The 144,179-nt window shown below is 36.7% G+C and overlaps 1 protein-coding gene across 1 annotated transcript; it reads left to right on the top strand.

Moving 5' to 3' along the window:
• The first annotated feature begins 44,993 nt into the window (after positions 1-44,993).
• On the top strand, positions 44,994-141,604 carry LOC150109494 (outer dynein arm-docking complex subunit 4). The gene is made up of 6 exons (XM_090402509.1): positions 44,994-45,021; positions 51,714-51,775; positions 71,926-72,064; positions 83,575-83,817; positions 114,889-115,096; positions 141,514-141,604. Exons 1-6 carry the CDS (start codon positions 44,994-44,996, stop codon positions 141,602-141,604), a joined length of 771 nt encoding a protein of 256 aa, XP_090258635.1.
• Positions 141,605-144,179: the final 2,575 nt, after the last annotated feature.

Below are 144,179 nucleotides of genomic sequence, written 5' to 3'. Positions count from 1 at the left end.
ACACACACACACACACACACACACACACACACACACACACACACACACACAAATGTTTGTGTACCATTAACTGTTGCCAAACATAAAACAGTCAGATTTACACGTTATTTATATAAGAGAGTTAATGTACTGTAAACTGTACGGAAGAGTTTTCTCTAGTTCTAGTGATGAGAACAAAAACATTATTGTTCCTCTCGTCACGTAGAGAATCGTTATTGGTTGCAAACCCGGTAGAATTTTACATTCCAAAGGCTTTGAAATCTCAAGTATCGCCTTCTGATTATACTTGTTAAAAGTATATAAACATACAAAAAACACATAATTTTTGATGCACAAATAGTGATTTTTTAATATCCATTTGCTATACCACATAATTTCTTCAAGGTAATTAATACGTGGTAATAATAATAAATATTTAAAATATAAACATTTTTGTTCATAAATCTGTAAACGTTATGAAATTCATTATAAAACAATGCTGTAATTTAAAAAGTTTTATACTTTTTTTTTATTGTTATTTGCGTTTTATTGATAGCTTATCATTATTCTTCTTGTATTTCAAGATCATTAGTAGATGTTAAAAGTGTTTGGATTCTAAAAGTGTTTTTCCTGTTATATCTTATCTTTTAGATAAGATTTTAGATAACAGGAAACATTTTGTATAAGTATACTGCACAATATAGTGCGATTATAGTTACAAGAGGGATCTGGAAAGTTCTGATAAACACCTAGAACAAAAATGATATCAAAGCAACTGATATAACCACAAGAATGAACATACTAGTAGCAGAGTTATGAAGGTAACGTATGTTCTTTCTTACGGCTATATCAGTTGCTTTAATATCATTTTTGTTCTAGGTGTTTATCAGAGCTTTCCAAATCTATTCTCCCCCCTCCCCACACACACACCCATCATAGTATGTACTATTGTTAGCAAACTTAGCAAAGCAATTATGCAATATTGTATAACAACATAAGAGAGAGAAATGGAAAAACGTTTTCAGTATTTATGATTGTTTAATATTATTGTCTAAATGTTGTTCAATTTCAGATAATTCTTGCAATTATCTGTTCTTGGATTTGCAATTTTCTGGACCACTATCCATTTTTTAAACCTTCTGTCAAACCTGCAAGGCAATGTGCGTATTTTTTAAATGAGGTATAATTAAATCCGATTATTGTCTTTGGAATTCACTTTGTTTCTAATGATATTCAGTATTTATAAAGCTCTTGAAAGGTTTATTTTAAGAGACTATAGGATTTATTGACAAAACATCGTGAAAATGTTGATATTTATTTACGATGATATTTAATACAGCGACTGACCTATAAGCCAATCAACAATCCTTAAGACTGCATAGGTTACAATACGTTTTCCATTTATCCCTTAATTTGTCTCCTTTTCTCTGGTCTAATCATTTTCTGGGACCTTGTCATCACTGATCCCTTCCATTCACGTAGACACTTGTGGACATTGCCAGCAACTCATTGATTGTCTCGAAGTCGAGCTAGGTGTCTATACAGTATGCTTTAATTTCTTGCATCAGAAGATTTGGTTACAGAACGAATTCTAGCATTCCTATTCTTCTTCTCCCCCCACCACCACAATTCTTTCTGTAACTGATAACTCTCCTTTCATTTTGTTGGAGATGTCGTACAGCACATATTCACTGAACTGTGAGACACGCGCCAACCTCTTTAACTTTAGTCTTGAATATCCAAACATAAGTAATGTCCTTGGGGCAATAACAATATTTGCTTTCTTCAACAGCCTGTAATATTAGTACCTTGTTTTGTTAATGCATACACTGATGCGATTTCAATGCTGTGATAGCGAACGCTCTCTCATAGACAGCGAGAGCGATATTGAACGAAAACTGATATTCTCTGGCGCGCTCCAGTACTTAGTTGAGAGTATGCTTGATCTATTGTGCTAAAGATTGATTCTCTAAAATCTGGTGTGTTTTCTCTGCTGCTGTTCATCTAATGTCTGTGAATCTCTTGTTTTGATGAGCAATTTGTAAACACATGAGAGTAACGAGACTGAAGGTAGTTCTTCATAGTGATCCTTCTTTTGCAAAATACTGCTGGACTTTTTTCCCCCTTTCTGATCAGGTTTATTCCTAGCAAACGTAACTGATTCTTCCGAAGTCTACAGAAGCGCGATTGATCTATATACCTTAAAGCTGTTGCAATTTGTGGTTATTCATATCTTTTCATTGAAGGGGAGAAATGTGGACTTGGTGTTCCAAGGTAGCATTGATAAGTTTAAAGAAATGTAAAAACATCCCCATCATACCCTTTTCTCTTCTGGTTATGAGGGAATTATTATTATTATTACGTGACCCCTTTTGGCTCTTTATTTTAGCAAATACTTTACGCACCTACCGAGAGTTCGCTTACGGAAAATAGACCTCTCCGACACTTCAAGTTCTTAGTACTTTAACTCAAAATAAATTCTCAGAAAAGCGTAGCCGTACTGTTCGCCAGTAGATCAATGCTTCCTACTGGACACGTTCTCCTGTTTAACACAGAAATCCCTTGGCAGTCTGAGATCAAATATCTTGGCATATTGTTGGACAGAAAATTGACTTTCAGCTCCCATATCAAGTTTCAATGTTTAAAGACATCAAAAATCATTGCACAGCTCTATCCTCTAATAAACAGAAACAGCAAATTGAGCATCAGAATCAAACTACTTATATATAAATTGATGATTCGTCCTATACTTATCTATGCTTCTCTGGGTTGGAGTCATACTGCTAATACTAATATCCTCAAACTACAACGTGTGCAGAATAAATGTCTCAGAATAATCCTGAACGCACCATGGTTCATATGCACTGTGAAACTTCACCGGGACACAGAAGTCCCCTATATTTTTACCTTCATGCAGACTATAGTAACTAAGTTCTTTTCAATATCATCTGTGCATCCTAATAATCTAATTTAACTAGCTGCAAATTACGACGAAACAGATTACACCAAGTACAAAAGACCAAAAGCTATTTTAAACTGCAACCTCAATGATTAATCCTCAGGCCCACTCAGGGCGAGCAACAGGCTCATTAATATTTTCCCTCTCACAGTTTTCCTCATTAGACAGTAGGGAATATGAAAAGCATCTGCTTCACCCTTTAAGCCAATAAAGTTGAAAGTTGAAAGTTCCTTAGTAATGAATTGAGATCGACCGTGAGATGAGATGATCAATACCCTTGGAGGATAATGGATGGCAATGCTGTAGCCAATGAAGTTCTAACTGAGGCTCGGCTATTTGCTGTTATTACCCTCCTGCCATGATCAGAGCTTTATTTATATAGCTCAATAACACCTTATCCTTACATTGTCCTCTACAGATAACGGGGAATATGAAAAGCATTCTTGCTTCACCCCTTTAAGCCAGTCATTTTAAGGACTTCCTTAGTACTGATTAGGAGTGGAAAAAATGGCGCCTATCATGAAGAGAGTTTACGTGTACTTGTTACTAAAGTTACTAATCTTGCATTTTGATTGATGTGATATTTTGTTTTGGAGGGAATTCCGAATGATTTTTATAGGTAAGCCTTCTTCGTTTTGTGACTATTTTTGCACTTATTATTGTCTAGCTGATAGACTATTGTGTTAGCCAACGTTTGGCATTGCTGACAGTTCTCTACGGCTGCGGGATTCTCTACGGAAATTTTGCTGGCAGGTCTCTAGACCTGCGGGATTTATATTTGCGCTCATACGCAATTAAATCGATATGAACGTGCCTGACTTGGACGTTGTCACTGACTTGCTTGACGAAGAGCCGGCTATCATACTCATTAATAAACTTCAAAAGAAGTTCAAACTGAAATGGCCTGCTAACTTGATCGATCCCGACATCATCGTCGACTCTCTTCACAAAGGGCTAGTACTCACTTTCATTAAAAAGCTTCTTAAAAAATTTGAATAAGAATGGCCCGGCTACTTAAACTTATATTCTTTACCCGAGGTTGATGATGAAGAAAATGAAGACTCTCCTCAAATGGAGGAAAAGCTCAATTTACTGGTGTCTGCCTCTAATCCCTGTGATCAAGAAGAAATTCACGCTCGTAAGAAGCAAAAAAATCTCGCTTCTGAACCAACAAATGAAGTTGGTATGGACGAAGACTCTCCCAATTCAGACTCCTCCGCCTCTCCCAATTAGAAGGTTCCACCGAAGGTTCCACCAATCTTACAAAGGAGCTGGACGCAAGAGGAATACAATACCATATATTTTCATTTACCTCCGAAAAAAATCTGAAAGTGGTCCTCCGAGGAGTCTCCAAGGATATTGACACGGATGCAATAGTCACTGACCTCAACTTACAGGATCTACTTCCCACAGAGTTCAGAAGAATGTTCAGATCAAATAAGACATCTATGCCTCTAGTTTTAGTAGAGATTCGTAACATTTAAAAGGATATTTACAATCTAAAGTCAATCTGTGGACTTAAAATCACCCCTGAATCATTGAGGAAAAGAGTATCTTCTGGGCAGTGCCACAGATGCCAGAAGTTTGGCCATGCCCAAAAGTTGTGCAAAGCTCAGTACAGGTGCTTAAAATGTGGTGATAATCACCCCACAAACACTTGCACCAAGCCAAAATCCACCTTGGCTAAGTGCGCTAATTGTGGCGGTCCTCACTCAGCTAATTATAGACGGTGTATTCATCACCCCAAAAATAGATGGAATGATCCAAATAGTCAACCTACCTCGTCATCTAGTGCGAGAGTTCTTGAAATTCAAGCTCCTCAGTCCTCCAAAAGTGAAACCATGACAACAGGTGCTCGTTCATCATTAACTGAGTCCTTTAAGAAAATGAATTTTCAACATCAAACGACAACATATGCCGATGTGGCGGTTACAAACAGATAGTACAAACCCAGAACCTGAATAATCCACATTCAAATCTATCAGCTATTATCACCTCTTCTCTTGCAAATGTGCTGCAGGATTTCAGCAACACAAACCCATCACTAAGTGTTACAAAAAGATTTTTAAAGCAAACTCAATCCATATTATCTGCGCTCTCTGATGCATAGAGAAAAAAATCACTCCAGATTCGCTTAGGATTATCGCTTGGAACGCCAACAGTATCAAAAACAAAGTGTTGGAAATCCAGGAATTCAATAATAGATATAATCCAGATATACTTCTAATCAATGAAACTCATCTGAGGCCTGCTGACAACCTAAAAATCAGAGGGTATCAGGTTTACAGAATCGACGGACTTGGGAATAGAGGTGGAGGTACAGCCACCCTTATCAAAAACTATATAAACCATCATTCAATAACTAACCCTGCAACCACCAACCTCGAAATCACAGGCATTAATGTCCTCACAAACTCAGTTGGAAACCTAAAACTTTTTGCTGCTTACAGCCCTCCAACAAAAACATTATTGACATCATATCTGGATGCCATACTTGGCGTAAAAGGACCGGTCATCATCGCTGGAGACTTCAATGCAAAACATCCTGCCTGGAGCAGCAAATCTACCAACAAAAATGGCCGCATTCTGTTTAACTGTTCAAGTTCTAATTGCATAGCTGTGGCTGGTCCTTCAATACCAACTCATCTCAGTTCAATTGGCTCTTCCGACGTCCTAGACACAGTTGTCCTCCAAAATGTCAAATTGCAGTACAACTTGGACTCACCTGACGAATTAACTTCTGACCACAACCCTATTCTTCTCCAATTAAGCAATCAGAAGGGACTGTTCCCCCGCCTTACACCTTCATACCTTGGGGAAAATTATCCAATGTGCTCCCAAACTACTTTGGTCCTGTTCCTCATATTAACTCTAAGGAACAAATCGATGCTGCAGTTAATAAATTTACTCAACAAATCAATGCAGCCTTATCATCTATTTCAAATACGCCTGTTTCTAAGCCTAAAAGACTTCCAGAAGAGATTATGAACTTAATCATGGAAACAAATAAGGCAAGAAAGATATAGTTTAATACCAGGGCTCCACAAGATAAAAAATTACTTAACGGGTTGAATAGTGCAGTGAGAGATGCACTGAAGGATCACAGAAACAAACTATGGGAAGATAAATTAGCCTGCATTTCACTTGGCGATCAAACCGTTTGGAAACTGTTAAGAAAAATCAAAAATAAAAATAAAACCCTTCCTCCTCTTAAATCGGATTTAGGCATAGTTCACTCAGATGCTGCAAAATCCGAAACTATAGTTAAAAACTTGGAAAAGCAGTGCAGCCCCCTCATATAATAACCTGAACTTCAATCATATTTATAAAATCCACCGACACATTAGATACGTGCTAAAACTGCATGATACCTGTACCAGCCAACTCTCATCTACTTCTCCAGCCGAAATCTACGACATCATACAGAATTTAAAGAATAAAAAGCTCCTGGACCTGACGGCATTCCTAGTAAAGTTATTAAACTGCTACCCCCAAAGGCCATCGTACATCTTACAACAATAATAAATGCCATGCTTAGATTTAAATACTTTCCCTATGCTTGGAAGTTGGAAGATGTGGTCCCTATTTATAAGCCTGGTAAGGACCCACAGCTTCCACAAAGTTATTGCCCGATCAGTCTGATTTCCAATTTGGGCAAAATCGCTGAAAAAGGCATCCTCTCTAAAATTCAAGTTTCAGTAAACAAGCTAAATATCCTTCTTATAGAGCAGTTTGGTTTCCACAAACTCCACAGCACTACTCAACAAATCCATAGACTAGTTGAATACATTACCACCAGCTTCAACCGGCATCAATACACCGCAGTAGTCTTTCTTGATTTAGAGAAGGCCTTCGAAAAATTATGGCATTTTGGACTCCTATACCAGCTGATTTTAGCTGGCATTCCATTGGATCTCATCCACCTCATAAAGTCCTTTCTTTCCGGAAGACGCATGCAAGTTAAACTAAATGGGGCGATATCTACCCAGCGGCGGATCTTGGCTGGAGTGGCTCAATAATCCCTCCTGGCGCCGATACTTTTCTCGATTTACATGGCAGACATCCCGCGTAATCTGATATCATCTATCATTGCCCTCTATGCTGAAGATACAGCAATACTCTCCAGATCTCTTAAACCGCATCTTGTTACAAAGAAACTACAAGATAACCTTGTAGTTTCTTTGTAACTGGAACACTGGTTCTCCCTTGGAGCTGAAAGTAAACCCTCGAAAAAGCAGTGCTCTGCTGTTCACAAAAAATTCAATATCTCCCAAAGAAGACATCTTCTATTTAACATCAAAATTCCCTGGGAAAACAGAAGCCAAATATCTCGGTATACTCCTTGATAGAAAACTAACCTTCAGGCCGCATACAAAATCCTTATGTGCAAAGGCATCAAAAGTTATTGCTCAGCTCTATCCTCTTATCAATAGAAACAGCAAATTAGATATTAAAATCAAATTGCTCCTCTATCAGTTGATGATTCGTCCCATTATCATATATGCATCCCTTCCTGGAGCCATACTTCAAGCTCAAATATCCTTAAACTGCAAAGATTGCAAAACAAATGCTTATGCATGATCTTAAATGCACCATGGTATATTAGAAATGTTCAACTTCATCGAGACACAAATATCCCTTATACCTACTCTTTCCTGCAATCTCTCGCAGTAAAGTACTTCTCAAAATCGTCCTCACATCCAAATGAATTAGTCCAACAAGCAGCAAATTATGATGAATCGGTATTATGCAAATATAGACGACCTAAGGCCATTCTAGTTCCCTTTCAGGAATATATAACTTGCCTAACTCGGGCTGAGTATGTAGCTAAAAACTTTCTCCCTACACAATAACCTATCAGATAGCAGGGATTAAAAGCATTATGTTTCTCCCTTGTAGACAGTAACGTTCTGCGTTCCTTAGTACTGGGTTTGCGGAAAGTGAATCATATAGAGTCCTTTTTAGGACCTAGGGTAACGGATGGCAATGCTGTAGCCAATGAAGTTTTAGCTGAAGCTCGGCTCTTGCCGTTACCCAGCCATGACTAGAGATTTTAACTCAATAACACACCATCCACACAGATTTTCTTCATTCAGATGAATGGATAAAGAGTCAAGGACTCAGTCCATCTCCGATTCCATTTTAGGACTTCTTTAGTATTGAGAGTTCTTGCTCTCTTAGGTTTTTTCCGAATCTGGTGAGGGGGATATATTTCGGGAGGTTTGCATGGAGAGAGCATTTTGAATCTCCGGGGCAAGAGCTTTCAAGAGTGGTCCGTGTGGGGCTTTGTCGATGGACCCTTTTCCCTGGAATATGAGCGGTTTTGCTCAGTGGTGGGGTGAGCCTGTCACTGGGTGGAACCAACGCTGAGTTGGACGATCTTTCGGTCACTCGTAAGGAGTGGTCCGGGGGATTACTTAAACAGTGTCTCTGACGAAAACCAATGAGTTTGAAACAGCTGTCAGGGTAGTGAAACCTTATCAAAATGAAACAATAGGAGGCGAATATACGGCCGCTTTGAGCGTTCTTCACTTCCTATAAGGTTCGGCTAGGACAACTCGTAGTATGGCGGCGGTGTATTCCCGCAAGCTCTCTGGTCAATTTTAGCACAAAACTTTTATAGTTTCTGTATTCGGCTTTGAAATGATGCTGGATTTAATATCCGCTTAATTTATATAATTTTGCATCGCCAAAATGAAGCCTTTCGGCTCTTTATTTTAGTAAATATTATTAGTATTATTAAACAAAGGCACTTCCATGGAATCCGTAGACTTATCACGAGCGATCTATTCACACCAATACCAACTCATTTCCACAATATCTGTCATGTTTTGCTTTAAACTCATTCACCGACAAAGCACTCAGAACTGATTCTGCTGTTGTGAGTTGTGGAATGTATTAAATAATTATTTAATAGTTTGTAAATGTTATATTCCTTATTGTATTACAATTTTATTTATACTAGTATGTTTTCTATTTGCGTTATTTATTTAACTTCTTTTTTTTTTAACGAATAACATAATTTAATTATATTTTACGGAAACAACTTTGCTTAGATGGCGAACTGTTGCCAAGAGAAGCTCGTGTAACAATTTGACTTTCAACGCCATTTAAATAGCGTTAGAAGTCAGTCCATGTAAAGTAGGCTTAGATCGTGAAAAGACAGCAAGCAGGAGTATAATCTTTTGTTGCTGTTGGGTGGAGTTTAACGCAGTATTAAATAATATTATTATTAGGCGTTATATGCTGTTTGGGTTTAAAGCAGAATCTTAACAAAAAAATTATACTGTAACGCTCCATAAACAACTTTAGACATGGATTTCGAAGACGAGGAAGAAGGAGGTAAAAGAATCACAGTTTGCCCTGTTTCTGTTTATATCTGTGAGGGACGTTTGCGGTACAGATGTGCTCAGTTTGAAAAAGCAGTAGAATGCTTTACAACTGTAAGTTGTTGTTTTTTTAATTTTTATTGTATAGTAATTATCATATTAAATTGTACTTAAGTTCATCAACTCGTTATTCTGTTTAAAATACGTAAACGTATTACTTATTTTAAAATGTGAAATTAGCTGTGTTATCCAACGATGGAATTATTATTAATATTATTATTTATTATTATTATTATTATTATTATTATTATTATTATTATTATTATTATTATTATTATTATTAATGATACCTCCAAGGACTCATTGAGGGAGGACACTCTACTGTACTCTACTTCGCTGGATACATAATGCAAACCAAAGGTAAACCTTCGTAGCTCATTGGGAAGAACATATGTTGTCCTCAGATTGAAGGGTGAATCCTGCATGGGACTTGAGGATTTTTCAAATGAAAATGAGATAAGCAGTGTATCATGTGATAGCGAAAGGTTTTTTTTTTTCTTTTTCCACAAAGCTGACAAAAACTGTCCAAGAACATATGCACTCATCAGTGTATACTTTCTATATGACTGTGTGGCGTGATCCTAAACAATAATTCTGGATCTATATCCCAGATTATTGTACAATTCGTGTGATATATTTTTACGCATCTGGCATTATTTATTATACCATCTCTCCATAAAAATAAATTCAGAAATTACATCTAATACAATTTATAAATGTATATTCTGGGGAACTCCTATAAGTTTTCATTAAACCCCAGTGCAGAACACGTGGGATGAAAAACCCTGCTACCGCCGTATGAGAGCGGCTAACTCACCTTCAATTGAAAAAACCCATATTCCTCTCGTCATGACGTGAATAGAACTTAAGTCTTTTTCAATCGAAGAGCGTTGTGCCCCTCGTTTTTCAATTGCGTTACGGAGGCTATAAATTGATTTTTGTATTAATTCATAAGTAGCTGCTATCTACGAAAACCTCCGGAGCTAATCAGTATCGACGATGCCCCCTTTGTTTAAAAAGCCTAGCCCTAGATTTGAATTTGTTTTTAGTTAGTGCTTTTCAAGTGAAGGCGAGTTTTTTTTCATTCCAGAAAACAACTCCTCCCCTCGGCAGAAGATCACACACAAGCACTTGATAGATATAGCAGACTAATAGGAAATATCGTCCTAGCATAAGTATGCGAAATCAAGTTAGCTAACCATGACAAGCCATTGAATTCAACACGGGAAATTGAGAGGAAATTGAATTATTATTATTATTAGTAGTAGTAGTAGTAGTCCTAGCGATTTAACTCAGTGAATTATAGTCTGGGTTAAATAATATTGTTCGTATTTTTGTAGAATAATATATAAGATAACGTTAACGTAGTTAATATTTCCATATTCTAGGGGTTAACATACCGACAGGTCACGGATTTGAATCTCGCCGTGGGCATAGATGTTTATGCTTGCCTTTAGGTGAGAGCAGTTGCCGCTCGTGGCTTGAAATCGTGCGGGCGCTGCAACTTTCGAAATATACGTACACACTGTAAGTACAGTGTATACTTGTTTGGATAAAATATCGAAATTATGATAAAAATTTAAAAAAAAAATAAACATGAAAAAATATTGTTTATTATCGATAAAATTATACAGTTTAGTATAATTTAAAATTACTTAAAAATAAAATCCATTCTTGTTTTGTTTCGAGCGAAAAGGTCAATAACTCTTTCCTTGATGTTTGTGTGACTGTTAAAGAATTTTTTTTCTCCTTTGAAATCATCGCAAGTGCATTTGTTATGTCTTTAATTGTAATGTCCAAATATTTAAAGAGACGGAGTAAACACGATAAGCACTACGAACACTACTACTACTGCATATAAACAACAGTCGAGCTATTAGCGTAATGCGGCACTGTTCGTCGCGCAGTTCCACTGTTGTTTATATGCAGTTTGCGCCAGTAGTAGTAGTAGTAGTGTTCGTAGTGCTTATCGTGTTTACTCCGTCCCTTTAAACTATGACGTGCATATGCTTGCGCGCGTAGCGGCAAGCATAGCACGTCACGTAAAGGACTGTTGATGATAAAAGCATATGCATAGGATTGTTGATGATAAAATTAAATATCACAAGCAAATATAAATAAATTAATAAATATATTTATATATCGAGAAAAATTGTTGCTGCATTACGCAATGCCTATGCACGAGCCGCCCCTGGTTGGGAGATGAATTTCATATCCCAGTGTGAGACTACCGCTTATTGAAGGCCTCTGATGGCTTGAAAAAGTTACATGTTTGATCTCCAGAGCAGGACAACCTAAAAAAATAAAAAAAAATAATAATAAAACAAAAAAATGTATTTAAAAAATTCTAAACCTGCCTTCCGCAATGATGTACTATACGTTTACAACATTTCGTGCGCGGCAGACGCATAAAAAATTAAAAAAAAAACGAAAAAAAAAAACATTTGTACTTTAATATTATTTACTGAACACACATACATTGATGGGAACTTTATACGAAACTCCGCAGTGTGAAGTGGGTGAATTTAGAGGGCAGCCTCTCTCTCTCTCAACAAAGCTTAAGAGGGATTCGTTTAAAGCCTCACCCTTCCGAAAGCTTTCTGCAGGGGTAGGCAGAAAGTTTCACTTTGGTGATTGTGTTTCTAAACAAGCCAATTTAAAATTAATTTTTTAAATAAAATCTTAAATTTCATTAAAAGAATTTCTGCTCCTCCTAGAGCTTACTGCTAAATACCGAACCCCAGACACCGCCTATCCTTTGACATCAGGAGCATTTGCCCGCGCGCGCGTCCGTAATAGTTCCCTCGTTACTCCGGTTTTCGTGAAATTTTATGTTCACAACACTCATAGAAACAACTGTGAATTATAGTTAAAATCAATCAACGAAGTATCTGAAAAAATTCGAAATCGCTTTTTTTTTTTTTAATATGGTCAGTATGAGCGAGGTTCACTCAAGTTACAGTTTTGTTTGTAATTCTAGACTCTAGACGATTTTTTTTTTTGCAGAAAATAAAGATTAGAAGAAATTTCTCCCTCTCTCAACACTGAAGTATTTTTAATGTTTGTAAGATATTTCAATTCGAACTACATTCTACCCAGTGCCATGAGGTGCGGATCTAGATTTAAGTTTTATAGAAACTGTCGAATATTAGCAGACTGTACGATCTTATGTAAGGCATACACTATCTACCAATAATTGTCCAGACACCTTATTTGAAGTTATGGAACCTTCCAGGTTTGTTAATAACATAAAAACCAGTGTACAGATAGTAGGAAGCAGTATTTCATTGTAGTAGTTGAATGCAGGTGGTATGGCAACACGACGTGAACTCAGTGACTTCGAGAGAGGTGTCATCGTGGGCTGTCACATTGGTGGCATGTCCATACGTGGAATTGCCGCTCAACTGGAGCTTCCAAAATCAGCGGTTGGCGATGTGATCAACAAATGGAGATGTTCTGGCATCACTAGTGCAAGAAAACAACCAGGGCAGCCGCCGAAAATAACTGATAGGACAGGTGAGTATTACAGGTGGCACGCAAAAACCGACTACATTAGACACAGTAACACCATGTTGAACACTAATAGTGTACGAAAATAACTCCATTTACTGGGTTTCCACAGAAGAGCAGCGACACACACACAAGCCAAACATCACAACGAACAAGGCGGCTCGTGTGGCCTGGTTCAAAGAGTGTGTGTGAACTGGACAATTGACCAGTGGAAAACGGTACTCTGGAGCAGGAATCAAGGTTCACCTGTTTCCAGTCAGATGGCAGGGTGTGGATGTGGTGGCGGCCTGGTGAGCGCTTGTTACCACACTGTGTTATACCCACAGTAAAGTTTGGTAGTGGAGGAATAATGGTGTGGTGTTCATTCAGCTGGTTTGGAGTGTGACGACTGGTCGTTGTCCATGGTTCCATGACGGCAACTCAGTATCTTAATATTCTGAACAATCAGGTGCTGCCTACACTGTGGAGTTTTTATGGAACGGACCCGTGTTACTATTAAGACGACAATGCCCATTCCACAAAGCTGCAGCTGTTATGGGATGATATGAAGAGATGGGTGCTAAACGGCTGCCTTGGCCTGCACGGAGTCCTGACCTCAACCCATCAAACACCTGTGGGACGATTTGGAGATGCAATTGAGGTCCAGAGTAGCACGTTCTCGATCTGTCACTGAATTCAGTGATGCTTTGATGGAGGAATAGAGATAAATTCTACTGATTTCTGCCGCACATTAGTGGAAAGCCTCCCACAAAGGGGTGCAGGAGGTGATCAAAGCCAAACGTGGACATTCGCGATATTAGGACTTGGCTGCAGATGTCAGTTGTAAATTGCTAAAGTGTCCGGCCAATTATTAGTAGATAGTGTATGACAAATACGCTGTGTTGACAAAGGTATTTGGATACCTAGTTGTGGTTTTAAAAAAAAAACGTTTTAATTACTTCTAATACCGAGTGGAGCTACCTTTGGCTTGAATGACAGCAAATATCCTTCGGGGTATGCTTTTAACCAATTTTTGATACGTTGCAACATCGCGCAAAAATGTTCGATGGGGTTGAAGTCTGGACTCTGAGAAGACTAGTCCAACACACTGAACATGTTTTGTGGAAACCAGTCTCGGACATGCAGTGCAGTATGGCATGGGGCATTGCCGTTCTGAAATATGCAACGCTCACTGCCGAAGTACTTCCACAGCATCGGAAGCATGAAGTTGTTCGGATAGCTATCAGACGTCATGGCTTTGAACACCTTCACCAATGGACCAAGCCCCATCCAACTGAAACACCTCCATACCGTTACCGAGTCTCCACCAGACTTGACATTTGAAATGATGCAGTCCTGTCATAATGGTTCCCTGGGTAATCTCCAGATTTAAACACGACCATTAGTGTGAAACATTTGGAAGCGTGATTCTCGCTCCATAGTACCCTTTTCCCATCATCTACGGTTCAGGAACGGTGTGAAAGACATCAGTCCAAACGTTTGGCGTTGAGAAAGGGGGTGATGTGTGGCTTGTTCGCAGCAGCTTTGCCGTGGTAACCCTAAGGCATACAACTCTCTGCGGACAGTTTTAGTGCTGACAAATGTCTCTGCAGTATTTTCGAGTTTGACTGCGAGGTCCGCTGCTGATGGCGTGCGAAATGCTCGAACATTCCGGCGAAAGAGCTCGTCGATCTTAGTCAGTGAGTTCGATGCCTCCCAGGGCCTTTTACTGCTGTGGTAGCATCATCAGCTTTCCATTTACGAATGATATAAGCAACGGTGGATTTCCTTATACTGAGACAGGTAACAATATCACGGGCAGAAAGACCACTAATGTGATACCCAACTATCATTCCGCGTTGAAAGTCTGTCAGTTCAACTGAACGTGGCATTTTGACATCTAGTACAGCGCAAAACATACAGCACACTTCATCTTTTATTACGCAGTAATAAAAAAACATAATAAATGCCTGTGGTAGAATCCGAAATTTTCATGGCATTAAGGTGTTCCAAATACTTTTGCCGACATTGTGTGTGTGTGTGTGTGTGTGTGTGTGTGTGTGTGTGTGTGTGTGTGTGTGTGTGTGTGTGTGTGTGTGTGTGTGTGTGTGTGTGTGTGTGTGTGTGTGTGTGTGTGTGTGTGTGTGTGTGTGTACACACACACACACACAGTCGGGTCTCTTTTTATGCGGTAGATATGTTCCACAGAAAACCGCATATACAAAATCGCACAAAAAAGCCTAACTTACGTTGAAAAATCAGGGGATACGTTCCATAACTTTCTAAAACCGCATAAAACCAAAGCAGAGAATTAAAATAAACCTAGAATCGCATAAAAAAAGTTTATGAAAATTCAGAAAAACAAGAATGCCTAAGTTTGTTTTAAAGCTTTATTCATTTAATTTTATTAAAAAGTAACTTTTTTTTTTAACATTTTGTCATCAGAATTATCATCGCTATTAGACAATATTCGGCAACGTTTGCGAACTGGTGCAAAATCAAATTCATCACCAGAAGAGATAGTCAGCCATCAGATCTGTATGGTAAAGGCAATGATTCTTCACAAACAGGATTAGCTTCACCCTCGTTCTGTGATGTTTTTCTCACAATGTAATCAGTGATTAAATTTTGCGATGATGATTTCACTAATTTTTTATACAGCTCGCAATATCCAGACATACAGTTCTTCAGCTCACGTTGGAATTTAAAGGCTCGTTCAGAATTTGCGTCATTAACAAGAAAATTATTTTTCAATTTATTGCACAGTTCAAGACCTTCTCGAATTATATTTGCAGTGAGGGGGACAGGTTTTTCTTACGCTTCACTATCGTTTTCTGGATATTAGACAATATCTAAAGTTAATCGATATCCAATAATATCATCGTCACTTAAGGCATTATCCACAAGCAATTCGTCCACCTCATTCTGGCTAGATGTATCAAAACCTTCTCCACCAATTTCATGTGCCAATGTAATGATTTTATCTGATAATGTAGCTGTTTGCATGGTTGCAATACATCCAGCCAAGCTGCTTTCCGGCAAGCATTTAAAATTTGTGGTCTTATTTCAGCGATATAGATGCAACATGATTTAAGCAGTCCAAAATAGATTTTTTTTTTCCCAAATGTCAGTTATGAAATGAAAATTGCAATTTTAGATCGCTTAGCAAAAGGAGAGGGATCTACGGCGATTGGTAAACATTTTAATTTAGGCGAATCTACTATAAGAGCAATTAAAACGAATGAAGTCGCAATAAGAAAATCTGTCATTTCTGGCCCAAAACTAAGTCCCAAATTTTCATCGTACTCAAGAGATGCTTTAATTAGAAAACACGGAACGAGCGCTCGTAATTTGGATTGAAGAATTAACTCAAAGAAGAATTCCTATAAGTGGTTATTTAATTAAACAAAAAGCTCTTCGGTTTTATGAACAGATGAAGCAATTGGAGCCGTTTACTTCCGCTTCCCAGGCTGATAAAGAATTTTCGGCTAGCAAAGGGTGGTTAACCGGGTTTTTAAAAAGGGATGCACTTCATAACGTGAAGAGTACAGGCAAGGTTGCAGAAGATGGAGCAGCCAAAAATTTTAGAAAAGTTAGCCCAAAATTATTGAAGATGGTGGATATTGTCCCGATCAAGTGTTTAACGCTGACAAAATAGGATTGTTTTGGAAGAAAATGCCTAATTTGAAAAAGTCTGGACTTACATCGCAAAGTCTGAGAAAAAAACAAGTGGGTTTAAAGCAAGCAAAGATCGAGTAACGGTGTTATTTTGTAGCAATGCATCAGGAGATCGAATGTTGAAATCCCTCCTAGTAAATCGATTTCTAAGACCACGTGCTCTAAAAGGCAAAGATCTAAAACAGCTGCCAGTACATTGGATGGCTAATACAAAGGCCTGGGTAACAACTGCTATTTACTGAATGGTTCAATAATTGCTTTGTACCAGAAGTGGAAACACATATATTTTAAAGTTTTATTAATTGTTGACAATGCACCAAGTTATCCACATTTAGAACATCCAATGTGGGTTTTTTCCACCCAATACAACAAGCATTATTCAGCTATTAGATGAAGGCATAATTGCTACTTTTAAAAAATATTACGTTAAGAAATTAAGCACTTTTCAGTTTATATTGGATAAACTAGAAAATGAATCATTAACAGTAACTGACGTTTGGAAAAAATTTTCTATTTAGGACTGCTTAAATCATGTTGCATCTGCTATCGCTGAAATAAGACAAACTTTAAATGCCTGCTGGAAAGCAGCTTGGCCTGGATGTGTCGCAAACAGTGCAACCATGCAAACATCTACATTATCAGATAAAATTTATTGGCACATGAAATTGGTGGAGAAGGTTTTGATACATTTAGCCAGAATGAGGTAGACGAATTGCTTGTGGATAATGCCTTAAGTGACGATGATATTATTGGATATCGATTAACTTTAGATATCGTCTAATATCCAGAAAACGATTTATGTGTGAAGCGGAAGAAAAACCTTTACATTGTCAGGAGAAAAACATCAGCACAGAACGAGGGTGAAGCTAATTCTGTTTGTGAAGAAACATTGCCTTTACCATACAGATCTGATACGCTGACTATCTCTTCTGGTGATGAAAGTGATTTTGCTCAATTCGCAAACGTTACCGAATATTATCTAATAGCGAAGATAATTCTGATGACAAAATGTAAAAAAAAAATTGTTACTTTTCAATAAAATTAAAAGAATAAAGCTTTTAAACAAACGTAACCATTATTATATTCCTGAATTTTCATAAACTTTTTTATGCGATTTTAGGTTTATTTTAATTCATTGCTTCGTTTTTAGAAAATTATGAGACGTATCCAGTGGTGGGCTATGGAAATTTTAACAAAGCGCTCGCATCGTCCAGCAAAAAAAAAAAAAAAAAAAAAAAAAAAAAAAAAAAAAAAAGCCGTATTTCACACAAAAACTTTTATTAATACAGCTTATGTACTCCTTAATCAAAAAGTACGAGGGGACAATCAACCCGTAAAGGCTATAATTTTTAAATAAATTTTTCATAATCTAAACATGAGATATTTGCATACAGTCATCTGTGTTAATTTATCTTACATAAGAAAAACATTTTTTAACCAAAATATAATAAGAATAAAATCTTTTATAATCGCACATATGCAATAGTCCACATTTTTTTTTATAAACTAAATAAATTTGTTTTGTTTGAGATAGAAGTTTTTATGACAAACATTCTATAAATAATAAATAAATATTATCTAAACACAATAATATTGTAATACGTTATATTTCTCTTTTGTTTTTATACTTCAAGTGATAATCATCGGTACTAATTAAGGGGCATTATTTTATGGTCCTATTTATTTATGTGTGATTACCAAAAGTGTATTCTTATTTGTAAAATGGTGGTAACAGTAAATATAATATTTTATTTAATAAAATCACTTTGTTAGGTAACGTATGAGTTTGTTGCTTAATATATTTCAAAAAATTATGTTTTTTTGAAAAAATAAAAAAGTAAACAAGAGAACAAGGGACTATAAAATTTGAGAAAAATTTAACAAAGGGTTCGGGCGAGCCCCTTTCAGCTCACCATTGTTCAACATAAGTTAGACCTTTTTTGTGCGATTTTTTATATGCGGTTTTCTGTGGAACGTATCTACCGCATAAAAAGAGACCCGACTGTATATATATACAGTATATATATATATATATTTTTTTTTTAACGTTTTTTATTTCATTAATATATGTTTTCAATTTTTCACTAATAACATCATTTCAGAATTCTTCTGTTACGTATATACGTGCTTTTTAACTGGAACTTTTTTTTCTCATTGCGATTTTTTTTCTTTTTTTTTAAGAGTTAAGGGGTTTGTCGCTAGATTCGCCACTGTCTAATAAGCAGCTATTAGCAATTCTGAGAAACGACGAGTGCATTATGTGGTTTAACGGTAGTACTTATTTTGCTGGTAGTTGGTAATTATTTTGTTTCGTTTTAATAATAAAAAATAAATGAAAGAAACCGTTTTTTCTAAAACAAATCATTTAAACTCTGGCTTGTGAATTGGTTTTAATGAACTAGCAAACTTTGTAAGGTTTTTTTTTTTTTTTTTTTTTTTTTCAGGTAGTGAAAAATGAAACTTTTTTTCCCTCTTCTCTTATAGATAATAATAACATGCTCAGCATGAGGCTACTGATCTACTAATTTACTTACATCTGGGAGGGGGGAAAAGTATTATTTATCGAATGATCAGATTTAAATTTTTTACCATACGGGACGTTAAAAATGAGAGCAGTGATATTAAAAATATAAAAAAGTTATGTATATATATTTATTTACAAATCCCCCTCTTTAAATGATAAATAGTTCTTAAACAAAATTAATCAAATTATATTCTTATAATAAAAAATACGACAAAAGTTTGTTATATTTTATATATCAAGGAAAGTTCTCTTAGGTATTTTATTTTTGTTAAAATTATGCTAAATGCATTTTAGATCCTTATTGCCTATTATAAATGTATGCAATTCAAAATAGTACAAGTTAATATTTATTAAACACGACACTATGTTTATTAAATGTTTACTGTCATTGTTTGTTTCTTACTTTCTTTGATCCATTGACTAATCATTAAAAATATTCCGCGTGCATTTTGTGTGCTGAACATGTATTTAAAAGAGTAAATACATGTTTTATACAAATGCGTGTTTTATAACACGAAATGTAATTTTTAGTTTGGTTGCAGTCATCACTCTTGTTTATCTGGTTGTACTCAGGATTCACAAATATGTTGCGAATCTCACATTCTGCTTCGTTATCAATTTTTCCTGTTATAATGAAGTTCTAATGCTTTGAATAATCGTTGTTGAAGCTGCACTTTCCTCGCAGCATACTTGTTTTATTTTATTTTATAGGGCGACTATATAACTATGAAACAAAGTAAACTACGAAAGAGACATAACGATAACCATATGCGGATTGTTGCTAAGTTACTTGCTTGCTTGAGGCTCATTACGCTGTTATGAGAGTTTTGGACCTTATGCTGATCTCTGATCACAATCGGATACTATGAGTACGAACAGATTAAAACAGTTTTTACCCGAATTTCGTAAAAATGAGTTGCGAAATAGGAAACATTCGCGTATATTTCGAACGTCTGACAGCTTTATTATTTGTAAAATAATGTATTACTAACACGTTATTCATTTTACTTTAAAATGAATAACGTGTTAGTATTATCACACAGTGATGCACGCTTGTTTTTAATTTAATTTGACAAAAATTCTATAAACAGTTTAATTGCATGAAATAAAACTGTTTTATTTCATGTTTTATTTCGCTGGTATAAAAACGTTTATAGCATATATAATATTAAATTATATAATATGTTACCTGCGGGTCTTAAATTCTATGCATTTATTTTATCTCCAGTGAGAGGTATATATACCGTTTTTAGCTAACGATGCTAATGAGGTAATGGTGGCCTTGAAATACGTCAAGGCCAATTCCTCTGTGCTAAACGTATTTGTTGCCGCTGCTGCCATCTCGTTCATAAAGCAGAAATTTCGTCTGAGATTTATTATGAAAACATAATTATGCTCTACACTGTGTGCTTTCTGTGATTTATTGTGACTTACATTTTTCCTGTGTGTTTCTTATTATTTCAGCTAATCAACCAATCGGCTTTTATTTTTTTCCGATGAAATGTGAAAATATTGTAAGGCCCAATATATGGTGCTAGGATTAGAGTGATTGTTTTGCTTTCGTTGTCATAGAAACGAAATGGCAAGAATTATTTCAAACAGGCGATGTCAGTGGTGCCTCTGCAGAAAATCTGTAAAAACTTTCTTGAGATATCGTCGTGTTAGCATTTCAGATGTACAGTTAAAAGAACGGCCTATACTCGAGGACATGTATATCTGTTTGCATTTCTTTTCTATTCCTTAAGTCATTCAGTTTACTTACCACAAGATGGCAACGAAAATTAAAAGTTTATTTTCCAAAGCAACGCTTTCTACTGGTAGAAGCAGTGAAAGTTCTGAGAAAAGGACAGAATCTCCCTTGTCAATACAGTCAGATGCCCCCTCAGGTGATGAAAACACTACAAAAAAGGCTGATAAGGGTGTAATGAGTGCTCTTCTTGGTGCAGTGAAAAAGGCAGAAGCGAAGGGCATAAACAAGCCTGGGCAAGTAAAACGCAAAGAAAGTTTGATTCTGGAGCTGGAAGATGAGGAAGAAGAGATTGTTCATTATACTGATGCATCGGACAGCAGTGATACAGATAGCATTCAGAGCTATAAGGCATTTGACATAATGAATCAAATCTACACTGACAAGGACAGAGCTGCAGCTGTAGCTTTGGGATCCAAAGATATTAAAGTCAGTCTAGAGAGTAAACGATTGCGAGACAGGCAAAAAGTGAGACCAGAGGAACAAGGTGCTACAGTTCTTCTTGCACAAGGAAAAGCTGAAATTGCAAAAGGTGACTGTTATGCAGCACTCAAGATGCTAAATCAGGTAAAAGATATGTATGATATATAACAAATTTATTTTAAACATATTTTTAGATTTGTGTATGTTATACTGTTATACTGTAAAAACAATAATGCATTTTTGATGCTGCTGCATGATACAGTACACAGAATACCAATAGAGTGATGCACCCTGCTGATATCAGATAGTAACTAATTCTACCATTAGTATTGACTAATATGGAATGGCTGTCTGACAGTTTATTATTTTTGTCTTTGTCAACTGTTCTAAATTTTTGTTCAGCTATTCAGTATGCAAAATGCAAGTCACTCAGTCATAGTATTAACAGTTGCTTAAATATATATAAGGTAAAAGAAATGCAGAAAAATTAATGCCGTTTTTGTAAATGACAATGGTGAGAATAAAACTGAGAACAGAATCTTCAGGCTTTGTTAGAGTTACTACCTATTGAAAAAATGAATGAAACTCAAAACAAAGAAACAAACAAACAAAAGGGAATTGGTTCTCATTCACTAAGGTAATCTGAATGAATTCAGATTGCTACAATGGTTAAAGCAGATGGCACATTCATCAAGTTATTTAATATTCATCTTATGTTAATTCCCCTGTTTTTGTTTGTTTGTTTGTTTTTTCATTCCTAAATCCTCAAAATGTAGGTAAGGACTGGAAAAGAACAGCTGGGATAGCTGGAAGTAAAATTACTACTCCTCTTTGCATCCAGAAGATTTAAATATTTATCCTCTCTCTCTCTCTTTCTCCCTTCCTTCCAGTCAAAAAGCAAAGTCTTGTGATGTGTTGGAAGAGCAACAAAATGATGTGTCCTTTTCTTGGAAACAGCTAAGTTTGAATTCCCATTAAGTTCCAAACAACATTTTCAGGCCATTTTAATCAAAGCTAAGTTAGAGTCAGTCTCATAGAGGTTTCCCTCCTAAAAAAATAGATAAAACCGCTAATGAACATTCAGTTGACAAACACACCATACTCAACTCATGATCAGATTATTGGCCATGGTGTTAATTCTCATCATCAACTCAGAAAAAAAACATTATATATATATATATATATATATATATATATATATATATATATATAAATTATATAAAATTATATATATATATAAAATTATATATATATATAAATATATATAAATTATATATATATATATATATATATATAATTTAATTTAATGAAGCTATTAATATTTCACTGTTTTTCTATGCAGCATCATCAGTGTACAAATTACAACTGTAGCAAGCGCACAGCACTCGAATAACGAGTTGTAGAAACAATTCAAATTGTAACTGAAAAGAACTAACTAACAAGACACCCTTTTAGGGGCTGGATAACCATAAAGTTAATTTGGAGAAATCAAGCTGCATTTGGTCTCTAAAGACCAAATTTCTTTTCAGTTACAATTTGAATTGTTTCCACAACTATCTAGTTGAGTGTATTTGTGCTCTGATGATGCTGGGTAGAAAACCAGTGAAATATTAGTAGTTCAATAAATTTATTTTATTTTTCTCTTGGTGTTGTTTATATAGTGAAATACTGTTATGAATACCCATCAACACCTGGGCCTATCTATATGTGTTTGTGCTTGCATGTAGGCCCACTGTATACCATGTTAGCTTTCAAAATTAAATCTGTCAAAATAGGATGGTCTGCTATGCTTGTTAATTACATGTATTCTCTGACTGGTTTCTTTCTCTTGTGGGATGAAAAACCTGAGTTTCTGAGATGAGGAGTGAGGTAATATGGAGCAGCTTCCTGCATGAGTTCTAGAACTCCATGGAGGTGCTATATAATAATTATAATAATCAATCCTAGCTATCCCTATGTGAAACTGGCTAACTCATTTTCACTTGTAAAACCCTATAATGGTTCCTCTTGTTTTAGATGGGATTCAACCCAGTTCTTTTTAACTAAAGGGAATTGTTGGTGCCAACTGAACAATGGATATTCTGTTAATTATATTATTATTATCATTTTCATTACATGGCATCCCTATGGAATCCTAGGACTCATCACAGGAGGCTGCTCTGCATAATCCATCCCATGAACATATTTATATCTCTTATCTGTTCTTTGTATTCAATGGTTCTTTGCCTGTTTTACAGGAGGAAATGCTTGAGCTTCTTATCAACTTAAACAGATAAACCTAACAGTGTGAAGCAGGTGTGCATTCAGTGTTGAAGATTTCCTCCTTTAATTAAATCCAAAAGGACACTTCACATATAAAAAAAAAGGTTTATTACTTCATCTGAAGTGCACCACTAGAATAAAATAACAAGAATTTGCCAAATGGTAGTGTAAATTTTAATTTTATCCATCACTTATCTGGCAAATTTGATACATGATTAAATCCTGATTCTATTCCTTTTGTAGGCAAAGCCACCTACATGAAAATAGCAAGGTTTTCTTGTTTGCATTTTTATCTGCTAAGTGTGCTTGGTTTTTTTTTTCCTCATTCAAAACAGAATATTTTGGGAATATTCACAATTGATAGGCTGATAGACCAAGAAGTTATTCTAAACAAATAGCGATCTTCTGTTTAAATGATTCAATGATATTTAAAATTAAATATTTTACAAATCACTTTATTTTTAATTTGGTATACAGGACTTACTAACTTGTAGCACAGTTTCCGTGCTTTTTTGAAGAAAAAAATTTTTTTTATCAGCTTTCTTTCTTAAATTGAAAAAGAAATGCAGTACATTCTATATTATATAAAGCAAAAATGCACATGTGTAGCATTTATGATTCTTCCTAATAACTCTTTACAAGTGTACTCATGTTGTAGTATATTTTTGTTTTCAATAATTGAAATAAAATCTGTAAATTTTAAAATATATGTAATGTTTTATAGGCCCTTGATCTCCAGCCCAATAGCAAAGAATGCCTGGTGGCCAGGACTCGTTGTCATTTTCAGATTGGCAACTACGATGCTGCTATGCAAGATGCAGAAGCAGCTCTGTCCATAGATAAAGACTATATTCAAGTAAGTTTCATACTCGCACATGTTTATTTGTTAGTTGTTGTTTTTTTTATCTCAGTTATATATGTTACAGTATTGCTTTTATTGTTATGCTGTTCTTGGTCAGTATGCATATAAGTGTTCTTCAAATTCAACTAAAATGATAATTGAATTTAAGAATTAACAGGAACAATTTTTTATGCAAAATGATGGACTTCTCAAGGCAATAGAACATTTTGGCTGGAGACATTACTGTCTATAAATTTCAAAAACTTTAGCTAGAAAAGATATTTTTTGCCAAACAGTTATTTGCTAAACATTTACTACTAAAAATACTGAGGCATGATAAATGCATATTGAGAAATACATTTTTTGAGGATTGAGTCATTAGGATAATTTCTCAAAAGGATCAGAAATCAAACATTGTTATTATATGTAATCTAGAAGGTTGCATATTTATCCAGTATCATTTTGATATGAATCTGAAGTATTAATATCAGAAGTAGTAGATAGATATTTTTATTTTAAACAAAATCAAAAGTTTTATCACCTTTCTATAAAAAAAAAAACATGACAATAATTTAAAAAGTGAAAGTTGGTTAAATTTTTCTATAATCTTTCCTTCCCAGAACCAAAGTAGATTATGAACATTTCCTGTCATTAGTGTTTACAACTTAGTTTTCCTTCATTCAGATCATTTATCTATCCAAATGATGAAAGTATTTCAAGTATTTTATTGTATTATGATTTTCAGGCATCACTAGACATATAGCAAGTCAACTCTACCCATTACAATCCATTTCATACTTTTCCTTAACTGCATTCAGTGTTTTAGACACGTTCCTTTCTGCTAGATACCCCACTTATTAACTATACTTTATGCAATAAATCTCTCCTTAATGCCATAACCTGTTTACATCTTTGCACAGCTTTCATGATGGATTCGTTCTCTTTCTCTCTCTCTCTCTCATTCCTTTTTTTTATTGCTATAAGGAAAATGTTCTATATTTATCTGGTAACTTCTTTCCTCTAATTTTTCCTCAATCTTATCTTCTCTTTTTCTCCAGGTTATTGAGCTTAAATTTACATTCTTAGTCTATCCTAACTGACACTTTGATATAGTTAGGTACTTGCCTCTGGATCCTCTCCAATGTTTTTTTTTTTTCTGTCCTCAAATAATCCTCCCTAAAGTGGCCTCTGAACTTCAATTTCTTCTCCACTGGTAACCTAAATATATTCTCCTTCTCCCATCATTTTAAGCTCAATAGTGGGCAAGTAACTTGATTTTTTAGAAACCTGATTACTGCTTATGATAGAGTGGTACCTTATCTTATCCATTTTCTGCTGTATGTCTGTGTCAGTACATTTTTTTTTTGTGTGTGTGTGTTCTCTGAAAAACCCAAATTTTCAGGAGGAAAACCCATCTACCTCTGTATGAGATCATCTTACACACATTCAGCCAAAAAGCCCTGATAAAGATTTTTCATGTCCTATACATGACTTGAATTTAGATCTTTCCAAGTTGAAGGGCTTTGAAAATACGAACTGAGCTATGGAGGCTCCTAAAATCCTTTGCATCTTCAATTCTTGTGTACATTCCAACCTCTATGTAAATAATCTTATGATACAGGCTGGCAAGATTCAGTTCAAAGTGTAAAACTTCGTAATACTACATAACATTCTCACTACCCCAGTCTGTCCTGATCTTTTTAAATGGATATTATTATTATTATCAGACCTCCAGGGAGTCAAGAACTCATTGAGTGAGACTATAAATCACCAAAAAAAACAGTGTCATACCTTCCTTTAAATTCATTCACAGTAGATGCACTCACTTGCCCTAAAGGCAAACTATTCCACTCACTCACTGCTCTCTGAAGAATGGAAGTGAACAAACTTAACTTCCATGGATGCCTCTGTGTTCTCTCCCCACCTTACATATAATGAAAAATTTCATCAGATGATATCCTATAACACCCATTCAAACATTTATAGATCTCTTTCATGTTACCCCCCTCTATCTTTTGTTAACCAGAGTCTGCAATCCACATACTTGCAATCTGTCCTCATAATCTAAATCCCATAATCCAGATATAATCTTTGTAACTCTTCTTTGCACTCTTTCCACAGCTTCTTTATCCCCTTGGAACCCCGGAGACCAAATCCGTGCACAATAATCCAATTGTAGTCTTATAACAGTGGTTCTTAACCCGCGGTGTGTGCACCCTGGGGGTGCGAGAAAGCATCATTTCCAGGGGTGCAAGAGAAGTTTCTAAATTTTGACCCAGATTCGATGGACAACAGCTATTTAATAAAGGATGATCTTATTGAAATACGAGCCAATGCATGTATTCAAATGGAATTTGAAAAACTGGACTTAGAACATTTCTGGTGTACACAGTTAGAACCTTATCCACAGCTGTCGAAAGCAGCATTGCAGACACTTTTACCATTTGCCACCACCTACCTATGTTAAATGAGATTTTCATCACTTTTGCACATAAAAACAAAAACCAGAAATCGCTTAAATGCAAGTGATGACTTACACATGGCTCTTTCAAAAAAGGAGCCTCGCTTCAAAAGTATTATGAGAACAGGTTGAAGATTTGTGGGTTGCAGAAACTAGTTGATGGGCGGAAAAGGGGAGATATGATTGAGACATTCAAATTGCTAAAGGGATTCTACAGGATTAATTCAGAGGATATTTTTGAGATCAGGACTGGTGGTGGGAGAACTAGAGGACACCTATGGAAGCTGGGCAAGAGTGTGGTTAGCAGGGGTGTTAGAGGCTGGGTTCTTTACTTTTAGAGTGGTAAATGAGTGGAATAAGCTGCCAGAGTCTGTTGTGGGTGCTATGATGGTGAGCGAGTTCAAGGCAAGGTATGATAGATCCTGTGAGAATGTCGAATAGTTGTGTGGACATGATGTTTAGGGCCTCCCTCGATGAGTCTAAGGACACCCTGGAGTCGCCCGAAATAATAATAATAATAATAATGATAAATATTATTATTATGAATAAACAATAACAACATAGCCATTAAAAATTGAGATATTGTTTTGTATGCATATGTAAATGTATGTGTTTATTTTTCAATAAATAAATTATCTTGCAATAGATGTAATTTCCTAAATAAAGAAATAGAAACACATTTTTCAACGGGGTGCGAGAACTTATTTTTAGATTCAAGGGGATGCTGATCATTAAAAAGGTTAAGACCCACTGGCCTATGGCTTATCTTATAAAGATAAGCCTTATAAAATGATTTCCTTACTCTTACATGTCAAGGTTTGCTTCAACATCGTAATTATCCTCTGAGTTGTATGTGCAACTTTTGCTATGTGACCTTGGAACTTCAAATTCCTATCCACCAATACACCAAGATCCCTAGCCTCTTCAGTTTCTTGTAGCATAACCTCGCTAATATAATATGCCTCTGGAACTCTAATCATGCCAAAGTGCATAACTTTACACTTACTAACATTAAACTGACAGCATTTAAGTTTGCTGAAATTTCCAGCCTTTTCAAATCATTTTTAAGTGCCGAATATCAATAGCATCCCAGATTGCCCTGCCTATCTTCGTATCATCAGCAAACAATTGCACATCTGATGTTAGACCTTGCCTGATGTCATTAATGTATAGATTGAACAATAATGGCCCAAGTACTGAACCCTGAGGTACACCACTGGTCACCTTAAATCTGGCAGATTCACACCCATTGTATACCACCTTTTGGATATCTGCCTGTCAACCGTCCCCTGATCCAAGTCAAGAGCTTATATTCCAATTCCATATTCTCCAGTTTATGCAATAGCCTTTCATGTGGTATCTTATCAAATGCCTCAGAAAAATCCAACATTATCATAGTGTATCCATTCCCTTTATCCACTCGTCCCTAACATTGTTATAAAATATGAGCAGATTGCTAAAACATGACCTTCCTTTAGTAAACCCATGCTGCTCCTTGCAGAGTATAGTGTTTGTCTATCCATTTCTGTATTCAAGTTCTTACCAACTTCTCTAAAATCTTCTCTACCACACCAGAGATACTGATAGGTCGGTAGTTAGACACCACTCTTGTACAATGGTATTCCTTTCATTCCTGTGATATCATTCCTGACCTAAGACTCAATCTACACAAACATGTGAAAGGCCTAGCTAATTCAGCTGAACATTCCTTTAGCAAAGGGGCTGATATTCCATCTGTTCCTATAGGCAAATTTTTATCCAGGTTATGCAACACCTCTTCAACCTCATTTTAATGAATGTCTAACTCTTCATCCAATGTAGCAGTGGCGCTGTGCGCCATGTTACATACGCATAGTTGATATATCTTAGCAAAGTGAGTACTCTTTAACTGAACAATCTCATTTGCTTCTGACATTCAAGTAGCATCTGCATTCAATAAATTTTATTCTTTCACATTCATTCTTTCTTTGGCTTGCAGCATGGCAATAAAATTCTTTTGGATTGCCTTTAGCTTGCATGCTTTTCATACTCCAATTTAGATTTCTGCACAATACTCGTTACTTTTTGGCCTGAGCTTTTTATATTTCATAACTCCTCTCACTCTTATTCTCACGATATTCTTTCCAAGTCATCTTCTTGTGGATCTCTTGCTTAATAAGGTTGCGCATCCATTTCACTTCCTATTTATTCTTCGAATACTAGGGATACATTCAGATACTGCCTCATTTAAGCACTTTTTCAAAGATTCACATGCATTACTGATATTTTTCCCATTCAGTAACTGATACTATGGGACCATTGATTCTCCTAAGTTTATCATAATTTCCAACTTGGTAGGTCAGCAAGTAACCTGTTTTAATGGGAGCATCAATACAATTACATACTTCCCAAGAAAGCACAGCATGATCACTGTCACCAATTGGTGGTAAAATAGCCATATTCTTAAGAGACTCCCTTCTGATCCTATGAGTAAATCCAATACTCTTTGACCTTGAGTTCCTTCTTTCATATGTTGTTTGAGAAAGTTGTCTCACAACAATTCAATAATTTCTCTTCTTTCTTATCATGAGATTTCTCTTCTACCCAATCAATGTTTGAAAAATTAAAGTCACCCATAATGATCACTCTTTTGGTACCCATAAGGCTAATTTGCCAATGCATTTCTTTGTCCCCGGCAATTGAACCACCAGGTCTGTAGCAACCCCCCTACCATATATTTCATTCTCTTAACCTCCACTTCACACCAGATAGATTCAAACTCGCTGCTGGGACATTGTTACTATCGTTGTTTTCTTGTGTTTCTATCCAAACTGGACTTAAGTCATCTGATGCCATTATTATTATTACGGGCAACTCCAGGGAGTTCTTAGACTCATCGAAGGAGGCCCCAAATCATATTCATCACAACTATTCGACATTCATACAGTATCTATCATACCTCGCCTTAAACTCATTCACTGTCACAGCATCCGCCACAGACTCTGGCAGCACATTCCGCTCTAAAAGTAAAGAACCCAGCTCTAATACCCTTACTAACCACACTTTGGCTCAGTTTCCATGGATGTCCCCTAGTCCTCCCAAGAGTTCTGTTCTCAAAAATATCTTCTGAATTAATTTTATAGAAACCCGTCAGTAATTTGAATGTCTCAATCATATCTCCCCTCCTCTGCCTATCAACCAATTTTTGCAACCCACAAATCCTCAACCTGTTCTCAAAAGGTTCATTCCACAGACTTGCTTCATCTTGGTCACTCGCCTCTGGATCCTCTCAACCTCCTCCCCATCAAGAAGAAACCTAGGTGACCAAATCTGGGCACAGTAGTTGAGATGGGGTCTTATCAAGGCTCGATACAGAGGAACAATAACCTGCTTGTCGCTGCTTGTCAACGTATTCTTCAGCAACCAAGTGATTTGATGAGCTGATTTGGCCACTTTTGCAATGTGCCCCCTAAACTTCAACTTTTTATCCACCAACACTCCTAAATCTCGTGCCTCATCAATTTCTACAGTTCCACCAATGTAATACACTGCTACTAATCTTTTCACCCCAAAATGTATAACCTTACATATCATACCTTGCCTTAAACTCATTCACTGTCACAGCATCCACCACAGACTCTGGCAGCCCATTCCACATTAAATTGACATCCATTCTCCTTAGCCCAGACTTCCAATCTATCCAAATCATCTTGCAAATTTTTGACATAATCTGCATTCACTATTGCCCTACCCAACTTTGCATCATCCACAAACAAATGAACTGTTCCTCTCAGATCCTTTCCTATATCATTAATGAACAAATTAAACAGCAGTGGTCAAAGAACAGATCCTTGTGGCACACAACTAGTCACAGGCCGTCTTGTGGACTCTACTATTGAATAAACCACTCTCTGATATCTCTCCGTCAACCACCGACCTATCCATCTCACCAACCCTATATCCATCCCCCATATGCTGCAATTTACTGATTAGAATTCCATGTGGTATCCTGTCAAAGACCTTAGCAAGGTCCAGTAGAATCACTGTAAACCCATTACCCTTATCCAGTTCAGCTGTCACTGTGTTATAATATGTGAGCAAGTTACTGAGGCATGACCTACCCTTCACAAAACCATGCTCTCCCCGATACAGTATCCCATTTTCATCTATCCAATCTTATATTTTCCTCTTGACTATTTTCTTCAAGACCTTGATAATGATTCCTGTTATGCTGATTGGCCGGTAATTTTCAACAGCAGCCGTGGAACCACCTTTGTGCTGCGGAACTCTTTTCCCCACTTTCCACTCCCTTGGGACTGAACCAGACCCGAGGCTCAAATTAAACAAAATGGTCAAGGGCGCTGACAATTCTTTAGCCGCTTCACGTACAACACGAGCTGGTATACCATCCAATCCCACAGATGTATTGACATTGAGGTTCTGTAATAGACTAGTTACCTTTACTTCATTCATCACAATTCCAGTATAAGCTGTTGGTTCTTCCATTCCTGCAATGTCACCACCTGGATGATATACTCTTGCAAAGTGCTCGCTCAGTAATTCCACTATATCGACTGATTCGCTTACCTCCCTACCCTCAGCATTTTTTAAGATCATTCTACCATGAACATTTTTCCTTTTACTTGCAACATATTGAAAAAACTGTTTGGGATTCTCTTTAGCCTGCATGGCCAATTTTCTTTCGTAATCCTCTTTTGCTTTTCTTACCACCCTTGTTATCATCCTGGCCTGAGCTTTATACTGTTCCTGCACCTGCTGGTCACCTTTCTCCTTAAATTCCCTCCACAGATGTTTCTTTTTTTGCATTTCAAGCTTAATAGTATTGTTCATCCATTTAACCCCTGCTTGATTTATTATTCAGACTCTTGGTATACAGTCAACCATTGCCTCCTGCAAACTTCTTAACCACATCCCATGCACTATCAGCATCCAGCTCTTGCAGTTTTACATGCCATGGCATTGAGCCAAGCACACTCCTAAGCTTGTCATACTTACCAGCCCAGTAATTCCACATGTACCCTGTCTTAATTGTAAATTCCACTCCTTTAACCACCTCCCAAGTCATGACCTTATGATCACTCTCACCAATTGGTTGCAACATGGTCATGTTTGTTACAGCCACATTCTCAGATGCAATTACTAGGTCAAGCACTCTCTGCCCCCTGGTATTTTCTACTACATGATGTCACAGATAGTTGTCCTTTAATAACTGCATAAAATCCAATTCCTTTCTCCCATGTGCCCTCTCCTCTTTCCAGTCAATGTTACCATAATTGAAATCAGCCATAATAATTACCCTCCTTCCACTCATTTCTTCTATTTGCCTATGCATGCTGTCCCCACCATCTATTCCATCACCTGGTCTATAGCAGCACCCAATTGTATATTTTGTTCTGCTAGACTCTATCTCACACCAAACCTCAAATGTGCTCTTTTCTCTATCCTGCAGTTCAACTTCTATACTCCTTGGCTGCAACTCATCAGTAATCATCAATAACACTCCTTCCCCCCTTTTTATTCTCCCTGTCACTCCTGAACACGCTATACCCGTCACATTCAATCCCACTTGCTTTCTCATCTTCTGTCAGCCATGTTTCACTAATACCAACAACCTCTGGCCTGGAAGTGCCAACCAAGGCCAAAAACTCTTCCTTCTTGTTCCTAATACTCCTGGCATTAGTGTACATGGATTGCAGAAGCCCATTAGTCCCATCCCTACTTTGATGCCTTATACTAACTATCCCATTCTGATTTGTTGTCCTTCATACTCGCTCAAGCATATTATACTCATTCATACACTCAATTGCCTCCCTAAGGTCTGCATATCTACTCCACCCCCTCTTAATAAATCTAGTTTCCCTGAGTCTGTACATCCACTTCCACATCATTCATCAACACTTTTTCAAGCCTCCGTACACCAACTGCATTCAAATGTAACCCATCCATCTTATATAAGTCCTTTCGCCCATCAAACTCACTTCACACATCCACAAATTCCACACCACTCTCCATGCATAACCCATGCATAAAATCATTGGCAATTATGGCCCTCCTTCTAAACACTTCACTGTCATACTGCGGTAAAATACTCACCATTCTAACTCTCTCACTCTTCTCTTTTGCTACCTCAAGTAATTCCCTCACATCCTCCATCATTTCCATTTTGCCCTCCTTCAAATCATTTGTCCCTGCTACGATTATCATCTCCTTCACCCTCTGTTTTTGCACTGAAATAGATTTGCTGACGTCCTTTATGTTCGCACCCGGCTGGTACGATTTTGTCAACCTCTCAACTAACACACCTCTTAATAGCGAATCTCCATACAGCACTCGCTCCTTCATTTTATTGACGTTTACGAACATTCTATTATTTACTGTCACAGACTTTCACCGGTTATTAGTTGGTACGTTTAGCACACATTTTTCCATACGCTCCAGTTGCCTTTTTGCTCTGTATATTGCTCTGCTCAACCTTGCGATTTCGCTGCTTGCATCTATCTCACCGTTTTCATTATCAATTAAATCATCCATTCGTTCTGTATTTTTACCTTCATTTACACTTTCAACGACACTCTCACACCTATCTGGTACTACCTCGCAATTCCTTATCACATCACTATTTTTTATATTCTGACTATCGTTAATGATATCACTCTCGCCACCCGAAACACACTCGAGATCCTCATTCTCCTTACACTTTCTGCACATCACCATCTAACCAGACTCTTACCGCTCTTCGCAAAGCATACATCTCACAGACAGCACATTGCATAAACTCTTTTATATCAAAACTCTTAAACAAACATGGTGACCTGGCCACCATTTTTTTTATCGGTGCCAAATGTACGCTATCTTATCTTAAAAATAATAATTAAAATAACACAGAAAACACACAAAAATTGCACAGACACACCAAGAAACAAAAAGCAAACAATACTACGTAAAATTCTAGTGAAATTGCCAATGATAACATAAAATACTACCAATCTTTTCAGGAGCTCTTGACAAGCCAATGATCATATCAGTGCGACACCTACTCATTAGTAGTACTCCTCCTCTCCTATCTCTTCTGTCATTCTTAAAAATAGTATACCTATTACACTCGATCCCACTTACCATATCTGATTCTGATAGCCAAGTTTCACTTCTTCTTTCACTATGCATTATTATAGTTAGATGTGACTCCTTGTTAGTACCACTCCCAACCGACCTGTCACCTAGCCTGCCGCTGGGGGGAGGGAATATTTTTGGCTGTTGTAGCGTGTGTTCACGGGGCTGGTTTGCCTGCTTGCGGGATGAAAAAAAACGCCAGATAAACTGCGGGAAAAACCCTACTGCCTAAGACCGACTAACTTTACTATGGCTGGGGAAGATCCTCAAATTCCTCACATCTTCGACGGGAGTCGAACCTGGGACACTCCTTCCCCAGTCATATGGTTGCGAAGCGCAACGCCACTAGGCTAACTGCACGGACATAGCCAGGCTTCACTAATGCCAACAATCTTAGGCCACATTGTATTCAATGAAGCAACAAACTCTACCCCTTTGCTTCTGATGCTTCTGGCATTTGTGTATAGACATAATAAATTACTACCTAGCCTATTCTTGTAATTAGAGATGCAATCTATTTGGTCTTGTTCTAGAATTTTCTCTTTTTCCTCCCCAGATGTACTTAAAAGGTCAAAATCAAAACATGTTTTTTCACCCCTTCGCCACATACATACATAACCATGTTCAAAGTCTTTCATATCTTTACCACGTTTGCATACAGTACCTGATCTTTTATACACATTTTTACCATTCCTCCCTTGATGATCTAGTTTCCCTGATTCTCTGCATTAGGTCTCATACCAAGAAGTATCTTTTCCAGGCTCCTGATGCCAAATGAATTCAAGTGCAGGTCCATGCCTCTTATAGAAGTCTTTTCTGCCATCAAACACTCCACACATCTAAAAACTCACATTCATTTCTTCTCCACAGCCTGCATGTGAAATCATTTGCTATCATTGCCCTCCTTCTCAACTCAGTACTGTCATATCTGAGTAGCAATCCTACAATTTTTATCTCTCACACTTCTTTTTCACTTAATCCAATAGACCTTTCATATCATCTCTCATACTATATTTGTCACTATTTAAATTACTAGTACCTACCGGAACTACCATCTCTTTTACTTTTCTTTTTTGGTTTTCAGTTATGTTTGTCATATTTTTAATTTTTGTCCATATATCAAAATTACTCTATACAACTCTTTTAAACTCTGTATCATCAGAAAATAACTGGATATCTCTCCTTTCCAGATATTTATAATATTTTTAGTCTAATAAAGAATAATAGCCAAAGAAAGTATTTTGTAGCATTTAGATCCTACTCCTTCATATATATAAATCTTAGATATCTATCAGATAAGTTTTTTTTTTTTTTTTTTTTTTTTTTTCTTCAGCAGTTATCACCAGAAAGTTTAAGTTAGAAGAAAGAGATGGAGAGGACACTCTTGAAAGAGTGACTCTTTGCTTTTTCATCATATCTGAGGCAACTTCTGATAAAAGACAGTAATATGTAACAGATGACAGCCAATGCAAGCAGTCTGTGTTGAATACTATATTTACTTTTTTTTCTTTTTCTGATCATCATTAGTAGCCTGAATATAATTGCCTTAGTTATTATTTAGTAATATCTTACCTGTTTTACACACTTCTGAATCTTGATGACACTAGCTATGTCAACATAGTGTTTCTCTAATACTTCTACTAGTCTCATTTCTTTTCTCTTAATACTGCTTATGTTTCTGGTGTTCTAGCTTCAATTCTGCCAATACTGAGTAGCTGACTGACTGACTTCACTCTAGTTCCCTGGCAAAAACAGCAGGGACCTTTCTTTTACTAGCCAACACTCCAGCTAGCATGACGTATCATTTGTACTATCATTTTTGTTTTGGGTTTAAGCCAATACAAATTGATGATCTAAATCCCAAATTGTCAGCCAGTCCTTGTTCATTCATCATTTAAGTAGATAACAGGGTACACCATGAGAAGATGAGAGTCAGAATTAGACAGTGAGTCAGAAGCCTCATCTCCATTGTGCAATTTTCATTGTCAGCTCTCTATATTCCTTACAGGTTATTTACAGGTTATGTTCAATTCCCAGTTATCTAGCTTTGATCCTTAAGTGATGACTCTAAATCAGTTTTTCCTGAGTCATTTCGATGAGTTTTAGATTGCATCAGAATATGTCAGTAATTTGCAGTGAAGTTCTTTAAAGCAAACTTTGTCTTTTTTTTTATTTTGAAACCATTTTAACACATAAATGTATATTAATTATATTTAAGGAGCCTACATTTCATCAGCACCTCATTGACATCTTAATAAAAAACAAAAACTGTACATTAATGAAAGTAAAGTTTAAAGTTCAGTTTAATTTTTAATTCAAGAATTTTGTAATCAGAAAATTGTTTTTATGAAAACTGAATATTATGTTTGTCACTTAGGCTATACTTGAAAAAGCCGAAATCCTCTACATCACTGGTGACTTTGAACATGCACTTGTCTTCTTTCATCGTGGATACAATGCAAGACCTGATTTTGAAGCTTTTAAGCTGGGAATTCAGAAAGCCCAACAAGCTATAGAGAATTCAATTGGGGGTAAGTAAGTTTCAATATCATTTGAGATGTTTGGTGGAGGGATGGCTTGACTGAAAAATGGCATCATGTATGAGAAAGTGCAGTGTCATTCAGAATAAAAGTAACCAGTAATGTGCTAAAAAGGACATGTTCTAGGCTCCTTGCATTTTAGTTAATACCTTAATGATACAGATTTATTGACTGAAGATGAAGACATGTCAGTTTGCTGATACTAAGCTGAGAAAACTATAAAATGGGATGCAGCTAATTCCTGAACTTTGTAAATTGAAAGGTGGGAATACATCTCTGCATCATGAATTACAAGGTGTTATACTTCATTCAGAATAAAATGAAAATAACCTATATATAAAGGCAATCAAATAAAAAAAAAAAAAAAAAAGTAGGACAAAATATGTAGATATGTTGAAGAATACGAAATTGAAATTTAAGATCATATTGCAAAAGTAGGAAGGTCCCCACAGAAGATCATTACAAAACTTATTAGAATAGTGATAAGCATAGACTAGGAAAACAGTTCAAGTATTTCATCTTTGTGAATGTAACATAATGCAGAACTTGAGAGCAGTGGGAAAGGAACCACTAATGGTGACTGAGCAGGAGCAAGGGCAAATATTCAGGGTGTGCTAGGTGTGCAGTGCTCATCCAACAAATAGCAATATCACCGATATTATATTTTTGCATTTATTCCTGTTAGACTCCCTTAATTATTTGCAGATTTTCCGTGATTCCTAAAAGTAAACACAATATACTAATGCTTCATGAAGAGAACACTTTTCGATGCATAAACTTTGCATCACATTTGCATAGATCTTTGAGCCCTTTGAAAAGATGTGCAGATGGTGCAGCGGGTCAAATTCTTAGCATTCTAGTAGTTTTAAACCACTCAGAAGGTGAGGCAGAGTGAGCTCTGAGACAATAGCACATAGAGGCTGTGATTGTGTCAACCAATCCAATTGAACATTGTCATTTGTCATAGTTGCTGTTTTTGTTTTCTGAGTTTCATCTGTTTTGTGTGCTTGAAATGTGACTGACGTGGTAGGCAAGTTTTTGTATATAATATAGACAAGTTTTTAGTATATAATTTTCAATAAATTTATTTTTTTTAATAAATTTATTTATTAATTTATTAACTTTTTTGCCTACATTTACAATGGCAAACAGTATTGTAGTCGAATCCTGTGTAGCTTAGTATAAGTGGCATTTGAACTCTACAGTGCTTGATCACACGAAGTTTGAGTCTATTCGCCAACTGGAGGAACATTTTTTAGCTGGCCTTGTTGGCCGAGTAGTTAGCTTATCCGCTCTCCAGCCAAAAGGCTGCAGGTTCAAATCCCGCTGTGGGCATGGATGTTTGTGATTGTCTGTGGAGGTGGTCAGCATCAGTAGATGCTGTTGGTGTAGTTGTGGTCAGTTGGTGGATTGAGTGGTGGAGACATAGAGTTGTAAAGTAGGTGCCCTCCTGCCATGATTCTTTGGAGTCCCTGGAGGTATCAAATAATAATAATAATAAAGCCTCGTCCTCCTCTTCCAAAATTTACACCTTTTGAGTAATTCTAATATACACATTGTCCCCCACTCTGCACAGATTTGGTTACAATTAATTGATAAATTACAAGTATTCAACGTTATCTTACAATTAATTGCATTAGACCAGCATTTCCCAAATGGTAGGTTACGAAAGTTAAATGCTGGGTCACCTAAAAAACTCTCGAAAACCTAGGTGTTTCAAAAGATATATTTTGGTGATTACACCACATTTTTTATTATTCAGTTATACAAAATACTTAAATAATAATTCCCGACAAGTTTCGTAAATTTATGAAACTTGTCGGGAACTATTATTTAAGTATTTTGTATAACTGAATAATAAAAAATGTGGTGTAATCACCAAAATATATCTTTTGAACCAATTAGCCACAGAAGTCTACGCCTGCACCTAGGTGTTTCGTTTTTGGGTTTTCGTTGTTTTCACGAAACTCTAAAATACAAGTAAATAGCTTTTAATTGGGACTAATGAATAAATAATTTAATTAATAGAGACAAAAAACGTGCTCTGTGTGCATCTGCAGATGGAGTGCATTTTTCTGAGACAGAATTGCTGGATTCAGATATCGAATCTATAATTGAACTGTCATGTGATATGGCACTCAAAGACATCTTTAACACAACACAATACTACTGATGGATTTTTGGCTGTCTTGCCGTTAGGAGTACCAACAAGTGACTTGGATAGGACTGGTTATAGACCTAAAAATGAATTACTGTGTTTGTTCACAAATGCCAGACGTATCAGAAATAAAGGAGATGAAATGGTTTCACTGATTGAGTTTATTAATCCCAAAATCATTGGAATAAGTGAAACATGGTTGAATGAAGTTGATATTATAACTGGAAAAGAAATGGAAGCATACAGTATTTTTTGCAAGGATAGAAAGCACAAGAAGAGAGGGAAGGAGTGCTACTGATGATAATTATTATTATTATTATTATTATTATTATTATGGGCAACTCCAGAAAGACATTAGACTCATCGAGGGAGGCCCCAAATCATATTCATCACAACTATTCGACATTCATACAGTATCTATCATACCTCGCCTTAAACTCATTCACTGTCACAGCATCCAACACAGACTCTGGCAGCCCATTCCACTCATTCACCACTCTAAAAGTAAAGAACCCAGCTCTAACACCCTTACTAACCACACTTTGGCCCAGTTTCCATGGATGTCCCCTAGTCCTCCCAAGAGTTCTGTTCTCAAAAATATCTTCTGAATTAATTTTATAGAAACCCTTCAGTAATTTGAATGTCTCAATCATATCTCCCCTCCTCTGCCTATCAACCAATTTTTGCAACCCACAAATCCTCAACTTGTCCTCAAAAGGTTCATTCCACAGACTTGCTTCGTCTTGGTCACTCGCCTCTGGATCCTCTCAACCTCCTCCCCATCAAGAAGAAACCTAGGTGACCAAATCTGGGCACAGTAGTTGAGATGGGGTCTTATCAAGGCTCGATACAGAGAAACAATAACCTGCTTGTCTCTGCTTGTCAACGTATTCTTCAGCAACCAAGTGATTTGATGAGCTGATTTGGCCACTTTTGCAATGTGCCCCCTAAACTTTAACTCCTTATCCACCAACACTCCTAAATCTCGTGCCTCATCAATTTCTACAGTTCCACCAATGTAATAAACTGCTGCTAATCTTTTCACCCCAAAATGTATAACCTTACATTTTGCCACATTAAATTGACATCCATTCTCCTTAGCCCAGACCTCCAATCTATCCAAATCATCTTGCAAAATTTTAACGTCATCTGCATTCACTATTGCCCTACCCAAATTTGCATCATCCGCAAACAAATGAACTGTTCCTCTCAGATCCTTTCCTATATCATTAATGAACAAATTAAACAGCAGTGGTCCAAAAACAGATCCTTGTGGCACACCACTAGTCACAGGCTGTCTTGTTGACTCTACTCCTGAATAAACCACTCTGATATCTCTCCGTCAACCACCCTCCTATCCATCTCACCAACCCTATATCCATCCCCCATATGCTGCAATTTACTGATTAGAATTCCATGTGGTATCCTGTCAAAGACCTTAGCAAGGTCCAGTAGAATCACTGTAAACCCATTACCCTTATCCAGTTCAGCTGTCACTGTGTTATAATATGTGAGCAAGTTACTGAGGCATGACCTACCCTTCACAAAACCATGCTCTCCCCGATACAGTATCCCATTTTCTTCTATCCAATCTTGTATTTTCCTCTTGACTATTTTCTCCAAGACCTTGATAATGATTCCTGTTATGCTGATTGGCCAGTAATTTTCAACTGCAGCCTTGGAACCACCTTTATGCTGCAGAACTCTTTTCCCCTCTTTCCACCCCCTTGGGACTGAACCAGACCCGAGGCTCAAATTAAACAAAATGGTCAAGGGCACTGACAATTCTTTAGCCGCTTCACGTACAACACGAGCTGGTATACCATCCAATCCCACAGATGTATTGACATTGAGGTTCTGTAATAGACTAGTTACCTCGACTTCATTCATCACAATTCCAGTATAAGCTGTTGGTTCTTCCATTCCTGCAATGTCACCACCTGGATGATATACTCTTGCAAAGTGCTTGCTCAGTAATTCCACTATATTGACTGATTCGGTTACCTCCCTACCCTCAGCATTTTTTAAGATCATTCTACCATGAACATTTTTCCTTTTACTTGCAACATATTGAAAAAACTGTTTGGGATTCTCTTTAGCCTGCATGGCCAATTTTCTTTCGTAATCCTCTTTTGCTTTTCTTACCACCCTTGTTATCATCCTGGCCTGAGCTTTATACTGTTCCTGCACCTGCTGGTCACCTTTCTCCTTAAATTCCCTCCACAGATGTTTCTTTTTTTGCATTTCAAGCTTAATAGTATTGTTCATCCATTTAACCCCTGCTTGATTTATTATTCAGACTCTTGGTATACAGTCAACCATTGCCTCCTGCAAACTTCTTAACCACATCCCATGCACTATCAGCATCCAGCTCTTGCAGTTTTACATGCCATGGCATTGAGCCAAGCACACTCCTAAGCTTGTCATACTTACCAGCCCAGTAATTCCACATGTACCCTGTCTTAATTGTAAATTCCACTCCTTTAACCACCTCCCAAGTCATGACCTTATGATCACTCTCACCAGTTGGTTGCAACATGGTCATGTTTGTTACAGCCACATTCTTAGATGCAATTACTAGGTGAAGCACTCTCTGCCCCCTAGTATTTTCTACTACATGCTGTCACAGATAGTTGTCCCTTAATAACTGCATAAAATCCAATTCCTTTCTCCCATGTGCCCTCTCCTCTTTCCAGTCAATGTTACCATAATTGAAATCAGCCATAATAATTACCCTCCTTCCACTCATTTCTTCTATTTGCCTATGCATGCTGTCCCCACCATCTATTCCATCACCTGGTCTATAGCAGCACCCAATTGTATATTTTGTTCTGCTAGACTCTATCTCACACCAAACCTCAAATGTGCTCTTTTCTCTATCCTGCAGTTCAACTTCTATACTCCTTGGCTGGAACTCATCAGCTATCATCAATAACATTCCTCCCCCTTTTTATTCTCCCTGTCACTCCAGAACACGCTATACCCGTCACATTCAATCCCACTTGCTTTATCATCTTCTGTCAGCCATGTTTCACTAATACCAACAACCTGTGCCCTGGTAGTGCCAACCGAGGCCAAAAACTCTTCCTTCTTGTTCCTAATACTCCTGGCATTAGTGTACATGAATTGCAGAAGCCCATTTGTCCCATCCCTACTTTGATGCCTTTTACTAACTATCCCATTCTGATTTGTTGTCCTTTGTACTCGCTCGGGCATAATATACTCATTCATACACTCAACTGCCTCCCTAACGTCTGCATATCTACTCCCTCACCCTCTTAATAAATCTAGTTTCCCTGAGTCTGTACATCCACTTCCATATCATTCATCAACACTTTTTCAAGCCTCCGTACACCAACTCCATTCAAATGTAACCCATCCATCTTATATAAGTTCTTTCGCCCATCAAACTCACTTCACACATCCGCAAATTCCACACCACTCTCCATGCATAACCCACGCATAAAGTCATTGGCAATTATGGCCCTCCTTCTAAACACTTCACTGTCATACCGCGGTAAAATACTCACCATCCCAACTCTCTCACTCTTCTCTTTTGCTAACTCAAGTAATTCCCTCACATCTTCTATCATTTCCATTTTGTCCTCTTTCAAATCATTTGTTCCTGCCACGATTATCATCTCTTTTGCCCTCTGTTTTTGCATTCGAATAGATTCGCTGACGTCCTTTATGGTCGCGCCCAGCTGGTACGACTTCGTCAAACTCTCAACTATCACACCTCTTAATAGCAAATCCCCATACAGCACTCGATCCTTCATTTTATTGACGTTTATGAACATTCTATTATTTGTCGTCACAGACTTTCGCCGGTTATTAGTCGGTACATTCAGCACACATTTTTCCGTATGCTCCAGTTGCCTTTTTGCTCTGTATCGCTCCGTTCAAGCGTGCAATTTCACTACTTGCATTTATCTCACCATTTTCATTATGAATGAAATCATCTGTTCGTTCTGTATTTCTACCTTCATTTACTTTCAATGACATAGAGGAATTATGTCCACATGAGGTAGACATGAGAGAAGAAAATAGTGGCAATTGTTATGAGGCAGTGTGGTGTAATATGGAGGTTGACAGGAAAATATATTTAGTTGGATGTTGCTATAAGCCTGGAAATGTGGAGAGTGGTGGTGAAGAAATGTATAAACAACTTGAATTAGTGAACAACAGAAGAGATTGGTGAGAGGGGATACAGAATTGAGTTGAAAACAGCAGTATTCTCTGTGGTTATCAGCATGGGTTTGTTAAGGAGAGATCTTGTTTCATTAACGTATGTACTATAACAAGGTGAGTGTTGTTATCAAAAGCTTTTGATAGACTGCCACATGATAAACTGTTACATAAATTGAAACTGATAGGCTGGGATAACAGACTTCTGATTTAGATCAGTGACTGACTGTCAGATAGGTATCAGAAAATTGTATATGAGGATGCAGTATCCTGAAAGAGGAAGGTCACTAGTGGTGTACCACAGAGGTCAGCTTTGTGACCATTGTTGTTCAGTTTGTATGTAAAATGATATTGGTTAAACTAGTGATATGCAGCTCTTTGCAGACAATGCAAAATTGAGAAGAACTATGCAGAATCAAGCTCATATTATGGCCTTAGAAGAGGACTTGAATAGATTGCATGAATGGGCAGGTAAGTGGAACTATCAGTTCAATGTTGCAAAGTGTAAGGTTTTGAGATTTAGTAAGCAACGATGGGATGCAAAGTATATGTACACTTGGTGGGGAAATTTAAAGGAAGTAGAGGAGATGAGAGATCTAGGAGTGATGGTAGACAAGGACCTGAAACTCGGGGACCACATTGCACAAGTTGCAAAGACATCAGATCAGATAATGGCAATGATGCATAGGACCCTGACATGCAGAAATAGAGAGGTTATGATTCTATTGTATAAGGCCTTGATTAGGCTCATATGGATTATTATGCACAAATTTTTTGCCAGGTTTTCATGCTGATGAGGATATGTTAGAAAGGTCCACAGAAGATGCACAAAGGTGGTCAGTAGTCTTTGGAATGTAGAGTACGAGGACAGATTGAGAGAATCTAAAAACCTCATGAATAGGAGGAAGAGATGTTTGAGACATATAAGCTAGTCAGGGGTTATTATCAGGCTGACATGGAAGAGATTTTTCATAAAATGGGAGAGGGAGGGACCATTGCTGAAAACTCTATAAGGAAGGTGCGAGCAGAGGAATGAGGAGAAGGTTCTTTTCATGGAGAGTGGCTGGTGAGTAGAATGCATTGCCAGGGTGTGTTGTGAAAGTAGACACATTAAATAAAGTTAAGGCACAGTTGAATGAGCATTGTGTGTTCATTCAACAGTGTGCCTCCCACAATGAGTCTCTGACTTCATGGAGGTCAGAATAAAATAATAAGAGGAAGATAACTATGGCTTCAAATTATAAGCCAATCTCTTTGTCTGGAGTTGTGGTCAAGGTATTATTGAAACTAGTGAAGACAAGGATAGCAGTAGAATTCTCTTTAATGGACAGCATGTGTTTACTAAAGGAAGATCATGTTTTTAGCAATCTGCTTACTTATTATAACAAGGTGACAAATACATTGGACAATGGAGATGCATATACAGTAGTATATTTAGATTTTGCAAAGGCTTTCGATAGATTACCACATCACAAGCTAGTAGTTAAATTGGAACAATTGGATACTAGATTAGTGTGTTGGATTGGAGATTGGCTGTCTGATAGTTATCAACTGGTTGTGGATGGGGGGAGAGAGAGAGAGAGTGATATCCCAGAAGAGGAAAGTCACTAGTGGCATGACCAGGGGGGGGTCTGTTTGGGGATTGTTGTTTAATTTGTATATAAATGACATTGGAAAGGGCTTAGATAGTGATATACAGTTGTTTGCAGATGATGCAAAGTTGGGGAGAATTATGAGAAGTAAAGCAGATGTTGTAGCTTTTCAAATGGAACTAAATACACTCTGAATTTGTGAGTGTGTGAGGATGTCAGTTTAATGTTACAAAGTGTAAGGTTTTAAAATTTGGGGAGCAAAGATGAGATGCAGAGTATATGATTGGTGGGGATAATTTGGAGTAGGTGGAGGAGATAAAGGATTTGGGGTTGTGGTGGATAGAGACTTGAAATTTCATGGTCATTTTGCTAAAATTGTGAGGACGACACAGCATATTATGGAAACGATGCAGAGAACACTGACATGTAGAAGTAAGAATGTTTTGATTGCATTGTACGGGAATTTGATCAGGCTGCATATGGATTACTGAGCACAGATTTCGTTGCCAGGCTTTCAAAAAGATGATGAGATGTTGGAGAGGGTCCAGAGATCATTGACTAAGCTGGTCTCTGGTTTCTGGAATGTGGAATATGAGGACAGGTTGAGAGAATGCAAATCACAGAGCCTAGTGGATAGAACAAAGAGGGTAGACATGATCGAGACATATAAGTTGGTAAGGGGTAATTGCTAGATTAATGTGTATGAGATTTTTCATAGAGTATCTGGAGACAGTGGGGAGAACAAGAAGCCATTTTTGGAAGCTGTATAAGTGGGGGGGAATAGATTTTTTGCATGGAGATTGGTGGGTGATTTGAATGCATTTTCTGAGAGTGTGGTGAATGCATGGACAGTGAATGCATTTAAGTCGAGGTATGATTAGCTGTGTATGTGAGAGTGGGACCTCCCACGATGAGTCTTGATTCCATGGAGGTCTGTTGATAATAATAATAATAATGACTTTTACATCCCTGGTAGGAACCATTAAAAGGCCATAGCTTGATTACTATTCACAGATTTTGGCATTTATATTTTGAATTTTGGGAATATCAGAGACTTAAACATGTGGACAGACTTGCATGTTCTTCGAACATGTTGTTTATTTTTTTACAGTATATATTAGAACACAGAAACTAAGTAAATAATTAATTTATTAACTTATTGCTGATATTTCGCTGGTGTTATAACCAGCATCTTCAGAGCACCAAAACACAGTTTGTTACAATACGCAAGACTATGACAACATGGTATAATCAGCAGACTGGTTAAACAAAATTGTAGCAGCAACACAAAGACTAGTCTTGATTTTTTTTGGTGCCCTCTATCTGGAGGGGGGGAAAAAAAACAAAAAAACTATCACATAACTCTAGAGTCCTACACAAAAAAAAAAAGGAAAAAAAAAGAAAGCATACTAGTTTTTTCTTAGGATGACTGTCTCCCAGATCTTAGGCAAGTAAATACAGCCATATTTGTTGAGATTTGGAGTGTGTTTCAGGGCTTCTGTCGCCTCTAAGAATAATCTCTCCGACTTATAAGAGTTTCTGTGTAGTACTTTTGTGTTTTTCCAGTTGATCCTGTGTGCAGGGGTATCCAGAGCATGGTCTGCTAGGCCCGACTTGCCATAATGATAATTCTGGACATATCTTTTGTGTTCGTTGATGCAGATGTTCACAGTTCTTCCTGTTTGACCGTAGTAGGCTTGATTACATGAGCAGGGTACATGGTAGACTCCTGGATGTGATAAAGGGGGAATGCTGTCCTTGGGTGAGCGGATAAGGGTAGCTAATTTGCTACATGGTCTGAATGTAGTGCGTAGTTTATGTTTATTGAGAATTCTCGAAATCTTTTTGGATGTGCCTTTGATGTATGGGATGGTGATTGTTTTGTTGTAGTTCTCTGTGGCGGATGGTGGGAGGGGTTTCTTAGGAGCGTTTAGTATTTTGTTTATCTTGTGTTGATTATAGCCATTGGCCAAGAAGGTGTGACGTAAGTGAGCCAGTTCAGCAGGAAGAGCATTGTCATTGGAACAGATTGCTCTCGCTCTATGGGTGAGTGTTTTTAAAATGCCATATTGTTGAGAAGGATGATGGTGTGATTGTTTGTGTAAGTATCTCCCTGTATGTGTGGGTTTTCTAAAAACTGAAAATGATAAGGAACCATCTGGAAGACGTGTGATAAGTGTATCCAGGAAGGGCAGACAGTTATTAACTTCCAGTTCCATAGTAAAGTGGATTTTTGGATGTTGGTTTGGATGATTTAAATGCGTTAAAAATGTTTCCAATGTCTCTGGGCCATGTGGCCAAATAGCCAGTACATTGTCAACATAGCGTAGCCAAAGTGTTGGTTTGAGAGTGGCTGTATTGATTGCTAGTTTTTCCAGGTGTTCTATGTAAAAGTTGGCTAAGGGGGGGAAAGGGTTTGTTTGTATATTATTTGTTTGTATATTTTCCCTTTCCATGTGAAATGGAAGATGCTGGTTATAACACCAACTGAAGATACTGGTTATAACACCAGCGAAATATCAGCAATAAGTTAATAAAATAATTATTTACTTAGTTTCTGTGTTCTAATATATACCGTAAAAAAATAAACAACAATATCAGAGACTAAATAAATGCAAACATATTTCCATATATAACAGAAAGCTATACAATGTTCTAGAAGAAAAGAAGCACAAGTTGGTCTTTGAATAGGGAGGGAAAAGTGAAAGTATTGTCTGAGAGGTGGTAATAGGAAGGAGAAATGATTCAAAACAGTTGTAAAAAAAAAAAAAACATCGTTAGCAAACTTTGCTTGCCTATACTTTGGTAGAAGATTATAATTATTATTATTATTATTATTTTAGGCCTCCAAGGACTCAAAAATCATCATGGGAGGTCCTTCCTAGGAAACACAAGTCTATCAAGACTCATCATGGGAGGTCCCTCCTAGGAAACACAAAGTCCATACCACTCCTTAAACTCTTGACCATTCTCGCTCTCACCACTCTATCAGGCAATGCAGTCCACGGTTCAACCACCCTCCATGCAAAGAAACCACTCCTCAACCTCTTGCTCACAGTTTCCTTTCATAACTTCCAGGGATGGCCCCTTGTCATCACTCCTTCCCACTGTTCAACCAAGCAAAAGAACTCCACAGTGTCAACCCTGTAACCACCTCTCAACAGTTTTAAAACTCTCAATCATATCACCTCTCCCTCTTCTATCCACCAAACTCTGCAGTCCACATTCCCTCAGCCGATCCTCATAACTATCATTATACAGTCCTGAAACAATCTTTGTTATCTGCCTTTGTACCCTTTCCACAGTTAATTTACCCCTTCAAATCCTGGGGACCAAATCTGAGAACAATAGTCCAAGTGTGGTCCAATCAGGGTCTTATACAACGGAATGATAACTGTTTTATCTCTGCAGGGCAGTGTCCTTCTCATTATTGCAGCAATCCTCTGTGTTACCTTCACCACCTTTGCAATATGTCCCCTAAATTTCAGGTTTCTATCAATCATCAACCCCAGATCTCTTGTCTCCCCTACTTCCTCCAGTATAACTCCTCCCATAGTGTATGCAGTGTTCCATCGATGTTTCCCAAATCTCAAGACCTTACGTTTTGCTGCATTAAACTGACATCCCCATTCATTTGCCCATCTATCTAGCTTATTCAAATCCTCTTGCAGGACTTCCACATCTGCGCTATTACTAATAATCCTTCCCAGCTTCGCATCATCTGCAAACAACTGAATATCCCCCTGCAATCCACTGACAATGTCATTGATATAAAGGTTAAACAATATAGGTCCCAATACTGAGCCCTGTGGGACTCCACTTGTAACACTCTGCCTCCTTGAAACTGCCCTACCATACCCAACTCTCTGATACCTATCAGGCAACCAATCCTGAATCCAGTTGACCAACCTGACATCCAAACCCATGTGCTGCAACTTAAATATCAACTTATCATGTGGCACCCTGTCAAATGCCTTTGCTAAATCCAAGAAAATTGCAGTATATGCCTTTCCCTCATCTACTGCACTTGTAACTTTATTATAAAGGGAGGGAGGTAACTGAATTAGTTGATATAGTGGAATTACTGAGCGAGTACTTTGCAAGAGTATATCATCCAGGTGGTGATATTGCAGGAATGAAAGATCCAACAGGTTATACGGGAATTGAGGTGAATGAAATGGAGGTGAATAGTATATTACAAAACCTTAATGTGAATACATCTGTGGGTTTGGATGGTATACCAGCTCAGGTCTTACGTGAAGCGGCAAAAGAATTGTCAGTGCCCTTGACCATTTTGTTTAATTTGAGTCTCGGGTTTGGGTTAGTCCCGAGGGGGGGGGGTGGAAAGAGGGGGAAAATAGTACCACTGCATAAGGGAGGTTCCAAGACTGCTATTGCAAATTATCGACTGATCAGCATATCAGGAGTCATTGTCAAGATTTTGGAGAAAATAGTCAAGAGAAGAATACAGGAATGGATAGATGATAATGGGATACTGTATGGGGGACAGCATGATTTTGCGAAGGGTAGATCATGCCTCACTAACTTGCTCATGTTTTATAACACAGTGATGGCTGAGCTGAAAAAAGGGTAATGGGTTTACAGTCATACTGCTAAGGCCTTTGGCAGGATAGCACATGGAATTCTGATCAGCAAACTGCAGCATATGGGGATGGATATAGGGTTGGCGAGATGGATAGGAGGGTGGTTGATGGAGAGATATCAGAGAGTAGTTTATTCAGGAGTAGAGTCCAAAAGATGGCCTATGACTAGTGGTGTGCTACAGGGTTCTGTTCTTGGACCACTACTATTTAATTTGTTCATTAATGATATCGGAAAGGATCTGAGAGGAACTATTCATTTGTTTGCTGATGATGCAAAGTTGGGTAGAGCAATAGTGAATGCACATGATGTCAAGATTTTGCAAAATGATTTGGATAGATTGGGGGGACTGGACTAAGGAGAATGGATGTCAATTTAATGTAGCAAAGTGTAAGGTTATGCATTTTGGGGTGAAAAGATTAGAATACAGGATATTCTAATATCCTGTATTCTAATACAGTATACCACATTGGTGGAACTGTACTCCAGGAGATTGACGAAGCCAGGGATTTGGTGGATAGGGAGTTGAAGTTTAGGAGGCACATTGCAAAAGTGGCTAAATCAGCTCATCAAATCACCTGGTTACTGAAGCAGAGAAGCAAGTTATTGTTCCTCTGTATCGAACCTTGATAAGACCCCATCTTGACTACTGTGCCCAGATCTGGGTGCCAGGGTTTCTTCTTGATGGGGAGGAGGTAGAGAGGATCCAGAAGCGAGTGACCAAGATGATAGCAAGTCTATGAAATGAACTTATGAGAACAGGTTGAAGATTTGGATGCTGTAGACATTGGTTGATAGGTGGAAGAGGGGTGATATGATTGAGACATTCAAATTACTGAAGGGTTTCTGTAAGATTAATTCAGAGGATATTTTTTAGAACAGGTCTGGTGGTGGGAGGACTAGGGGACATCCATGGAAACCGGGCAAGAGTGTGGTTAGCAAAGGTGTTAGAACTAGGTTTTTTGCATGGAGAGTTGTTAATGAGTGGAATAAGTTGCCAGAGTCTGTTGTGGGTGCCATGACCGTGAGTGGGTTCAAGGCAAGGTATGATAGATACTGTGTGGAAGCTGAATAGTTGTTGACGTGATATTTAGGGCTTCCCTCGATGAGTCTAAGGCCTCCTTGGAGTTGCCTGTAATAATAATAAAAGGCTAGCATATTATAAAAATATAATATCTTGTTTATTATAATTTTGACTGTTCAATTGCTTAGTTTAAATCTGAATTAAAATGTGTTGATAAATTTTAATGAATATCCTGAAGACCACATCACATCACATCAAAATCTATCCATTCAGAGCAGCTTTATATGTATATAAACAGACCTCAGTTTTATGATATTCATGTTTATAGTTCTAGTTATCAAATTTCAAAATATTGAAATCTAACGATAAATTTTTGTAAAGATTCCAAATATTAAATTTTATCAAGATCCATTCGGCTAGAATAATTCTGTGGTATGTACATGGACAGACAGTTTCAGTACATTCATGAAACTAAAATTATAAAAAACTTGACAAATTTTAGCAAAAATTCCAAAAACAAATTCTGTCAATGACTCCATGATTCTGTATTGTTCAAGTGATTATTTTAGCTATTTTGCCTAGTTTCTTTTTATGATGTATGATATGTACTCTGAACTTCAATTCCTTTTCTGCCATCACTCTCATATCACTAGTCTCATCATTTTTTTTTAAATGTTGCTCCCACCCACAAAAAGTTTACTTGTGAACCTATAGTACAATCATACTGTGGGTGGGTTATGAGTTTTTTTGTTTCTATTTTTTATTTATTATATATAATTTTTGGTATTTTTATTTTTTACTAGATCCAGAAGTCCTGATCTAAAGACTAAACATGGAACTTTTTCAAGCCACTTCAGACCTCCAGTAAGCAGGGCAGTGGTCTCACACCAGGTGATGAAGTTCATCTCCCACCCAACAGCTTAGTTCCGTCAGTTTACTACAAACTATGTAATGTTTTCATTCCAAAGTGCATAACTTTATTTTTTGTGACATTCATCATTCCATTGTATTTCCTGGCCTATAGCAGCATGCAACTATATATTTTGTTCTGCTGGCTTTTATCTCACTGTAGATAACTTCAAGTGCTTTATGATCTGTTATTATCCACATTGTAATCATTCTATCCTCCCTGAAAATACAAAACTTTTTACATTTTGTCCCTGTAACTACATATATCCTATTCCTTCTCCTCTTTCATCAATGACATTTCACTAATGCCTATAATTTTTAGCCAATGCCAGAAACTTCTCACTCTTATTCCTGAATACTTCTAGCATTAGTATATGTGCACTACATTATTCCCTCTCACAGGTATAGATTCATCTAATTTAGGAATCTCATCTGAATTTTAGAAAAGTGTAACAGATATAGTGACAGAGATCTATCACAGTGGGTTCTCCATAGAAGGTTAGATAGTAATACAGAAATAATTAACTATTTTTTATGTCTATAATGATAAAGCTGTTATGTGTATGTATGAAATTTTATTAAATTAAAATTTTACTATCATTTTGGAAAGGTTGCAAAATATTTTAAATTTTATTGTACTGGGCATTGTGTATAAAATTTTATATCAGAGTAACAAATGGAAAAATATACTTAATTTTCAGACATGCTTTCGAAAGTAATAAAATTGATAATTTTTTCGTGATTGTGTACTAAATGATGTTACAATACTGATATCTGAAATAATGAAAAGAGGCATGTTTTTTAGTATATTAATAAAGCATGTTGGTTTTATTTACAGAGGAGGCATCCATTAAACTTACCAAGAAAGATTGTGAAAGATTAGAACCTAAAAAAGATGAAGTAAGTTTGCATTCTGTATCAAATACTTGTTTATACTGTACAGATTTCAATTTTAATATCTAAGCTGATGCAACAAACCAAAATTTATACACTATAAAAATAGAATCCAGTACTCTATGGCTCAGAAAGCTGTATCTTAATAATTTCATATAAAAATTAACAACTAAAACTATTGTATCACCTGTTGGCAATTAAAGTATTGTACCTAAATAAAGAAACAGCTATCTGCAATAAAAGTATTGTACCTAAATAAAGGTTCAATACTTTTATTGTACCTTTATTTAGGTATAATACTTTGTACCTAAATAAAGTATTGTACTTTATTTCTAAGTACAAAGAATAAAGAATACTAGTTATACTGAGTTAATGTTCTCCAAATTCAAGAGCTGAATTTTTTAAATTAAATAACAGATAAGTATGGATTTATTACTTACATTAGGCTTTATTTAACATAGAATTTTTGTCCTAGTTCCTAGAACAACTTAAATGAAAATTTTTATGCATTTTCAACAATGAAAGTGTACGAGCTATGCATCATCATACAGAGTGGAACAGTTTAAAATTAATATCCTAACTGAACAAATTTAAACAAGAAACAAAGTATTGATTCATTAATTTAAAAAAAAAAAGAAACTATTGACTATGGAATGTGTGGAGAAAACTCATTGAAGGGAATAAATTAACCATGGGAAGAGTGCAGAAATGGATAACAAAGATGATATCAGGACTGTACAATGTTAGCTATGAGGATAGGCTGAGGGAATGTGGAAGGCAGAATTTGGTAGATAAAGGAAGGAGATGTGATATTATTATAATTATTATTATTATTCTTCTTTTCCGTTCGTGGTGGGTTGAGTTCCTCAAAGACTAATTTTTGCCATTTCTTTCTGTCTGCTGTCTTTTTATGAAGTTCAATTATAGAATTTAAGTGGGTGCTTTCTTTAATGTTGTCAATCCATTTCTTTCTTGGTCTTCCTCTGCTGGGCTGTCCTTAAGTTCTACCATTTAATAATATGTTTGGTAGTCTTTCTGGATTCATTCTTGAAACATGTCCAAACCAGCTTAGTTGGCTCTTTTTTAGTACTGTAATTATTGTTTCTCTAAAGTTAAGTTCTTCTCTGACTTTTTCATTTGTTCTTAGGCATTTCATTTCAAAAGCATTGAGTTGATCAAATTCTTTTTTTCTTAAGATCCAGCATTCTGAGCCATAGAGTACTGTGGGAATTATCATTGTTTTATATATTCTTTAATTTGAGTTCTTTGCTTAATCTTTTATCATTCCATATTTTTTGTAGTCTGCCCATTGTTATCCATCCATTATCGATTCTGTGTTTGATGGTTTCGAAATAGTCTAGATCGTCAGTGATCATTGATCCTAGTAAATTAATTTAGTAAATTAATAAAAAAAATAAAGGAAATAAAAAAAAAGAAAAATTAATAGAAAATTAATATATATAATATTTTATAAATAATATTTTATTTTATTTATAATATTTATTTATATATAAATTTATAATATTATTCAGTGTAAAATTGATTATCGTGTTATTAAATTGATTTTAATGATGTTGGTTTAAAAAAAAAGTTAGTGAGAAAAATATTTATGCATTATAACTCACCACAGAAGTAAGCTGAGGGGGAAGCAGCAGAAGGATGTCAACTTGTCGGCGAAATGCTTATTGTATTTACTCGAATATAACTTGCCCTCGTGTATAACTCGCACACCTGATTTTACTTTACAAAAAAATACATTAAAAAGTTTTGCATATACTTCGCACACGAAAAATGTTTAAACATGCTCACATTGAGGCGATAGTAAGATAGTAACTCGTTCCTGTAATAACCCGCCCTCCCCAACAGCCATTATACTGCAGATGCATGAAAACAAGTAGTTTTATTGTATCCCTGAATAAGGTACAGAGACTTTTGCAGTCTGTGTAATATATTTCTCAACAAATAGTGCAATTAGAGACAGCTGGAATAAAAACGGCGCTAACTTTCTGTGAGAGCAGACATGAATCACATGTCTGCTCTCACAGAAACTATTCTGTTTAGACTCAAGCGAAACCATATGTTGCACTGGAAACACAGTATCTAACTAAAAACTCTTGTCCAATTTTTTAGTTACATGAAATAAGTGTTTATTTTATTGCATTTGAAATTCTCAATGTCGTTATGACAGATCACGAAGGCTAACTTCAATTAAAATTCTACCACGAATTGAAACATGCCATATAATGCATGTGTGAGTTTGTCAAACAAGCAGCAATAAATTTCAACAAAGGGTTGAAACTTTGTGTGAGTTGAGCCTGCCGGTAATGAGAAGTTCGTCGGAATGATAAACGACACCCTGTCGTGAATGTGTTAAAACTATGAAATATATAGTGAATGTTGTTATGACAGTCTCAGATGTTATGGAATTCGGATGAAGAGAATTATCATTTCAACTCAACAATTGTTGGCTTGCCTTTGTCTTTAGGTTGCGTGATCTTTTGTTATTACCGTACCACTCATATGCATGTTTCTTAGCTGCTCTCTCATGTAAAACAAAGTTTAACTTGTACGTATTGTAATAATTAAAAAAAAGTTGAATAATTTATAAGCATATAAAAGGATATTGCCTGTAAATCGTTGATGTGCCAGCAAAATTCTCGGACCTGCCACATCTGGCACGCGTGCCATAGGTTTGTCATCTAAGTCCTAGGTAATTGAACTGCTTTACTTGTTCTATATTATTGTTTCCTATTTTCGTTTGGATTGCTTCCCTTTTTCTTCCTGTTACCATTAGTTTTGTTTTACTGAATTTTATTTTCATATCATATTTGTTACTTGTTTGATGCATCTTGGTTAGGATATTTTCTAATTTTTCTTGGCTGTCTGTAGTGATAACTATGTCATCAGCATACTTTGAATGTGTTATATTTCTTCCATTTACAGTTATGCTTTCACACATCTGTAGTCCTTCATCTACTACTTCTTTTAGGTACAGGTTGAATAAATATGGTGACAATGGACAGCCTTGCATAACTCCTTTTTTAATTGCTATTTGGTCTGTTTCTGTGTTTTTGTAATTCATTATTGCTTGTGTTTCTGAATAGTAATTCTTGATATAATTTAATAGGTATTTGTCAAGCCCTCTGTATTCTAGAATTTTAATGAGTTTGCTTCTGTTTATTGAGACAAAAGCTTGTTTGAAGTCGATAAAACAGTAGTAGAGTTTTTTATTTTGGCCTCGCATAAGATCTGCTAATCTGTTTAGTGTGAAAATTGCATCTATTGTGCTTCTGCTATTTCTAAATCCCATTCTCTTCTTCCATCTGTTCTTCATAGGAATGTTTAGCTCTGTTTTGAAGAATCCTGATGAATATTTTATAGCAATGGCTTAGAGGGTGATAGGTCTATAGTTAGTGCAGGATCTGACATCTCCTTTTTTGTGGATTAGTATAATCTGGCCTATTCTCCATTCTGCTGGTAAATTTCCTTTCTTTAGTATTTTGTTGAACAGTTCTCTTAGATAATTTATTATGCTTTCTCCCCCTTTTTCTAGAAGTTCTTTTTGAATGTTGTCTATGCCTGGTGCTTTATTATTTTTCCTTTGTTTGATTGCTCTATGTATTTCTTCATTTAGTATGTCTTTTGTGTCAAAGTTTCTTCTAGGTTAAAGCCATCTTGATCAATGTTTTCTTCAGCTGCAAATGTATCTTTAAAATGACTAGTCTATATTTCTTTTATTGTTTCATGGCTACTTGTGGTTCCATCTTTTTGTTAGCTTGAACAAAAATTGAAGACAATAACTAGAACATACTCATCCAAACTGGTTTGGGTGAGTATGTTCTAGTTATCTCTTTATCTATTTCATAAATGGTCTTAGAGTCATGTTTTTTGTATGCTGCTTCACATATTCCTGGTTTTTCTTCTATATATGTGATTTTTGCTAATCTGCATTTTTTGTCTATTTCTTTTTTCAAATTTTTGTATAATATTCTATTTTCTTCATTATCTTCTTTTGAGAGATTAGTTTTGGATATTTTTTTTTCTCCCATAAGTCCAAAATCTCTGATAGGTCTATAGTATGTAAGCCAATCTTTATTTACTCTTGTCTGGTAGCCCAGATGTTTTGTTGCTGTTTCTTTAATAATTTCGTTACCTTTTTTCCAAGACTCCGAACTGTATTTAAAGCAAGATTATTTAATTTTTCTTTTAATGTTCTCTGATAGTTATATCTTGTCAAGCTATCATTGAGTTTTGAGATGTCTATCTTTTTTTGTTTTTGGTGGTTTATTCTCTCTCTTTTGAAACTAATTTTTGGTTTGGCTGAGAGTAGTTCATGGCCTGTGTCCATGTCAATCTTTTGGAAGGAACGTTTCCATTTCTTATTAATGATTATATAGTCTATACAGTTTTTGATTTCATTGTTTGGTGATGCCAAAGGGTATTTGTGTTGTGCCCTGTAGTAGAATAAGGTATTTTTGATTAACAGTTAATTTATTTTGCAAAAATTAATAAAGTCGTTTCCTCTCTCATTCATCTCTCCATGACCAAATTTTCCCATTACTTCTACTTAATCTTCAGAGTACTGATTGATCTTTGCATTAAAATCTTCCATAATAATCAGGATATCTCTTGTACTTGTTCGCCTTATTTCTTCTTGTAGTTGTTCAAGAAATTGGCTATATTCCTCCTCTTCATATGATTGGTCTGGGCATAAACTTCTATTATTTTTATATATATTCTTTTTCTTTTGCTTTGAATCTTACTAGGATGATTCTAGAGGAAATTAGTCTTACATCAACTATTGAGTTTAGGAGCCATTTTTTAATTATTAGTGTTACATCTTCTCTGTGATGGTTATCTTTCCTTCCTGAGTAAAATATGCTTGCGTCTTTTATGTTGATTTTTCACTTGCCTTTCCAGTGGGTCTCTGCAAGTTGTGCTATTTTCCATTTGAACAGTTCAAGTTCTGCCAGGTTTATACAATGTTCTGATGTTCTTCTTCTTCTGCAGCTTCTCCCACTTAAGTGGGGTCACTGTTTGTTATGAGTCTCCTCCACACTTTCCTGTCTTGGGCTGTCACCACATCCAAGTTCTTTATCTTCAAGTCCTCTTCTACCAGCTCCCTCCATCTCTTCTTTGGCCACCCACGCTTCTGCCTTCCTTGCACATCCATCTGCATGACCCTTCTTCCCACATATTCGTCCTCCCTCCTCATCACATGACCAAACCATCTCAACCTTGCCTCCTGTATTTTCGCTCCTAAGTTCATAACTTTCACTGTTCCCCTGACATAGTCATTTCTCAGATGATCCTTTCTGGTCACACCGCACATCCACCTAAGCATTCTCATCTCCGCTACTTCCATCCTGCTAATGTTATTTTTCCTCAGGGCCACAGTTTCTATAGCATATGTCATAGCTGGCCTCACTACTGTCCTATAAATTTTACCTTTCAGATTGATTGGCACCCTCTTATCGCATAACACTCCAGCCATCTCCCTCCAGTTCCTCCAACCTGCTTGTATCCTGCATCCCACTTCCTTCTCAGCTCCTCAATCTTCTTCCACTGTTGAACCAAAGTATCTAAAGTCTCTCACCTTCCTGATGACATTTCCTTCCAGCTCCAGATCTGTCTCCTGGTCACTGCCCACTGCACAACACATATACTCTGTCTTACTTCTGCTCAGTCTCATACCTCTCTCTTCCAGTACTTTTCTCCATCTTTCCAGTTTAGTTTCCGCTTCTTCTCTTGAATCTACACACAGCAAGATGTCATCTGCATACAACATTGTCCAAGGTGCATCTTCTCTCACCTCCTCTGTTACCACCTCCATCACAATATTAAACAGAAATGGACTTAATGCTGACCCTTGATGCAAGCCAACTGTTAATTGAAAATTTTCTGTCTGTCCCAAACAGGTCCGAACACTTGTCTTCACATTTCTGTACATTTCCCGCACCAACCTGACATATTTCCCCGGCACCTTCTTCTCCCTCAGACACCTCCAGACTTCTTGCCTTGGCACTCTATCGTATGCTTTCTCCAGATCAATAAATACCAGATGTAGCTCCCTTTGTTTCTCTCGATATTTTTCCATCATCTGTCGTAACCCAAAGATAGCATCTGTTGTTGATCTACCAGGCATGAAGCCAAATTGTACAGTTCAAGTTCTGCCAGGTTTGTACAATGTTCTGATGTTGATGGTTGAAATATTATATATGAAGTTTGCATTCCACATTGCTGTCTTCTTGCCTACTCTATGTGGGCTTGAGTTAGGTGCATCAGTTCTCTCCCTTACACAGTAGCATTATTCTGCTTCTATTTGCTGGCCAATTCATCTTTAAAGATTTTAGGCAATTAATGCAGCTGGCTTGCCATTCCTCTGCTGCATACCTGTTGGTCTGCCAGAGGTATTTCATTTCCCTCCTACCACCCATTTCTGGGAGGCATTCCTCGATCCACCACCTGGGGATGCGCTTTCTAGGGGTTACAGGTGTCCTCCGAAAGTATTATTATCATTATTCAGTCCTCCATGGAGTCAAAAGACTCATCGGGAGGTCCTTCCTAGGAAACACAAAGTCTATCATACCACTCCTTGAACTCGTTGACCGTTCTCGCTCTCATCACTCTATCAGGCAATGCATTTCACAGTTCAACCACCCTCCATGCAAAGAAACCACTTCTCACCCTCTTGCTCACAGCTTCCTTTCGGAACTTTTATGGATGGTCCCTTGTCATCGCTCCTTCCTGCTGTTCCACCAAGTGAAACAGCTCCCCACTGTAAACTCTGTAACTACCCTCTCAACAGTTTATAAAAGTCTCAAGGAATATGATAGAAAGATTCAAATTACTGAAAGGTTTTTATAGGATTGATGCAGGGGAAATGTTTCAGCTGTGTGATAGTGTGTGACTGTGTGTGATGGAAGAACAAGAGGTCATCCCTGGAAATTAAAGAAAAGTGTGGTTAACAAAGGTGTCAGAACAAGGTTTTTTGCCTGGAGGGTGGTGAATGAGTGGAATTCATTGCCTGACTTAGTTGTGAGCTCTGTCTGTAAATGAATTCAAGAAGAGATATGACAGCTATTGTTTTGCTAGTTTGGGTCTCCCGCGATGAGTCTACTGACTCCATGGAGATACCCGTAATAATAATCATACCCAGGTGAGTCTTTGACTCCATGGGGTCTTGGGTAATAATAATAATATCACCTCCTCTTCTTCTATCTACCAAACTCTGCAGTTCACATTCCCTCAGCCTATCCTCATAACTAATGTACAGTCCTGAAACCATCTCTGTACCCTTCCACAGTTAATTTATCCCCTTCAAATCCTTGGGATCAAATTGAGAACAATAGTTTAAGTGTGGTCTGATCAGGGTCTTATACAATAGAATGATAACTCTTTTATCTCTGTAGGTCAGTGTCCTTCTCAGTATTGCAGCAATCCTTTGGGTTACCTTCACCATATGATTGAGACTTTTAAACTGTTGAGAAGCAGTTATAGGGTTGACACTGGGGAATTCTTTTGTTTAGTAGAACAGGGGGAAAGAGCAAGGATAAGGGCCATCCCTGGCTCCTTGTCCTCACTCCTTCCCCCTGTTTCACCAAAGAAACCACTCTTTCTGAAAGAGAGTAAGGAGTGATTTCTTTATGTGGAAGGTAGTTGAACCATGGAATGCATTGCCTGATAGAGTGATAGAGTAGTGAGAGCACAAACAGCCAATGGGTTCAACGGGTGGCATAATGCATTTTGTGTTTTCTAGGGTGGGCCTCCCACGATGAGTCTTGTGATTCTGTGGAGGCCTGAATCATAATAATAATAATTTCTCATAATGGAGATAATTTTCTTATGGAATTTGTACACAAAGGAAGTTGTGACACCTACTTAACCTCTGCAGCTGAATAGATATGATGGTGCAATTATCCCTATTATGGAAATAGTTTTTCTCTACACATTCCATAGGCAATCGTTTTTTTTAAATAAGTTATTACTTTATCTCTTGTTCAAATTTGCTCAGTTGTACCTATATTTTAGACCATGCCACTCAATAATCATCATCAATGACTATTTTCTGTTCACTGCTGAATGAAGACCTCCCTCAGAATCCTCCATTCAAATCTATCTTGTTTTTCTCTGCCACTGAATTCCAGCCATCTCTTTAATCTCATTCTCCCACTGTCTCTTTGGTCTTAACTCTCTTCCATCTCTGGGATACCATTCAAATATAATTTTTTTTCCCACTTTTGAGTGTTACTTCTTGTAGGTCAGTGTGATCATTGGATCATTTAATGGCTGTTATAATGTCTCTCACCCTAGTCTGAGCTCTGATCCAAGTATTGCACTTTCTATCTAGAATGATAATACTGAGTAACGATCTTTCCATTTTCCTCCAGGTAATCCTCAATTTGGCCAAATTTTTAATCAAAGTCCATTTTTACTTCCATATCATGGCCAGAAGTATAGAATTGTCAAATAGTTTTATTTTAAAGCAGATTGTGATGTTTCCTTTTGAGTGCTTCATAGTGTTTTCCAAAAGTTATCCAACCAAGTTGAATTCTACATATAAATTCTTCTCCATAGTCTTCCTCTAGCATGATATTTTGTCCTAGGTAAACATATAAGAGGTCACTTGAACAATTTCTTGGTGTTCCATTTGAATTGGCTTTTTGGTGTTATTTATTATCCATTATTTTTGTTTTGTTTTGCCTTTGTTTATATTTAATCCTTTCTTTTTACTTTCTGCATTCAATTCACTGATCATTTGTTGAAGTTCTTCTGCAGAATTTCCAAAAGAACAATGTCATCAGTGAATTAGGTAATTTAGAATCTGTCCTTTAGTGTTACACAGTCATCAGCATTCATTTCAAATAAATTATGGAGACTACAACTATGTTAGAAATAATTGTTTTAATTTCCCGATGTTTCGATCTTCATTCTGGAGTATACACACACACACACACACACACATATATATATATATATATATATATATATATATATATATATATATATATATATATACACAGAGACAATCTATATTACATTTCAAATAGTAATGCCAAAGAGACAATGATTTGATCAACTTATTCTACTAGCCTGACCTCTGGTGAAAAAAAAAAAAAAAACACTCTACATCAAAGCCATATTCAATTTATAACATCATCAGAGAACAAATTCATATGGATGGTTTTAGTACAGCAAAAGTGGCGTCCTTATTTAACCATGAGAGTTGTCATAATTAGAGTTAAGATCGTGGGTTACTTACAGTCCTATTTATAATTAACTCTTAGATTAAAAAGTTATTATTATTATTAATGAGATGGTTAAGATGGTTTGGTCATTTGATGAGGAGGAAGGACAAGTATGTGGGAAGAAAGATAATCAGATGGATGGGAACGGCCAAAGAAGAGATGGGGGAGCTGGTGGAGGAGGATCTGAGGATGAAGAACTTGGATGTGGATACAGCCCAAGACAGGAGGATGTGGAGGAGACTCATTAGAAACAGCACCCCTACTTAAGTGGGATAAACTGCAGAAGAAGAAGAAGATTATTATTATTACTGCACCTTAATACACTCACCAATGCCAAAAACATCTCTCTTGTTCCTGATACATCTGGCTTTTTTTAGTATATAAAAACTGCAGCATCCCTGTAGGCCCTCAACCACCTTTACTTCCTGAATTGACTACCCTATTCAATATTTTTGCTTGAAAGACTAGATTCTGCACTTATTGTTCATTCTCGCACTCATTTGCTTCATGGATTCCTTCACATACTTGTCTGTATCCACCCTAATTGCTTTAGTTTTCCTGACTCTGCATTTCCAAACTCTCAGTGAACAAAGCACTCTCTAGATGCCTAACTCCAAATCCATTTAAGCAGTTCATCAGCAATGTACAAATCTTTATTTCCATCAAACTCTGACCATAGGTCCACAAACTCTACATCATTCCTTCTGCACACCTACATATTGATGACCATAGGTCCACAAACTCTACATCATTCCTTCTGCACAACCTACATATTGATTCATTAACTATCATTGCTCTTCTTTTCACTTCGCCTCTATCATGGCATGGCTGGCAGCAGACTTGCACACTTCACATTCTTGCTCGTCTTTTTTTGCTTCTTCCAATAACTCCTTCACATCCTCCCTCATACAGTATTTCTCACCTCTTAGTTTCATAATGTTTCAAAAAAAATTTTTATTTCATAATGCATAAGGCAGTTATTATTATTAACATTTGACCTCCATGGAGTCAGGGACTCATCATGGGAGGTACACACTATTGCACATAATGCTCGTCCAACCATGCTTTAAACTGATTCAATGTGTCTACACTCACAACACACTCAGGCAATGCATTCCACTCACCAACCACTCTCTGTGCAAAGAACCTAGTCCTCACTTCTCTGCTCACACCTTCCTTATAGAGTTTCCAGTGATGGCCTCTTGTTCTCCCCCCCTCCCATTCTATGAAAAATCTCTTCCATGTTGACCTGATAACAACCCCTGACTAGCCTATGTCTCAATCATATCCCCCCCCCCTTTCTTCCTAATCATGAAGCTCTGCAACTTACATTCTCTCAATCTGTCCTCGTACTCCACATTCCAAAGACCACTGACCACCCTTGTGAATCTTCTCTGGACCCTTTCCAACAAATCCTTGTCACCATGAAAACCAGGTGACCAAATCTGTACACAATAATCCATATGAGGCCTGATCAAGGCCTCATATGGAGGGTGGTTGAACCATGGAATGCATTGCCTGATAGAGTGATGAGAGCATGAACAGTCAGTTAGTTCAAGGAGTGGTATGATAGACTCCATGGAGGCCTTAATCATAATAATAATAAGGCAGTTGCATAATGCAAGGCTCTGTGCTTGGATCAGTACTGTTGAATTTGTACATAAATGATATAGGAAATTATCTGAAGGTAAATATTGAGTTGTTCACTGATGATAGCATAATACTTAATTATGGTAATGTGGAGAACTAGCAGGATGATTTAGTAACTGGTCAGCATGGGTAAAAGATCATGGATGCTAGTTTAATGTGGTAAAGTGTAAAGTTATGAAATGAAAAAGATTACAAGCTTGATACCATATTGATGGATTGTGCTCCAGGAAATTAATGTAGCTAGAGATTTAGAGCTGTTGATAGATAGGGAGTTGAAGTTCTGAGGACATAATGTTATTACTGAAGGAAAATAACCACATATAACAATATACAGGGTTTTCAAGGGGGGGGGGGGATATATAACTTTGAATGACAATACAATGTACATAGCAATACATGAACAATTTTTAATGCCATGCAAATGTAGCATAACGCATGTAGCGTTCAACACAGACAGTTAAAGTTCGATATGACCGCCTGCAGTAATTCTAAAAACATTCCATCTGTAATCAATTTCCTGCCACACGTGGCAGAGCATATCTGGCATAACTTCAGCAATGGTAGCAGTAATTCTGGAACACAGCTCATCCAAATTGGATGGTAGTGGTGGTACAAACACTCAATCTTTCACAAAGCCCCATAAGAAAAAATCTAATGGTGTGAGGTTGGGGGGAATGCAGTGGCCATGGTACAGGTGCCCCTCTACTAATCCATCTGCCTGGAAAATGGGTGTCGAGATATGACCTTATATCAGGTAATGAGGAGATGCTCCATCTCACCCTCATAAGCATTCGTCGTGGTCAGCGTCGCCTCTAATTGTGGTATTAGGTACCCTTGTAGCATGTCCAGATATACACCACTAGTAACAGTAGACGCCCAAAAAAAGAAGGGTCAATACACTTTCTTCTTGCTTATGGCACAAAAAACATTAGCCTTTGGGGTGCTGTGAACACATTATAAGAGAGCGTGTGGATTTTCACTTCCCCAAATTCTGCAGTTGTGAGTGTTTACTTGCCCCTTGCGTGAAGAGTGCACTCATCACTGAAAATGGTCATATCCAAAAAGTCCTCATTTCATTCTATCCTATTAATCATTTCCATACAGAAATCCTGGCATATCTTCTTATTGTCTTTCTTCAAATGTTGTACAAGGGTAAATTTGTAGTGCCTTAAATGTAGATGCTGTTATAAAACATGCCACAGTCACATGTGGAATTCCAATTTGATGATATGCCCATCTGGTTGACTTTCCAGGGCTTCTCTGGAAACTTTCCCTAACTTCTTCCACAACAGCATCAGCAGCATGCAGTCATCCTGTTGACCTTGGATGATGCACAGAACAACCTGTTTCCACAAAATTCTTGTACCACGTGTAGATTGTGTGCCTACTAGGAGGTTCTTTGCCAATATTGCATGCAGAAATTCCTCTGAATTTGTGTTGCAGACTTTGTTTTCTCAAACCAAAAAACACAACATGCTCACTCTGCACCATCAAAAGTCGCGATTTTCAAATAATGGGGTATATCACGCCATCCAATGTTGCCATCTGGTGAAAAAGTTACGTGACCAAAAATTGATGCGTTTCACTACACTCAGCTTTTGTACATCTTCCGAGTTATTCTCTGTTCTCCTGCAAAGTTGTATACACCCTGTATTAATTCAAAAGAACTTTTAATTAATATTTCCAGTATTTCAGCAAAGTTAAATTGCCATCATTAGGGAACAATAAACAAATCGATATGCACATGCATGCACTACATAGGGTAAGTATGACTGAAACAGAACAACAAAGGTAAGTTTAAAGTCCTAAATAGTGCCCCTAGTGGGTTGGGTTGGGATGGGTGTTCTTGGCTGTTGGGATGAGTGCTTCTCTCAGATTTGAGGCAGTTTCATACAAGTAGGAAGCACTCATCCTTAGAACTTTCATCCTAACAGCCAAGAATATCCATCCTAGTCCACTAGGAGGTTATTGAAAAACACACTAACAAGCAGAAATAAAGAAATTATCATTCCTCTTTATAAAGTCTTGATACAGCCACATCTGGACTACTATGCTTAGGTCTAGGCACTTGAGTTTTGTAGGGGATGGGGAAAGTCATGGAAAGTATCCAGAGGCAAGTGACCAAGATGGTCAATAGTCTGTTGAATGCTCCCTATGACAAATATATTGAGGAGTTGCAGAAGTATTTAACCAACACAAAAGGATTTTATAAAACATGATGCAGAGGAAATATTTCGGCACTTGTCTAGTTGGGAGGGGGGGGGGTACAGAACAAGGGTTCATACCTGAAAAAAGTTAGTATAGTGTTGTCATCAAGGGTGCAAGGACTAGATTTTTTGTAGAGAGTGTTGAATGAATGGAATGGGTTTGCCATAATCTGTTGTGAGTACTTTATTAGGTGGATACATTCAAGGAGCGATACGATAGATATTTTGTGGATAGTGTGAGTTTCCTGTGATGAGTTTAGATTCTATGGAGGTTCCCATACAATAATAATAATAAATCCTGTATTACCTTTTTATCCTATTTATACGCAGAACTCCTTTAGCTTTAAGTAACTTTTTTTGAAAATTGGTATATTGAGTTGTTGTTGAGTTCAAGGCTATCAATGATTTCAAGACTTGGAGCGGGAGAAGAAGCATGGCAGACAGCAGTTTTCAACTTATCTTCTTAAATCCTAACTGATATCATCTCTGAAATATTGTGATCGCAGTGATCAATTTTTTTCTGACTCTAGCATTATAAACCCAATCTTTTAAGGTTACATGGTGATCAGCATTCATATTTATGAATTTAGGGACACAAAACACACGTGTTGAAATGATTCTTTTACTTATTATTAATAAAATAACACTTGACGTTTCGACCCCTGTATTGAGGTCATCATCAGAAAGATACATGTGTATAGGAAACCAAGCTACATGCTCTTGCATGCTATAAAGGTAAATTAAATCTATGCTGTTAATTGATCTTTTTCTTAGCCTGACCTCTAGTGATAAAAAAAATAAATAAATAAAAAATAATAAATAAAATAAATAAAAAACTACAATAAACTCTGCTAAAGACCTCCTGTACTAAGATTCTTCTGGATTTGTACAGTTCAGATTGTTATACTATGATTTTCTTCTGGACTTGTACAGTTCAAGTTGCTATTGAATGTTAAGGAGAAAGAAAAAAAAATACTTCACCAAGTCTTCTTGTACTGAGATTTTTCTTTGGCTTGTTCTGGTTGCTATAAAGGTTGCAAATGGGTCCTCCACATTCTTGGAATGGTTAGACCATCACTTTTGTTCAGATTTGGATTATGTTTGGGCATTTCACATGCTTTTTTAAATTTCCTCTCGAACCAGGTTTTGGTGCGGTGTAGGGACTTGGTACCTTTCAATTAATTCTTTAGTACGTTTGGAGTGCGTGGTCAGAAAGGCCGGTTTTTCCAAAATGGAGGTATTTAATGTGTCTTTTGCATTCATCCTTCCTAATTGGGATGGTTCATCCTGTTTCCCCTATGTATGGTAGGTTACATGTGCATTGTATTTTGTAAACCCCTGGGTGGGCTAGGTGTACTAACTTGAACTGTACAAGTCCAGAAGAAAATCATAGTATAACAATCTGAACTGTACAAATCCAGAAGAATATTAGTACAGAAGGACTTTAGCAGAGTTTATTGTAGTTTTTTATTTATTTTATTTATTATTTATTATTTTTTTTAGGGACTTGGTACCTTTCAATTAATTCTTTAGTACGTTTGGAGTGCGTGGTCAGAAAGGCCGGTTTTTCCAAAATGGAGGTATTTAATGTGTCTTTTGCATTCATCCTTCCTAATTGGGATGGTTCATCCTGTTTCCCCTATGTATGGTAGGTTACATGTGCATTGTATTTTGTAAACCCCTGGGTGGGCTAGGTGTACTAACTTGAACTGTACAAGTCCAGAAGAAAATCATAGTATAACAATCTGAACTGTACAAATCCAGAAGAATATTAGTACAGAAGGACTTTAGCAGAGTTTATTGTAGTTTTTTATTTATTTTATTTATTATTTATTATTTTTTTTAATTATTTTTTATTTATTTATTTATTTTATTTTTTTATCACTAGAGGTCAGGCTAAAAAAAAGATCAATTAACAACGTATATTGTATTACCTTTATAGAGTGCAAGAATTCATGCCAGCTGGGGCGTTGCAAGATAAACAAGGCTCCCATTGTTTTCGTCCGGGAAACCAGGGTGAACAGTGAAAAGTCAGCTACTGGAACAAATCCTAAAACAAACCCCAACTCAACATCCCCAGAGTTAAAGATTGGTACTATCAACATAAGAAGCCTGAATGGCAAAGAAATGGAGCTAGCTGAAGAATTAGATAAGTACCAGATCGACATAATAGGGGTGATTGAAACAAAAAAGACAAAAACTGGTGAGATCTTTCTGAGCAATAAATACAAAATGTTATATTCTGGAAATGACAATCAAGGAAAAAGAAGGAGTAGCTATAGTATTCAACACAAAATACGAGGCTAATCTTCTTGAATGGCAAGCAGTCTCAAGTAGAGTGATGTGGGCAAATATCAGAATGGGGAATTGGACAATGAGACTTATTTGTGCCTACGGTCCCACAGAAGGTTCTACTAAGGTAGAAGTGGAGGAATTTTTTGATTCTTTAAAAAAAGCAACTGACACAATGAAAAAAGGAAAAGTTGGTCCGTGTTGGGAAAATTTGGAGAAAAGAGCAAAGCCAATAATAATGGTAAATACCTGTTGGATTTCTGCTCAGGACATGGACTGGTTATTACTAACACCATGTTCCAACATAAAAATGTGCACAAATTAACATGGAGAGAAGAGGCAAGGAATAAGAAAAGTCTCATTGACTGTGTTATTGTTGATAGTGATTTTTTCTCCCTGGTGCAGGACACCAGAGTGTACAGAGGATTTGAAATTGGAAGTGATCACTATTTAGTCTTGAGCAGGATAAAATTGAATTTCATATTGAAAAGAATAACATGTAAGAAAGTTTTAAAGCAAATAAAAGTTGAGCAGCTCTCAGATGTGAACTGTATACTAAAATACACAAAGATTATTGAAGAAAAAATGAGAGTTTGAGAACAGGAACCAAACTTTGGAGATGCAGTGGCAAGCCTTGAAAAAAACTGATTGATTCAGCCAGAGAGTCATGTGGTGAGGTTGTCTGCAAGGATAGAAAAATCAGAACTCCATGATGGACACAGGAAGTTAAAGAGGCAGTGAAGGAAAAAAAAGAAAGCATATCAAAAGTTCCTGTCAAATAAGTCAGCTAGTGCTCTTAGAGAATACAGAGACAAATGCAAGAATGCTAAACACTGTGTAAAACTAGCTAAACAAAAGTCATGGGAGGACTTTGGCAAGAACATAGAAAATAAATATCAAGAAGGTGGTAAGATATTTTGGAGGTTGTTGAAGAAGCTTAGAAATGGAGGAAAGAGTGCTATAAAAGGAGTTAGAGATAATAAAGGTGACATGAAAACAGGAGAAAAAAGATATCCTTGAAGTATGGAGTAATTACTTCGAAAAATTGCTAAATGAAACAAGCAGTGAGAGCACAGTGATAAAAAACACTCAACAGGCATACAGTCAGGAATACATACTTTATATTGATACTCTATAGGGGGGGGGCAACATGGTTTTGTGAAGGGTAGATCATGCCTCAGTAACTTGCTCACGTTTTATAACACAGTGACGGCTGAACTGGATAAGGGTAATGGGTTTACAGTGATTCTACTGGACCTTGCCAAGGCCTTTGACAGGATACCACATGGAACTCTAATCAGTAAACTGGAGCAGATGGGGATGGATATAGGGTTGGTGAGATGGATAGGAGGGTGGTTGATGGAGAGATACCAAAGAGTGGTTTATTCAGGAGTGGAGTCCAAAAGACGGCTTGTGACTAGTGGTGTGCTGCAGGGTTCTGTTCTTGGACCACTACTTTTCAATTTGTTCATTAACGATATAGGAAAGGATCTGAGAGGAAGTATTCACTTGTTTGCTGATGATGCAAAGTTGGGTAGAGCAATTGTGAGTGCACAGGATGTCAAACTTTTGCAGGATCATTTGGATAGTTTGCAGGACTGGAAAATGGATGTCAATTTAATGTGGCAAAGTGTAAGGTTATGCATTTTGGAGTGAAAAGATTATCAGCAGTATATCACATTGGTGGAACCGTACTCCAGGAGATTGATGAGGCCAGGGATTTGGGAGTGTTGGTGGATAGAGAGTTGAAGTTTAGGGGGCACATTGCAAAAAGTGGCTAAATCAGCTCATCATATCACTTGGTTACTGAAAAATACTTTAACAAGCGGAGACAAACAAGTTTTTGTTCCTCTATATCGAGCCCTGATAAGATCCCATCTGGAGTCTTATCAGGGCTCGATATAGAGGAACAATAACTTGTTCCTCTATTTCAAGAAGAAACCCTGGCATCCAGATATGGGCGCCAGGGTTTCTTCTTGATGGGGAGGAGGTGTAGAGGATCCAGAGACAAGTGACCAAGATGGTAGCAGGTCTGTGGAATGAACCTTATGAGAACAGATTGAAGATTTGTGGGTTGCAAAAATTGGTTGATAGGCAGAAAAGGGGTGATATGATTGAGACATTCAAATTACTGAAGGGTTTCTATAAGATCAATCCAGAAGATATTTTTGAAAATAAGACTGGTGGTGGGAGGACTACGGACCATACATGGAAGCTGGGCAAGAATGCGGTTAACAAGGGTGTTAGAGCTAGGTTTTTTACTTGGAGAGTGGTAAATGAGTGGAATAAGCTGCCAGAGTCTGTTGTAGGTGCTATGACAGTGAATGAGTTCAAGGCGATGTATGATAGAGACTGTGTGAATGTCGAATAGTTGTTCTTGACATGATGTTAGGGCCTCCCTCGATGAGTCTGTCGACTCCTTGAAGTTGCCCGAAATAATGATACTTGAAGTCGAAAAAGCCATCAAAGGCTCGAAATGTGGAAAGGCAGCAGGAGTAGATGATATTCGACCAAAAATGCTGAAGTATGGTGGTATAAAAGTTACAGTGGCTGCACTGCATAGTTCAGAAAGCCTGGACAGAGGGACGAATTCCCGATGATTGGAGTAGAGCTCTCATAGTACTCATATATAAAAAGGGAAATAAAACTGAATGTGAGAATTACAGAAGTATTTCCCTACTGAGTGTTCCTGGCAAGATCTATGTAAGTATTCTTGAGAAACGGTTGAGAAGAATTGTGGAAGAAAAGCTTGGTGAAGAACAAGCTGGATTCAAGCCAAATAGTGGCTGTCAGGATCAGATCTTCACTTTATGACAAATAGTTGAGAAAACATGGGAATATAACAAAGATCTGTATTTAAGTTTTGTATCTGGAAAAGGCATATGACAAGGTGCCAAGAGAGAAGCTATTCAATATGCTGCAGTTATATGGTGTCAATGGGGCATTATATCAAGCAATACTTAGTCTTATTTGAGTTGTAAGTCAGCAGTTAGAATTGAAGGAAGTTCAGAAAGATGGTTTAATGTTAAATCTGGTGTGAGACAAGGATGTACATTATCCCCTCTGTTATTCATTATCTATATGGATCACATTATGAAGGAAAGGGGTATTAAACATGATATCAAAGTTGGAGATGTTAATGTCAGCTCTTTGCTTTATGCAGATGATGTTATACTTCTAAAGAAATCCACTACAAGTCTGCAAGATTCTCTGACTAAATTGAATAGCTGTTGTAATAGATATGGTATGAAGGTCAGCAATAAAAAGACAAAGACAATGAAAATTGGCAGAATCATTGAAAATGTCAACTGTGTTGTGAATGGAGAACCTGTGGAACAAGTAAAACATTTCAGCTACTTAAGCACGATTTTTACTGAAGATGGTAAATTAAATATGGAAATAGACAACAGAATCAACAAAGCTGGTATGGTAGGCAGTCAGTTGAATAAATTCATATGGAATAGGAGAGAAATTAGTCGGAGCACTAAATTAGCTGTATACAAGGAAGTGTTCAAACCAGTTTTAACTTATGGATCTGAGAGCTGGGTCAGAAGTAAAACACTTGACCAAAGACTAGACTGCAGATATGACAGTCCTGAGAAAGATTAGAGGCATGAACAGATGGCATCAATGGCAATATCATATTAAAAACAAGGATATTAGGAAAGAACTTGACATTGTCAGCATCCAGGAATGCATTAGCAGAGCTAATCTCAGGTGATATGGTCATTTAAACAGAATGGGCGAGGAAAGATTAGCAAAACAAGTTTTCTCTACCAGGTTGGCAGGAAAACGACCCAGAGGAAGATCAAGATATAGGTGGATTGATTGGACGGTACAAAGTGCCTTATACGACAGAAATATAAGATCTGATAATATTGGAGTCATGACAAGTTACAGACAGATCTGGAGGAAAATTGTAGATAGGAAGTTAGTAATGATGTAAATTTTTCATGTAGTACTATCATATCCTGTACACCCCTTGAGGGTACATGTCAGGAATTTGATGATGATGGGTGCAAGAGCATGTAGATTGGTTTCCCATACACATGTATCTTTCTGATGATGACCTCAATACAGGTGTCAAAATGTTAAGTGTTATTTTATTAATAATAAGTAAAATAATAATTTCAACATGTGTTTTGGGTCCCTAAATTCGTAAAAATGAATTATAAACCCAAGATATCATTAGGAAAAAACTCAACTTGCCTAAGTCAAAGATCAACAAATTTAGGAACTTGCTGGAAAAAGTTGTTCCTCTAGTTGGTGACCAGAATTCTTACTATTACTATTATTATAATCACCTCTGGAGTCAACAGACTCATTGTGATAGGTCTCACTCAGCAAGCAATATATATGAAATTTAACTTAAAATTCATTCACACTCCTAGCATTCACAACATTTTGCAATGCCTTCCACCTACTTCTCTTCATGTAGAAGAGAAGTAGGTGGAAGTGAGTAGGCCTTCCACCTACTCACTTCCTTCTTCACTTGCAGAAGTATTTAATAGGCACCTTTATACATAGTTTCAGGGATGGTTATAAATGTCTTTTTTCTGGAGTTCTTGCATTATGTGAGTAGAAGTATTACCATAAATATACATATGCATCCTTTATTTGTATAATGGTATTAATTAGTAAGGTTTGTGGATTAAATTTGTTTATAACTGTTCTTAGTTTTTGTTTGTTCATTTATTTATTTGTTTGATACAATTCCACTATCCCCATTTTTTATTTTTTTTCCAAATCACTTTTAAAGGATCAAGAATCAGTCTCGAGCCAACACAGCTCAAAGGCACCAAGCATTTCAGCAAAGCGGAAACGTATAGTTTCTAAACGACTATTGGGAGAATTGGCTGTAGATAAAACTTATCTGGAAAACCTTCTCAGTAAAAAAGGTAATCTAAAAGTTTATAATAAAGTAAAATGAGTAGCTGTGAATAAATATTAACCACATTGATGCTAAATTAAAGATTTTATATGGCATACTTTCAGTTTATTTCTTCAGATCAGACCAAGTACACATCTGTTATTGATGCTACTAAATTACTGTACTGTATTAGCCTGTCTAGGTGTTTAACATTTTAAGGTGTTTCTCTTATTGTGACTAAATTATATTTCTAATAATAGTAATAAGAGCAGTTAATAAGCAGTACGAAGGTTTAAAAAAAAAGCAGGTGAACTATCTGGTAAAAAAAGTCATTGTTAGTAGTGTGAATGACATTAGTGATACAGGGATAGCAATACAGGAATTCACTATTCTTATAATGGCAGTGAATGACACAGTAATGATACTAAGACAGAGGAAGGTTGAAAAATTCAGTGGAACAAGAAGAACAAGGGTAGAATCTTAAAGAAGCTACTATGAAAGATCAGTGAGAATATTAGAAAATATTTTAGTAAGGTTGAGGAATGAATTGAAGCATGTGCAGAACTAGATAGGACATTTAGAGAAGAGATTGATAAATGTAAGAAGGAAGGTACCACTGGTAAAGGTTCTAAAGATGTGATTGCAGTGAAATGGCAGAAAGTACAATGCTATATGAGGACTCTGCAGTGAAGGATGTGAAAATGGAACAGGTGTTGAAAGTATGTTTGACAGGAGCAATAATAGGAAGAGTGACTGAGGCTGTGAGAGGTGCAGAAAAGTTGACCATGCTGGCAGAAACAAATGATTTGTGAAGAAGTGTAAATGAGGTAGTGTGGGATTCACAAAGTGTTGCTACAGACAGTATAGTGGAAGAGTGTGAGAAGAGAGGGAGAACTATGAGTTTATTGGAGAGAGAGAGGACTTGAGTAAGTAGATGTTTAGGATATATTTGATGGTAGGTAAGAGCTGTTTTGCTGCATGTGGTCTGCATTTGAGTGAGAGCAGTAGTCTAAAGTTGGGTACATTGTTGATGAGAGGAGGAGAGTGTTTCCAGTTGAGGAAACTAGATGGTGGGACTGTGAGTGTAAAGTACTAGGGTTGGTGTGAGATAAATGATGATGGATTGCAAGATAAGGATGCATGGATGACCTCAATGGGAGCAACAAAGTCAAGGGACTTGAATAATGGAGCCATGATACAGTCAGTCATTCTGCAAATCATTGGTGTCAGTGAGATGTGGTTAACAGAGGATGATATACTCATGAGAATAGGATATTACTAATGATCTCAGAAGAGCTGTGTAACTTGAAGAAAGCTAAAGATAATAGCTTTGAGGTCATTTGGTGTGAGGTTGAGATGAGATAAGCATAAATTTTACATATTTGGTAGGGTATTGCTGTTGGCTAGGAAATGTAGAGGGAGATGATTCAGAAATGTTTAGACAGATAAGACTGGTGAGTGACAGGAAGTGATAATGGGTGACATTAACTATGTAGTTGAAGCAATGCATGAGTGTTAGATTTAATAATATTGTCTCATACAGTGATAATAGATGTTACCATGATGCCACCATTTGGGGAGAGAGTGATCATGTGACTTTGAAATGGGAAGTGGCTAGACAGGTACAAGCTTCACAGAGCAAAACAGATGTGTGGAATCGCAGAGCAGAAGCCTATGATAAAATTAAGGAAACAGATTGGTGACATATCATGACTCGATCAACTGAAGGGGAGGGAAATCAACAATGCCTGAGACTTGGTCCGAAATCACTTACTGATGGCCATATGAGATTGCATTTCTAAGGTTACGAGGGTAAATAAAGTGAGTGTAAAATGTATGAATCATGGACTTATGCAGGCGCTTCTTAAAAATAGTATGTTATGGAGGAGATATAAGGAACAAGTACTCCTCAGTGGCATAAGATGTTTAAGATGCAGGTTAGGAAGATAGCAAGTGTAGGGAGGGAGAAAGGAGAAATTGGCATATGAAAAGAGATTTGCTGAATAAGTAAAGCAAAATCCTAAAGAATTCAACATTTATGTCATAGCAGAAAGAAGGACAAATATGGAAAACTGACTTTGGTTGATGGAGATGAAACATAGGTGACATCTGTGGAAGTTGTAGTGGAAATGTTCAATGAGTGGTTAATGTGTTTCATGTAGGGGGAATTAAGAATAGTGTTGAGAATAACAACAGAAAGGAGGACAGAAAGTCAACATTTCAAGAATGAAGAGTGCTTAGAATGTTAAGTAACTTTGATGTTAATAAGGCTGTGGGAGACTAGATGGGATATCAGTGAGTATATTAAGAGAATGTGCAAAAGAGCTGGACTTATTCAAGAAAGTCTGGCAACAGAAACAGGTCCCAGAAGAGTGGAAAGAAGCAAAAATAGTGCTGCTGCACCAAGGAGAATCCAAGTCTGTGGTGTCCAATTATAAACTAGTGTGTATATTAGGTGTAATGGTGAAGGTATTAGAGAAAAAAAAAATCTATATTGATGAGAATAAAAATCTTTTGGGAGAGTTGCATGAGTTTGTTAAGGAGAAGTTTTGCTTCAGCAACTTGGCTGCATTTATAATAGGGTGACTCTTGTATTGCACAGAGGAGATGCTTATGTATTGATTTTTGGATTTTGCTAAAGTGTTTGATAGTGCCACATGATATGCTATTGAAATTGAATAGGATGGCGATGGATAATTAGTTAGTAGCTTGGTGACAAGTAGGGTATACCCTAGGACTGCTGTTTTTAATTTATATATATATATTACTGATATAGTTGAAGGTGTTTGAGAGGAAACATTCACTTGTTTTCTGATGATGCCAAATTCAGAAGAGCAATTTCAGGAAGTTCTGACATGTTGCAAGAGGATTTAGAGAGGTTGATACTTTGGGCTGAAGAATCAATAATGTTACTAAGTGTTGAAAGTTTTTTCACTTGGTTACATGTCTGAAAGGATGTGTGCTTTGCATTATGAGATTCTAAGGCAATTGATGTGAAGTCATTAGTCTCTATATGTAAGTAGTCCAGTCATGAAGATACTTCACACATAAACATTGTTTGCTTACACTTGGAGAAAGAATTAAATCAAAAATATAATTTCTTGGCATCTTTAATATAATTTTGCTAAGTGTAAAGTTATGTACTTTTGCAAGAGAAGATGGCACGAGGTTTATCATATTAGAGGAACTTCAGGAGGATGATAGTAAGTGTAGGTAGGAGGAGGTGAGGTATCTGGGCATCTTAATGGATAGAGAACTGACTTTCAGGGAACACACTGCAAAAGTTGTTAAGGTTACCCAGAAAATTGCTGCTATAATGTGAAGAGCCTTGACAAGTGTAGATAAGGTGATGGTTCCATTGCATAAGGCACTAATCAGGACACATTTGGATTTCTTTGCTCAGATCAGGTTACCTGGTTATATGCACAGTAAGAAAACATTAGACAGGAGAGACAGAGTGCAGAGACAAATAACTAAGGCTGTCTCAGGACTGTAATTTTGAGGTAAAATTAAGGGAATGTGGTCTGCAGAGCTTGGTAGACAGGAGGAAGTGAGAGGTGATATGATCAAGACCTAGAATTTGATGACAGAAACCTATCAGATAGATACAGAGAATGATTGCATAGATAATGGGCGAACAAGAGGTCATTCCTGGAAACTGCACAGAGGTCATGTGCGTAAGAAAGTGAAATGGAGATTTTTTACATGTGAAGTGGTGGATGAGAAGAATGCATTGCCAGACTGGATGGTGAATGTTCCAATGCTGAATGTCTTCAAGGCAAGATACAAAAGTTACCTTGACTTGTGACCATTTAACCTGTTTGGTGAATCTTTGGACTCTGTGAAGGCCTGGAAGTAATAAGGCAAGTTTTGGTTGAGATAACATGGAAGTTATCTTGCTTCACAGACCTGTGGATGGGGAACTTGTTAAAAGTTTATGTGCAGTATATATATTACATATGAAGATTGTTTGTTGAATTATTAAGTTCTAATCTCTACTAATTCATGTGCATGAAACTAGTAGATATCAAAGTAAAAATTATTATAGTACACTTCATCAGGAGAGCAAAATGAAGTAAACCAATATTATATTGACTGAGTTAAGCAACAAGCAAGTTAATAGTAACAGTAATATAGAATATTTGATATAGACTAACAGTTTAAATTAAACATATTTGGTTGTTTGAAAATTAAACATACAAACTTATTGTTTTAATACTGACCATGTTGTAATGCGTACAAACATCTTACATTCTTTGCCTACCAGTTTTGCTAACAAGCTGTCTAGCTTTTTCAAGGTGTTGATGGAAAAGCATAAAAAAACTAGTAAATGCAAATTGAAAGGAACATAAAAATGTTGTAAATAATCTAGTAGCTAAGGTTACACGTTCGCGTGACAGAGACTGAGAGGACTAATTGTTCTTATTCATTATCACGTATGCATGTTTGTTGTAAACGCATAATGTGATTATTGGCTGGCTGTAGTTCAGATGGATTTAGAGAGAGGATCAGGTTTTTCCACGAACTGTTCAGAATAGTACCCTGATTTCTGTTGAGGTTTCCGCCGGTTATTAACACTATTGTGGCTTCCTTGAATAAACGATGTCTGTAGTCATCATCCAAAAATGGCATGGAGCTGTTTTGCCACTCTATCGTGTGGTTAGACATACAGAAATGAAGTGCTAAGCCGGAAAAAATACTTCTGTTGTGGTTTACATCAAACATGTTCTTTTTGTCTGATCTCTAAACTCCGCGAAGTTTGTCCAATGTAGTCAAGACCACAGGAGCAAGGAATGTAATATACTCCTGGATATTTGTAGAATGACACCTTATCTTTTTGGGATCCTGTCTGATGCTGGTGGTTGGTTTGAAGACCACTCTGATGTTGTAGGCTTTTAGTATTCTGGCTATTTTAATATTCTAACTCTCACTAATAGCCAACACATTATCACAAAATGGATATCTTCCGAACATCATCAAAAAATATCTATATGGTGACAACCCCAGACAAGAAGAATCAAGCTCCCAGCACATTTCTACTGTAGTGATCCATTTCATCAGGTCAATTTCTTATCAAATAGCCAGAATATTAAAAGCCTACAACATCAGAGTGGTCTTCAACCCAACCACCAGCATCAGACAGGTTTTAGGATCCCCAAAAGATAAGGTGCCATTCTACAAATATCCAGGAGTATATTACATTCCTTGCTCCTGTGGTTTTGCCTACATCGGACAAACTTCACGGAGTTTAGAGATCACACAAAACAAACATGTTGGTGATGTAAACCACAACAGAAGTATTTCTTCTGGCTTAGCACATAATTTCTGTACATCTAACCACACGATAGAGTGGCAAAACAGCTCCATGCTATTTGGATGATGACTACAGACATTGTTTATTTAAGGAAGCCACAATAGCGTTAATAACTGGCAGAAACCTCAACAGAAATCAGGGTACTATTCTGAACAGTTCGTGGAAAAACCTGATCCTCTCTCTCTAAATTGATCTGAACTACAGCTAGCCAGTAATCACATTATGCGTTTACAACAAACACACATGCATGATAATGAATAAGAACAATAAGTCCTCTCAGTCTCTGTCTGCAAAGAATATAAGATGTTTGTACGCATTACAATATGGTCAGTATTAAAACAATAAGTTTGTATGTTTAATAGACTAACAATGTTACATATGCATGATTCATGTACTATGATGACCAGAAGCACAATGTGCAGTGTATCTGAGATCTTTTTTTTTATGTTGAGCTCATACACGAGAGTTTGGTTGATCAACCTATAGTACATTAGTACCATATATAGCTAGTGGGTTGAAAAGGAGGAACTTGTTTATATTTGATTTAAATGACTGTATATTGTATTCCTTGGGAAACACAACAGGGGAAAGACTGTTCCACAATACAGCAGTTGCAGGGATGAAGGAAGAGGAAAAGACACTTGTTCTGTTTGTTTCAAGGTGAAGGGATTTGAGCAGCAGCTGCACATGTTCCAATGAGCTTAGTACTAAGTGGGGGAATTATTGATGCTATTTCAGATGAACATTTCCCATGGAAATATTTGTAGAATATACATATTATGGAAACCAAATCCTCTTTCATTAAGTATCCAGGTAGATACCTAACAGGGTTCACCATGAGAATGTGAGAATTGGACATTAGGTCAGAAGCCCTGGTCGGTTCTCTGCATTCCTTTAAAGGCTATGTGGAGGTCTCATCTCAGTTATACAGCTTTGACTCTTAAGCACTTCTAGGATTTTTATAATAGCAATTTCTTTTATGACAGATTGTGATGGAATTTGTGCATTTATTTTCTGCAGAATACCTGAGTTTACTTTGTATTGAAGCCTTCCAGGAAAATTTTAAAAAAAATGCAGGATCTGTTATTTACTAATTCAGCAGCATACTTTATGCTGGGATGCATGTTGTTAAGGTGACCGAGAAAGTCCTTTTTTTTTTTAATATTGATACCACACACAAGATCAAGGCACCTATAAGCATATCGGTGCCATATGTGGGATGCAAATAACGACTGAAATAGAAGCTTATTGATGTTTTTTTTTGAAGAGCTGTAAGTTGTAATTGCTTGGAAATACTTCATGAGGAAGGTTGTTCCAGAGGAAAGAGGTTGACAGAATAAAAGAGTAAAAGGAGAAATGAGTTTGTGTTTGCATTTGCACAGTAAAGGAATGCTGGAGAAGCTGCTGCTCTTGTATTAACAGGTGCAAATGAAAGTGAAGGAATAACAGTTGCCAATTCACTGGAGCAGTGACCATGGAAGTACCTGTAGAATAGATACAGTGCTGAAAAACTGCATCTGTGAGATAGAGGGATCCTCAATGAACCTAATTGCTGATCTCTGGACAGCATCAAGGATTTTAATGGAAGTTTTAGGTACACCATCTCAAACGTGTGAACAGGATTCTCAGCATGGACAGATTTGGGATTTGTATACAGTTAAGAGTTGGTTGGGTGTAAAATAGCTGTTTGAACAAAAGAGAATGCCTAGTTTCGTGGATGCTGAGGAGGCTATCGATGTGATGTGTTTATGCTAGGAGTGACTGAAGGTAAACGTTAGTCTACCTCCAGTCTTGTCTGATCTTGTCTGGTGATTCGTGTGTTACTGAGGGCAAGGATAAGTGAGCTGAGATCTCTTTTGCAAGAGAAAAGACAAGACTGTGTTTTGGTGATATTGAACATGAAAAGGTTGTCCTTGCCTCACTGAAGGATAGTATGAAAATCAGTGTTTAAGGCACGGTTGTAGATGATCTTGTAGCCTAGGATGTCAGAGGACTATATGATTTGTTGAATGAGTGCATCATCCACATAGTGTAGCCAAAATTTAGGTTGTAATTTGCAATATCTCAGGACCTGTTTTTCAAACAGTTCCATAAACAGGTTCGCAAAAAATGAAGATAACATCAAGCCCATTGCTAAACCCTTCTTTCTGCTTATAAAATTTGCTTGGAATTGGAAGAAGGCATTGTTGATGCAGCATTCAAATAATATCACAGTATTATTTGTTGGAGAGAATTCTTGATTTCTGGTTGAGGTACATTGGTGAACTGATTGATGATGTCTAGGCTTGTCAGTAGGTCATAGGGTTCTATTGCAATATTCTTTGTTTTTTCCAATAAACTGTGCAGTGTTCCTTTCATAGAGATGTCTGTATGCCTTGCTTATTAGTGGAACTACCTGCTATGAAAGATACTTAGAACAGAAATGGATCAATATTTTTGTTTACTTGTGTCTGTATATCTTCAGAACTCGAATAAATTCTGGGAACTAGTGAATGTCTAGGCTCAAATCATTTCTTGCTATCCTCAGGTCAGTTGAATAGGGCTTCAATCAGTTTGGTAATGTTGTGGGTGTGAAAAGGAGGATCATAGTCAAGTAGATTATTGGTGTTTGTGTCATTCAGTAAATTCTATATTCTACATTTTATTTTTATTATTATCCCCCCCCCCAGATCTCTTATTAACTCCATCTTCGACAATATATCCTCACCAAGCATAAATTCTGCATCCCATCTTTGTTTCATAAATTTTAAAACCTTATATTTTGCAACATTGAACTCACATCCCCATTCCCGTGCCCAATCACTCAATTTATTCAAGTCTTTTTGCAAGGCCACAACATCTTCTCTACTCTTCATAGTTCATCCCAACTTTGCATCATCTACAAACAACTGAATATCTCCATCCAAATCTTCAGCAATATCATTAATATACAAATTAAACAGTAATTTCCCTAAAACAGACCCTTGAGGCACACCACTAGTGACTATGCTTTTCCTGGATATCGCTGTCCCATACACAACTTGTTGATACCTATCAGATAGCCAGTCTCCAATCCAATGCTAATCTAATATCCAACCCCATCCACTCTAGTTTGACTATCAACTTATCATGCGGTAATCTGTCAAAAGCCGTTGTGAAAATCTAAGTATATTACTTTGTATCCTTCTCCTCTGTCCAAGGAAGCAATCACCTTATTGTAATAAGTAAGTAGTTTACTAAAACATGACGTCCCTTTAGCAAATCCATGCTGTCCATCAAAGATAATAGCATTGTTGTCAACCCAATGCTGGATCCTAGTTCTCACAAGCTTCTCCAACAACTTAACCACAACACCTGACACACAGATAGGCCTATAGTTCGATGCTTGAGTTCTATCACCTCCTTTATGAAGTGGCACAATCTTTCCCTCCTTCCACTCCTTAGGAACTTGACTGAGTGCAAGACTCATATTAAAAAAATATATCAAGGCAGGCGTCAACTCCCTGGCACATTCTTTCAGAATACATGGTGATATATTATCAAGTCCCACAGCCTTATTAACATCTAGTTTACTCAACTCCCCATACACCTCTTGCTCACTTACAGTCAGTCTCTCCTTCCCATCATCAACTGCTCTCAATCTCTCCATGTAGTCACATTCACAAGATAGAAAGACCTTTATGAACTGCTCATTAAGTATCTCCACCACACATTCTGCAACAGCTGTCTTTATACCATTTTCTTCTATCAATGTCATCCTTCCATAATCATTCTTTCTTTTGCTGGTTACATATCAAAAGAACTCCCTAGGATTCTTTTTGGCTTCATTAGCTAACTGCTGTTCTTAACCTCTCTTTAGCTACACTCACCAACCAAGTCACCCTCCTTGCCTGGTCTTTGTAGATCTCATGGAATTGGTTATTTCCACTTCTTTTATGCTGCCTCCACAATGCCCTCTTTATCTGTATCGCATGCTTAATCTCTTTATTCATCCATCTCATACCTACCTTATTTAACCTTCTCACCCTTGGAATACGTTTAGACATTGCATCTACTAGATAGTTCTTGAATATCCCGCAAGCTGCATTTATCTCTTTTTCCAACTAACTCCTCATTCCATACTACACCCGTAAACTGTCTCCTGAGCTCTTCATAATCACCCCCCCCTTGTAGTCTGACATATACCCTTTTCCCACAGAGGTCATGACATTGCTATCACCCACCCAGGTAATCACCTCATGGTCGCTCTCACCAATTGGTGAGCAATTTGACAATTTGATAATTCCATCCTCTAATGAAATGACCACATCCAAGACCCTCAATCCTCATGTGCCCTCTGTCACATACTGTCTGAGGTTGTTATCCCTCAAAACTCAAGAAACTAATTTTCTTTACTTGCAGTTACTATCTCATCATACCAGTCTACATTGCCATAATTAAAATCAACCATAATGATCACTCTCAAATTTTCATTTCACTTTTAATTTTCGACATACTCATCTGTGTCCATGACTACTGTGGCATTATCCTTGTTCAATTTTAATACTATGATATTTTTGTTATATTTTCTGTGTAGCAGAGAGGTAGGAGAATGAGCTTGATTGCTTCCACTCAAGGAATAACTTTTCTTTATTAATCTCATAAAATTAATGTCATCACTTAAACATCTTTTAACGTAAATACCTTTATCATATCACCCCTTCTCTGACTATCCACCAACTTCTCCTCATAAACCACAGAAACCAAGTGAATAATTTGTGTACGATTTGGGTGTGATCTGACTGAGGTTGCATACAGTAGAACAACTACCTCCTTATAGGTGTAAAGCAGCAATAGTATGTTGTGTGGTCTTTATGACCTTTGCAGATTTGGTTAACTTTTATTCCCAAATTCTGAATCTCATCTATTCTCCTAAGTGCAGTTCTCTAAATGCAGTGTATTATTTTGTACAAAGTACAAAACAATAATTTTGTTTAGCCAATTTTCTTTAGCCTGTCTGCAGAGTTCATCGGTTTCGTTTTTGAGCTCTTTGTATTTCTTCTTGTTTTTTTCTGAGGTATGTTTATTTATTTTTGTTTTTAGTTTTCTTTTTTCTTCACATTTTTCTAAAATTTCAGATGTTATCCATTTATTAATGGGTCTCTTATAAATTCCTAAAGTTTCCCTGGCCGAGTTAATTAATATTTCTTTTCCTGTTTTCTAAAGGTTTTCATTTTTTTCTGTTTGAGTCCTATTTATTTCTTCAATTTTCTGGTGGACAGGAGGAAGAGGGGAGATATGATAGAGATCTATAAGTTGGTAAGGGATTGTTATAGGATCAATGCTGGAGAGGTTCTACAGAAAATAGTGGGAGATCAGGGGAGAATACCAGAGGTTGTCCCTGGAAACTATATAAAGAGGGTGTGGTAGGGGAGTGAGAAGCAGGTTTTTCATGCAGAGTTTTGAATGATTGGAATGCTTTGCCTGAGAGTATGGTGTCTGCAGAGAATTTGAGTGTGTTTAAAGCACGGTATGATGAGCTGTATGTATGATAAAAGAACTTCCCAGATGAGTCTTTGACTCCATGGGGTCTTGGGTAATAATAATAATAATGTGGTCTAATCTTATTTGGTTATTTTTCTGTGTGGAGTTTATCATTCCTATTTCTTTTATAGTTGCGCTTGAATTTTATCTGCATTGTTGTAGAGAGGAGTTCATGGTCTGTATCCAGCTCTAGGCTTTTGAATGTTCTTACGTTTTTGATTGAGGTTTTCTATTTATTTCTAATTAGGATATAATCTGTACAATTTTGTATTTCTCTATCTGGCAAGGCCCAGGGGTATTTAAAACTAGGTCTATGGTAAAACATTGTATTTGAGATGACAAGGTTGTTTTCTGTGCAGTAATTGAGCATAGTTTCTCCCCTTTCATTTTCAGTTCCAATTCCAAATTTCCCCATTATATCTTTTAGCTTTTCTCTGAACGTTCCGATCTTAGTGTTGAAATCTTCGATTATGAATAAGATGTCTGGAGTTGGATAATTTCTAAATGGTAGTTGCAATGAAACTATTTAGATGGAACTTATTGAATAATTATTTATTTATTTACTAAATTTTTAAACACAGCTTATTTTCTGTCAGATGTTTAATGATGAACATTTTCACTATATGAAATAGTTTAGAGATAGCATTATAATTTTTATAGATAAAATTGCTTCCTCCCAAATAAAATAACCTTCAATTTTTCCATCTGAAAATTTTTTTCAGCACTTGCTAGTGATGTTAATCCAGTTTCGCGAAAGGCTATGGTACATGCACGAGAAGCTTTATCTTATTTAGAAAGATGTCAAGACTTTTGGTTACAAGAAAAGCCATTATATGCACGAAAAAAAGTTGTTATTAAGAGGCGAGATTATCCTGTAAAAAGACAGAGAAGCAAAGATGATGATCTGTTATCTAGATGGGACAAAGCTACTTCAATAATGAAGATTTTAGAGCAAGCTGATCAAGGTAAGATGTACTTTAAATTCTTACTACAAAACTACAAATACCCAGTGTATTTTTTTTTCTTTTGCCCAAGAAAACTATTATTGTTTTTTCTTAGATAAAGTTATATTTTTCTTGTCATAACAGAAAGAGCTAAAACGGCAAATGCTTGTGTTCCGTAGAATATAATATTTTTTTTTTTTTTAGGATATATCTTCAATCTCACTTTGACTAATTAGACCTTTCTTTTAGTGTTACCTCTATGTTAACATATTAGAGTTAACATAGAGGTATGGCAAGTTCTTCTTTTTGTTCTCAACATTTGCCTTGAAGTATGAAAAAAAGTGTTTTCCATTCAGTGTTTAAATAGTCCTACAGTGTCCAGTGGAAAAAGATTTACAAGTAGATCCACTGTGTCATTTCTAGGTACATTGGTGAAGAGACTTGTAGTAAAGCATGTCAGCTACTTAGGCACGATTTTTAGTGAAGATGGTAAATTAAATATGGAAATAGACAACAGAATCAATAAAGCTGGTATGGTAGGAAGTCAATTGAATAAATTCATATGGAATAAGAGAGAAATTAGTGGGAACACTAAATTAGCTGTATACAGGACAGTGTTCAAACCAGTTTTAACTTATAGATCTGAGATCTGGGTCAGAAGTAAAACACTTGACCAAAGACTAGAGACCGCAGGTATGAGAGTCCTGAGAAAGATTAGAGGTGTGAACAGATGGCATCAATTGCAATATCATATTAAAAACGAGAATATTAGGAAAGAACTTGACATTGTCAGCATCCAGGAATGCATTAGCAGAGCTAATCTCAGGTGGTATGGTCACTTAAACAGAATGGGCAAGGAAAGATTAGCAAAACAAGTGTTCTCTGCCGAGTTGGCAGGAAAACGACCCAGAGGAAGACCAAAATATAGGTGGATTGATACAGTACAAAGTGCCTTAGACAATAGAAATATAAGTTCTGGTAATGTTGGAGTCTTGACAAGTAACAGACTGATTTGGAGGAAAATTGTAGATATGAAGTTAGTAATGATGTAAATTTTTCATGTAGTACTATCATATCCTGTACACCCCTTAAGGGTACATGGCAGGAATTTGATGATGATGAATCTCTCTCATTTACAATTGCCTGTAACAAAATATCTTTTTTGTGTATTTTTAGTGTAAAATAAATTATCAAGTCCAATACCAATAGATGTTTTGATGATAAAGATTTTTTTAATTCTTCTGGCAAGTTCCATAACTTTTTAATCAAGTTATTGGTTTTATTATGTGTGGGCCATGTGGGAGCTCTGTCTAAGGATGAGTAGGTATTGGAATCTTCTAATAGGCTGTTCATTTTTCTTTCGTATTCCTTTGAATTCATAACTATTGTTGTATTTCCTTTATCTGCCTTGACTATTACAATGTTTTTATCTCATCTTAATTCTTTAAGGGCTATTAACTCTGATTTTAGTAAGTTTCTATGTGGTAATTTACTTTTTAACAATATGGCTGAAGTTTGTATGCAGATGAGATCTGCCAAATCTCTAGGAAGATTGTAAATTCCTTTATCAATCTGTGCTATGATGTCTACTTTTGAATGTTCTGTGGAGATAAGGCAAAATTAAAACCTTTTATTTGGAGGTTTTTTTCTGTTTTTGACAGGACTTTGGAAGAAAGATTAATGACAACTTTAGCCTGAGCTAGATGTTTTTCTTGTTGAAGCAAGTTAAACTTTATTGTCAAATTGTATTTCTTATGATTTGCAACCACTGTAGTTTTGTTGGATGTAATTCTGTCAATACTAGGTTGGACAGTAGCAATTTAGCCTATATAGTAAACGTATCTTAATCTATCTTTCAAAGCTCTGATTTAGTAGCTGCAATTGGTTCTCTTAAGATAGCTAGTTCTGTTATTTTCTAGATTCTATTTGCTTTGGCTGAATGGAATGCATATTTAATTCTTACAAATTTAGGTACAATCTCTGCATCGAACCAGAAACTTTAATCTATTGATGAAGTTCTTATGTTTAATGCATAATTTTTCTAGTTGTGTAACTTTGGACCATAAGCACTCACCTTGAGCTGCCAGATATAAATCTAAGTTTCTGTGGTTTAGCAGTTTTATAGAAAGTTTTCGGTGTTGAGACCACATTATAATATAAATAAGGAGTTCAATAAAAATAAGCAATTAAAAACCTGACAAGTTTCTTACGTCATTAAGGGTTGTAGTCCGTAAAAATTTTACACAACAAAAGCCTATTAACAATTAATCACACACATATTAGATGTTTTTGATAACTATACAACTTTACTGTATGCATATTGGAACATTTCTAGTTGTTGCTGTCATGTTCTGTGGTATCATGTGTGCTGTATACTAGGTCTGTGGCAGTTAAATTTTTGATGAAAGCAGACCATACTTGATGTAAAATTAAGCCTTGATTTTTATTGCATTGTGTAGGGATCCTAAACATTTGCAAGGCTTCTTTAAATTTTCTTGTGAAACAGTTGCAATCAATATATAAAAAAATAAGTATTTTTTATAAGCCCATAAACAGCATATGTTTGCTATAGGCTCTTTCATGTGTGAGAGAAATATATACATACACACACACATATATGTATGTACGTATGTACACTGTTGGAAAGAAGTCACCAGAGTGTGAGTAACAAACAGCCATGATGCCCACCAATAAAAGGTAAGACCTCCTTTCGCTGCACTAACTTCAGCAATCCTATGGGACATACTGTCCACAAGCATAAATTTTGGACCATTCTTCTGAAGCATGTAATGGGGTTATGTTGTGGGGCAGATGTCCCTTGACCTAACCTGATGCTCCAGTTCATTTCAAGATGTTCAATATGGTTGAGATCAGGGCTCTGTGGAGGCCAGTCAAGTGTGGTGATGTTTATGTCCACAAACCACACAGTTACAGCAGCAGCCTTATAATATGGTGCATTGCTTGCTGAAAGAGACAATGGTCAGTTCCGTAGAAATGTCACAAAGTAGGAATCATTGCATTGTCCAGAATATTTAGATACCTCTCGGAGTTCAATGTTTGTGGTACTGCAAATCGAGGTCTGAGAAAAAACCAGGATCATACCATCACACTTCCGCCTCCGAATTTCATAGTTGGGGTTACACACTCTGATAAGAGAAGTTCACCCCTCACCCGTCCATCTGCTCAGTGAAGGGTCTAGTGTGATTCGTCACTCTATAACACATAGTTTTCCAAGCTTCCACATCCCACTGTACACGCACTTTGCACCACTGAGCTGCATGTTGATTCATTTAATGTGAGCTTGCATATCTCAGTCCGACCATGTAAACCCATGTTGTGATCCTAAGTTCTGAATGTTTTTGTGCAGATTTGTGTTCCAGTTGATGGAACGCAAATCTGCACAAAACATTGAATGCAGAGTTCTGCATTCAATGTTTCATCTGATGAATGGTAATTATTATATATTTTCCTTTGTAGCGCCCTACGGTCACAATTGGTGAGTGTGGTGGGTCATCCGTTGCGGTTAGCACTTGCAGTTGACTCCCTGTGCTTCCATCTCAGTATAGTATCACTGATTGTTTACCTGAGATGACCCAATTTGCCAAACAGATAGGCCCGACATGGCATCCTATCACAACACATCTTTCAAACTCCATGAGTTCCCTTCTCGTGGCCATTTCACCCAGACACAGTTCTACTGACTTGGGAGCATCACATTCCTCCAATTTATACCTATAAAAAACATTTGACTCGTTACATGACTGGTGTGTGTGTATACATGGATGTAAGGTTTTTAAATTTGTTGTGATATACAGATGGGATGCTTCATATTCACTTAGTGGAGTTATTATTATTATTAATATTATTATCTGATCTCCATGGAGTCAGAGACTCATCGTGGGAGGTACACACTACTGCATACAATGCTCATCCAACTGTGCTTTAAACTGATTCAATGTGTCTACATTCACAACAAATCAGACAATGCATTCCACTCACCAACCACACTTCATGCAAAGAACCTACTCTTCACTTCTCTTTCGACACCCTTCTTCTACAGTTTCTAGCGATGGCTTCTTGTTCTACCCTCCCCCCTCCCATTCTGTGAAAAATCTCTTCCATGTCAACCTGATAACAACCCCTGACTTAGCTTATATGTCTCAAGCATATCTCCCCCACCTCTTCCTCCTATTCATGAAGCTTTGCAACATACATTTTCTCAATCTGTCCTTGTACTCCATATTCTAAAGACCACTGACTACCTTTTTGAGTCTTCTCTGGACCCATTCCAACATATCCTCGTCACCATGAAAACCCGGTGACCAAGTAATAATAATAATCCTTGTGACCACATCATTGCCATTATCTGATGTGACATCTTCACAACTTGTGTAGTGTAGCACCTGAATTTCAGGTCCTTGTCCACCATCACTCCTAGAGTACATCTCCTCTACTTACTTTAAAGTTTCCCCACTAAGTGTATACTTTGCATCCCATCATTGCCTACCAACTCTCAAACCTACACTTTGCAACACTGAACTGATAGTTCCACTAACCTGACCATCATGCGATCTATTCAAGTATTCTTGTAAGGCCATAACATCTGCTTGACTCTGCATTACTCTCTCCAGTTTTGCATCATCTGCAAACAGCTGCATATCGTTATTTAAATCCATCCCAACGTCATTAACATACAAACTGAACAACAATGGCCCCAAAACTAACCCCCATGATACACCACTAGTGACCTTTCTCTTTTGGAATACCACACCTCCCATATACAACTTCTTTCTGATGCCCATATGACAGCCAGTCACTGATCCAACTCAGAAGCCTCTTATCCAATCCCATCTGTTTCAGTTTATTTAAGAGCTTGTCATGTGGCAGTCAATCAGAAGACTTTGCAAAATCCAAGTACACCACTGTATATGCATCTCTCCTGTCCAAAGTATTTGTCACCTTGTTATGGTACATAAGTAAGTTAGTAAAACACGATCTCTATGATCTATCCTTAACAAACCCATGCTGATAACCACAGAGAATACTTCTGTTATCAACCCATTTCTGTATCCTGCCTCTCACCAGTCTCTCCATTATCTTCACCACAACTCTGGATATATATAGACCAGCCTATAATTTGAAGATACAGCCTTATGCAGTGGAACAATTTTACCCTCCTTTCACTCTCTTGGAACCTGTGCTGTTGCAAGACTTTTATTAAACGGGCATGCCAATGCTACCACCAATTCCCTGGAACATTCCCTTAACATGCATGGTGATATGTCATAAAATCCTTTTGCCTTATTGACATCAGGTTTATTTATTTCCTCAAATACCTTCTGCTCACCCACAATTAAACCATCATCTCCTATGTCCTCTACACTTAAATTCCTCATGATTTCACCCTGATCAGGATGAAACACCCTTATAAATTGATCACTGAATACCTCAACAATGTCTTCTGTGGCAGCTACCATTCTACCATTTTCATCCATTAACATCATCTTACCATGATCATTCTTCCTTCTACTTGCCACATATCTAAAATACTCTCTAGGTTGTTTCTTTGCCTGATTTACCAATTTCTGCCCATACTCTACTTTTGTTTACCTTACTGAGTCATTCTCCTGGCTTGTTCTTTATAACTCTTTATGTAACTGATTATTACCATTATTCATCTTTTACTATCTCCAAAGTACATTCTTCTTCCAGATTTCATGCTTAATTCGGCCTTTTGGCCTTCAGAATACATTTGTACATTGATGCTGTTATGCATTTCTTTGTCACTTCCCATGCAGCATTTATTTCCTTACCGCTCAACTCTTCGTTCCATTAATAGCTCCAAGCTGTTTCCTGAGCTTGTCATAATCACCATCCTTATAATTCCACATATATCCTTTCCTCACAAAAGTCTGCATATGACCAGCCACAATACAGGTGATCACTTCATGATCACTTTCACCAACTGTAAGAAAGTGTGAAACCCCTCTGACAATTACATTGTCTGATGAAATGATCAGATCTAGAATTCTCAGTTCTCGTGTGCCCTCCTTTATGTGCTGCCTGAGATGGTTATCTCTCAAGAACTTGAGAAATTCATTTTTCTTATTCCAAAATGCTATCTCTTCATTCCAATCTATACCACCATAATTAAAATCACCCATAATAATAACCCTTCCTTTGTTTACTAATCCAAGTTGTTTATACATTTCTTCATCACCACCCCTGAAAATCCCAGGTGATTGTAAATAGAAATTTGAGTTCAGAGGACATATTGCAAAGGTTGTGAATACATCTTAATGCTATAATATTGAAGAGGACCACAAGAGTTAAAAGGATAGTAGGCCCATTATACAGGGTGGCTTGTAAGTCATGAAGGGTTTAAAGTGTGAATAACTTTTTTTGATAATTAAATTTTTCATTATTATTTATTTTCAAGTATTCTAAGCAACATTTGGGAAATTAATCATGGAAAAGTTCACAACCCAATGACAAACCAAAATTGTGCAATTATATTTTAAAAATCAGCATTTAATAATTGAATGCTAATTGTCCAAATCCGATATTACTAATTGGCCATCATGTTCTCCAGATCCGATGGCTTCCGACTTCATCCTATGGGGTTACCTAAAGGAATAGGCATGTGTGGTGTTGTGGCCTTACAGGAGGACTTCAAATAGATTGTATCAGTGAGCAACAGTATTGAACTGTCAATTCATTGTTGCTAAGTGTAAGATTCTGAAATTTGGTAGGCAACAATAGGATGCAAAGTATAAATTTGTCTGGGAAATTTTAGAGGAAGTTGAGGTGATAAGAGACCTTGGAGTGGTGGTGGTGGTCAAGAATCTGAAATTCAGAGATCACATTGCACAAGTTGTGAAGACATCACATCATATTAGATTATGGCAATGATGTGGAGGACCTTGACTTGTAGAAATAAAGTGGTTCTGGTTCCATTGTATAAGGCCTTGATCATGCCTCGTATGGATTATTGTGCACAAATTTGGTCCACTGGTTTTCATGGTGATGAGGATATGTTAGGGAAAGAGTCCACAGAAGGCTGACTAAGGTTATAACTGGCCTTTGGGATGTGGGATTATGAGGACCGATTGAGAGAATGCAGTTTGTAAAGCCTAGTGAATAGGAAGAAAAGAAAAGAAGGGTACATGATTGAAACAGTTAAGTTGGTAAAGGGTTATTACCAAGTTAATGTGGAAGAAATTTTTCATAGAATGGGGAAAAGGGGATAGAACAAGGGGCCCATACCCAGAAGTTATATTAGGAAAGTGTAAGTACAGGCATAAGGAGTAGGTTCTTTGCATGGAGGGTGGTTGGTTAGCGGAATGCTTTGCCTGACATTGTAGTGAATGTATATACATTGACTAAGTTTAAATCATTGTTTCATGGGCTTTTTGTGTAACAGTGTTTGCCTTCTGTAATGAGTCTTTTGACTCCATGGAGGTCTGGTGTTAATGGTAATAATAAAATATATGAGATACAATTGGCCCTAAGATCCAAAGAAAATCCTAGGGAATTTTTTAGATATGTGGCCAGTAGGAGGAGAAATGACTGTGGAAGAATGACATTGTGGGATAAAAATGGGAATAGAGTGACTGATGCAGAGGACATAGTAGAATTGTTCAATGAACACTTTATTGGAGTATTTCATCCTGGAGGAGTCAGTTTTAATGCTAGAGGGATTGGGCAGGTTCGAGGTTTAGAGGTACAGGAGGAGAGTATGTTTCAAATACTGAGTACTCTGGATGTCAGTAAAGCTGTGGGACTGGATGGTATTTCACCACGAGTTTTGAGAGAATTTGCTAGGGGAACTGACAGTGCCTTTGATCTGACTTTTCAATGAAAGTCTGGCTGCAGGAAAGATGCCCATGGAATGGAAGGAAGGTAAGATAGTGCCATTGCATAAGGGTGGTTGCAGACAGGAAGTGTCTAATTATAGGCCAGTTTGTGTATAATCAGTAGTTAGTAAGATCTTGGAGAAAGTAGTGAAGGACCGTATACAACATTGGGAAGATTAGGGTAATGTTATCTGTGAGAGTCAACATGGATTTGTGAAGGGGCGCTCTTGTTTTAGCAATATGGTAGTCTTTTATGATAAAGTTACAAGAGCATTAGATGAGGGAAAGGCATATATTGCCATTTTCTTAGACTTAGCGAAGGCATTTGACAGGATGCCACATGATAAGCTGATATTTAAGTTGCAGCACATGGGTCTGGATGTCAAATTGGTCAACTGGATTCAGGATTGGCTGTCCGATAGGTATCAGAGAGTTGTGTATCGTGGGGCAGTTTCAAGGAAGCAGATGGTTAAAAGTGGGATCCCACAGGGCTCAGTGCTGGGACCTATATTGTTTAACCTTTATATCAATGACATTGCCAGTGAATTGCAAGGGGATATTCAGCCTGTTTGCGGATGATGCGAAGCTGGGATTATTAGTAATAGTGCAGATGTGGAAGCCCCGCAAGAGGATTTGAATAAGCTAGATAGATGGGCAAATGAATGGGGATGTCAGTTTAATGCAGCATAATGTGAGGTCTTGAGATTTGGGAAACATCGATGGAACACTGCATACTCTATGGGAGGAGTTATACTGGAGGAAGTAGGGGAGACAAGAGATCTGGGGTTGATGATTGATAGAAACCTGAAATTTAGGGGACATATTGCAAAGGTGGTGAAGGTAACACAGAGGATTGCTGCAATAATGAGAAGGACACTGCCCTGCAGAGATAAAACAGTTATCATTCCGTTGTATAAGACCCTGATCGGACCACACTTGGACTATTGTTCTCAGATTTGGTCCCCAGGATTTGAAGGGGTAAATTAACTGTGGAAAGGGTACAAAAGCAGATAACAAAGATTGTTTCAGGACTGTGAGGACCGGCTGAGGGAATGTGGACTGCAGAGTATGGAATAGAAGAGGGAGAGATGATGTGATTGAGAGTTTTAAAACTGTTGAGAGGTGGTTACAGGGTTGACACTGTGGAGTTCTTTTGCTTGGTTGAACAGCAGGAAGGAGTGATGACAAGGGGCCATCCCTGGAAGTTACGAAAGGAAACTGTGAGCAAGAGGGTGAGGAGTGGTTTCTTTGCATGGAGGGTTGTTGAACCATGGAATGCATTGCCTGATGGAGTGGTGAGAGCGAGAACGGTCAATGAGTTTAAGGAGTGGTATGATAGACTTTGTGTTTCTTAGGGTGGGGGACCTCCCCTCAATGAGTCTTTATATCCTTTGTGTTTCTTAGGAAGGACCTCCCACAATGAGTCTTTTGATTCCATGGAGGCCTGAGTAATAATAATAATAATAATAATAATAATAATAATAAAAACAGCTAAAGGAGAACATTCATGCAGAAATTAGGGCACTACAGCCAGTAACGTTAACAGCTGTCATGGAACATGCCATACAAAGGGTCGTTTATGCAAAGCTGAAAACTCAGGGTTCTGTAGTTCATTATATCAAAAAAATAAAAAAAATAAAAATAATTCTTAAATAAAAAAGTTATTAAATGTTTAAATCCCTTCATGCATTATGGGCCACCCTGTATAAAGTTTTGATTAGGCCACATCTGGATTTCTATGCTCAGATCTGATCACTGGGATTTGAAGGGGACTAAGTAACTTTGAAGAAGGAGCAGAGACAGATAACAAAAATGATAGGACTTTACACTGTTTATTGAGGATAGACCGGGGCATGTAGACGACTGCATAGGTCAGTGGATAGAAGACAAGGGAGGTTATGATTTATATGTTTAAGCTGATGAAGGGTTATTATCATTTTTTTTTTTCATATGACAGAATGAGGGAAAGGGACTGTCCCTGGATGTAAGTAGTGAGTAAAAGGGTAAGAAGTAAGTTTTTTGCATAGAGACTGGTTGGAGCATGGAATGCCTTGCTTGAGAAGGTGCGAACGGTGGATAAGTTTTAAGTGGTGGTACAACAGTCTTTGTCTTTAGTGTTAATCTTCCATAATCAGTTTTGTGACTGGAGGACTAAAAAAAAAATAATAAATGATAATAAATATCAAAGTGATCCATGGTGTTATTTTTTCCACTTTTGCAATATGTCCTCTGAACTTTCCATGTCCATCACCATCCCCAAATCCATAGTCTCATTATTTTCACAGATATGTTAATATATGAGATTTTTAAATTATTTTAATCCTACCGGTTGCGCCATTGTTTATATATAGGATTTTTATTTATTTTATTTAATCTCTGTATTTCTAACAATTATTTTTAATTTCTGAGTGCTTTTATCATATTTATTTATTGCACAATAAATTGGTGCAATGACCTCTTTTTTACTATTTCTTTCAGAATCCAAATAATTCACTGACTCAAGATCAAAATACAAAATAAACAAATTTAATAAAACAAAAAACAATATATATACACTTCAAACAAATATTACATAACTAACTACAAATTAATTGGATCCAAGGCCTTTTTAAAAATAAACTTACATTTAAGACTAGACTAAACACTTTGTTTCACAATGACAAAATGTTCATAGCCAGTTTCTTTCTCTCTCAAGGCCCCTTTCCAAAGATATATGACTTTATTCTTCTTTTCACAGGATCCTTTTTCATCACTCATGTAGCACACATTAATTCTTCTTAACTCAATTCTGTCTCTTTTTAGTAGAAATAATAGTTAGATCCGGCATCCTTAATACTGATGAAACTTCCTAATCAGAGTTTTCTCGAACATTCCTTTAGAACATAAATAACAACTTCTTCTTTTATACACTAATGTTTATTGACAGTCTTAACTCTTCCACTTTAAAAGAATTTACAGTTCCAATTCCCTTTTCGGAACCTACTATAAATCTTCCATTTAGCGTTTCCTCCAATATCCCTTTTAAAATGCATATAGCAATATTTTCTTTTAATTACACTGGCAAAACAAAAAAAAATTTTTTTCTGCTGATTATGATCTGACACTTGTTTTTTACTAATTTGGGTGTGCTGATTTCAAATATCAAACCCATTTTTCTCTATCATATCAGGTTTTTCCTCTATGGCATTTTCTTTTTGCTAATTTGTAAGTTTTTGATAGTGTTAAAGAGGCAGTACTATTTAGAGGATCAAAAAAATCGATTTTTTAATATTATTTTCTGAAAGTATCTACCTACTCACTGATGAGACCTCAAAAAAAGATTGAAACCGGTCTGGGTAGTGACCTCCTCATAATGTAATGACAGTATTACATCTCCTAGGAGCTGTGTTTTACATTATGAGAAAATATCAAGAATAGTGAGGGATCTTGCTCCACCTTTACTTCGAATTGCCTTCGCCGATAGTTTTTCGGCATGAAACTTATAGATCATAGTTATCGATCTTTAGTTTTGCTTACTGGCTATAAAACAACAAAGAAAGTATGTACTTTTAAAAATCTGTTCCTAACTTTTTATGAAGAAATTCAAAAAATTCCCGAAGATATAGCCTATTATTCAAAGTGGTGCGCAGATCAGAATCAGAGCGCTCGCTGCTCTCGCTTGTTAGTAAACGAATAAATGCGTAAGAACCTGCAACGGCATGTACTGGCGCTTTGAATGCGAGAGAGGCTGATAACCAACCTAATACATTTAGGTGATGAAAGTTAGCAATGACAACTGCCTAAAACAAATTAATACTATATGTGTCATAGCGGACAAAGAACGATCGAAATCAGTCAATCGTTAATCGATCGTGAAAGTATGATGAGTGCTTATAACATTTCAATAAAGTCTCTGGTTTTTTTGTCTTGTTAATTGCATGTTAGTCAGCAGTGAAGAAAATACATCATGTATACTACTCGAAATTGTGTCAATAGTGTAGATTCCTTCTGCTACATTTGTGGCAGCTTTACTGTTCCCAGTCAAAGGACAAATATCACTGATTTTGTTAAGAAAGTGTACTTTGCATACTTTGACGTAAAAATTGCAGATCAGGACAAGTCATGGGCTCCAAATAAAGTGTGTAAGTCGTGTAGAAAATTTATGACAGTGGAGCAAGGGAAAACGCCAAAAATTAGCTTTTGGCATGAACCGAAAAATCACGTATATGATTGCTATTTTTGTTTAGTTCAGACTTCTGGTTATAATAAGAAGAATAAGAAAAAAATTGTGTATCCAAATCTTGACTCAGCAATTCGGCCAGTTGCTCATTCCAGTGAAATAGCCGTGCCAATTTATAAAGGACTTCCTTTTCTCAAGTAAAGGACTTCCTTTACTTGAGAATGAGCATAATCGGGATATGCCAGATGTTCTTGAGGAGCAAGACCCGGATATTGATTTAGACAATGAAAATTTAATTTCTAGTTCTGGACCACAACGTTTTACTCAAGCGGAATTGAATGACTTAGTAAGAGATTTGGGCCTATCAAAGGAATCATCGGAATTGTTAGCTTCAAGATTAAATGAAAAAACTTACTGGAGCAAGATACGAAGATAACTTTTTATCGTAAGCAGGGAAAGTAATCTTGTACAATATTTTAAACACGAGTGTGGGGTTGTTTACTGTAACAATGTGTCAGGTTTACTAACCGAAATGAGTGCTGTACAATATCATCCAAATGAGTGGCGTTTATTTATCAACAGTTCAAGCAGAAGTCTCAAGTGTGTCTTACTACACAATGGGAATGTATATGGCTCAATTCCTATTGGCTATTCAGTCCACTTAAAGGAAACATATGAGGACATTAAAAAGGTTCTGAAGTTATTAAAATATACAGACCATAACTGAATCATCTGTGTGGAGCTTAAAATGGTGAACTTTTTACTTGGCTTTCAAAGAGGATATACAAAGTTTCCATGTTTTCTATGCTTCTGGGATAGTCGAGCTGGAAACCAACACCGGATTCAGAAACATTGGCCTCTTAGAATATCCTTAAATGTTGGAGAACAGAATGTTATAAATCAACCTTTAATCGACAGAGAAAAAATCATTTTTCCACCTCTACACATCAAACTAGGTCTTATGAAGCAGTATGTTAAAACTTTAGATTTACAAGGTGACTGTTTCCAATACATATGTGAAAAATTTCCACGACATAGTTATGAAAAAATTAAAGCCAGTGTATTTGATGGACCGCAAATTAGAACTTTAATGAGAGACCCAAATTTCATCAACTCTATGAACGAAATTGAGAAAGAGGCCTGGACTTCATTTACGATGGTTGCGAATAATTTTCTTGGAAACATAAAAAAAAAGCATGCAATTACAAAGATCTAGTGGAAACAATGCTTGAAAATTTCCAGCGCCTAGGTTGCAACATGAGCATAAAGCTTCATTTCCTATACAGTCATCTTGATAGATTTCCCGAGAATTTAGGTGCTGTAAGCGATGAACAAGGCGAAAGATTTCATCAAGACTTAAAAACTATGGAAGATCGGTACCAAGGAAGATGGGATTCTCACATGATGGCCAACTACTGTTGAAGTATTCAAAGGAATTGCCAAAACAGAACACACAGCAGAAATTGCTACAAACAAAAATTTATTCCCTGAAACTCATGAGTAAGTAAAATTGTTATTTTTTTATAAATATTCTTGTAATTTTTAATGAATATTGTTAAGTAGCTATGTATCTAATTATCGGCCTCTCTCGCATTCAAAGCACCAGTATGGCCGTTGCAGGTTCTTACACATTTATTCGTTTACTAACAAGCGAGAGCGGTGAGCACTCCGATTTCTGATCTGCACACCGCTTTGAATAATAGGCTATATCTTCAGGAATTTTTTGAATTTCTTGATAAAAAGTTAGGAACAGATTTTTAAAAGTACATACTTTCAGAAAATAATATTAAAAAATCGATTTTTTTGATCCTCTAAATAGTACTGCCTCCTTAAAACTATCAAAAACTTACAAATTAGCAAAAAGAAAATGCCATAGAGGAAAAACCTGATGTGATAGAGAAAAATGGGTTTGATATTTGAAATCAGCACACCCAGATTAGTAAAAAACAAGTCTCATATAAAATTCAGCAAAAATTGTGTTGGACTGTGTTATCAACACTTATTCCACTTTGAAACTTCATAGTTCCACGATTCCTTTTTCGAAATCGTGGAACTATGAAGTTTTATTAATTTTCCATTGACTGTCACATAAAAAAAAAAACAACTCAATTTCCTCTGAATCTAAATATCTGCCGGCCTGTGTTCTAATTTTCTTCTGAACGCTATCTTGTTTACGCTCCCATTGCTTCAATACCAAACCCTTTCTGTCAGCTGTCAATCACACATCAAACTTCTCTACGAGCATGCGCACTCCATGAAAGTGGCAAGCGAGAAACTAGGTATAATGGCTGACACGTTGTCTCCATTAGCGACAAGAGAATGTCTCCATAAAACACAACTTTTGATAATTTTAAACTACACACAAATATCAAATCTAGTAAGTACATAAATTTTTTTAAATGCTTTACATATCACTTTGACAAAACAGTTTCAATAACGGGCACATCGAAAGTGCCCATTATTGCGTGTTATGAAACTAAAACTAATAAACAATATGTAAAAATATTCAGAATTTTAAATTATGATTACTTTTACAGTCTCGTTATTTTCACAAAACCATGCTGTTCTCCACAGAGTAATATATTACTATTCCCCATTCCTGAGGGAGGCTCTGTACCTCAGTTGATAATGATGATGATACCTTTGATATGAAAAATGGATTCAAATCCTGTCTGAAATATGAAGACCCTTTATAAGGACTTTTCAGCTGAAGGTGAGCTACTTGGTCTCATACCATGGTGGCATCCCACAGAACAGACAAACCAGCCAGAATAACACATATGAGTAACAGGCATAATGTGCTCTTTCATAGTCTTAGTTACTGCACCTATATTCAAAACAATCCAACCCAACCTGCTCTTGAATTCTAGCTTTAATCAGTTTGTTTCAGAACCTCGCCATGATGCTGAGAATCAGATCAGTCTATAATTTGATACTTCTTGGAGTCTCTTTTATGTAAAGAATCTATTGACCCTCCCCATCTTTCTGCTTTCTTGGAAGCCTGCTAGTGCTGAGATATAACTTAAAATATCCAGGTTAGAGACATTGCCTGGTCTGTGGCACTTTCTCATAATACGCAGGTGGATATTCCATCTAATCCCATGGCTGTATTTGCATCAAGATTTTGTAATATCCTAAGGACCTCTTGTTCATCTACCTTGTTCTTACATCAGTAATTGCCCTGCTGATTGCTGCATTATCCCCCACAAGTGTGATATGCTCTTACAAAATGATCACCCATTAATTCCAATATTTATTCTACTTCTGTAACCTTCCTTCTTCACCTGCATTCATTAAGGCGATCCTTCGATAATCATTCTTTCTTTTACTCACAACTTGATTTCAAAATTATATATCTATAATTTTGAACCATTGTTCTAAATTATAGATATATACACACACACACACACACACATAATTTTAGCTCCTAATGCTGGGGTGTGCAGTCTAATGCTTTTCCCTCAAACCATTTCCAGTATTCTGCTAAAATACTTTCCTTGCAATTTCTTATTATTATCACTATTATCCCAAGACCCCCATGGAGTCAAAGACTCATCTAGGAGGTCCTTTTATCATACACACAGCTGATCATACCATGCCTTAAACACACTCAAATTCTCTACAGACACAACACTTTCAGGCAAGGCATTCTTATCATTCACAACTCTGTATGCAAAAAACTTGCTTCTCACTCTCCTGTTCATACCATCCTTATACAGCTTCCATGGATGTCCTCTGGAGAACCAGAGGACATCCCTGGAAGCTGTATCAGTGCCAGAGAACACTGATCTCCCATCGTATGCTGTAAAATCTCTCCAACATTGATCCTATAACAATCCCTTATTAACTTGTAGCTCTCTATCAAATCACCCCTCTTCATCCTATCCACTAGAATCTGTAAATTGCATCTTCTCAACCTTTCCTTATATTCAACATTCCAAAGATCAGAAACTCCTTAGTAAGTCATCTCTGGACCCTTTCCAATATCTCTTTGTTCTTTTGAAAACCAGGTGACCAAATCTGTGCACAGAACTCCATGTGTGACCTAATCAAAGCCTTATACAATGGTTCAAGAATCTCCTTACTTCTACAAGTCAGTGTCCTCTGCATCATTCTGCATCATGCATCTCTTATTTCCTCAACTTCGACAATATATCCCCACCAAGCATAAATTCTACATCCCATCTGTGTTTCCCAAATTTTAAAACCTTACATTTTGCAACATTGAACTCACATCCCCATTTCCATGCCCATTCACTCAATTTATTCAAGTCTTCTATTAAGGCCACAACATCTTCTCTATTCTTCATAGTTCATCCCAACTTTGCATCATCTGCAAATAACTGAATATCCCTATCCAAATCTTCGCCAATATCATTAACATACAGGTCAAAACAGCAATGGCCCTAAAACAGACCCAATGAGGCACATCACTAGTGACTTTCTCCTTCCTGGATATTGCTCCCCATAAACAAATTGTTGATACCTGTCAGATAGCCAGTTTCTGATCCAATGCACTAATCTAATATCCAACCCCATCTGCTCTTGTTTGAATATCAGCTTATCAAGCGGTAATCTATGAAAAGCCTTTGCGAAATCTAAGTATACTACTGTGTATTCCTCTCCTCTCCTCTGTCCAAGGAAGCCCTCATCTTATTGATATAAGGTGAGGACTTCCTATATGAATAAATAAGTAGATTACTAAAACTTGACCTCCCTTTAGCAAATCCATGCTGTCCATCAAAGATAATTCCATTATTGTCAACCCAATTCTGGATCCTAGTTCTCACTAGCTTCTCCAACAACTTAACCACAACACATGACACACAGATAGGCCTATAATTTGATACCTTAGTTTTATCACGTCTCTTATGAAATGGCACAGTCTTGCCCTCCTTCCACTCCTTTGGAACTCGACCCAGTGCAAGACTCATATTAAAAAAATATGTCAAGGCAGATGTCAGCAACTCCTTGGCACATTCCTTCAGAATATGCGGTGATATATTATCAAGTACCACAGCCTTAATACACCTCTTGCTCACTTCAGTCAGTCTCTCCTCTCCATCTCTCCATGATGTCACATTCACAAGAATGAAAGACTTTTATGAACTGCTCAAGCATCTCCACTATATCTTCTGCAGTAGTTGTCCTTATACCATTTTCTCCAATCAATGTCATCTTCCCATAATCATTCTTTTTTTTACTGGCTACATATCGAAAGAACTCTCTAGGATTCTTTTTTTGCTTCTTTAGCTAACTGATGCTCATACTTCACTTTTGCTACCTTTTACCAACCAAGTCACCCTCTTTGCCTGGTCTTTGTAATCCTCATTACCACTGGTTATTACCACTTCTCTTATCTGTATCGCATGCTTAATCTCTTCATTTATCCATTTCACACCTATCTTATTTAATCTCCTAACCCTTGGAATACATTTAGACATTGCCTTTACTGGACAGTTCTTGAATATCCCACAGTCTGCATTTATCTCTTTACCAACTAACTCCAAAAGACCCTCAATCCTCGTATGCCCTCTGTTACATACTGCCTGAGGTAGCTGTTGCTCAAAAACTCAAGAAACTCATTTTCTTTACTTCTAGTTGCTATCTCATCATCCCAGTCTATATTGCCATAGTTAAAATCACCCATAATAATCACCCTTTTCTTATTTACTTGGCTATTTGATTATACATTTCATGGTCACTACTATCCACATTACCAGGCCTATAACAACATCCAAATAAGTATTTCATTCTACTTACCTCTATCTCATACCATACTGTCTCAAAACCACTGGCACTATTTTCCCTCTTGCATCTCTACTTTGTATGGACGTAACTCTTTCTATCATCAGTAGCACTCTCCCTTCTCTTTTTACCTTTCTATCCTCACGAAACACATCATACCCTTCCATCTCTATTCCTGTCGGGATGTCGCCTTCATCCAACCATGTGTCCCTTATTTCCAACAGTTTTGGGTGAACAAACTCAATTAATGCAACCATTTAATTTGTCTTGTTTCTTACACATCTAGACTAATCCATCTCATTTGTATACAAACACAGCAGCTTATTCCTGGACTATTGATAGTTCCACTGACACCACTTATTTGATGTCACTTTTCCGTGCTTAACTTGAGCCATTTCTTTTTCTCCTTATTCGTCTTCGAACCTTCTTCAGATCCAAATGTTTTCCCTTGATTCCAGGTCATCCCCTTCTCTTTTTGTGTACACATGTATTCACGTCCTCTTGGAGCATCTACCTTTCTCACGCTGTGTTCCTCTGTCCACCCTGACCTTTTTTCGTTTCCCTGTCTGTCTTGCACACCTGTTCTCTCATTCTGTATACTCATGCCGTTCACTTCTTCATTCACAACCACCTCTTCACTCTCTTATTCTCCTGTTCTTCCACATTGCTTACCACTTGATCAGATTCATTCTCCACTCACTTCTCTATCTTCTAGCAACAGTCTCTCCAAGCGACTCACACCAAAACCATTCAAATGCAGTCCATCGCTCCTATACAGTTCACTTTGTCCTTCAAACTCATTCCACACACATTAACAAACTGCACACATTTCTGCTAACATATCATTCATAATCCTTGCTCTCCACCTCATCTCACCACTGTCATTCCTGGGTAACATGCTTACTACCTTTCCTGTCATACCATTCTCTTTTATCCATCTCAACAACCTCCTGATATCCAATCTGACATGTTCTTTGTTTGCAGTCAAGTCATTTGTACCTATTACAACTACCAACGCTTTTGCTCACTTACTTCTCATATCCAATGCCTCAATCACTCTACTCATTCTACCTCCAGTAAAACATACTTTATACATCCTCTCATCTAACATACCTTTAATAATTGAATCATCATACAATGCCACTCCCGAATCTTTCATTACCTCTTTTATACCAACATTATTTGTTTTCATCATTTTCACTCTTCCATACATATCTCAAATTTTCTTAACTTCATTTCTCATCCATTTCAGCTGTTGCCTCATCGTAACCAACTGTTCTTTTGAATCTTACATCACATTTTCACTGTCATTCATTCTTTTGAACCTAGCGTCACACTTTCGCTCTCATTCATCCTTTCGAATTTTCAAACTTTTGAACCTTGCATCATGCACGCTTGTTCACAGTCAATACCGCTTTGCCACCTTATATTTGTTCTTATATATATCACCCTATTATAAATGTTCTAAACCTTTTTTTTTTTTTAATTTGTCATGATCACCTACACTGTAGTTTCACATATACCTCCTCTTAACTGAAATTCCATAGCTTAGTCACCTCCCGGGTAATGACTGTATGATCATTCTTCCTGGTTGCAGACAATGTAGTTGATTACCTTGATTATGGACAAATTGTCTGATGTCATCAAATCCAGCATTTTCAAACTGCAAATCTCCATCACATGCTGTTTTAGGTCATTATCTCTCAGTAACTGCATAAATTCCATTTCTTTCTTTCTTCTCATGTGTCCTTTCCTCCTTTCAATGTGTCTTCATAGTTAATGTCACCCATGCTCATCGAGCTGATTTGAATTCTAATGCATGCCAACTACTGTATATCTTGCCTTACATTCCCAGTCTATAGAAGCAACTAACTATATAATTTATTTTCTGAAAGACTCAAATGCAATGCCTCTAATTACCTTACTCTTTCCTTCTTGCAGCAATTCCTCCCACTCCCTCCCAATTCTGTTCTTTCTTTATCCTCTCTGAAAATAGATTATCCTTTACATTTTATCCCTGTAACTATATTCTCTTATTCTCTTCTCTTTACCAAATCTGACGGTATCCGGAGAGTTCATCGAAAAACAGTTTACCGAAAGACAATTCATCGAAGCCAATTCATCGAACAACAATTCATCGAAAAAGCAATTCACCGAATAAACAATTCATCGAAAATCAGTTTATCGAACAACAATTAATCGAAAAAGCAATTCATCGAAAGACAATTCCCCAAAAAAGCAATTCACCGATGAGCAGTTAATCGAAAAGACAATTCATCGAAACGCAATTGATCGAAAAACAACAATTCATTGAAAAATCACAATTCATCGAATATACAGTTCACCGAAAAATGAATTATAAGGCGTGTGGGGGCAAAGCGAATTTTTGGCGGGGCATACTGGTTGCAGTGAATGATATCCACTGAGGCGGGTATAGTTGAGATGTTAAAAGAACATTTCATAAAGGGATTTCATCTTCGTGAAATTTTTTAGCTCATATTCTAACCGTTGATGAAACATGGCTTCGTCACTATGACCCAGAGAACAAACAACAGTCAATGGAGTGGAGACACAAAGGTTCTCCATGGCCAAAGAAGTTTCGAACCAAACAGTCAGCAGGGAAAGTTCTTGCCATTGTCTTTTAGGATATGGATGGTGTAATCCTTACCTTACCTCAAGAAAGGTGAAACTGTTACAGCAGCTCTGAAGGAATTGAAGGAGGTACTGAAGGAAAATCGGTTCGAGAAACTAAGCAGAGGCGTGTTGCTTTTGCAGGATAATGCACCTGCTTATGAAATCCAACAGACAATATACGACTTGGGATTTCAATATCTACCTCAAACACCATATTCACCAGGACTGGCCCCAGGGCCAACCCTAGAAATTTTGTCGCCACGTGCAGTAGCATATTTTTCCGCCCCTTCCCCTTAAAAAAAACTATTTTAATGACGTCTTAAAAGCCATGATCATGTTATCAGGAAATGAACGTTTATGCTAAGAAAGAAGATATATATATATATATATATATTCAAGATACCAAGTAATTTTATATTAACTTTGTTTTAATCCTATTTCCCAAGTAAGCAAACAGACAAGAAAGTCAAGTTTGCGCCTGTAAGTAGTGCAAGTCCAAGGCAACTCTTGGTAGTGCCAGTCGAGGCATAATATATATATATATTAGTTAATTAGTTATTAGTATTATACACACTAAGAAAAGTGATCAGAACTTTATCCACCTTTACCAAGAGTTGTCTTGGACTTGCACTACTTGCAGGCGCAAACTTGACTTTCTTGTCCGTTTGCTTACTTGGGAAATAGGATTAAAACTAAGTTTATATAAAATTATTTGGTATCTTGAATACATAATATACCCAAGTTAAAAAACGTTATATATATATAGTTCTGTAGTACGCAAGTTTACATTACTGAAATACATGAACTTAATTAAGAAAGGAATATTAGCCACATTTTTTTACATAGAGAAAGCAAAGCATTCACTATGAAATTTCTTCACGTACCATGATGCACGGATGTCAAAAATAGACTGGACGTATAAATGCTTGTAATCTTTTTTTTTTTTTACTAAATTTAAAAAATTAAAATAAACATCGATATTTCTTAGGCAACCAAAACGAAACGAGAGAGAGTGTTCGCTATGAAATAGTAAATTGACGGAAAGAAGAATAAACATCGATATCGCCCTATCTAAGTAAACTCAAAGAGACCACACATAAAAATCAGAATTACATTAGTTGGGATGTCTTTCTAAATATAAAAAATGAATTCATTTACGGCGCCATACCATTTTTGCAGAAAATGTTGTGATATTTTCAGCTATTTTGCCTAGTTAAAGTTATGTTTGCAGCTTAGCATCATTCTACATGTCTAGAAGGAGTGATATCTAGTGTTAAGGGAAAAAACAATAAATTGATAATTTCGAATGACTGCACAGGAGCCCTCAACTATCGCGAGAAAGTGCAGTTTCTGTGGACATCTGACCTATGGTTCAAATCTTTGAACGATAGTTGTTTCAGATGTCGAATAAACTGTAGATTATTAAGTGTGTGTGGTGTTTTCGTTTTCTTCCCAACAGTAACCCTACCGGAGGTTATTTATTGTTTATCGTATGACAATCTACATAAAGTTATAAAAGTGCATTTACAAAAATGGGTACAGATATGTAAAAAGTAAAATAAAAAAAAAGTGTAAATGATAAATAATTACAATAAAACAGGCAGTTACACGTTTGACGGACAACGCACTTATAAGTTAAGATCATGTTCTCTGATCCAGTCTATAGAAGGCGGTGTCGCCTCTAGGAAGTCGCTCCTTTGACCTGTATATGCGCGAAGACTGCACTCAATGCAAATATGATGGATTGATTGGTTCGGGTGTCCATAGTCACACTCCGGTGAGGGAATTTTCCTCCACTTGTACAGAAAGCTTGCACATCTTCTATTGCGTACGAATCATGTTCAGTGTTATCCATGTCTTTCCAATTCCACACCCGGGATACAGGGGCACGCCGGCCATATGTGCAATGTGTGCCACGCACACAGGCGCCAGGATAGTAAAGGCGCCAAAGAGGAGGAAATACTTTAAAAAAAAACGTTTTTTTTAAGTGATTTTTTTATTGGAGGGGAGGATAGGAGCGCCAATTAAAGTTTTGCACACAGGCGCCAGACACTACTGGCGTGCCCCTGCCGGGATGTTGAGGCAGCAACTATCAAACTAAATTTTGAGTTGAGCATTAGTATTTATGCTCCACACTCGTTTCCATTAATTTTTAGTATTTTAATTAATCATTCTCAGATGTTTATCTTCACGAAGAGTGAGCTTTCTTGATTTCAATCTGTTAAGCTATAGTTCTGATATGTCATTATGTATAGGCAATACAGTATTTCTGAGTACTTTGTCATGTTCTCGTGAACAAGCATCACTTCTTAGATTTGGTGGTATTATGTTGCTTAGCATTGTAAGCCAATAAATAGGAGTTGTTTTAATGGTTCCAGATATAAGTCGCATGGTGCTGTTAAGCTGACCGTCAATTATCAATGGTAGTATAGCTCCTGTATATATTGTTTTCAGGGCTCATTGGCCTAATCCCTCAATCTCAATTTTCAATCTCTTGTTATCCTAGGTATTTTAGCTGACTGGCTACCTCGAGAACTTCGACCTTTGGAAAGACCGTTATGGGTTGTTTTGATTATTTGAGACAGATGTGGAGTATTTTAGTCCAGCGCTTCCCAAACTGTGGGCGCGGCCCCCGGAGCCGTTAGTTTTGTTGAGAAGTCTCAGATATAAGTTGCATTGTGCTGTTAAGCTGACCGTCAATTATAATTGACGGTCAGCTTAATTGTTTATTTATGAATAATTGTTTATATATGAATAATTATTCACTTAAAAGTGAATAATTATTCATGTTGCGGAAAAGGTAGATAATAGATAATATATTATTCATAAACTGTTATTTGTGTTTCTTTCTGGTTTATCTTTTAAAAGTTCTTATATTATCACATTTTTGAAATCAATGGCTGAAATCAACAGTTTCACCATTGAATATAAAGTTGCATCATAAACGAAGAATTTAAAGAATTTTTGTAGAACGCACTTAGAACTTTTACTAGATAGCTCCAAGCATCACAGTTTTCCATAGTGTCAATAGCAATGGGAAACCTAGGGCATGCCGCCTTTTCGCAATTAAGAAAGAAATGTAATCAAAAATTATGAAATTAGCTCAGATTGAGATTTTAATGAGATACAACTACATATCCTATTCTGTGCAGTTAAAAGGAATCGTAAGGAGAACGCTGAAGTTATCACAGATATTTAATATATTTAACATTTAATTTCATTTCCATCTCCTAATGGGGTATTAGGGTTGAAGTTATTTCCATTGTCGAAGTTCCTTCAGAATTCAGAATTTTTGTAGAATACACTTAGAGCTTTCACTAGAAAGCTACAAGCATCACAGATTCCATAGTGTGGCCCATATATTTATTTATTTATTTATTTATTATATTAAAAGCAAGCAGGTCAGAAGAACATATTTAATATTCACTTAGACATTACACAGTCATCGAAGGCTTAGTCCATTCGGCCGAAGCATATTTATGCCGCATATGTTTGCATATGGAAAGACATTAGTGTGAAACCCATAAAATTCAAATGAAGAAACTACACATATGGCATCCACGAAAACATTTAATTGTTTAGGAATATACCCTAAGATAGCAGTTTGAGAGCGATCAACCACAAACAAAACAAGAAACCAAAAAAAGTCGCATCACGAAGCTGCAGACAAAAACTCAAAATAATTAATACAAACAGAAATCTTGAATGTTTAATTTAATGCGACGGATTTCACGCCCGTTTGTTTCTTATAGCTTGATTTGATTTTTAATAATTTGTAAAATTATTAAAACTACACTTTCAACTTGTGAACTACACTTTCCAGTTGTCATGGCGGATAATCAACAGCTTATAATATAATATATATAATATAGTATAATTATATGTAATATAATATAATAATATATATGTAAAAAGTTTTTTTAACTTGGGTATATACTATGTTAAAGATACCAAGCAATTTTCTAAACTGGGTTTTAATCCTTTTTCGCAAGTAAGCATACAGACAGATTAGTGAAGTTTGCGCCTGAGGTATTTTCAGGTTTGAGGCAGCTCGTCGTAAAGGTGAAGTAAGCTCTGATCACTTTCCCTTAGTATCTCCCTTAATGATAATAATCCTCTAATGATCACATATAATAATCCAAAACAGGAAAGAGAATTGGTATACAAATGCATTGTTTAAAATGAGTAAATTAAAATGAATAAATAAATAAGGATGCACTAACAAAGATTATCGGGAACTAGAAGACTAGATTTCAGAAAAATAGATAATAAAAAGAAGTATAGAAAACAACAAAAACGACTGTCTTCAGTTTACAATGTAGAGTAATACTGTTTAAGAAACTTGCGGTGTTATGTTTTGAATAGTATTCTAAAATAAATGCACATTATTGCAAAAATTGAAATGTAACATAATGTATAATATAATACGTATAATAATATATATAATATATGTCACTGAATAATTGTATTTCCTTACTAATTCTCATATGATTAATTTATTAACAGTATACGAAAGTTGCTGGTAATTGCAATTACATATGGAAAATAACGGGAATATAAAAGTAGGGCAAGTTTATTACATTATGCATATTATAAAAGCAAGAGAAAATGCATCACTACCAGCCTAAGTGTAAATAAGTCACTTAAACTGAATGAAAATGGAAAAGTTATTTGGAAAAAAAAAGTTCAGCAAAATCAGATAACATACATATAAACTATATGATTCATTTACAGTGTAATATCATATCACTGAAAATCAATCCGCGCGGTTAGCCTAGTGGCTATGCGCTTCGCAACCGTACTCCTGGGGAAGGAGTGTCCTAGGTTCGATTCTCGTCAATGACGTGAGGAGCTTAAGGAAATATCCAATTGTCTAGTAAATTTTCTGGAAAGCTCCATTGAGGGATCTTGGGCGTGGACAGCAGGGTTTTTTCCACCAGTTTATCTGGTAGTTTTCATCCCGCAAGCAGGCAAACCGGTCCAGTGAACATACACGGATTACAGTCAGGAATACTGACCCAGCCATAGGTCTGATTCCTCATCTGTTCCGGAGCCCGGATAAAATTTTGGGGGGAATGAGATGGTACCGTACCTCCTCATAAAGGGGACTCACGGCCGTGTATCATCATACGATTATTATTATTACTGAAAATCGATTAGTTTCAATACTTGGTAAATAAATTTGTTGACAAAAATGATAAATTTGTTGGTAATAGGAATTTTTATCTACAATATTGATCTTAGCATAAAGATGATAACTAAAATATTTAAATAATATAAAAAATATTTAAGATGCACATGCAAATATCTTGTCTAATTTTAGTTCTTGGCTAATTTTCTACAAATGATATGTGTATGTATACTTGTAAATTAATAGTAAACAGTTATGTAAATTGCATAAAAATGAAAAAAAAAAAAAAAATAGAACAATTTCGGCTTACAGTAGAGGTCAATTTTTTTTTTCTTTTTTTTTTTTGCATATTCTTAAATAGTTTAAACTTCCACATTGGGCAGGAATGAAGTCTGCTGACTTGGAAGGTAAGATACAAATTGAAGTACAGGTAACTCTCGTATAACGCGGATGTTAGGTTCCACAAAAATACCGCGCTGTATAAATCGCGTTATGCGAGACTCAAATCACATAGAAAAAGTAGGTTTAGGTTCCCAAATCGTTTTTTTCTTTTTTTTTAAGATTATAAACAATGACATATTCAGGTAATTCATGTAAGTTAAGAAAACATAAACTATGCAACAAGTACATAGTAAAAAATTATAAAAATTATAAATTGTATGTATACTTCATAGATGTTCTTTATTTATATATGCAATAGTTCTTATTGCATACTTCGGCTGGTTTAGTTATGAATTCAAGAAGTCAGTAATAAGACCTTGCTTACCACTATGCTACAATTTTTTATTAAGTTCATAATACGGAACTAAACAAATGTCCAATTGTCTCGTAAATTTTCTGGAAAGCTCCATTGAGAGATCATTATCCATAAAATAACTTTCTTGCCAAGTCTAATCCTATTGCTAATTTCTTTAAACTGAATTCTTTAACGGACTCATCACAATCATAATCTTTGGCAGAACTTTCAACGTCATCTATTAATTGTACCAGTTCCTCCTCGTTTAACCCCCCCCCCTCAACCGGTCAGGACGTCTATAGACGTCCAGATAAATCTGGATACGATGAACGCTATCTGTTGAAGTTATAAGAAGTGCAATTCAGCCAGCATGTTCATTAGAAGGTGTGATAAACCCTCCCGCTGAAGAGAACAGTTAATGGGATTATCTCACGCTCATAGCTGCATCTCAGTTGTCTATAACAAGGAATGCAGTTCCTCGTTCTATGCTGGGTAACTGAATCCTAGTTATATTGGATAAACTAAAAATATAGAAATTATTTTTATTTTCTCTTTTTCTTGTACAAAGCAATTTTAATGCCTGGACAAAATAAAGGTTCTTGCATAGTTTCTTCATTTAAATATTGCCTTACCTTGGAACACTAATTTCATTTTTATTTATTTTTATTTTTTTGCTAATTTTTTTCTAATCGCTTACTCCACAAAACATTTTCTTTGTTCTCGAAAAAAAATAATTCACGATAGTTATTTGATATATTTGAATTATTTTTGAAAAAAACAGGCTGCGGAGGTTCAAGATTATGTTATATTTTTGTTCAAAATCATGTTTCGAAGATTTCCTGAAGGACGTGCTTGAGCGACTCTGCTTTATAGAGAATAAAATGAAATTCTTTAATCATATCACTAATTTTTTTCTTTATATTGTGATCTTTTTGGTTTCCCTGTATAATTGGTCATTACAAAATGAAATTAAAGGTTATGATTTAAATTGATATGTATGTATTTTCTGCTAGTTCAGATATACTAATTGTATCAGATGTTATAATGGCAAAAATAGTAAGAAAATAATCATTTACACTTTCCTTCCAAAACACAAAGAAAGGACATTGTAAATTCACCCAATGAAAAAGAAAATATTACATATTTTTCTTGTTGACTGATTTTTTTTTTTTTTTTTTGTAGTACAAAGAAGAAATTACTGCCCATAAGATGGTAGAATACAAGAGGGCAAAAATCTGTAGATTGATTACATTATAACTAATAGAGATATGTCAGAAAAAAATTATTTATGAAAGAGTTCTAGCATCAGCAGATTTATTAGACGTTATTACTCTTGTATAAATATTTTTTTCTTCCAGTTTAGATACATGGCATTGTTGTATTTACATTAAAATGATTGGACATGTTTCCCCAAGTGATTTACGTTTGTAACAGTTGTTTTGCGAACGATTTATAAAATAAATTCTCTGAAATATCTGCAGATTGAATAAGTCTATAACCCCCCGCCCCACCAAAAAATAAGATTATGCATATGTTCCTTTTCTTTCAAAAACAATTCAAATCTTCTTTTTCAAGATAATTGAAAGAAATAATTTATAATTTTTCGATAATAAAAATGAAACTGATCATTATAAATTAAGAACTTATTTTAGATAAATACTGTATCAGCCTGTGAAAGAAATGTCTATATTTATTTCTATGTTAGGATGTCTACTAATCAACAATTGAAAACAAAACACGACATTCTTGATGTAATTCGCACTACAGCTTGAGGCACTTTAGTGTCCCTTCTGGCTAAGTGTCCTCTCTTTTCTTTCTCAGTAGCACCCAGAGTAATCTAAGCCTTTACCCTTTTCCTCCAGCTAAGAGGATTACTATCAAATATTTCTAAGACGTAGTATTTCTAAGACGTATTTTACTTCAGAAATAGCAACCAGCATCTGAAGTAGAAGTAAAAATATTTAGATTATTTTAAGAAAAAGAAACAAAAATCTGAACTTTCTACTGAACTTTCTTTTGTGGTATGCATATAAGCAGTTTTACACGTTGAAAAAATAGCATAGTGTTTCTAAAATTTCAAATAATTTCAGCAGACAGTAGAACAGCTGATTTTAGATGGCAAAGAAAGAGTACAGAATTAGAATCTGCACGGTACAACAATATTATTCTCTTATTTCTTTTGTCAAAATGGTAAAATGAAGTAAGAGATTTTGAATACTATCTGGAAACTTTTCAAACCTGTAGAAATTTAGAGTGGTTATGTAATCGAATTGCAGGAGAGAATAAGGAGGGGAGAGGGGCGTAAGCATTAGAAATTCTTCAAAATAAGCATACATTTTGAATCATTCTGTATATGATATCCTTCATATTATATTTTTAACATATCTACAATGGTTACGCACTGGATATTATCGTAATATGCATCCTACAAGAAAAAAAAAAAAATATATATATATATATATATACTCTCATATAAATCCAGTATAAGTCTGCTTGCCTAAATAAACTGAATAAATGCTGTATTAAATTTGGTATAACAATCAACAATAAAAAGACGAAATGTGAACTGCATCCTGAATGGAGAACTTACAGAAGAAGCATAATATTTCAGCTATTCAGGCACAATTTTTAGTAAAGTTGGCAAATTTAAAATTTTAAATATGGAAATAGACAACAGAATTAGCAAAACTGGTATGGTAGGAAGGAAAAAGAACAAAGTTTCATGGAATTAGAGAAATTATTCAAAACACTAAAACTAGCTGTATACAAGACAGTGTTCGAACCAGTTTTAAAAAATTATGGATCTGAAAGCTGGTTTAGAAAAAAAAAAACACTATCAGTCTAGAGACCGCAGATATTAGAGAGAAAGATTAGAAGCGTGAATAGAGGGCATCAATGGCAATATCATATTAAAAACAATGATATGAGGAAAGAACTCAACATTGCTAGCATTGAACAATTTGTTAATCTCAATACATTAGGTTTTTTTTATTTTATTTATTTATTTTTTTACTGTCAGCAGCGCTTATGTCTTATCAATAATAGAAGATCTCAAAAATAAAAAAATGCTAATATTTTGTTGTAAATCAACTTCTTATAACACAGAGAAGTATTCATTTTTACTCAGGAATTGATAAATTTTTACTACTTCTGTTTTGTCCGATGAAAATGTCCATGTACCATTAAAGAAACTTTCACTTCAACAGATGCTATAATGCAGAAGCCAGAAAACAGGTGGCTTTGTTTAACACTGAATACGGTAAAAAGACATTTATGTATTGCGATGGCAAATAAGTTTGTTCAGTTTATGCGTTAGTAAAAGTTTACGCCTTTACGAAATTTATCTTCACTGCATTTACTTTTCATATCGGTATCAATGCAATATCATTTCAATTTTCTAGCGAATAACATTTTCAGCGAATTTTTTCTGCAATCAATAGTTCGCGAGATGAATTTTTCTGATTTTTCCTCGCGATGAATTGTTCGGACACGAACATAGCCATATGTAAAAATCGGAAAAAGTAATCATTTGGGAAAATAACTCTTTTACTTAATTATTTATACACAAATATAAATATACGCAAAAGAAGAAATCCATCGGAATCAAATCGGGACTGCGCGGTGGCCACAAGCAGTGGGATACGCGCAGTCACCATAATGTGGAGTTGCTCCATCATGTTGGAAAATGAGGCCCTACACATTCTCAATCTGGGGAAACACAAATTTCTCTAGCATATTTAGGTATGCCACTCTCGTAATCGTCTCCTCATGGAAAAAATGGCTCAACAATGCGATCATGCATGATCGCATTGTTGAGCCATTTTTTCGAACCAACTCGAAAATTCCAAATCAGAAAACTCAACTTTAAGAAACATCTCATCTCTGGAAAATGGAAGACCACAAAAAAACTTGGCGTGAATGTATAAAAAAAAGTTCTCCATCCTAAACTTATTTTCATCAAAACTGCAGAAACCGAGAAGAGAAAAATTCTACAGCTCATTTAATGAAATTGCTGAAAAGGACTTCAGCATCCTACGTTTATCAAGGATGTCAAGTGCAAAATTTGGTAGAACGAATTTCTTAGCCTATTCCTCCCCTTATTAACTGCAATTACATGTTTTCGAGGTTATTCGGGAGATAAGTGCATGCGGTACTCCTGTCTTCCCTACAGATAAATCGCTAACTGTACAATGAAGCAGGATGTACACTTACATTAAATGCTCTAGAATGCAAGAAAATAATTATTACGTTTCAATGACCGCTTCCATATGATGTCTGTATCATGAGTAACGTTCCACATTGTTACTGAACATTTTCTAAACAATAGTTTGCAAGAAAAATGACTTTTCGATGAATTCTTTCATAATTCATCGAAAATTTTTCGGTGAATAGTTTTTTCGATGAATTGCATTTTCGACGAATTGTCGTTCGATGAATTGTCATTCGAGGAATTGGTCATTCGATGAATTGCCTTTTCGACGAATTGCCATTCGTTAAATTGCCGTTCGGCGAATTGTTTATTCGGCGAATTGCTTTTTCGATGAATTGCTGTTCGATGAATTGCATTCGGTGAATTGTCTTTCGATTAACTGTTTTTCGATGAATTTGCCGGTAACCAAATCTGACTGCTGAAAAGGAGTAGTATGTAGAAGGGAGCAGGCAAAGTTATGAAGATATGTTATAGAAATATTTTAAACTTAAGAAATATAAAAATTTATTTTCATTTAGTATACCAGTATTTGTTAGTATATTAGTAAAGTCATTTTTTCAAATAGTATTGTTTTTTTGTATAATAATTAAGTTTTTTTTTGTAATTATTTTTGAATAGCTCTAGTAGACAAGCATTACCAGGTATGCCTACAAAAATGTGACAAACTTCTCAAAATTCTGGCCACCTATACTGATAATGATCTTCCAGCCAAATCTGAACTCTTGGCCAGTACCTACAGTAACCTTGGTTGTCTTTATATTGAATTAAAGGACTATACATCTGCTTTAGAATATCATCAGCTTGACCTGCAAATTGCTGAGGACTAGTAAGTTATTTTATATATGCATTATTGAATTGATGGAGGAATTGAAGAGATAACATTATCACACATCTATACGTCTTCTAATTACTAAAGCATTCATTGCAGCATTATATAAACTAAGGAATGCATTAACTAGGTTAATGCATTCCTTAGTTTATATATGCAGCAGTTACCATTCTGCTATTTTCACCTTGGGCAGTCATTCACAATATGAGTGATCGTCTGGGCCACATGGGAACAGTCACAATAAGGGTGGTCTGGCAGTCTCCATTTATGTAGTAGGTAGCCACATCTGCTCTGGTTAGTTCTGATCCTGTTGACAGATGATCATATCTTCTTAGGAAGAGCAAAACTAGGCTTCAAGGCACAGGGCTCTTCAATCAGGAAGCCATTTGTTGGACGAGTGTTCTTTCTACGTGTCAGGTGTTGATGGTAAAGCAGCTGAAGAGAGTTTGTCCATGGACCAGAAAGAGGTACTTGATTTTAGGCAAAGACTAGGTGGATTTATGAGAGTCTGGTGCAGGATCAGGAGCGAGGTGCTCATTACTTTATTAAATTCTTTAGTCGAGGCTAGTCTTCTCCATATATTTGATGGAGCAATGTTAGATAGGACATGCAGCCAGGGAGAGAGGGGTGCTCTCAGTATCTCACTAATTGTGTGCATGATAGAGTTTAGCAGGGTGTCCAAAGGTACCAAGCCCCCTGGACCACTTGCAGCAACCATTAATCCTGTAAAATCCCTTATAAACTTAAATGCTTCTATCATATCACTGGTTTTTAATCTTTCTCCAAACCTCTGCCATTTCCATTTCTTCAGTCTCTTGCCGTAAACTAACAATCCAGAGTCATATTGCCTTATCATTCATCTCTAGACTTTGCAGATTTGTTCACCCAATTTCTCTGTGATGAGAAAATTCTGGACAGCATCCAGAGATGATTGACCTAGGAATGCTATTCTGGAAGATTGGTTACAGAGCTCTAGGGAGTTGACAAAAATTGCCTTGATCAGACCACATGCGCACTGATCAAAGCAATTGTACAGTTGTACAACTTGCTACGTAACCTTTGTAAATTTACAGTGTGTTCTCTGAAACTTTGGAACATGTCCATCATCCTTACCTGAATGCCATGCCATTCGTTGATGCATACAGCCCTACCTCTACACTCCTATGAGTAAAACTTTGCACTTATTTAGAGTAATCCTCCACTTATTTGTCAAATGATTAAAAGTATTATTAAAAAATAGCTGAATATCCTCCATCAGTCCAGTAAAAACATCATTAAGAAAGAATTTGAACAGTAGTGACTCAAGAACAGAACCTTACAGCATCCAACTCTGAGTGATCCACAAGATCACTCTAAATCTCACAACCAACCTCATCACTCCATGACAGGAAATTCAGCATTGGTACCACTCAGTGAAAGGCAAATCCTACCATTGAGTAGAACTTCTCATCCCAGGGAAAAGCTTCTGCTGAAGGGAATAATCCACATCAGTCAAAGCTATACCATAGACAAGCATCTAATAGAATGCAGTGATCAAGACCGCTTCAGCAGATCCCACATTCATGCAAAACCACATCAGTGGAAGCCAGATCCAGGAAGATACCACGGTTGAATTAATGAAAAAAATCATATATTTCATCATGCATATTAAGGATTTAGGCCTAGCATAGCCTGTTCTGGCCTTAGAAGTCATTGTTGAATCGTTTAAGAGGACGTCCTGGTTTTCTTTTTCCTAATGGCTTGTATTTTAAGGCTTGTTTTGGTAATCTTTCTGTTTTCATTCTTTGAACGTGTTCCAGCCATTTATGTTTATATCATATATTTTCATTATATTATTATTATTACTATTAAGAAGTCATATTACTATTATTACTATTATTATTACTATTATGAAGTCATAAAGTCTCTGACTTTATGACTTCATAAAGTCAGAGACTCATCGTGGGAGGTACACACTCTTGAACACAGTGCTCATCCAACCGTGCCTTAAACTGATTCAAAGTGTCTACACCCACAACACACTCAAGCAATGCATTCCACTCACTAACCACACTCCATACAAAGAACCTACTCCTCATTCCTTTGCTCACACTCTCCTTATACAGTTTCCAGCAATGACTTCTTGTTCTACCCCCCCCCCCCTGCCTCCCATTCTACGAAAAATCTCTTCCATTTCAACCCGATAATAACCCCCTGACTAGCTTATATGCCTCAATCATATCCCCCTTTCTCCTATTCATGAGGCTTTGCAACTTACATTCTCTCAATCTGTCCTCGTACTCCACATTCCAAAGACCCCTGACTACCTTTTTTGAGTCTTCTCTGGACCCATTCCAACATATCCTCATCACCATGAAAACCAGGCAACGAAATCTGTACGCAGTAATCCATATGAGGCCTGATCAAGACCTTATATGATGGTATCATAACCTCTCTATTTTTGCATGTCAGGATCCTCTGCATCATTGCCATTATCAGATGTGATGTCTTCACAACTTGTGCAATGTGGCCCCTGAATTTCAGGTCCTTGTCCCCCATTACTCCTAGATCTCTCATCTCCTCTACTTCCATTAAAGTTTCCCCACCAAGTGTATACTTTGCATTCCATTGTTGCTTACCAGATCTCAAAACCTTACACTTTGCAACATTGAACTGATAGTTCTGCTTACCTGCCCATTCTTGCAATCTATTCAAGTCCTCTTGTAAGGCTATAACATCTGCTTGAATCTGCATTGCTCTCCCCAGTTTTGCATCATCTGCAAACAGCTGCATATCACTAGTTAAATCCATCCCAATATCATTAACATACAAAGTGAACAACAATGGTCCCAAAACTGATCCCTGTGGCACACCACTAGGGACCTTTCTCTTGCGAGATACCGCACTCCCATATACAACTTTCAAATACCTATCCAACAGCTAGTCACTGATCAACTCAGAAGTCTGTTATTCAATCCCATCTGTTTCAATTTATTTAAGAGCTTATCGTGTGGCAGTCAATCAGAAGCCTTTGCAAAATCCAGGTACACCACTGTGTATGCATCTCACCTGTCCAAGGTATTTGTTACTTTGTTATAGTGCATAAGCAAGTTAGTGAAACATGACCTCTCCTTAACAAACCCATGCTGATAACCACAGAGAATACTGTCGTTTTCAACCCAATTCTGTATCGCACATCTCGCCAATCTCTCCAGTACCTTCACCACAACTCCAGATATATAGACCCTATAATTTGAAGCTACAGCCTTGTTACCACCCTCATGCAGTGGAACAATTTTACCCTCCTTCCACTACCTTAGAACCGATGCTGTTGTAAGACCTTTATTAAACAGACATGCCAATGCTACTGCCAATTCCCTGGAACATTCCCTTAAGATGTTTGGTGATATTCATCAAATCCTATCGCCTTATTGACATCAATCTCGTTTACTTCCTCAAATACCTCCTGTTCACTCATAATTAAGACATCCCCTTCTATGTCCTCTACACGTAAAGTTCCTCATGATTCCACCTTTATCAGGATTAAGCACACTTAAAAATTGATCACTGAACACCTGAACAGTGTCTTCTGCAGCAGTTACCATTCTGCTATTTTCATCCATTAACTTCATTTTACCATAGTCATTCTTCTCTCTACTTGCCACACATCTAAAAAACTCTCTACTGTTTTTCTTCGCCTGATTTGCCAATTTCTGCTCATTCTCTACTTTTGTTTTCCTTACTAACTGAGTCACTCTCCTGGCTTGTTCTTTATACTCTTCAAGTAACTGATTATTACTATTATTCATCTTACTTCCTCCAAAGTATTTTCTTTTTTCAAGATTTCATGCTTAATCTCCACATGCCTTATTCAGTTTTTTGGCCTTCAGAATACATTCACATATTGATGCAGTTATGTATTTCTTTGTCAATTCCCATGTAGCATTATTTCCTTACCGCTCAACTCCTCTTTCCATGTTATAGCTGCAAGTTGTCTCCTAAGCTTGTCATAGTCACCAGCCTTATAATTCCATATATATCCTTTTCTCACAAAAGTCTGCATATGACCAGCAACAACACACATGATTACTTTACAATCACTTTAAACTGGAGGAAAGTGTGAAACCCCTCTCACAATCACATCCTCTGATGAAATGATTAAATCTAGAACTCTTGATCTTCGTGTTCCCTCCTTTACATGCTTCCTGAGATAATTATCTCTCAAGAACTTGAGAAATTCCTTTTCCTTATTCCCAAGTGATTCCTCTTCATTCCAATCTATACCACCATAATTAAAATCATTGATAATAATTACTCTTCCTTTGTTCACTAATTCAAGTTGTTTATACATTTATTCATCACCACCCTCCACATTCCCAGGCCTATAAGAACATCCAACTAAATATGTTTTTCTCTCAACCTCCTTGTTTATTTCATTAATTCCTTGTTCAGTCTTTTAGCCTCTCACTATACTGCCTGATAGTCATTGCCACTATTTCACTCTTTCATGTCTACCACATGTGGTCTTAATTCCTCTGCTGTCATCAGCAGCTCTCCCTCCCTCCCTTCTTGCCCTTTCTATCCTCACGAAAAATACTGTATCCTTCCATTTCCATTCCTGTTACAATATCATCTTCAGTCAACCGTGTTTCACTTATTTCAATGATTTTGAGATGAATAAACTCACCGAAACCATTTCATTCCCCATATTTCTGATACTTCTGACATTTATAAACAAGCACTGCAGTTCATTTTTAGGTCTAAAGCCAGTTCTATCCAAGCCATGTGTTGGTTGTGATTTCCTCACCACACCTGTCCAATCACCTTTATCACCACTTACCACATATATCTCTTTACATCATCTGCTTATATTACTATATATCATTATATCTATCTCTCCCTTCCATCTGATTCAGATGGGCTGGATCTCCTCTTAATGAGTAGTCATGGCGAAATAATGCAGCTGGCATGCCACTCCTCTGCTGCATCCCTATTGGAAGTATTCGTGACTGTAGTCCGTGTATGTGTGTGTTTACGGGGCTAGTTTGCCTTCTTGTGGGTTGAAAAACCCCAGCTAAACTGGGGGAAAAACCCTGCTGCCCACGCCCAAGACCGGCTAACTTGGCTATGGCTGAGGAAGATCTTTGAGCTCCTCACGTCTCCGACGGGAATCGAACCTAGGACACTTCTTCCCCAGGACTTATCCTAAATGATTTCTGAAAATCATTGATTAAATCCCTTAACATATCTTTTTCAAAGTATGTTAAGGGATTTAATCAATGATTTTCACTGAACCTTTTATCTAATTCCTCTAAACAGTGCTAGAAAACAGATGATGTGCCAGACTGCACTGTTTCCTTGTAATTAGAGGAAACCGTGAAGTGTGACACATGTGATCAGTTTTTCTATGATAATTTGCATTTTTTGCTTCTCATCTTTAGTTTATTTACCATGAAGAAGCCATCAATCCGTTAGTGGTGAAATCGATGTTTCCTTTTTTTTTTTTTTTTTTATGACCAGTTAAAACCAGTTTCTTTTAATGATAGTAAATAATTAGAACCATATCAATAGCTACTGGAGTTTAATTCTTTGTATTACTGTTATTTTTGAGTTCTGTCATCTTTCTTGAAGAAACACTGGTTAATTATTAGCCTAGAGACTTATTCTTGCTAGTTTCTGTATCCACATTTGATCTATGGGCTCTGGAGTATAATATTTTGTGCTTGGAGTTCAGGCTTTTGGAATTTTGAATTCTACAGTCCAAGTCTTTTATTTGTTACTTGGTGGACTTCATTGTGTTATCATTTATCTTTTTCTGCCTATGTTGTGTGGGTTGCAAGTAGGCCAGCCATTTCCTTGATAATCTCAACAAATTCTTGATAGCTTAAGGATTATCAAAATACTTCTTCATAATGAAGTTCTTAAGTCCTGTTCTTAATATTACTAAGTCAACCAAGTCATAAAAGAACAGGACAATGGAACTCCAGCAATCTCCAAAGCCAGTATGTCAAGCATGTTATACCAAGTCCATTGGTTGGATATATACAGAAAGTAAGTACAGAAACATAATATGACTCAAAATAAGAGTACTCCAGCCAGTGGATATTGATGTAGTTCTGGGGTGTTGTTGTTTTTTTAATCTTTTTTTTTTGTTTACTTTTAATTTTCCCTTGCTAGGTCAGACTATGGTCAGTGGTCGACCAAACTAGCAATGTTGGAATTTTTTTTTTTTTTTTTTGCACTTCGTTAGACTATAATAAATTTAGCTTAATCCTTTATCCAAGCGTAAGCAAACAGAGTTTATGCCTGAAGTATCTTCAGGACTGAGGCAACTCGTGGTAAAAGTGGACCAAGCTCTCATCACTAATTGTTTTAGTATCTCCCATAATGCAAAGCACATCTCCTTGTGGACATGTATAATGCTATGCATTAAGGGAAGGGCCACTACCCAGACTTGTTTCGACCTTTCTTTATCACCACCTCTGGTTTGGCTCCCACTGACGAGACCTCAATAAAGGTCGAAACCGGTCTGGGTAGTGGCCCTTCCCTTAATGCATTAGCATTATACATGTCCGCAAGGAGATGTGCTTTGCATTATGGGAGATACTAAGACAAGTAATGATGATAGCTTGGTCCACTTTTACCATGAGTTGCCTCAGTCCTGAAGATACTTCAGGTGCAAACTTTGTTTGCTTACACTTGGTAAAGGATTAAGCTAAATTTATTACAAACTAGCAATGCTGAAGCATACTGTAGCAAATTGTAATGTAATGTAATGTAATGTTGCTTGTGTAGTGTGATAGTAGTATATATAAGGGGGACTGGAAAGTGATCAGTTTTTTGAACTACATTTTTAATATAAATTTTATTAAAGAACAAATTAACATTATTCTATTCTATAATCGCCATCGTTAATTATAACCTTATTCCAATGATCTACTAAGTTTAGAATTCCTTTTTTGAAAAGGGTTTTTCTTTGGAGGCAAAAAATGATATCAAACTCCTTTGGACATCATCTTGCGAATGGAAGGTTTATTTCTTATGCTGTGTTCTAAGAACCTGAATAAGTGATAGTCACTAGGGGCAATATCTGGCGAATATGGAGGATGTGGTAGAAGTTTCCATCCTAACTGCCTAATTTTTTCTTGAGGCATTCTTGCAGATGCATTATCTTGCTGCAAAATGACCCCATTTTGATTGACAAGCGCAGGACATTTGATTAACAATGCTTGATGTAGTCACTCTAATTGTTTACAGTAGATGGCTACTGTGATAGTCTTACCTTGTTCCATGAGTTCGTAATGAATAATTCCATGAATATCCCACCAAACGCACAACAGAACCTTTTGTGAATGAAGTCCATCTTTAGGTGTTGGAATTGGAGTTTGATTTGGAGAAAGCCACTGTTTTTTGCATTTATTATTCTTATACAGCACCCATTTTTCATCACCAGTTAAGACTCATTCCAAAAAGAGGTCATTTTGTTGTCTGATCAACAATGAATTGCAAATCGCCCGTCTCTGTGCTTTATTGTTTTCTGACAGTTCATGCGGTACCCATACACTCTGTTTAAGAACCTTGCCACTCTTATGTAAGTGCTCTTGGAGAGTTGACCATGATGAATTAAGTTTCTCTGCTAATTCTTGTATGGTTTGTTTTGGATCTGATTCAACGAGAGTCTTAAGAGCATCGTCAGCTAGAGTAAGAGGTCTTCCAGATCGAGGACAATCAGAGAGATCACAATTTTTTTCTGCAAATCTTCTAAACCATCATTGACATTTGTTAACCTTCAATACGTCTCCATAAGTTGAGCAAATGATTTTGGTAGCCTCGGTAGCATTCTTTCCTTGGCGAAAAAAAACAGTATACAATGGAGTAAATGGTGCTCTTCAATTTTCAAGTCTGCCATATTAAAAAAAATAATCTAAAATTAAAAAAAACAGATTTTTTAAATAGAAAAGTAATGCCAATATTTAAATAAAAATTGAATTTAATAATTTATGTGTTATTTAAGAAAAAACAATTGGCTGAAAATGACCTATTAAAAATAATTGATTACTTTCCGGTCCCCCTTATATATATATATCAGTGGTGTTGCATGCCCATTTTGGATGGGTATGCTGTCATGTGGATTATGCAAACTGCACTACAAAATTCATGCCAGTGTGACCATATGATTGCATTTTTCTCGATGTATGCAAGTTTTAGGAGTGCATAGCGGATCAGCGCTCATCTTAATACAATTAAATATAGGATAACTTTGAATACTTTAATTTGTCAATTAATTGTAAATTCTGCATAAACCAAATCTGCATACAGAAGGGTGAACAATGTGTTTGTTTTTAAATATATTAGAAAACAATACTGAAGTGGAATGTTATATTTAGTAGGTATGTTTGAATTACTCAAAGGTATAAATATGAACCATCATTAATAAGTCATATGAGAATGTAAAATTTAAAGGAAAGAATAAGTGTGAGTTGAAATACTTTCATTAATGGCAAACGAATTATTAATAATCGATATTTTGATATGTGTGTCTTATAAGTTGCAGGGCAGAGCAAATGGCATGTGATCCTATTAAGTCTAGCATGGATAAGATTTAATTATTCCATTATAATTTATAATGGAATAATTAAAAAAAAAAAAAACTTATGAAGAGAGGGAAAGAGATTTGTTTGTAAAGTATAAATAACTAACCAATAATAAATAGCCACTATAGGGAGAGGCTAATCCAATGAAATAATAATGCTGAGCAAGTGATTCATTTAGGTGTGACAGGCAGTGCTTTTTTTCTGGCGGTATGCAACGGTACGCAGTACTGGCACCTTTTTTCTTAAGTTTTTAAAAATTTGCGATTTATTGACAGCAAAATGTATTACAAATATTCCAGTAGATGGCACTGTGTTCACGAATTGAATTTTCAGTTTTGATTACTCATAAGTTGGTATCCTGTTTCATCGTACGCAACCGGAAACAGAAGTTGTGTTCACTTTCGATTGCTTCCAATATCAGTTTGAGTTCTATATTCACTCTGCAACAGGTAGGTGTTCACGTGAGGTTTGAATTAATATAAGTTAAATCGGTACAATCATTGTTCAACATGAGTAAAATAAGTAGTTACTTTATGCCATTGAGTAAAAAAAGGAAGGCTGAAGAAGCAGAAATTGCTGAATCTACTTGTAATCCGGTAAAACAGAAAACTACCACCAAAAATACACTTGGTGAAGAGTATCATGAAACCAAGATCCATGTGGTCAAAAGGAAGCAGATTCTGATAATGATTGGCCCGAATGTTGGACACTTTTGCAGAAAAATGACTTCTGAGGGAGAAAAACGAGTGGCTTATGTCAAGAAGAATAAAATGTTGGGCTGTAAAGTGTGTCGTGATGTCGGAAGTCTTGCTGTCGATAAACACATGGGAATGAAAATTTCAGCAGAGTGGACAAATGGTCAAATCAGTCATTTTGGAGAATCTCACAAACAACAGTTAATGTCATTAAGAAAAAAGATTTACGATCATAAGGAGAGTGCAGCACACAAAGCATGCCAAAAAATAAAATCTGAAGCAAAAAAAAAAGAAACATTAAAGAAAGTTTTCCTAAATACTTTGTCTCGTAATAAAGACGTAACAGGAAAAGTGTTTTGAACCGCTTACAAAGTTGCGAGGAGAAATCAATCATTTAATAACTTTGAAGATGAAATAAATTTACAGGAACTTAATGGCCTAGAAATGGGATATATTCTTCATTCTGCAAATGCTGGCATTAACATTGTGAGCCATACCACAAATGAAATGAGAAAAACATTAATAGACAATATAGTGAATTCCAAGAACAAAAATCATTACTTATTGATGAATCGACAACTGTGAGTAACACAACAACATTGATTGTTATTGTTCGTGTAGTTCTTCCTGAACTTTGCTCCTGTGAGTCTTTTCCTAGATTTGATCGAATTATTAGATGTAACTGCTAGAGAAATTCTAAACTCTTTAATTAGTCATCTTGAGTGTTTAGGATTATCTGAATATTACTTAAAGGAGTATTTATTGTCTGTAACTTGTGATGGTGTGCATAATGATGTAAGGAGGATAATGCAAGAGAAGTTTCCTAGTGTTATTTTCTGGCATTGTGCTAGCCATCGCCTTGAATTGTCTGTTAGTGACACAGAAACAATGTGGCATGAGTGAATCGCTTTAAGAGTTTCATGGACACACTTTATGTCACTTATCATGCTTCACCTAAGAATACTAGGGAACTATAGGAATGTGCAGCGACTCTAGAACTTCGGTTTCTTAAAATTGGCAGAATTTTAATCACTCGCTGGGTTGCATCTAGCTTTTGCACTGTTTCTGCAGTGTGGCAAGACTTTGAGGCCCTCGTCCATCACTTTCTGGAGGCAAAAGAAGACAGCAGAAGAAGCAAAACAGATTGCTTTCTTTGTGAGGGCCTTTTAAGAAAAATAACATCATGCGAGTTTGTTCTTGATTTGGGCCTTATGTGTGATGCTCTCCAAGAACTTAGTGAACTAAGTCTAGATTTACAAGAGAGAAATATTGACTTGTACAAAGCAGACAGGAAGATAAAGAATACAATTCAACTTTTTGAAGAAAGAATTGAAAATCCTGGTCCGCACTACAGTATTTATCTTCAAAGTCGGAAGAACATGAAGTTCAAAGGGATTCGGCTCCAAAAAAAGGAAAGACACTGTCCTGCAATAAGTTCATCTGCTTTCTATAAAAGTCTGAAAGAAGCTGTTGGAAAGCGTTTGCTAGAAGGGGATGATGCTGATTTACCTGAATGTGCTAAGATTTTAGATTCCAAGTATTGGCAAAAAATCCTGGGAAGCATCTGACATTTGGTGAAGCTGAAATTAAAAAGTTAGCATGCAAATTTCGCTTGAATGAAAGAGAAGCAGTTTGTGGTTTCTGTGATTATCTTCAAGAAAATAAAGTCCCGGACATACTACTTCCTCTAAAGCGCACTTTGGGCACAATTGCAATATCTTCCAGTGAATGTGAAAGGGGGTTTCTCTCAGATGAATCTTATAGTAACTTCATCTAGGTCATCTTTGTTTGTACGGACAACTTCTGCACTAATGTTCATCAAGATAGTAAAGCCTCCTCTCGCTCAATTCAACCCTAGCAAACATGTGGACTCATGGCTGCTCCGAGGTCGTCATTCTGTAGTTGATACCAAAAACAAGAGATCTATAGATGACGAGGGTATCGGATGATATGTTAAAAGTGTGGAAGTTTCTGTAATAACATCTTCATGGTGAGTACCGGACCTTTTTTTTTTTTTTTTCAGAAAAAAAGCACTGGTGACAGGATTATATGCAGATTGATGGAGCAGCAAATCATCTCATAAAATTTGTTGTGCATGTTATGTGTATTTCTCTGGTTTATGGATATTTTGCTTCATTTTCTAAGAATTTTCTTTTGTTTACTGAGATTCAGTATACATTTTATGCAATAATAGGATGCATAATATCTCATCATTATCAGAATTATCCACACTTTCAGGAATCCCACATTCATTAGGTTTTTTTTAATGTCAGTCGCTCTTTTGTCTTATCAATAATAGAAGATATCTCACATGCAAGTATTTTGTTGTAGATCAACAACTTCTTTTAATGCAGAGAAGTAGTCAATTTTATTAAGGAATAGAGAAATTTTACTATGTTTGTTGTTTCCCACTAGAATAAAAATGTCCCCATGCCATTAAAACACTTTCCATCCTCAACAAATACTATATCTACATAAGCAAGAAAAACAAGTACCATTGTTTATCACTCAAACAAATGGAAAACACTCCTCTTCCGCAGACTATTATCATCATTATCATTACCCAAAGACCTAATGGAGTCAAAAACTCATATAGGAGGTCCTTTTATCACACACACACACACACACACACACACACACACACACACACACACACACACACACACACACACACACACACACACACACATCTCATCATACCGTGTCTTAAACACACTCAAACTCCTTGCAGACACCACACTCTCAGGCAAGGCATTCCAATCATTCACAACTCTCCATGAAAATAACCTGCCTCTCACTCCCCTACTCATACCCTCTTTATACAGTTTCCAGGGATGACCTCTGGTTCTCCCCTGATCTCCCACTATTCTCTGTAGAACTTCTCCACCATTGATCCTATAACAACCCCTTACCAACTTGTAGGTCTCTATCATATCTCCCATCTTCCTCCTGTCCACCAGATTCTGCAAATTACATCTTCTCAATCTTTTCTCATACTTGACATTCCAGAGGTCAGAAACTACCTTAGTCAGTCACCTTTGGACACCTCTACAACATCTCTTCATCCTTCTGAAAACCTAGTGACCAAATCTGGGCACAATAGTCCATGTGTGGGCTAATCAAAGCCTTATACAATGGAACAAGAATCTCCCTACTTCTACACGTCAGTGTCCTCTGCATCATTCACAGAAGCCTTTGTGTTGTCTTCACAATTTTGGTGATGTGTCCCCCAAATTTTTGATCCTTATCCACTATCATCCCCCAGATCTCTTATTTCCTCTACCTCCAACAGTATATACTCACCGAGCATAAATTCTGCATCCAATCTTTTTTTTCCAAATTTTAAAACCTTACATTTTGCAACATTGAACTCACATCCCCATTTGCTTGCCCAATCACTCAATTTATTCAAGTCTTCTTGCAAGGCCACAACATCTTCACTACTCTTTATGGTTCATCCAAACTTTGCATCATCTGCAAACAACTGAATATCTCCATCCAAATCTTTGCCAATATCATTAATATACAAGTTAAACAGTAATGACCCTAACACAGACCCTTGAGGCACTGCACTAGTGACTTTCCTTTTCCTGGACATCGCACCTCCATACACAACTTGTTGATACCTATCAGATAGCCAGTCTCCAATCCAATGCTGCACTAATCTAATATCCAACCTCATCTGCTCTAGTTTGACTGTCAACTTATCACGAGGTACTCTATCAAAAGCCTTTGCGAAATCCAAGTATGTTACTGTGTATCCTTCTCCTCTGTCCAAGGAAGCAGTCACTTTATTGTAATAAGTAGATTACTAAAACATGACCTCCCTTTAGCAAATCCATGCTGTCCATCAGAGATAATACCATTGTTGTCAACCGAACTCTGAATCCCAGTTCTCACACTCACAAGCTTCTCCAACAACTTAAACACAACACCTGACACACAGATAGACCTATAGTTTGATGCTTGAGTTCGAACACCTCCTTTATGAAGTGGCATAATCTTTGCCCTCCTTCCACTCCTTAGGAACTTGACCAAGTGCAAGACTCGTATTAAAAAAATTTGTCAAGGCAGGTGTCAACTCTCTGGCACATTCCCAGAATACGCGGTGATATATTATCATGTCCCAAAGCCTTATTTACATCTACTTTACTCAACTCCCCAAACACCTCTTGCTCACTTACAGTCAGTCTCTCCTTCCCATCATCAACTTCTCTCAATCTCTCCATGAAGTCAGATTCACAAGATTGAAAGATCTATATGAACTGCTCATTAAATATATCCACCATGCATTCTGCAACAGCTGTGTTTATACCATTTTCTCCAATCAATGTCATCCTTCCATAATAATTCTTTCTTTTGCTGGCTACATATCGAAAGAACTCCCTAGGATTCTTTTTGGCTTCATTAGCTAACTACTATTCATAACTCTCTTTAGCTGCTCTCACCAACCAAGTCACCCTCCTTGCCTTGTCTTTGTAGACCTCATGAAATTGGTTATTTCCACTTCTCTTATGCTGCCTCCACAATGCCCTTTTTCTCTGTATCGTATGCTTAATCTTTTTATTCATCCATCTCGCACCTACCTTATTTAACCTTCTCACCCTTGGAATACATTTAGACATTGCATCTACTAGATAGTTTTTGAAAATCCCCCAAGCTGCATTGATCTTTTTTCCAGCTGACTCCTCATTCCATGCTACACCTGCAAGCTGTCTCCTGAGCTCTTCATGTAGTTCCACATATACCCTTTTCTCACAGATGTCCTCACACTGCTGGCAACCACCCAGGTAATCACCTCATGGTCACTCTCACCAATTGGTTTATTATTTGACACCTCATTTATAATTACATCCTCTGATGAGATAACCAAATCCAAGACCCTCAATCCTCGCATGCCCTCTGTTACTGTTACGTACTGTCTGAGGTAGTTATCCCTCAAAAACTCAAGATACTCATTTTCTTTACTTTTAGTTGCTATCTCATCATTCCAGTCTATATTGCCATAATTAAAATCGCCCATAATGATCACCCTTTTCTTATTTGCTTGACTAATTCGATTGTACATTTCATTATCACTACCACCACATTACCTGGTCTATAACAAAATCCAACCGAGTATTTGATTCCATTCACCTCTATCTCACACTATACTGCCTCAAAACCACTGGCTTTATTTCCCTGTTGTATCTCTACCTTGTATGGACATAACTGTTTTTCTATCATCAATAGCATCCCCCCATTCCCTTTTTACCCCTTCTGTCCTCACGAAACATATCATACCCTTCCATCTCTATTCCTGTCAGGATGTCGTCTTCATCCATCCATGTCTCACTTATTCCGACAATCTTTGGGTGAATAGACGCAATTAGTGCAACCATTTTATCGGCCTTGTTTCTTATACTTCTAGCATTTATATACAAACACAACAACTCATTTCTGGATCTACAGCTAATTCCAGTGATACCACTCACTCGATGTGATCTCTCCATGCTTGACTGGGGCCATTTCCCTTTCTGCTTCTTTATTTTAGAATCCTTTTCAATTCCAACTCTTGATCCCTGGTCATCCCATTCCTTTCCTGCCTACACATGCTCTCACCTCCTCTTGGAGCATCCACCTTTCTGATGCCGTGTACCCCTGTCCACCCTGAGCCTCCTCGTTTCCCTGCTCCTCTTGCACACCCATTCTCTCATTTTCTATACGCATACCACTCACTTCCCCATTCATATCCACCTCTTCAATCTCTCCTGTCTTACTCTCCTGCTCTTCCACATCATTCCCCACTTGATCTCATTCATTCTCTCTATTCACTTCTCTAATTTCCAGCAGCTATCTCTCCAAGCGACTACGACCATAACCACTCAAATGCAGTCCATCGCTCCCATACAGCTCACTTCGTCCGTCAAACTCATTCCACACATTAACAAACTGTACTCCCATCTCCTCACACATATCATTCATAATTCTTGCTCTCCGCCTCATTTCACCACAGTCATACCTAGGCAACACACTGACTACCCTTCCTGTCACACTATTCTCTTACATCCTTCCAACAGCCTCCTGATATCCATTCTTACACGCTCTTTGTCCTCTCTCAAATCATTTGTACCAATTAATACTATTAACTCTTTTGCTCGCTCCCGCCTCATATCCAATGCCTCAATCACTCTGCTCATTTTACCGCCTGGAAAACATACCTTGTGCATTCTATCCTCTAGCACATCTTTAATAATGGAGTCGCCATACAACACCACTCGCCTTTCATTAACTCTTTCATGCCATCATGATTTATTTTAATAGTTTTGACCTGAATTCTCTTAATTTCATTCCGCATCCAATTCAAATTCCGAATTTCGCAACACATTCTCTCTATCATTCAATCTTTCTAACTCTCGACCCCCTCTTCTCACTTTCACTCTCATTCATCTTTCTTTGTTTCCATACTTTCAGTCCAACTTTTGCCATCATTCATTCTTTCGATTTTTTTCACTTTCGATTTCTTTGGCGCGCCATTTCTAGTTTCTTTCGTTCTCTCAATTTCCTTCCGCCACTCTCGCCTCACTTTCGTCCCTTTTGTTATGGTTTTCAAATTGCTCTTTTTCTTTTTTTACTGATTTTTTAACATTTTTTCACCTCTCTTTCAGGCGTGCACTCAATTTACCCGAGACATTCTCGCTATGAACACTTTCTGTCATCAATTTCATATTTGCATTCATCAGTTCCTCGTTCAGGTCATACTTCGCACACACACCCTTCTTCCATCCACTCTAAACATCCACAAATCATTTATGTAATCGAAAGAATACATATAACAGACTTCACAATTAACGAAACAACTGAAATCTAAATTAAAGTCATGGAATGACAATGCCACCGCCATTTTTTTTTTCTCTGCAGGTTATTACTAGGTCTAATAATAACGATTTTGTAATTAAGTTTAGGCAAGAAAGATCCCCCACACTAATAATACCAGTAGCGCATGACATTTATAGCCACTCTTACTCAAACAGTTACAAATATATACTTAATTATTCCTAGAATAACTTATCTCAATCGGAGCTCTTCTTAGACACGTCCACAGTGCTTGGCTCACTAGCATCCCCTATGCTGCATTCATGCATCAGATACAATAACCAATCACAGCCACTAGTGCTATTGTATTAGCACTCACCCTGCCTCACCTTCTGGGCAGTTTAAAACCACTGGAACACTAAGAATTTGACCCACTGTGCCATCTGTATGTCTGTTCAAAGGACTCAAAGGTGTATGTATTTGTGACTGCACACCCAGGAAATTAATGTGATATGTGATGCATAGTTTAAGTGTCTCTTCATGAAGCATTGGTATATTGTGTTTAAATTTAGGAATCATGCAAAGCCAGTAAACAATTAGTATAGTCTTTAACAGGAATAAATGCAAAAATATAAAATTGGTGATATTGCTATTCAGTGGATGTGAACTGCACGCCTAGCATACCCAGAATATTCACCCCTGATATATATATATGTATGTGTGTGTGTGTATATGTATGTGTGTGTGTGTATGTGTGTATATGTTGTGTGTGTGTGTATATATGTTGTGTGTGTATATATGTTGTGTGTGTGTGTATATATATGTTGTGTGTGTGTGTGTATATGTATGTATATATGTATGTATTCCCCAGGATTCTACCATCTGTAATCTTTTGATCTAGGTAGATGTAGTCATTCACATTTTCTAGCATTACATCCTAAATATGTATATATCTGATTTATTATTAATATTATTACACCTTCCATGAAGTCGGTAGACTCATTTTGGGGGTTCATTCAACTGATAACATATTTATCATATTGCATCTTAAAATACCTTTTTGCATTAACAACACATTCTGGTAATGCTTTACATTCACTGACAATTCTACATGTACAAAATCTACTTCTCACACCTCTCTTCACAACATTCCTACATGTTGTGAAGAGAAATCCTCTTCTGAGAGAAAATCCTCTCACTGACATAATTTGTCTCTATTATATCACCTCTTTTCCTGCTATCCACTGAATTCTGCAGTCCACATTTCTTCAATCTTTCTCCATAGCCAGCATTCTAAAGTCCTGATATTGTCTTAGTCACTCATCTCTGGATCCTTTCCAATGTTTCCACATCACACTGAAAACCAGGTGACCAAATTTGAGCACAATAATCTAAGCATGATCTGATCATTTCTTTATACAATGGCACAATGACTTCCTTATCCCTACATGTTAGAGTACTTCTTATCATAGAAGCACTACAATGTGTAGTCTTTGTAACACTTGCAATATGCCCTCTAATTTCAGTCTACTCTCAACCAAATGTATAATCTCATCCACATCCTTCAGTATGACACCATCAATACAGTACACAGCCTTATATTTCTGCAATCCAAAATGCAACACCTTACACTTATTAATATTAAAAAGAAGAAGAGACGCCTGAGACTTGCCACTGGTTGCCTTCCTTTTTTAAGACACTGTTCCATCATACACAACTTGCTGGAAATGTTCAGAGAGCCAGTCTCTGATCCATCTAACCAATGGTAATTGGTATTGGTTGAGGTATTCACTGATCAATTTATAAGTGTGTTTCATCTTGATCAAGGTGAAATCATGATGAACTTAAGTGTAGAGGACATAGGATGGGATGGCTTAATTATGAGTGAACAGAGGAGGTATTTGAGTAAATAAATAAGATTGATGTCAATAAGGCAATAGGATTTGATGACATATCACCAAACATCTTAAGGGAATGTTCCAGAGAATTGGCAGTAGCATTGGCATACCTGTTTAATAAAAGTCTTACAACAGCATAGTTTCCAAGGGAGTGGAAGGAGGGTAAAATTGTTCCACTGCATAAAGGTGGTGATAAGGCTGTAGTTTCAAATTATAGGCTGGTCTGTATATCTGGAGTTGTGGTGAAGGTACTGGAGAGATTGGCGAGATGTGCAATACAGAATTGGGTTGAAAACAACAGTATTCTCTGTGGTTATCAGCATGGATTTGTTAAGGAGAGGTCATGTTTCACTAACTTGCTAATGTACTATAACAAGGTGACAAATACCTTGGACAGGGGAGATGCATGTACACTTGGATTTTGCAAAGGCTTCTGATTGACTGCCACATGATAAGCTCTTAAATAAATTGAAACAGATGGGATTGAATAACAGACTTCTGAGTTGGATGAGTGACTAGATGTTGGATAGGTATTTGAAAGTTGTATACGGGAGTGTAGTATCCCGGAAGAGAAAGGTCACTAGTGGTATGCCACAGGGGTCAGTTTTGGGACCATTTGTTCAATTTGTATATTAATGATATTGTGTTGGGTTTAACTAGCGATATGCAGCTGTTTGCAGATGATGCAAAATTGGGGAATGTAGATTCAAGCAATGTAGAGCAATGTAGATTCAAGCAGATGTTTTGGCCTTGCAGGAGGACTTGAATAGATTGCATGAATGGACAATTAAGTGGAACTTTCAGTTGAATATTGTAAAGTGTAAGGTTTTGAAATGTGCTAAGCAATGATGGAATGCAAAGTATACACTTGGTGTGGAAACTTTAAAGGAGGTAGAGGAAATAAGAGATCTGAGAGTGGTGGTGGAAAAGTACCGAAAATTCAGGGACCACATTGCACAAGTGTGAAGACATCACATCAGATAATGGCAATGATGCTGAGGATCCTGACATGCAGAAATAGAGAGGTTATGATGCCATTGTATAAGGCTTTGATCATGCCTCACATGGATTATTGTGCACAAATCTTGTTGCTGGGTTTCATGGTGAGAAGGATATTTTAGAAAGGTTCTAGAGAAGATCCACAATGGTTGTCAGTGGTCTTTGGAATGTTAAGTATGAGGACAGATTGGGAGAATGTAATTTTTTTTTTTTTTTTTTCCTGGTGATTTAATTCTGGGTATTCATAGCACTGGCTGCTGCCTTGGCCAGTAAAAATTCAGCCTCTGGAGAATGAGGGCTTTTTTTTGTTGTATTGTCATAAGAGAGAAGAATGAAGCGATCTTGGAAGCAGGTTGGTGATATCGATCTGGACTACAAGAAATGATAGCATTTCTTGTAGTCCAGATGGAATGGTTAGACAACTGTGACTCACTCATCAGTATCCCATCTATGGAAGCTGACTGTACTGTGTTAAGGTAGGGTTGACATTTGGTTAGAAGAAGTTGTGTTGTGCATCCAAAGCCCATTAACAGCCCATGTCTCTCTCTCTCTCTCTCTCTCTCTCTCTATATATATATATATATATACAGGGTGTTCGGGATAAATTTGACATATTTATAATTAATTATATTTTTCCGTAAGTTACATGTATTAACACACACTTCTCTTCATTTAAAAGTTTGGACCCTTCTTCATTCATATACAAGATGTCAGAAAGGATGGATAGCTGGAACCCACCTGAATCATGGAAGAGAATAACTTGTATCATGATGATTCGTGCCCGCCATCAAAATAAGGATATTACGACTGCTGCCCAATGCTCCCTGAATACAGTAAAAACAATCAGGCATGAACTAGAGACTTGCAATGGTGACTACGAGGATGTAGCAAGAAGAAAGATCCCTAGCAGACGATCTGATTGCGTTCGTACAGCAGAATTCCTCGCAAATCTGCAGGAACAGGTGTTGAAGAACCCTGGCATTGGAATTCGGGCTTTGTTCGTGGAGTTGCTAACTGTAGTCAAGCCCTGGATAACAAGGGTAGCCAATGGTAGGCCGTATGTATGGCAGCAGGATTCGGCCCCTTGCCACACCTCTGGGAAAAGTCAAAAATGGTTGTCTGAAAATTTCTACGACTTCACCAGTCCAAATGTTTGGCCTCCAAACTCCCCAGACCTTAACCCCATGGATTATTTTGTATGGGGCGCAGTTGAAAAAGACACCAATCGCACTTCCAGTAATACAACAGCCCAGTTAATGGATAAAATTAAAACAGTTTTTGCGGCCCTTCCCAGGGAGACTGTAGCATCAGCTTGTTCGAGGTTCCGAAGCAGAATTGAAGCTGTGATCGATGCTAATGGTGGTTATTTTGAGTAAATCTTGTTGATAGTATTGTAATTAACTCTGCCTGTAATGTTTTTTTGTCAATTCATTAAATTTAATAGATACAAAGAAGATTTTCTTTTTCCTTACGAAACTGTCAAATTTATCCCGAACACCCTGTATATATGTATATATATATATATATATATATATATTCCTGATGTCACGATCTTAATATAAAGGTCAGAACATTGAGTAATTTTTTTTTTTTTCCAATTAAAATTATTGCTCCAGTGTATATTTGTTTCCATAATTCTTCTATAATGTGGCAAAATTATGGAAATAGCTATCCATAATTTTCATCTAACCACATGAAAATGTGGATTTCAATGTGCGTAGATAAAAATCCATTTCCATTTTTCAAGCCTAAAAGTAAATAAGAGTTTATGCATCAGAAATAAATTCTTAAACAATTTTTCACACTAGTTGTACAATAGATAGTATAAGAAATTTAACTTCTTCATCAACCTCCCTGAGTATTACATTCATAAGATCCTCATAACATTCCAGCCACTGTTTCAGTCATCATTATCATCTAATTGTCAAGTCATGTGGAGAACCGTCCCCCCAAATGCAAACTAATTTTATCTATGACTGCAGTTCAGTATATTGTTTTACCTTTTAGTAGTATAAAGAATAGTTAGAATTTTATAATATTATATTCATAACTGGTAATTAATTTATGGAATTGACAACGCATATAAAGTAAATAAATTAAAGATAACTTTAATGAATTACTTCTATATTTCGGCAATGTCACATTGCCATCTTCGGGAACATAAAGATATGGTATGTGCACTAAGGAACTAACAAAGCAAATGAGGAAGAAAATAAGAACTAATTTTGTTCCTAAAGTCCTAATGGTGCCCTCTTGCGGGCTAATTTGGTAGTCTTGGCAGTTGGGCTGAAGTTCTCAAAATGAAAGTCTCCCAAATTTGGGGCAGTTTCATGCACCCAAATTTGTTGAGGTTAGGAACGTTTTTTAGAGCTGCTGAAGATTCTTTGAATAGTCTTTCGTATTTAAACTTGCTGCGATGGATTATTTTTGTCTTCTTCCAACGAATTTTATGGTGGGTATCTAAGGCATGGTCTGCCAGTCCAGAGCGGCTGTACTGGTGAAAACGGATGTAGTCTTGGTGTTCTGAAATCCTGATATTTGTTGTTCTGCCTGTTTGGCCAAAGTAGGACAATTTGCAGCTGCAAGGGACCTGGTATACGCCAGGTAGGTCTAGGGGAAGTGGTTGGTCTTTGGTAGAGCGGATAAGGGATGCCAACTTTTTATATGGTCTGTAACAGGAAGTAAGGTCATATTTTTTGAGGATATTAGTTATTTTTTCAGAGGTGCCCTGGATGTAGGGGATAGTGATAGACTTGGTGTAGTCTTTATTGTGGAGGGGGGTTATGGTTTACAGGTTTTAATATTTTTTGGATTTTTTGGGGGTTGTAGCCATTGGCTAAGAAAGTGTTGAGGATGTGGTTTAGTTCCATAGTCAGGGCCTTGTCATCTGAGCAGATTAATTTTGCCCTGTTATATAGTGTTTTTATCACCCCATATTGTTGTGAAGGGGGGTGGTGGGATTGCTGGTGAATGTATCTGCCAGTGTGGGTGGGTTTTCTGTAAACAGAGAAAACCAAAGATCCATCAAGCTGGCAGGTGATTAAAGTGTCTAGGAAGGGAAGGGTGTTGTTTTCCTCTTTTTCTAAGGTGAACTGGACTCTGGGATGTTGGTTGTTTAAGTGTGTTAGGAAGGAGTGGAGTGTATCTGAGCCATGTGGCCAAATAGCAAACACATCATCCACATAACGAAGCCAAATAGTGGGTTTTTGTGGGGCGGAGTTTAAGGCTTTCTCTTCAAATGTCTCCATAAAGAAATTGGCCAAGGGTGGGGAAAGTGGTGAACCCATGGCTGTCCCCTCTATCTGTTTGTAGAACTTTCCTTGCCAAACGAAATAGCCTGAGTTCATTGTGAACTGAAATAGGGCTGAGATATCGGGAGGAAACTTGGCTTGGATGAGCTCAAAGGTTTCTTTGAGTGGGACATTAGTGAATAGGGAGTAGACGTCAAAACTGACCATTATGTCAGTGTGTTGGAGTGTGAGGTTTTCTATACTGGCTTTAAAGTGGGCCGAGTTTTTTATGTGTGATGGTGTGTTGCCAGTGTGGTGTGTGAGCGTTTTGGCTAAATGTTTGGCTAATTTATATGTGGGGGAATCAATGCCATCCACTATGGGACGTAATGGCACATTTTGTTTATGTATTTTTGGGAGTCCATATAATCGGGGGTGGGGGGAGTCTAGAGTTATAAGGTTTAAGTTTGTTGGTGACTTCCACAGGCCAAGAAGTGACTTTCTTAAGGAGACTGTGGATAGTTCTAATCTGAGAGTTGGTCGGATTATATTCAATGGGGAGGTAAGTAGTACGGTCTCGTATTAAAGAATTTAGCTTACCTTTGTAGTCTTTTTGGTTAAGTACCACAGTGGCGCTTCCCTTATCAGCTTTGGTGATTACTATTTTTTTGTTGTTTTTTAATTCTTGTAGGGCTGTATATTCGTTTTTGGATAAGTTGGATTTTGGAAGTTTGGCTTTAGTGAGAACACCGACTACATCCAGTCTCACGTTGTTGGCGATGTGGTTAGGCAGGTTGCGAATTCCACGCTCTATTTGGATCATGATTTCTTCAGCAGGTATCCTTTTAGGAGCTAGGGCGAAATTGTGACCATGTGAAAGTGCGGTGAGTGCTTCAGGCTTTAAAACTTTAAAACTGAATTATGGAAACAAATATACACTGGAGCAATAATTTTAATTGGAAAAAGCACTCACCGCACTTTCACGTGGTCACAATTTCGCCCTAGCTCCTAAAAGGATACCTGCTGAAGAAATCATGATCCAAATAGAGCGTGGAATTCGCAACCTGCCTAACCACATCGCCAACAACGTGAGACTGGATGTAGTCGGTGTTCTCATTAAAGCCAAACCTCCAAAATCCAACTTATCCAAAAACGAATATACAGCCCTACAAGAATTAAAAAACAAAAAAAAAATAGTAATCACCAAAGCTGATAAGGGAAGCACCACTGTGGTACTTAACCAAAAAGACTACAAAGGTAAGCTAAATTCTTTAATACGAGACCGTACTACTTACCTCCCCATTGAATATAATCCGACCAACTCTCAGATTAGAACTATCCACAGTCTCCTTAAGAAAGTCACTTCTTGGCCTGTGGAAGTCACCAACAAACTTAAACCTTATAACTCTAGACCCCCCCCACCCCCGATTATATGGACTCCCAAAAATACATAAACAAAATGTGCCATTACGTCCCATAGTGGATGGCATTGATTCCCCCACATATAAATTAGCCAAACATTTAGCCAAAACGCTCACACACCACACTGGCAACACACCATCACACATAAAAAACTCGGCCCACTTTAAAGCCAGTATAGAAAACCTCACACTCCAACACACTGACATAATGGTCAGTTTTGACGTCTACTCCCTATTCACTAATGTCCCACTCAAAGAAACCTTTGAGCTCATCCAAGCCAAGTTTCCTCCCGATATCTCAGCCCTATTTCAGTTCACAATGAACTCAGGCTATTTCGTTTGGCAAGGAAAGTTCTACAAACAGATAGAGGGGACAGCCATGGGTTCACCACTTTCCCCACCCTTGGCCAATTTCTTTATGGAGACATTTGAAGAGAAAGCCTTAAACTCCGCCCCACAAAAACCCACTATTTGGCTTCGTTATGTGGATGATGTGTTTGCTATTTGGCCACATGGCTCAGATACACTCCACTCCTTCCTAACACACTTAAACAACCAACATCCCAGAGTCCAGTTCACCTTAGAAAAAGAGGAAAACAACACCCTCCCCTTCCTAGACACTTTAATCACCCGCCAGCTTGATGGATCTTTGGTTTTCTCTGTTTACAGAAAACCCACCCACACTGGCAGATACATTCACCAGCAATCCCCCCCCCCCTCACAACAATATGGGATGATAAAAACACTATATAACAGGGCAAAATTAATCTGCTCAGATGACAAGGCCCTGACTATGGAACTAAACCACATCCTCAACACTTTCTTAGCCAATGGCTACAACCCCAAAAAAATCCAAAAAATACTAAAACCTGTAAACCACAACCCTCCTCCCCCCCTCCACAATAAAGACTACACCAAGTCTATCACTATCCCCTACATCCAGGGCACCTCTGAAAAAATAACTAATATCCTCAAAAAATATGACCTTACTTCCTGTTACAGACCATATAAAAAGGTGGCATCCCTTATCCACTCTACCAAAGACCAACCACTTCCCCTAGACCTACCTGGCGTATACCAGGTCCCTTGCAGCTGCAAATTGTCCTACTTTGGCCAAACAGACAGAACAACTAATATCAGGATTTCAGAACACCAAGACTACATCCGTTTTCACCAGTATAGCCGCTCTGGACTGGCAGACCATGCCTTAGATACCCACCATAAAATTCGTTGGAAGAAGACAAAAATAATCCATCGCAGCAAGTTTAAATACGAAAGACTATTCAAAGAATCTTCAGCAGCTCTAAAAAACGTTCCTAACCTCAACAAATTTGGGTGCATGAAACTGTCCCAAATTTGGGAGACTTTCATTTTGAGAACTTCAGCCCAACTGCCAAGACTACCAAATTAGCCCGCAAGAGGGCACCATTAGGACTTTAGGAACAAAATTAGTTCTTATTTTCTTCCTCATTTGCTTTGTTAGTTCCTTAGTGCACATACCATATCTTTATATTCCCGAAGATGGCAATGTGACATTGCCGAAATATAGAAGTGATTCATTAAAGTTATCTTTAATTTATTTACTTTATATGCGTTGTCAATTCCGTAAATTAATTACCAGTTATGTCTAACCAACATATAAGTCTTACTACTAGAATATTATATTCAAAAACTTATATTTCTGTAGTTCAGTCAGTAATGCTGATAACATTTGGTTGTAAGCCCTAGACTTGAATCATGTCTAGTGTACAAAGAATCTTTATAAAGTCTTTTCACTGAAGGTGAATTTGCTCATCTCTTACAGATATGGCAGTGTTTTCCTTCTGGAAGCTTAGGCTTTAACCCAACAAAATAGACTGGTCTGAAAATTATACACATTTGGTAAAAATAATGCATTAATGCAGATAGGATTAACCACTCTCTCTGAGCATTAATTAGATTTATATGATGCCAAGTTACCTAGCCATGACAGGCCAACTAAGAGGAGAGAAGGACGAATGGAAGATGTTATAATCAAATTTTTATGTGTACGCTCTGCCCACAGTTGAGAGAGCCATAGCTGGAAGAGTGCCAAGAAGAGTCAATTCATGTTGAAGTGGAGAAAAGAATAAGGGATGCATGAATTTGTCAATTATTTGGACACATCTGCAGAATGAGTGAGGAACGGAAGATAAAGACATTCGTGTTTGGTATTATGGATGGTGTAAAGAAGAGTTAGACCATACAGAGAATGGATAGATGACATAAAAGGACTGGTGTGGAATGTATTTATAGAAACTGTGACACTGTGCACTGGACAAAAAAAAAAAAGGTGGCAGAAGATAGTTAAGGAGACATCGGACACCAACGGGCAGTGAGCCCATGGTTGGTGATGATGATGATGAATTCATCACCAGCATGTGAAATCATGTGCTTTATTGTCTGTCACAATATAAGCAAAATAGTTATCCCTTTAAAAACTAGAATGTTCGAAAAGAAAAGCTAATTTTTCAATATGTAATAATAAACAAACTCATCCCACAAGACTGATTGAGTACCATATTATCGGAATGGATTTGCCTTTTTCTGACATATTCAGAGGTGTCGAGGGTTCTCTCATCTGTGGTCGAACAGTAATCCTGACTTTTTTCTTTTTATTACAAGTTAGATGTACACTAAATAGTATGGGATGGTCCAGATCGATCTCTTGGACCTTCCCATGTTACTACTGGCATTAGTGGCAAATGCGGTTTTAAGATTAATAATAAATATAACTTGATATATTACAAAAATTTATTATTGATGAATGTCTTTTTGTACTTAGTGAGCTGCCTGAAGCAAAGTCTCGAGCATTGGATAACATTGGAAGATCTTATGCACTGGCTGGAAACTATCAGGCTGCTTTAGAAATGTAAGTAGAAATGGAAAATATTTTTATTTTAAACAAGAATAATAAATCTATCCATCTATCTGAGTTTCACAAATCCATCCAAATGGAAGGGTTGGTGAATTTTAACACTTTGACTGCCATATGCAACAAGTGTGCCTCATGCATACACTTTCCACAAGTGGAATGTGATACATATCTGTTTCACAGGTTAACTTGTCATTATTCCTTAGTGAAACAGCTGTGTCTCACAGCAGCTATTTTTAATGCGCAGGCTGTATATAAGCATGGCCTGGTGCACTGGAAACCAAGCTTAGCCCAACTAAATACTTGAAATTTTTCATGTATCAAAATAAGAAAATATATATGTATATATTTTTACTATTTTTTCGCAAGTATTTCAATAAAACAAAGGAGATAAATTGAAGTATTTTTTTCAAAAAGGCAAGAAATTAAAGCTATTTTGATTTTAGCTTGAAGATAATAAATGAAACGTTATTTTTAGTCAATAAATGAAAAATAAATAGCTAATTGCTAAAGGGTGCAATCATGGACTTCGCAAAAGCATGTCACACTAATATTTTTTGCACTGGTCACATTTCCACCAAGAAGTCGATGCTTTCTTAGCTGCAACATTTATACCACTTTCTGTTGATATTTTGTTATAGCAAACAACACATCTTCGCCTGTTGGATGTACTCATATCTGCCAACATATGTTTATTCATCTTCTGGGATTGATGTTCTTGATTATTTTTAGACAGACCTAACAAAGATTCGGCAACTTGCTCTCTAAAAGTAGTTATCGATATGTTTCTACCAGTCACACCTTTATATAAGAAATAAGAGTTTACAACAGGTGACCCTAGAAGCATATCGACAGCAATTTTTCTGTACCATTTGATACCCTTTCTCAAACTTGTTAAGTAAGATTTGATCTGGTCAGATAAATCTACGAAAGTCTTAGATTTGTTATAATCTACAATGGCATCAGGCTTATTTACTTCAGAATTTCAACCAGAGCTGACCGTCATCATCTGACCAACATGCTTTGCAGAAAGAGTTAGGACATCACGTTTGTCCTGCCACTTCATGTTGGAGTTTTAATCGAATATTAACAGCACTGAGAAAGGATTAAAAACAATTTTAATACTTCCAATATTTCGTCTCTGTCACAGAAACATCTTTATGGATTACAAAAAACTTTTTGTGACAACACACACACAAATATAATACAATAGTGAGTGAAACTAAAGTCCTATCTAGGTGGTGTGCCCTCTATGGGCATTTGCAGGTGGCCTAGGATGTAAAGAGGGATCTCTGATAATTAATGTTTCTCTAATTTTGGGAAGTTTAATGCAACTGTATTTGTTTAAATTCGGTTGATTCCCGAGTGCAGATGCAGATTAAATGAATAGTCTTTCTTTTTTAAATTTACTATGGTGGAGCATGGTGGTTTTTTCCCAAATCTTTTCTCAGTGCTGTGCATATTCCATTAAATTTCCAACATGAATTCTTCACAGCACTTAAGCCTCAACACATGGGCCCCGCCACTTCATGACCACAATTCCTGTATTGCTCTCCATAGAGATACATTCACATTTCCTTAGTTTTTTTTTTTAATTACTTCTCCTGGGTTGTTTTTCCTCAAGGTACTGACGAGGTGTATTTTTTCTTTCAAGTAACTTATTGGCAAGATCTACACTCATGTAATAAATGTCTACGTAAACTGTTCTGCCACAATCCAGCAGTGGGTCACATAATTTCATAACAACAGTAGTTGAGACATTTTCATTGGCATTTGTCAAATTTTTCTCTCTCCCGGAATAAATTCTGAAGTCATAGTGTAAACGAATGTTGTGCCATTGTAATCATATGCTGTTAATTTCTCTTTATTTTTTTCTCTATACCTTATATGCCATTATTCTTATTAGCTAATTCTTTATATGCCGTTATTCTAATTTGTATATTATTTTTTCTGCCAATATATTTAATATCTTTTTATCTTTATTCTAATTAGCTGTGCACGCTTTCTCTCTCTGAATCTTTCTCACTTATATTCTTACGTACTATGTTTATCTACCCTTTGCACTATGAGTCTTATGCCTAAGATACTAGAAAATTTATTTAATTTAGACTGCACCACTAATATCATTTAATTAGCATAAAACTCAATAATACGGCTGGCAGATTTCTCTCTCTCTAACACAAATTCCTTCAATAAAACTTTACACAAACAGTCATGGTCTATTCTTTTACTTAACTTTACGCTTCGGCTATCTTACTTAGTTTCCTGCTCACAAGTCCAATTTATTTAGGAACAGTGCAGTTGTAAAAATAAACAATCAGGCAGCACTCCTTTAACAAAAAAATCAAAACACATTTTATTTACATTACTATGAAATATACATGAATTAAACAATAAGGAGATTGCTTTCTCTATCCATCTATAAAATCTTTAGCATAAAATTAGAACCCTTTTACTTCAATACTAAATAATCTCTTTAACTCAAATGCTTATTTACTCTCTGCTTACAAATTCAACTTATTAAACTTCTAGTTTACTCGCAAAGAGGTTAGCTAACTCTCTGTTAAGTTATTTTT

The sequence above is a fragment of the Typopeltis vanoorti genome, chromosome 2, assembly GCF_054136105.1.
Source record: "Typopeltis vanoorti isolate ZY-2024b chromosome 2, IOZ_Tvanoo_1.0, whole genome shotgun sequence".
NCBI lineage: Eukaryota > Metazoa > Arthropoda > Arachnida > Uropygi > Thelyphonidae > Typopeltis > Typopeltis vanoorti.
Note: the sequence above shows the minus strand (reverse complement) of the source record. Positions and strands in the feature narration are given on the sequence as shown.

What these genes read in the sequence shown, in the direction of transcription:
- LOC150109494 (XM_090402509.1), top strand. Translation starts at nt 44,994, where the DNA reads ATGATCGAGACATATAAGTTGGTAAGGG. An exon ending in GACATATAAGTTGGTAAGGG is followed by an intron (nt 45,022 to 51,713) that starts GTAATTGCTAGA and finishes TTTTATTTACAG; the next exon opens with AGGAGGCATCCATTAAACTT. An exon ending in CTGCAAATTGCTGAGGACTA is followed by an intron (nt 115,097 to 141,513) that starts GTAAGTTATTTT and finishes TTTTGTACTTAG; the next exon opens with TGAGCTGCCTGAAGCAAAGT.